The following is a 144,179-nucleotide window of genomic DNA, read 5'->3' as shown; positions in this document are numbered from 1 at the left end:
GTTCGACGAAACAGAGGTGATAGAGGATGAATAAAGGCGAGTGAGCATGAGACAAGAAGAGTAAAAGAGTGAGGAAATAGAGGGAGTGAAGGAAAGAGTGAGAGAAGGGGACTGAGTGAAGCATCAAAAAAAGTCAGTGACAAAATGTGGGTGAGTTAAAGGGAGTGAACATAAGAGAAAGGGAGTGAGAAACTGAAGGGATGAAAGCAGTGAGGTTAAGAGAGAGAGGCAGTAAGGGAAGGATAGAGAGAAACAGAAATAAAAAAGTAATGAAAATGTATTTTTTATTAGTCGTACTTACCTTATAAATGTAATATCTGTGGAAGAGAGTAAACAAATCAGTTATGATATATATTTCACAATACAAAATGCAAATTAACTTGTACAACATGTTATATGGTTTATTTTTGCTGTTCTCAGAATATATTGATTTTCACTAAAAACGGTGAGTTCAATACTATTCATCATATCACAGCGGGCAAAAAAAACACAATCAAAATGATTGTGTTTAAAAAAAAACATAAAACTTAGAAAAAACATATCTTAAATGTTTTCTTCCAAACAGCAATTTCTAAGATACAGTATCTCATTATTATACTCTCAAACTAAAGTGATATAGAAACATATATTAACCACATTTACCCGAAATACGTATTCTTCATTTACATACCTTTCCACATGGCCAAATGGTATACAGAAAGTCCTCTTTTTGAAAATTACTTAATAGTAGTTTTAAACTTCCATTTACCCGACTTTCGGAATGAAAACTCCAACATGTATTTCATCATCTAACAATAATTATATTTGCACCTCTGACTTACTCTTGATAAACATTTCCTATAATACTGATATCACTCACTATGTGATACACTTACACTACGTCTATGACAACTACCAATTTACTAATTATCTTGACACTTTCACTCACAAACTAATTTTGAACAACACACTTACTTTTATTAACTGCTCCAATCTTCATTGTCCAATTACTTTCACTAAAATTTGGGTTCTAAAAACACTAGGTAAGAATTTGTTAAGTCAAAAGGCAAACGATATTTGAAAATCAATTGAGTATCATTACAAACTTATGTAAAAACATATATTATCAACATTTACCCGAGAAACTAATTTTTCATTGATGTACTTTCCCACTTGGCCAAATAGTACATAAAAATTCCTTGTTTTGGAAAATACTTAATAATACTCTTGACCTTCTATTTCCCGACCTTCTGCATTAAAAGCTCCAACGTCTTTCGTAACACCTAACAATATTTATATCTCCACCCAAGGATGTGTATCAAGTCCATAAAACCTTAAACAACCAGTAAACTAACAGAATCTGAACATCATATAGTATCCTGATGACTAACTTTTATTAATTGCTCCAATCTTTGTAGGCCAATTACTTTTCCTAAAATGTAGGTTGTAAAAACACTAGGTAAGAATTTTTTAAGGCAAACGTTTTTTGAAAGCCAAAACAGTATCATTATAATAAGTCCAACCATTTTGACATTTTAAATAAGCTGTAAAATGTCCAGATGTTGTTGAAGGACCATCATGGAAAATAATTGCTACTGTTACAAAGGTTCTTCCTGAAATTGATAATTGAGAAGCCACAACATTTTTAATTAAAGTTGTTAATTTAGTTCCATCAGGTCTACATCGTTGGAACATTAAAATTACGTATTGTCTATAACTTTGTATAAATAATGTTGATAGCAATGCAGAGTTACATTGGGTACAAACCATGTTTTGATCAGCTGCTCTAACTAGATTATTAAAAGACACTGATTTCCAGCCTGGTAAAGTAAAATATATAAATCTTTCAGTATCTACTGTTGTACTACTTAAAAAAGGAACAATTATCGCAGACATGTTGCCATTTATAAGAAAGGCCAAAAAGATTTTCAACATCTATACCTTCCTCTTGCAATACAACAAGCATGTACATTAGAAACTCCTGACAATCTTGCTGAATATCCTGAGAAAATTGAGTTATACCAGAACATATGTCTAAATCATTTTGAATATCAGAAACACTTTCTATATTTGTTCTATCACTGCTACATTTCTCAAACACAGTATTCAACAAACAACAAAAACTTTGATCCCGATTTTCAACAATCTGTTCTTGCAAACTTTGGAGAAAAAAAACAAGATTAACCACTTCATTAGCATAGCAGTTGACACCAAAACTGTTCTCAAACTGAAATCCAACAATATCTTCAACAGAATCCTCTTTGTTTCTGCTTACAATTACTGGTTCATCTACTTTTCTTTTTTTTGCTACAGCCTTGCTACAATTTTTCTCATTTCTTCTTTTTCGGCCTACCACACGTTTTTCAAATAGAGGATATTGAGCTAAATTTGGAGCATACTCTCTTCTTAACCTATTATATTCCTTTACACAATTTAGATCTGCACTAATCTTTGTCTCATCAAAATCAATCAAGTACAATCCAGATAAAGTTCTGACTCGAGATAAGCAACATATGCCATACCCTCCTTGAAGACAGAACTTCCAATATTCATCAAAGCACTATCTACACTTGAACCTTGAGATTTATGAATAGTTACTGCATATGACAAAGAAACAGGAAACTGTTTTCGGCGGACATATAAATCTTTCACAAGCAAAAATCGAACTGAACAACGACTAAACTGTTGTACTTCTTCAATTCCATTAAATTTAATTTTCAAAAATTCAATTCCATCTCTTTTTCGGTAATTCACAAAATCAACAACATGACCTATTGCTCCATTTACTAAACCTCTTTCCACGTTTAAATTCTGTCGTAAAATTATACGACAATTTAAACATACATATAGAGTCTTTTCAAAACCAGCAGTTTTAGAAATTGTCTTCTCTAAAGAATCCAACTTTGATTTCAACTTTTCTGACAAAACAATAGTAACTCCTTCACGCTCTATTTTATCAATAGCTTCCAGTTTCACAATCTCTTGATGGAAACAAATTTGAATTTAATCGTGACTGTATAGCCTCTTTGACATGTTCAGTTACTTTTCCAATTCTTACATCTTGTAGAATATTTTTTATAATCTTCATCCTTTGCCTGTCGCATGTTTTGAAGCAGTTCTGCATATTTAAAATATAACCAGATATTCACATTTCCAATGCTTCCTAGGCACTTTCTTGTATCTTCATGTGTAAGCATCTTAAACACTGGTTGTCCTTTCACTGGAGTTAGCTGCAGTAGATCTCCAAAGACAATGTTGTGTTTGCCTCCAAATAACACATCATACTCTGTTTTAGGAATTTGTTACATTCTTAAATGCACAAAAGCAAGCATCACATTTGAAACCATGCTTACCTCATCAATGATAAGGAGTTTCATTTTCTTAAGGACTCTACCAACTTCACAACAAGCTTCTCCAGATAGCTTGTGGTATTGTAATTTATTATCATGCTCTACTGGCAGCATCAATAAACGATGTAAAGTAATCCCTTTAATGTTATGTGCTGCCAACCCAGTTGGAGCAGTAACAACACAAGACAGTGATGACTCTGTTCTTTTCTGCAGATAAGTTGCAATTGATTTAATCAGAAAACTTTTCCCAGTTCCGGCTTCTCCACTCACATACAGTCGGACAGGTTCAAATGACGTATATGAGCACTCTTTTTTATCATGACGTAAACCATGCTCAATCTGTTCTGTGACTTCATCATATATTTTTTTCTGCTCCACGTTTAGTTGATTTTCCAAATCTTCTAAATTAACTACATCCTCCTGAGCTTGTAACATGGCTCTTTCCACCTCTTCCATGGCACTGGCAGCTTCATTTTGTATAATTGGTCCTCCGAGTGAATCCTGACTCAACGAAGCAGAACTCTGACTGTCTTGAGAACTGTCTCTAGCAATCTCTGCTGCAATGATAGCTTCTTGCTGTATTTCATCGTTCAACATTTGCAGATAATTTGAAAAAACAGGACATTCTATGGTATCCTTAGTTGCATTGAAAGAATCTTCAAAACTGAGAAAATCTCCAAGTAGTTCCTCTTCTGAACGCCATGGCTTAAAGAGTTGCAAAAGAGCTAAATAGTAAAATTCCCTTTTATCACGAGATTCGCAACTCAATTTACGATGATTAATCAAATGTCCTTTTCTTTGTTTCACCAGACATCCTTCACATCCAATTACAGCATATACTCCTTTATTGATATCTTCTGTCATATTCCTCTTAAAAGTATAGCTTTGCAGTACTTCATAGAGGCAAACGTTCTCAAGATGACTACTTCTATTTGGATAATATGTATCCAACATGTTTGTCTTCAAAATATCTGTACTGTTTGGTTGAAACTCCGCCAATTACTCAATTTCTTGTGCAGACTTCAAAACTCGGTTTCGTGTTGCAGCAAGACCTAGACTCACCCAAATGATGGATCTCGATTTGGCATACAGACTTGCTGATGATAACCGATCTGAACATTCATATGCTCCAATTTATTGATGCGACAACATCTTCAGACTGTAACTGTATAATTTCTTACTTAGGCTCCTTTCATGCAAAATATCCCCCCACATTTCCTTCAGTTCCGTCTTTTCTGATTTTGTGATGTAATACGTTACATATCGAGCCACAGCAATAGAGTTGTCAGCAACATATTGAATATCCATGTTAGCATTCCACATGGACAAAATGACTGGATTGTAGTCATTTATGTATTTGGACTCTTCATTTCTTTTCAAGTTGTACGTATTTTTCGGTGATTTTCTTGTCACAGTATGTCGCAGTGAAGACATAAAATTGTTCACTCTTCCTTTACATATTACTGGTCGTGGAAATCCAAAACGACATTTTGTGTAGAACTTCTCCTTGGATTTGAACTTTCGACGACAATCCTTTCCACAGCGATGGGTTTGAAAGCGTAAGACTTGATGTCGTAAATTGTCTTCTTCTGTACTTTTCAGAACAACACATGTGGAATATTGTTCAATGAAACTCATCACTGTGTCATCCGAATCTATTCCAAATTTGGGAGCATCTTTGATCAATAGCAGCATATGTATGTGAGGAGCACCTCTTGCTTGATACTCCTTTCTCCAAAAGAAATCCAAAACCTCTCCAAGTGAAGGATTTTTTTTGTTTGTGATGAAAGACATCATAGCTTCAAATTGATGATTAAAATACCTACAAACATTAACTGGATCCAAAGAGCACAGTTCTCCAGGTGTCTTGAATTCTATATTTTCTATGTTTCCATTTGCCTCTCGAAGAAATTCAAGTAAGTCTTCCCAGGCATACTCAGCACAGCTAAGAGTGAGGAACCATGTAGGAGTTCCCAAGTTTCTTAGCATACATTTCAATTCCCCCTGACGACGGTACCAATACTCATTCGTACCACGCTGACATGCCATGAGATTGATCAGGTGAGATTCCAAAATACTGTCTTCCACTTGGACTTTATCCATAAAGTCCCTTGCAGAAACATTATTGAAGATGTACTCCAGATTTCAATATATGGTTCACAACATAAGATAGTCCAGAGAAGTCACTCTCAAACAGAAGATGAAACAAATATGGAATGCATTGACGAAATCTTGGATCTTCTGCATATAATCCTAAAGTCCGGTATTCCGACGCAGGAATTCGAACAGGTCGGTCATCATATCTTCCACCTTGACCTGTTGGAAACAATTGAGGAAAACAACGAGCTTCCAAGCTTTCTTCCCATACACTTATGGGACTTCCTTTGGCTTCTTTCATTTGGAACAACTCAATAGCATTCCCCATTACTTCTTTGGAATGCAGAAGATGAACACTATAATGCTCATGAATCTGTTCACTTCTAGACACATCTACTTTTTCAATCTGTCCAGCTGATGAATCACTGTCCTCTTCTACAGTTGTTTCCTCTTCTCTTACATATACATTTTTGTAGTACTGATTGTTTTTTACTAAATACAACGTTGCCTTTTTGACTTTCCTAACATCCACTAATTCTTGCCAGATTTTCTTACTCTTTGTAGGAACGCCATTAACTAGAATAACTAGAGGTTCCTCTTCCACTTTTTCTACGCCAATGGTGTCAATATTTTTCTTTAAATCTAAAGGCAAATAAACAACTCTTCCCTTTAATCCTCTCTGTAAATCTGAAGGAGGCAATTTCCCTGTCTTAGGCTCCATGCGAACAATAGCCTGAAAAGGATGCACACATTGAATCAGAATACACTCATAGGTATTTAAACCCATCAATTCAGACGGAATCTTTACCAACTCAAGAATATTATGTACAGCTCTAGCAGGCATTCTGTTTTCATTTAATTTATTATAACAATATTTACAAATACGTAGATCAGAACCCAAATCAAAACAATTCTGAACTAACAAATAAGTTGCAAAATCCTTCCATTCATTATTATTTCCATTTCACTTATAACATATAAATCAATTAACCGAGTCCGATTCTTATAATGGGGTCGTCTACAACACACACAAGAAAAATTTGGCCTTTCACTTGAAATGACCTTAAACTTTGTAATTTCATGATCAAAATTTTGAGTACTTACAATCTGTACATTCTCTTCCACATTACTTTCTATTACTGTATCATTTTCAGCAGTGGCCTCTTTTTCACCAAAGTAACAAAACTCTATTTCTTCACAAATCTTCTTCACATCTAATTCAGATCCATGCAAAAGAGCACTGTTTAACTGTTTTAGCTTAAGTGCTGGACTTTTTGCATAATACAACCTTCTCACTATTTTACTCACTTTAGTTTGATGCACTGCTAACATCCTAAAATGGTGAAATGTACTCTGACATACTTTTCTAGAAAGACAAGCCAGTGAATGACCATGCAAACCTGTTTTTTCCCTCACTCTGCAAGGATCTAAGTCTTGCAACATCTTAAACTTTTGTTTTAGACTTTTCTTACTATATGTACGTAAGAAATTGCAAAACAAATTAATAGAATCCTGTCGCACACTACAAATACTACTACAATTCCAAGTATACACCGGAGCCTTAGGACGTTTCCCTACAACTTCATCAGCTAACACCTCATCTGCATTTCTAGGCACAATTTTTTCTTTTTCAACTGGACAACCGTCCTTCACCTCATATGCTCGACCACTGGTGTCAACTGCATGCACCAAAACATTACCTTGAAAGTAACTCTCTTCATTAAAAAATGGCTCAAAACTTGAACTATGCTTCCATTCTCCAGAAAAAAAATCACAAAAATTAGTCAGATTAATTACTCTTTTCCACTTACATTTTGGTTTCAAATCATTGATTGCCTTATCTAGTGTACGAACTCTATTGATTACTAAAATATACAGCTTTCTCTTCACTTCAAAAGCCTGATCAACAAACGTTTCTATTCTTTTCTTTTTCTTGTAAAACGCTGTTTTCCTATTATATTTCTTAAGATTTTTTAATAAATTCAAAACTACTCTGTTACGAAACATTCGTCTATGAATGTCAATAAACTGATTTGTCCTATGATTACCAGACACACTATGATCTCCTCGTACCATTATACCATTTTTTGGTGACCTCTGCTTTTTCTTTCTATTTACACTTTGTTTTTTTTTCGTAGAAACACTTTCTTGACTTTTTCTGCATTTTAACAATTTCCTTAAAAAATCCTTGGTTTACTTACCAGGAGCATTTTTTCTTTTCTCTGAAGATTGTCCTTTGCATGAATCTTCTAATAGAGTCCTCTTGGTCGATAAAGCTTTCTTATAAAGTTTTTTTTGGCGGTCTTTCGTAGGCATAATCTATTATGACTCTGTAGATATTTACAATCTGTTGAAAAGAAAAATTTGACATATTATAGACCACTACTAACATAGCACATACCAACTACATTAACTAAACATTATAAACACTAGTTCACATCTCTCTTTGTGTGTCTCATATCACTCTCTACCTGCACCATCTCCCTCTTTGCATGCCTCATCTCACTCTCTCCTTCCACCATCTCTCTGTTTGTATGTGTGTATCATCTCAATCTCTGCCTTCACCATCTGTCTGTTTGTGTGTATGTGTCATCTCACTCTCTGTGGCTAAAACAATTTACCATGCTAAAAGTTTTTTGCTGAAATAATTGGCTTTAAGATTTTTGACAAGCATCACACTGAGTGTGTATGTGAATTAAGGAATTATATTTTCATCTTTTTCCTTAATGTTAGCTATGTGTGCTCACAGTTTGTATCTTTTACCTTATAGGGTAGACTTCTTTTTAAAGTGTTTCTCATGCTTGAATTCAATGCTGGTATAGAGATAGTGCTAATGGTTTCATTGGGCTTGTAAATATGCTCCTTTTTTACAAGCGCTTTGCGCTACCTTTAACATGGATGCAAGCAGTGAATGTATGGAGAGGGATAGGAATAGCAGATAGAAAACAATATGAAATGCTGTGAGAGATGCATAAAGGATTTTACTAATGGCATCAATTGAGATACAATATACAAAAAAGAGGGGCATATTTAGAAGCCCCTTGCGCAATGTTTAACATTTATGCAACCAGAAAATGCATGCAGAGTAATAAAATTGGCATTACACTATCTCTATACCAGCATTAATGTTAAACATTGCACAAGGGGCTTGTAAATATGCCAATGAAACCATTACACTATCTCTATACCAGCATCAATATTAAACATTGTGAAAGGGGCTTGTAGATATGCCTCTCTTTTTTGTATATTCTATCTCAATTTATGCCATTAGTAAAATCCTTTACGCATCTCTCACAGCATTTCATATTCTTGTCTGTGTGCCAATTTTATTACTCTGCATGCATTTTCTGCTTGCACCCATGTCAAACATTGCGCAAGGGGCTTGTAAATATGCCTCTCTTTTTTTATATTCTATCTCAATTTATGCCATTACTAAAATCCTTTACGCATCTCTCACAGCATTTCATATTCTTGTCTATGTGCCAATTGTATTACTCTGCATGCATTTTCTGCTTGCACCCATGTCAAACATTGCGCAAGGGGCTTGTAAATATGCCTCTCTTTTTTGTATATTCTATCTCAAATTATGCCATTAGTAAAATCCTTTGCGCATCTCTCACAGCATTTCATATTCTTGTCTGTGTGCCAATTTTATTACTCTGCATGCATTTTCTGCTTGCACCCATGTCAAACATTGCGCAAGGGGCTTGTAAATATGCCTCTCTTTTTTGTATATTCTATCTCAATTTTTGCCATTAGTAAAACCCTTTACGCATCTCTCACGGCATTTCATATTCTTGTCTGTGTGCCAATTTTATTACTCTGCATGCATTTTCTGCTTGCACCCATGTCAAACATTGCGCAAGGGGCTTGTAAATATGCCTCTCTTTTTTGTATATTCTATCTCAATTTATGCCATTAGTAAAATCCTTTACGCATCTTTCAAAGCATTTCATATTCTTATCAGTGTGCCAATTTTATTACTCTGCATGCATTTTCTGCTTGCTCCCATGTCAAACATTGCACAAGAGGCTTGTAAATATGCCTCTCTTTTTTGTATATTTAATCTCAATTTATGCCGTTAGTAACATCCTTTACGCATCTCTCACAGCATTTCATATTCTTGTCTGTGTGCCAATTTGATTACTCTGCATGCATTTTCTGCTTGCACCCATGTCAAACATTGCGCAAGGGGGTTGTAAATATGCCTCTCTTTTTTGTATATTCCATCTCAATTTATACCATTAGTAAAATTGTTTCTCATCTCTCTCATCATTTCATATTCTTCACTGTGTGCCAATTTTATTACTCTGCATGCATTTTCTGCTTGCACCCATGTCAAACATTGTGCAAGGGGCTTGTAAATATGCCTCTCTTTTTTGTATATTCCATCTCAATTTATGCCATTAGTAAAATCATTAACGCATCTCTCACAGCATTTCATATTCTTGTCTGTGTGCCAATTTTATTACTCTGCATGCATTTTCTGCTTGCACCCATGTCAAACATTGCGCAAGAGGCTTGTAAATATGCCTCTCTATTTTGTATATTCTATCTCAATTTATGCCATTAGTAAAACCCTTTACGTATCTCTCATGGCATTTCATATTCTTGTCTGTGTGCCAATTTTATTACTCTGCATGCATTTTCTGCTTGCACCCATGTCAAACATTGCGCAAGGGGCTTGTAAATATGCCTCTCTTTTTTGTATATTCTATCTCAATTTATGCCATTAGTAAACCCCTTTACGCATCTCTCACGGCATTTCATATTTTTGTCTGTGTGCCAATTTTATTACTCTGCATGCATTTTCTGCTTACACCCATGTCAAACATTGCGCAAGGGGCTTGTAAATATGCCTCTCTCTTTTGTATATTCTATCTCAATTTATGCCATTAGTAAAATCCTTTACGCATCTCTCACAGCATTTCATATTCTTATCAGTGTACCAATTTCATTACTCTGCATGCATTTTCTGCTTGCACCCATGTCAAACATTGCGCAAGAGGCTTGTAAATATGCCTCTCTTTTTTGTATATTCTATCTCAATTTATGACATTAGTAAAATCCTTTACGCATCTCTCACAGCATTTCATATTCTTGTCTGTGTGCCAATTTTAATACTCTGCATGCATTTTCTGCTTGCACCCATGTCAAACATTGCGCAAGGGGCTTGTAAATTTGCCTCTCTTTTTGTATATTCTATCTCAATTTATGCCATTAGTAAAACCCTTTACGCATCTCTCACGGCATTTCATATTCTTGTCTGTGTGCCAATTTTATTACTCTGCATGCATTTTCTGCTTGCACCCATGTCAAACATTGCGCAAGGGGCTTGTAAATATGCCTCTCTTTTTTGTATATTCTATCTCAATTTATGCCATTAGTAAAATCCTTTACGCATCTCTCACGGCATTTCATATTCTTGTCTGTGGGCCAATTTTATTACTCTGCATGCATTTTCTGCTTGCACCCGTGTCAAACATTGCGCAAGAGGCTTGTAAAGATGCCTCTCTTTTTTGACTGACTGAGTTATTTTTAGAGCGCTCTTATGCCGAGGCGTCTTGGCGCTATAGGACGGAGAGAGAGGAGTTGGATTAGGGCAGCACGAAAAGCCAGGTCTTCAGTGCCTTTCTGAACTTGGCTATGCTCTTTTCGGAACGAAGCGAGGATGGTAAACTGTTCCAGAGCTTTGGAACTTGATGAGAGAAAGATCTGCCGCCCCAACAGACTCTCTTAGTCCTGGGGATGTATACTAGATTTTGGCAAGTAGATCTGAGTGAGCACTCGGGTACATACGGGGAAAGGAGATTGGAAAGCTGTTTGGAGGTCTGCCCATAAAGGGATTTGTGGGCCAGGCACATGACCTTGAATTGAATTCTTCTCCTGACCGGAAGCCAATGGAGTTCACTAACTGCTTTAGAAGTAGGGTGTCGTTTGGGGAGGTTAACTAGTACTCTGGCTGCTGCATTTTGAATTGATTGTAGTCGGTTAAGTTGTTTTTCGCCTGCACCTATGTACAGGGCATTACAGTAATCTACCCTGGACATAATCAATGCTCCCACTACTGTTTTCCTCAAGGAGAAAGGGATGTAGGGCAGAATTTTTCGGAGGACCTTAAGTATAAAAAAACAGGCCGAGGTGACCTGGTTGATTTGGGATGTACAAGAGAGGTCCTTATCCATTATGAAACCAAGGTTTCTGACCTTGTTGGTCGGAGCCGGGCAGATGCCAGCTTCTGGGAGCCACCAGAGATCGTTCCAAATGGAGGGTTTTTGGCCAAACTCGATCACCTCCGTTTTCCGGTATTTAGTTTGAGGAAGTGAGCGTTCATCCATGTCTTAAGATCTGACAGACAGTTCCTGAAACCGGTGGCGGTGTCTTCTACCGTCTGCGCCAATGAGACCACAAGTTGGGTATCGTCGGCATAAGAGACTAAATGCAGGCCATGGGTTTTTATCAGTGCAGCTAGGGGAGTGACATAAAGATTAAAAAGGGTTGGTGACAGAGCCGAACCCTGAGGGACTCCACATGGTAGAAGGAACTCCTTTGAAAGGAGACCATCCCAGTGAATTTGATGCATGCGTGCTTCTAGAAAAGACTGAAGCAGTTTTAGGGCGGTGTGTGTGATGCCCAGCGATCTTAGTCTATTTATGAGGACATCATGATTAACGGTGTCAAACGCCGCTGTCAGATCCAATAGGATCAGAGTGGCTCTGCCTCCTTTGTCCATGGTCTGACGAATGTCCTCCGATGCTATGATCAAAGCAGTTTCGGTTGAGTGACAGGCCCTGAAGCCATGTTGTGTGGGGTCTAATAGGTGGTTGTCCTCAAGGTGTTTGGTTAGCTCCTGATTCATTGCACTTTCCAGAATTTTGGCAGGGAGGGGCAGACACGATATTGGGCGGTAATGTTCAGCTTCCTTAGGGTCTAGTGTCTCCTTTTTAAGGATGGGTCTAATACAAGCCTTCCTCCAGCTGCTGGGAAATTGCCCGGAGCTAATTGCAGTGTTGAGGAGGGGGGTAAGAGCTTGGCTGATAGTTTCAGGGACCAGGTGTAGAACGTGAGGGGGCATGGGTCTAGCGGAGAGCCAGATTTAGTCTGTAGGAGTAGGGTAGCCACCTGATCGTTACTAAGCTGGGAGAAGTTAGGGAGTTCCGGACCTGACACCTGTTGATCTATTTCGTAGGGGACCTCTTCACAAGTGGGTAGCAGGCGAAGGTCATCATAGACTGTCTTAACTTTCTGCTGAAAGAATTGTGCTATATTTTCCACAAATTCTTGGTGAGGTTTGAAGATGGTTTCTCTGGGACTTTTGGCTAGATGTGTGATGGTTTTAAACAGTTCCTTTAAGGAGTTTGAAGACTCTTGAATCTTCCTAGTGTAGAAGACAGCCTTAGCTTGTTCTATGGTTAGCTTGTATTCGTGTAGGGCGGCCTTATACTCCTTTCTTGACTGGGGGCTATAGTCATTTCGCCAAAGCCTCTCGGCCCTCCTGCATTTCAATTTTATCAATTTAACCTCAGGGGTGTACCATTGTGAAGTTGCTGAACGAATCCTGGATTTTTTTAATTCTTCCGGGACTAGCTTGTCCATTGCCTGAGTGAGCCAGGTGTGGAATTTACGGGCTCCGTCATTGCTGTCCTTATTAATGAAGGCAGGTACGTCCCTGCTAAGTGTGTTTGCTAGGGAGGAGGCTTCTAGTTTTTTCTATGGACAGGATTTGGTTGGGAGTACAAGGTCCTTTCTCCTTGCATCTGTCAAAGTAATTGCAAGGGTGAAATTAATGGCAGCGTGATCAGACCAGGGGAGAGGCGTAGTGGACGTGACCTTGAGGTGGTGGTTATTGGTGAAAATAGAGTCTAGGGTATGGCCGGCTGTATGGGTGGGTCCGGCGCTTAGTTGGATTAATCCGTAGCTACGGAAGTTATCTATGAGGGTTGTAGTTTCAGTAGAATTATTATCCTCGAGGTGAAAATTAAAATCGCCCAGTACAGTGAAAGTGGGTTGATCTGAAGTGGACTCCAGGAAGGTTAGAAGGGCGTTAGTGAAGGGACCTCTGGGTCCAGGGGGGCGGTATAGCGGGAGGCCAGTGAATATTTGTTGGTTGTTAAATTTGACCGAAAAGGATATAGCCTCTGCTTCTAGCCCTGGCTGATGGAGAATGTGTATTTTAAAAATTGACCGGTGAATGATGGCTACCCCTCCACCAGTGGTTCCCTGTCTGTCCACGTGTACTAAAGAGTAGTCTGTGGGTACTGCGATGTTCCAGTCTGGCCCAGAAGAGTTAGTGGCCCACGTTTCAGTCAAAAAGGCCAGGTCGACCTCGTTGTCAGCAATGAGGGATTCAATTTCGTGTTTGTGCTATGGCATTGACCTGACATTTAAAAGTATATTTTTTAAGGATTTGATGTTTGGTTTAGAACGGTGGTTCGAGGGTTGAACAGAGGGGTGGGGAGAAATTGCCCTGGGTTTTAAATTGAGCTCGCTAGGTGCGAGATATGGTATCGTGTATATTATATCGTGTTTTGTATATTCTATCTCAATTTATGCCATTAGTAAAATCCTTTACGCATCTCTCACAGCATTTCATATTCTTGTCTGTGTGCCAATTTTATTACTCTGCATGCATTTTCTGCTTGCACCCATGTCAAACATTGCGCAAGGGGCTTGTAAATATGCTCCTCTTTATCCTTTATTTCATCTCAATTGATGCCATTAGTGAAATCCTTTATGCATCTCCCACACCATTTCATATTGTTTTCTATCTGCTATTCCTATCCCTCTCCATACATTCACTGCTTGCACCCATGTTAAAGGTTGCGCAAGGCACTTCTAAAAAAGGAACATATTTACAAGTCCAATGAAACCATTACACTATCTCTATACCAGCATTGAATCCAAGCATGAAAAACAATTTAAAAATAAGTCTACCCTATAAGCTAAAAAATACAAACTGTAAGCACACACAGCTAACATTATGGAAAAAGGTGAAAATATATTTCCTTAATTCACACAGACACTCACTGTGATCCTTGTCAAAAATCTTTAAGCCACACATTTTATCAAAAAACATTTAGCATGGTAAATCATTTTACACAGAGCACAACCCATTTAAATGAACACTACACTACAATGCAGAAACCTGACTCATTTTCAAAATACAACAGTAATGAAGCCCAATATGCGTGTTATGCTTCCCAATACTGCAAACAGCACTCTCTCTATATTACTCACCTTTAAAATCGCTTTTGAAAATATAGAACAGTGTCAAACACACAGCAGATTTTCTTAAGCAGAATCTCTGAAATGCAGCTCAGACACTGGAACCAGAAATGGCACACTTTCCCACTCATTCTTCACATATATTTCAGGTCTTAACCAATGAAATGTCTTCCCACACTATTTCAAAACTAAACTAACATTTCAATTGGTTCTACATTCCCACACTTTCAAACTCACATAATATTCACCCATCCCCCTAGTGCTCATTCAACCTTTTACCATGGTAACTCCCACCTAAGGAAGAACAGAGTTTAAAAGTTCATCATACTATGTTGCAAATGAATCCAGCAAGGTTGTTAGAGCTTTCAAAATAACAGCTAATCATGTGCAATGTTCCTTTCAATGACCTTTTCTGAACCATTAGAATTGCTTCTTTTAAAAACAAAACTATGCACCCTAATATGCTCTTTTCCATTTTCAGAAAGCACCAATCATTTCTTACGTTTCAAGTGCAGTGAATGTCCTCCTCTTTTTTTTCTAAACTGCAAGATTTCCAACTGCCATTTAATTTACAGCCCTCATCTGAGTACAACCAGACCTGCCTTGAAGATGCCTTCAGTATGGTTTGTAGGACACAGTTTTGTATTCTGGTCTAAAAGGTATGCAACAAACAGAGGAATTTTAAACCTTGATTTACCAAATGTGGATATTTTATGGATTGGCCAGAGAGGATTGAGATGTCACCAATTGATACCATTGGTGAAATCCTTCAGGCATCTCCCACACCCTGACCTCATAATTGTGCACTGTGGTGGAAATGACTTATGCACTTTGACTGGGGTTGGTCTGGAAATGCTATTGAAGGACATCTTTGGACAATTGATGTCACTTTTTCCTCAAACTGCCCTTGTCTATTCCAATATATGCCAAAGGCAATCAATTTTGTCCACAGATTGAGAAAAGCAAGGAAACATGTAAATAAATCTGTTTCTGCATACATGAGAGACTATGGAATGGGTTGTATATACCACAACAACATGCGTTACAACATGCAAGGCATCTATAGGACAGATGGTGTACATTTCACTGATGAAGGGAACAAAGTCTTTCTCTGTAACATCAGACTCTGCATTGGTACTTACTTGTAGGTACCAAAAAAAACACAATGAACACAACGGCTCTTTTTAGAGCCAACTAACATGTAAACACTCAAATATGATATTTAACTTTATTTTTTTTGTTAATTTTTACCAAGGTCCGTGCACTGAGCACTCACCGAGCAATCCCCGTGCGCGGACGTATCGTGTTTTCTGATATTTTTTTTTTAAAAAAACATTATTTTTAACCTTAGGAGTCCTTGAAGGACTCCCTGAGAAGGCCTAAGGCATCAGGGACACTCTACCCTACCCCCTTCCCACGTTTTTAAGTTATATTTTTCACTCTCTTCTGAAAACCCAAAATGGCGGCGATAGGGATCGCGCACCGTGGATTTACCGAGCACTCACAGTGCATGCCCCGAGCACTCACCATGCACGGACCTAGTGGAATAAAAAAAACAAAAAACTAAATGGAAATGGACATTGTCTCCTCTGTAGATACCTTGTATGTTGTAATGCAAGTTATTGTGGTATATTGAATCCATACTGTAGTCTTTCAGGAAAGCAGAAACAGATTTGTTCACATGATTCCTACCTTTCTCGATGTGTGGTCAGAATTGGCGTAGGGAGTCATGAGTTCCTACTCTGGTGAAACACACTTGCTGTTCTATATACTTACTTAGGTTGTAAACTAGTGCATCAGAGACAGTCAGTGAAAGAAAGGATGGAGGACATGAAGAACACAAAATTGTATCACTTTGCTACTACCTCATAAATTACATTTAAATAAGTATAATTTTCAAAACCATTTTTCTTTACTAAATTAAAATTATTTTATCAGAATTTTCAAAATCTAAAAGAACTTGCAGCATTTCTTCATCAGGAATTTCATCCATCAAAGTGTCTGAAAATGATTCGTCAAAGTCAACAATGTCTACACATTCCATTAATTCCATATCTAGTGTTTCATCAAAAAAATCTGCCATGGTATCTCCTTCATGTTCTTCATGATTTGTTTCATCTATAGGATCAATATGCACCACAGAAGTTGCCTCAATAAACGTTGCTGTTATTTCAAAGAAGATATTGGTAGGCTCCTCATTTTCATTCATCATTTTATGTTAGTGTACTATTAAAAGAAAGAGAAACAGCGCTTACTGCATGATTTCCTGCTCTGGTGAGACACACTTGCTGTTCTTTAAACTTACTTATGTTGCAATCTTGTGCATCAGAGACAGACAGTGAGAGAAAGGATGCAGGACATGAAAAAGAGATGTCAAATACACATTTAAGAAAATTTTGGGGGAGAAGGGAAATATATATGAGTAAACTTACTATGTAACACCAAAAATTATCAGTTTGCTACTACCTCATAAATTACATTTTAATAAGTATAAATTCTCATACAATATTTATTTACTAAATTTAAATTTATTGTTGGAAATTTTCGAAATTTAAATGATCGTCTAAGATTGCATCATCAGCAATGTCAATATTAAAAATCTCCCAAAAAGAATCCTCAAACTCAATGAACTCCAAAGCTTCCATTAAATCTGAATCCAAGGATTCATTATAGAAATCGTCCAAGCCATCTCCTCCATCATAAAGCTCTCCTTCAGGAACATCCTCAATAACAGTCACAAAAATTTCTATAACGATGTCAAATGACTCTTCATTTTCAAAGTCAAAGAGATCTCCACAGCGGATCCAAAAGAAAGAGCACCTCAGATTTCCAAAGTCCCGTAAAGTTGTTCAAGTTTTTTTGTGCTGTCCAACCTCCAAGACCTGCTGTGGTTCGGCCCCACTGGAATCCCAGATAGGTAATTTGAAGAAAAAGTGGAGGCAGCACCAATCGCAAAATAAATTTCAGGAAACCAGAATTTTGCAAAAATAAAATGTTCTTTTATTTTCTTTTTTTCAAAGTGCACAGGACAGCCAACGCGTTTCACTCCCCAACCATGGGAGCTTCATCAGGGCTGAAAGCAACGTGAAATATATATATATTAATGACATGTACTCACACATGACAACAACTACATCACAATACATACGTAATCACGAACACAATGTGCAAAATCTAAAAACACGAAAGGTGGCACTTAACACAATAAAAAAAATCACATGGACATGTACATTAGAACAACAGACTTCATAATTTAAGAGAGATCCATAACTGAAAGATGGCAGTAGAGTCGCCACTCAGTTCCATATGAAACAGGGCTTCCCCACAATGTCATCATCACTGCATATTGAAAAAAGCACGTAAGAAATACAAGAAATTGTAACAAAATGATAAAGAAATGGGAAGAAAATGAACATTGAAATGACCAGACATTCAATCTCTAGGATAAGTTAAATACTAATGATTGGAAAGAATAAAAAGTATAAATAAATATTCTCACCAAGATTCAAAAGATATTAGTCCAACGCCAATGCAGTATTGGGTATGTATGAAAAGGACCAGATGCACCGTTATAAAGGTGCAGCTATTAAAAAAGGAAAAGTACAATGAGCTACACATAACATTCTTCATTTTCAGCTATTATTGATGTTAGTGTACTATTAAAAGAAAGAGAAAGATAGTGAGATGGTGCAGAGGAAGAGTGAGATAGGGCAGAGAAAAACTATTAAATTCTATTAAAAGAGTCACTACTGTGTAAATCTCACACCAAAAATTAAACACCAAAATTTCCTCACAAAACTACCTCAGACACTATAGTCACAAAATGGCCGTGTTTCCCTGGTCAGTGTATAGTATCAAGCAAGAATTAGAACTATAAAGCACTGCATCTGATGTTGCCCTACTCAATCCATAAGTATAACAGAAAAACATTAAATAACTAACAGAAAACATTTTTCCTATTAACTTAAAGTGAACAACAGCGTTCTCCTTACAAATTAACAACCCACCTTCTAGAAAACTGGTGAACAGTAAATTGTGTCTCAATCTCACACCTCAGAAATATACCTCAAACACTAAAATCTCAAAATGGCTTTGTTTCCCTCTCATTTCTCATACATATTCAGATACCCAGCCAATCAAATATTATCACACACAAAATCAAAACCAAAGTAACATTTTAATTGGTTCAAATTAGCAACACTTTCAAACTCACATAATATTCAACCTACCCCCAATGCTCTCTACCAATTACCATACTAACTCTCCACAAAACACCTACCAAAACCCAAAGGTGAGAGAGTCATCACTCAATGTTGCACTCAACCAACATCTAAACACTGAAACTTGTTATTTTAATGTATTTCTTTTTTGTCTTTTTGAGCCGAAGTCCACGCACGGTTACAGACCCTATGACAAAACCTAGGGGGCTCAGGAATCTCTACCCTGCCTCCTTGTCAACTATTACACTTCTGTTTACAACCACTATCATCTGCCACAAAAACAAGATGGCGGACAACACTTCCTCATTTCGACTGACTGGAATGTTGACAGACGTCCAACAGCCAATCAGAATTCTGCGCGCGCACGCTAAGGTCCGCGCACGTGCAAGGACAGTGCAAGGACGGTGCAAGCCCGTGAGCGCACCGTGTCCCACCTATAGATATATAATTTGAAAAAAGTCGATTTTCTCAACAATTACTGAAGGGATTTTCACCAAATATACAAAAGGCATTTCTGCATACCAGGCTCTACCATTTTGCCAAGTTTGCAGTAATTCCATTCAGCCGTTCGGGCAGTAGCTGTGTCTAAAGGTCCTATGAAAAATTGCATTGGACTCAATTTCACATTCAATTTTCTCAAAAACTACTGGAGGGATTTACACCAAACATACAAAAGGCACTGCTGCATACCAGTCCCTGCCATTTTGCCAAATCTGGTGTAATTCCGTTCAGCCGTTCGAGCAGTAGCCTTGTCAGAATGTCCCTATGGAAATTAACATGGGGAAACATGTTTTGGGACCCCCCTTTTTTCTCGGCCCCCGCTTGACAAATCCCCCTGAAACTTTCAGGGAAGGAGCGAGGCAAATTTAAGGAAAATTACAGACAGATCCCTCAATCGGCGCCAAAGTTATTCCCGATAGAATGTTCGGAATTTCCTATGGTATCTAGGTCCTAACTATATATACCTACTGGCGGCCGCCAGTAGGTAATATATATATATATATATATATAACAAGCCACTATCAATCCACCACAAAAGCTTGCCTGGAAGGAGGGAGCCACAAACAGGGAAATTCGATTTTGCCACTTTATTGATGATGAAAACAGCGAAAGAGCAGCCTGCTGCCTCACAGAAATAATGTCCAGCCCTGACGCGTTTCGTGCTATCAGCCGCACTTCTTCAAAGGGGTAAGGACTTGCTGCCTCTGAAACCAGTCATTTATCCCTGCACTCGTTATTCCTTCCAAACCCCCGCCCTTGTGGGCGTGGCCATGAACATGGCCTGAAGGTTGTTGTAGTGCAGGGGTTAACCTCAAGTGAGTTGCTTGTTTCAAGTTCGTTTGCAAATAATAAAATCCTCGTGGGTTGTGGGGTCAGGGTCACTGTTCAGACGCCACATTACATTTCATCACCTGCTTTTTCCTGTTCCATACTGACACGTCGCTTGGCGCTCCAGTTTAGGACTGCAAACAGCAGCTGGGTTCCCCCGTGGCTCAGGCAACAAGCCACTATCAATCCACCACAAAAGCTTGCCTGGAAGGAGGGAGCCACAAACAGGGAAATTCGATTTTGCCACTTTATTGGTGATGAAAACAGCGAAAGAGCAGCCTGCTGCCTCACAGAAATAATGTCCAGCCCTGATGCGTTTCGTGCTATCAGCCGCACTTCTTCAAAGGGGTAAGGACTTGCTGCCTCTGAAACCAGTCATTTATCCCTGCACTCGTTATTCCTTCCAAACCCCCGCCCTTGTGGCCGTGGCCATGAACATGGCCTGAAGGTTGTTGTAGTGCAGGGGTTAACCTCAAGTGAGTTGCTTGTTTCAAGTTCGTTTGCAAATAATAAAATCCTCGTGGGTTGTGGGGTCAGGGTCACTGTTCAGACGCCACATTACATTTCATCACCTGCTTTTTCCTGTTCCATACTGACACGTCGCTTGGCGCTCCAGTTTAGGACTGCAAACAGCAGCTGGGTTCCCCCGTGGCTCAGGCAACAAGCCACTATCAATCCACCACAAACGCTTGCCTGGAATGAGGGAGCCACAAACAGGGAAATTCGATTTTGCCACTTTATTGGTGATGAAAACAGCGAAAGAGCAGCCTGCTGCCTCACAGAAATAATGTCCAGCCCTGACGTGTTTCGTGCTATCAGCCGCACTTCTTCAAAGGGGTAAGGACTTGCTGCCTCTGAAACCAGTCATTTATCCCTGCACTCGTTATTCCTTCCAAACCCCCGCCCTTGTGGGCGTGGCCATGAACATGGCCTGAAGGTTGTTGTAGTGCAGGGGTTAACCTCAAGTGAGTTGCTTGTTTCAAGTTCGTTTGCAAATAATAAAATCCTCGGTACAACAACCATCAGGCCATGTTCATGGCCACGCCCACAAGGGCGGGGGTTTGGAAGGAATAACGAGTGCAGGGATAAATGACTGGTTTCAGAGGCAGCAAGTCCTTACCCCTTTGAAGAAGTGCGGCTGATAGTACGAAACGCGTCAGGGCTGGACATTATTTCTGTGAGGCAGCAGGCTGCTCTTTCGCTGTTTTCATCACCAATAAAGTGGCAAAATCGAATTTCCCTGTTTGTGGCTCCCTCATTCCAGGCAAGCGTTTGTGGTGGATTGATAGTGGCTTGTTGCCTGAGCCACGGGGGAACCCAGCTGCTGTTTGCAGTCCTAAACTGGAGCGCCAAGCGACGTGTCAGTATGGAACAGGAAAAAGCAGGTGATGAAATGTAATGTGGCGTCTGAACAGTGACCCTGACCCCACAACCCACGAGGATTTTATTATTTGCAAACAAACTTGAAACAAGCAACTCACTTGAGGTTAACCCCTGCACTACAACAACCTTCAGGCCATGTTCATGGCCACGCCCACAAGGGCGGGGGTTTGGAAGAAATAACGACTGCAGGGATAAATGACTGGTTTCAGAGGCAGCAAGTCCTTACCCCTTTGAAGAAGTGCGGCTGATAGCACGAAACGCGTCAGGGCTGGACATTATTTCTGTGAGGCAGCAGGCTGCTCTTTCGCTGTTTTCATCACCAATAAAGTGGCAAAATCGAATTTCCCTGTTTGTGGCTCCCTCCTTCCAGGCAAGCTTTTGTGGTGGATTGATAGTGGCTTGTTGCCTGAGCCACGGGGGAACCCAGCTGCTGTTTGCAGTCCTAAACTGGAGCGCCAAGCGACGTGTCAGTATGGAACAGGAAAAAGCAGGTGATGAAATGTAATGTGGCGTCTGAACAGTGACCCTGACCCCACAACCCACGAGGATTTTATTATTTGCAAACAAACTTGAAACAAGCAACTCACTTGAGGTTAACCCCTGCACTACAACAACCTTCAGGCCATGTTCATGGCCACGCCCACAAGGGCGGAGGTTTGGAAGGAATAACGAGTGCAGGGATAAATGACTGGTTTCAGAGGCAGCAAGTCCTTACCCCTTTGAAGAAGTGCGGCTGATAGCACGAAACGCGTCAGGGCTGGACATTATTTCTGTGAGGCAGCAGGCTGCTCTTTCGCTGTTTTCATCACCAATAAAGTGGCAAAATCGAATTTCCCTGTTTGTGGCTCCCTCCTTCCAGGCAAGCTTTTGTGGTGGATTGATAGTGGCTTGTTGCCTGAGCCACGGGGGAACCCAGCTGCTGTTTGCAGTCCTAAACTGGAGCGCCAAGCGACGTGTCAGTATGGAACAGGAAAAAGCAGGTGATGAAATGTAATGTGGCGTCTGAACAGTGACCCTGACCCCACAACCCACGAGGATTTTATTATTTGCAAACGAACTTGAAACAAGCAACTCACTTGAGGTTAACCCCTGCACTACAACAACCTTCAGGCCATGTTCATGGCCACGCCCACAAGGGCGGGGGTTTGGAAGGAATAACGAGTGCAGGGATAAATGACTGGTTTTAGAGGCAGCAAGTCCTTACCCCTTTGAAGAAGTGCGGCTGATAGCACGAAACGCGTCAGGGCTGGACATTATTTCTGTGAGGCAGCAGGCTGCTCTTTCGCTGTTTTCATCACCAATAAAGTGGCAAAATCGAATTTCCCTGTTTGTGGCTCCCTCCTTCCAGGCAAGCTTTTGTGGTGGATTGATAGTGGCTTGTTGCCTGAGCCACGGGGGAACCCAGCTGCTGTTTGCAGTCCTAAACTGGAGCGCCAAGCGACAGACGTGTCAGTATGGAACAGGAAAAAGCAGGTGATGAAATGTAATGTGGCGTCTGAACAGTGACCCTGACCCCACAACCCACGAGGATTTTATTATTTGCAAACGAACTTGAAACAAGCAACTCACTTGAGGTTAACCCCTGCACTACAACAACCTTCAGGCCATGTTCATGGCCACGCCCACAAGGGCGGGGGTTTGGAAGGAATAACGAGTGCAGGGATAAATGACTGGTTTCAGAGACAGAAAGTCCTTACCCCTTTGAAGAAGTGCGGCTGATAGCACGAAACACGTCAGGGCTGGACATTATTTCTGTGAGGCAGCAGGCTGCTCTTTCGCTGTTTTCATCACCAATAAAGTGGCAAAATCGAATTTCCCTGTTTGTGGCTCCCTCCTTCCAGGCAAGCTTTTGTGGTGGATTGATAGTGGCTTGTTGCCTGAGCCACGGGGGAACCCAGCTGCTGTTTGCAGTCCTAAACTGGAGCGCCAAGCGACGTGTCAGTATGGAACAGGAAAAAGCAGGTGATGAAATGTAATGTGGCGTCTGAACAGTGACCCTGACCCCACAACCCACGAGGATTTTATTATTTGCAAACGAACTTGAAACAAGAAACTCACTTGAGGTCAACCCCTGCACTACAACAACCATCAGGCCATGTTCATGGCCACGCCCACAAGGGCGGGGGTTTGGAAGGAATAACGAGTGCAGGGATAAATGACTGGTTTCAGAGGCAGCAAGTCCTTACCCCTTTGAAGAAGTGCGGCTGATAGCACGAAACGCGTCAGGGCTGGACATTATTTCTGTGAGGCAGCAGGCTGCTCTTTCGCTGTTTTCATCACCAATAAAGTGGCAAAATCGAATTTCCCTGTTTGTGGCTCCCTCATTCCAGGCAAGCGTTTGTGGTGGATTGATAGTGGCTTGTTGCCTGAGCCACGGGGGAACCCAGCTGCTGTTTGCAGTCCTAAACTGGAGCGCCAAGCGACGTGTCAGTATGGAACAGGAAAAAGCAGGTGATGAAATGTAATGTGGCGTCTGAACAGTGACCCTGACCCCACAACCCACGAGGATTTTATTATTTGCAAACGAACTTGAAACAAGAAACTCACTTGAGGTCAACCCCTGCACTACAACAACCATCAGGCCATGTTCATGGCCACGCCCACAAGGGCGGGGGTTTGGAAGGAATAACGAGTGCAGGGATAAATGACTGGTTTCAGAGGCAGCAAGTCCTTACCCCTTTGAAGAAGTGCGGCTGATAGCACGAAACGCGTCAGGGCTGGACATTATTTCTGTGAGGCAGCAGGCTGCTCTTTCGCTGTTTTCATCACCAATAAAGTGGCAAAATCGAATTTCCCTGTATGTGGCTCCCTCATTCCAGGCAAGCATTTGTGGTGGATTGATAGTGGCTTGTTGCCTGAGCCACGGGGGAACCCAGCTGCTGTTTGCAGTCCTAAACTGGAGCGCCAAGCGACGTGTCAGTATGGAACAGGAAAAAGCAGGTGATGAAATGTAATGTGGCGTCTGAACAGTGACCCTGACCCCACAACCCATGGGGATTTTATTATTTGCAAACGAACTTGAAACAAGCAACTCACTTGAGGTTAACCCCTGCACTACAACAACCATCAGGCCATGTTCATGGCCACGCCCACAAGGGCGGGGGTTTGGAAGGAATAACGAGTGCAGGGATAAATGACTGGTTTCAGAGGCAGCAAGTCCTTACCCCTTTGAAGAAGTGCGGCTGATAGCACGAAACGCGTCAGGGCTGGACATTATTTCTGTGAGGCAGCAGGCTGCTCTTTCGCTGTTTTCATCACCAATAAAGTGGCAAAATCGAATTTCCCTGTTTGTGGCTCCCTTATTCCAGGCAAGCGTTTGTGGTGGATTGATAGTGGCTTGTTGCCTGAGCCACGGGGGAACCCAGCTGCTGTTTGCAGTCCTAAACTGGAGCGCCAAGCGACGTGTCAGTATGGAACAGGAAAAAGCAGGTGATGAAATGTGATGTGGCGTCTGAACAGTGACCCTGACCCCACAACCCACGAGGATTTTATTATTTGCAAACGAACTTGAAACAAGCAACTCACTTGAGGTTAACCCCTGCACTACAACAACCATCAGGCCATGTTCATGGCCACGCCCACAAGGGCGGGGGTTTGGAAGGAATAACGAGTGCAGGGATAAATGACTGGTTTCAGAGGCAGCAAGTCCTTACCCCTTTGAAGAAGTGCGGCTGATAGCACGAAACGCGTCAGGGCTGGACATTATTTCTGTGAGGCAGCAGGCTGCTCTTTCGCTGTTTTCATCACCAATAAAGTGGCAAAATCGAATTTCCCTGTTTGTGGCTCCCTCATTCCAGGCAAGCGTTTGTGGTGGATATATATATATATATATATATATATTCACTGAAAAAACCATAGGTTATAGACCATATATAGTTAGGAATTAGCATTTACAAAACCTTGAAAATTCACTGAAAAAACCATAGGTTATAGACCATATATAGTTAGGAATTAGCATTTAAAAAACCTTATTTTACTCACACAAAACCATTGAAATTCCATATATAGTTAGTTGCACTAACTATATATTGCGCACCCGCAATCCACTGCTGATGATGTCACATATTACATCATTCATGACATGGTCAGTGACATCACTGATGACAACATCCAGTGACTATGTTTCTGTAAAGTTAAAATATGTCTTACATATTGAAGAATGAGTGGATGTATAAGTGTCTGGACGAAGGATTTAGTAGGTGCATGACTGAATGTATGAGTGAGTGATTAAATGTGTCTCACTGAGTGCATGGGTTAGTGACTAAACTGTCTTAATTTGTGCATCATTATGTCTGTTGTTCTGTAAACTGCTGCATGTGTTGATCAGTAGCTATATGAGTAACTATATGGGTTATTGATTGATTGCCCAAGTATTTGCATGGGAGACTGAGTGTGTGTGTGGCTGGATGGGAGGTGTGTGACTCTGTACAGATCAATGTGTACTTGTATCAATGATTGTATAAGAGAGTAAGTATGTGTTAGTATATGGTTGAAAACGTAAGGTGCTCTATGTTTAACTGTATAGAGTAGAAAATGGAAGTGTGATTGATTCTTTACAGGACTGACTAGGTGTGTGAGTAACTCCATGGATGAGTGGCAGAGTGTGAGTGTCTGTATAGGTGTATGAGTGCATATGATTGTGTTGTAAACATGAGTGATTGTATGTATGAATGATTGTATGGGTGAATGAGTGAATGTGTGTGTAGACGTAGGAATCAGTGAGTACGTATGTAGTAACTAGTATTGGTGTGTCAATGGTTTCAAAAATTATACTCTGTTTTTAACACTGGGTGAAACAGAGGTTATATTAAAATGTGAGGAGATGCATTGTATTGTCACATGAATGATATCATCAGTGATGTGGTCATTGATGTCAAATGAGATGTCATCAGTGATGTCATTTGAGATGTCATCAGTGATGTCATCAGTGATGTCACTGACCATGTCATGAATGATGTAATATGTGACATCATCAGCAGTGGATTGCGGGTGCGCAATATATAGTTAGTGCAACTAACTATATATGGAATTTCAATGGTTTTGTGTGAGTAAAATAAGGTTTTTTAAATGCTAATTCCTAACTATATATGGTCTATAACCTATGGTTTTTTCAGTGAATTTTCAAGGTTTTGTAAATGCTAATTCCTAACTATATATGGTCTATAACCTATGGTTTTTTCAGTGAATTTCAATGGTTTTTTAATAGCAAATATCATAAGCTGTCGAATGTCAAGTACGTGGTAAGAATTTTTTTTTTCGTGTTTATGCACACTGATCTGCTTTGATTGCTGCCCCCCACCCCTCATTTCTATTAGGAGTACTCTCTCTTTGCAGATAGTGAAGGGTAGTTAACGCAGCCCTTTCCCCCTTTGTAATCCGTCGTGCCTGCTTCTCTCTCCATTTGATTGATTGTTCTCTTTGGTTCATTCTCTATTTACAAACAAGCACAGAGTCGCAATACTCTGTTTAGTCTTTGCAGATAGCGAAAAATCGTGTAAAAAAACAAAAGGAATCGAGCAAAATCAGTAGGCCACTAATGGGATCTCTTTTTGACCTCGCTAAAATAGAAACATTAGGAACAACCTGTTGAAAATAGCAATGCGTATGTACATAAGCGGCGTTCATTTGTGTTCACAGTACCCCTTGTTGATTGTTTCAATCGAGCATTGAATTGTTCGATGTTAATTCTCTTAAGGATCTTCTCTACCTGCAAACGAGGAAGAATAGGAATATTCTCTCTCCCTTTGCAGATAGTGAAGGGTAGGTAACGCAAGCCTTTAACACGTCGTACCTATTTCATTCCTCATTGATTGATTGATTGTCCGAACATTGACTGTTTGGGAATTAGTTCTTTTTGGAGGTATTCCCTGTTTGCAAATAAACGTAGGAAAATCTTTGCAAGTAGTGAAAGGGTACGTAATGCGGACCTTTCTCCCCCGTTGTAATCTATCATGCCTATCCCCACTGATTGATGCACCTGTTTCACCCGGACCATTTACTAGACATACGTCATCTGGCCCGACCAGAGAGCACCCCTAGTGAAAAGGACATATGCAATAATAACGAAGTGATCACTGTATCCTGTTAACAGAAACTTTAGCATGAAACAACCTGGAAAGAAAAGAATAGGAAAACGAAAATCAGTAGGCCACTGATGAACATGAACTTTTATTAAACAACGAACAAAGAAACGATAACATAACGTAATGATAAAACCTATTAATGTCCTAGAAACAAGAAAACGTTAAAATATGCCAGTGGTGAGAGACCAGAAAAACAGTAAGAGAAACCAAATCACCCCTCGCTGTCCCACCGCCTGCCACGCCAAAAAAATCGATAGACTAGGGAAAATGCAAGTCAGTAGAACATCCGCCCCCACTCTGGAAACTTCCAAGGTGGGGCAGGGTTCCGGCTACGCCCAGCCGGGAGCAGCCCATATAAGGCAGGTCCTGCTGCCACGCCTCGGCCAGGAGATCCTAACGTAGGGTGTAGCCGGAGGAGAGGCCGAGACCAGCGGGACCCGGCCAGGGGATTGCCTTTACAACGCTGAACAGTTGCAGGGGGGGGGGAATGTCTCCTCGACCCTCCCCTCTCTCTCCCAGTCCGGCCGCGGTGGCCCTTGAGAGTTGCAGGTAGTCCCGCCACATGCTCTTCCGGTCCGGCCACCAACGGTCGGGGGGCCGAGGCCGACGGAATCCGGCTGCAGCCGATAAACCAAGAAACCCGTTCATGGGGCCAGAGCCAGGGGCGTCCGGCCGACATCCACCGGAAGCCCGGCCCGAAGACGGACGGGACACTTCTTTCTTTTATAATGGCTGCGACAACACTGGGGGGGGATGTCTTGCACATGCCTCCGACCCCCCCCTCGTCCTCATCGCCTGGTCCGGCCATAACAAATCTCAAGCGAGACGCCGTGGGGTGCACTGGGAGGGAGAGACGGTGCGAACAGGCCTCTCCCGCCTCCCCAGTGTAGGCTTCCCAGCTGCACCCTCAGCGGTCCAGGCGCCCGGAAAAGAGTTCTTCCACTGTGGCCATGCTGCAACGTCTCGCCCGGCAGGGTGGAGCCCGTCCGTTCATTTGACCCCGCGATCGCCAGTAGCTACCGAACTCTCAAAATGGCGGTCGACCTGGCAAGAGCGGGCCCAGCATAAAGAAATGGCCCGGTCACTGGTTGACTCCACCACCGTAGTCCTCCACGACCTTGAAGATTCTAGAGGAGCCGCGGGAGTCTCCCACCCCCGATGGGGAATGACTGCCATGATCACCCGTGGAGTGACGAAACTGTATCCGCGGGACGTCGGCGCCAGCCTCACTTTGAATTACTAGAATCCTGCAGACCTCACTTCCGGTGAAAGCACAGTGTGACCCGGTAGGAAAAATTGTTGCACCCCCTCCCCTTTTTGACTGATAGTTCAAACCACCGATCCTTTCCTTTGCCCTTTTAACGGAACTTTGGACTGCCTCCCCCTCTTTTACATTTTCTAGAGAAAACAAAACATTAACCACTACATTAGCATAGCAGTTGACACCAGAACTGTTTTCAAATTGAAAACCAACAACATCTTCAACAGAATCCTTTTTGTTTCTGCTGTGACCCTGCTCCAGCACAGGCATTGTCCCCAGCAGTAATTCTGCAATGCCGGTAAGAATAGCTGTGGTGCCTACTGGACTCACTCACCCCCGCGGCGCCCCACGCCGTTATTTGCTGGGCGGCAACTTGCTAGACATCACCTTCGTGACATCCAGATTTCAGCGCGTTCTGCTGCCTTGGAACTATTCGCACAACAGACCGCTACTGACAAGAATATTTCATTATTGGTGCTGTCAATTTCAATAAATCTATTACTGTTTTTGTTTTGTTGTATATATTTATATGTTATTAAAGTTTTATATTCCTACTACTTTGTTGGAGTGCTATATATTTTTTATGTGACACATAATTGTAAAAACTTTGATGTACAAAGAGTCATTCCTGGAATCTTCCGCTTCAGGCTCGGTCCCCTCCCCAATCACAATACAGGATAGTTTTCAGATAGTAGGAACACGTGTGGTGTGACGGATCTCATCGGGTGTGGGCCTTGATCTACTATAACTCCTTTGAAGAGGGGTGATTCTTTACAGCTGGGGCCATAAACTACATCTGCAGGGCTAGCTGATAGCCTGGACAATCGGACACAGAGGAAGAGGAGTGTCACAGGGTGCGGTAGTGAATAGGGCGAAAGGGAGGTGTCGGGCGGGCACAGTGTGATTCTCAGGGAAGAGCAGCGCAGATGGGGGGAGGTTTATTGCCCATGCATAAGACAGAGAGCGGGGGTGACCAGTGCCTGGGGAAGATGCTTGCGAGGGTGAGGAGCCATGCTACGAATCGACAGCGTGCAGAGAGTGGGTCTGGTCAAGACATCTAAAATGGCTGCCGTGCACGACAAAAGTGTGGCATTTCAAAAAAGGCAAGATGGCGCAGACAATGTTTTTCAACACTTCCTCATTTCCTTCGAATCGAACGTTAACAGACGTTGGGGCATATTACCAAAGTTAAGCGATATTTATCGCTAACGATGCTTACCAACCAATTTTTTACCACTAAGCATCGTCAGAAATTATCGAAGATAAACCTTACTATTATCAAGGTTTATCGCAAATGCGATAATAAACGGCCGCAATGCATGAATATCGCTAAAAACTCAGCGATATTCATGCATTACCGAGCTAATACTCTTAGCCATGTTATCCACCTCCCATTGGATAACATGGCTAAGAACTGCTCAGGGCAGGTGTTACTTTTTGGAGATATTCGCGCTTAGCGCGAATATCTCCAAAAGTTGGTAATAGGAGATAGATATCTTGCATGTTGTAATGCAAGTTATTGTGGTATATGGAACTCATACCATAATCTCTCAGGAAAGCAGAAACTGATCCTTTTGGGACCGCCTAAAAAGGCCTAGGGGGTGAGGAGTACTCTACTTTGCCCCCTTTTCACGTTCCGAACTATTTTATTTTACTCTCTTCTGTAATTACACAAAATACCAGCGATAAGATGCATCGGAGACACACAGTGAGAGAAAGGAGGCCGGAGATGAAGAAGACATGTCAAATACACATTGGAGATAATATAGTGGCAGAAGGGAAGTAAATATGAGTAAACTTACCATGTAACATAAAAATGTTGCACTCTATACTATAAGTCTCATTTTATACTACAATCACTTCGCTACAACCTCATAAATTAAAAATAAAAATAAATAATGTCTCAAACAATTTTTGATTTCTAAATATAAATTTATTCTTCAAAATTTTCTAAATTTGAAACAACTAGTAACATGTCCTCATCAGTAATTTCCTCTTCAATCATCTCATCTGGAATCTCCTCATTAAAAGTCTGCAATGATGATTCTTGTAACTCTATGGTCTCCAAACACTCGATAAATTCGCCATCAAGAGATTGATCAAAAAAATCATTCAAGTCATCTCCTCCTTCTGACAATATTTCATTATTGGTGCTGTCCATTTCAATCAATGTAGTGGAATCATTCAAGTCATCTCCTCGTGACAATATTTCATTATTGGTGCTCTCAATTTCAATCAATGTAGTGGAATCATTCAAGTCATCTCCTCCTTGTGACAATATTTCATTATTGGTCCTGTCCATTTCAATCAATCTAATGGAATCATACAAGCCATCTCCTCCTTGTGACAATATTTCATTATTGGTGCTCTCAATTTCAATCAATGTAGTGGAATCATTCAAGTCATCTCCTTGTGACAATATTTCATTCTTGGTGCTGTCCATTTCAATCAATCTAATGGAATCATACAAGTCATGTCCTCCTTGTGACAATATTTCATTATTGGTGCTCTCAATTTCAATCAATGTAGTGGACAATTCAAAAGAAATTGCCACGGTCTCTTCATTGTGAGCCATTTTATTTTGAAATTGCTTGCTGTAAATTGCAGAAAAAAATAATCACTTTCATTTATCGTTTTTAGTAATACATAATATAAAACTAACTTCATCAAGTATTTAGTATAACAGAAGGACTGCAAATAAATAACAGAAAACATTTTTCAAATTATCTTCAAGTGTACAACATAGTTCCCCTTACAAATTAACAACTCACCTTTTTAAAAGTAGCAGAAGTGTTAGTACTGTGTAAATCAAACACCAGAAATTCACCACCAAAAATTCCTCACAAATGTACCTCAGACAGTAGTATCACAAAATGGCTGTGGTTTCCTCTCATTTGACATATATACATAACCAATTAACTTTCATCACACACAAATACAAAACCAAAGTAACATTTTAATTGGTTCTAAATTTCAACACTTTCAAATGTGTTTTCCCCATGCAATTTTCCATAGGACATTTACATACGTCTACAGCCTGAATGGCTGAACGGAATTACACCAAACTTGGCAAAATGGTACATCAAACCTAAGAGGTCAGGAAGGATCTACTATGCCCCCTTATGGTCATTTCCCCCTTCGCTTTGGCCTCCTCTTGTCTCTCAATCCTACCGAGAGACAAGATGGCGGCCGCTACGGACTGTTTGGAATGTTGACAGACGCCGGAGAACCAATCAGCTTCGCAAAGCTCCGTAACGCGAAAAGTACGCGAAGCGGAGCGCTGTTACAGATATATATCTTTTTTTGAACGTTAATTTCTCAAAATCCACTGGAGCACATATATTGAGACCTAGCAAAGGCACATCGGGCTACCAGTCCCTAATATTTTGCCAAGTTTCGTGCAAATCCATTCAGGTGTTCGATTATTATTATTATTATTTTTTTTTGCCCCGCGGGGCCCTTTTAAAACCTCCACATCAAACCTAGGGGGTCAGCGAGGATCTACTATTCCCCCTTATGGTCATTTGCCCCTTCGCTTTGGCCTCCTCTTGTCTCTCGATCCTACCGAGAGACAAGATGGCGGCCGCTACGGACTGTTTGGAATGTTGACAGACGCCGGAGAACCAATCAGCTTCGCTTCACAAAGCTCCGTTGCGCGAAAAGTACGCGTCCTAGGACGCTGCCCGGTCCGCTGTTACAGATATATATCTTTTTTTAAACGTTAATTTCTCAAAATCCACTGGAGCACATATATTGAGACCTACAAAAGGCACATCGGGCTACCAGTCCCTACAATTTTGCCAAGTTTCGTGCAAATCCATTCAGCCGTTCGGGCTAAAAGTGAGGCCAACCGCCCTATGGAAAACTCAATGTTAAAAACACGTTTTGGGACCCCCCTTTTTTCTCGGCCCCCCCTTGACGAACCCCCCCCAAATTTTCAAGGGCTGCTCAGAAACAAAATGTGCCATTTTCCTGAAAATTTCAGCCAATTCCGTCCACAAACGCCAAAGTTATTAGACATAGAATTTTCAAAAAACCCATAGAGAAAAAATCCTAACTATATATACCTACTGGCGACCGCCAGTAGGTAATATATATATATATATATATATATATATATATATATATATTCTTGCGCCCAAAGTCCATAAAGCATGCTCTCAGGACAAACAGAGAAAGTCACACAATTTTTACTCTTTTACTCTTTTAGTCGGACCCCCTTTGAGTTTGTGCCACTTTTTCAGTTCGAGTTTCCGTGTGTATTTAAAAAGGTCAATTCTGTTGTCCGTGTACCTGGAAGGGTATGAGGGACAAAATGACAAACCTAGACACAGAGTTCTTTTCTCACTCATACTCAAATCTCTTTTGGATAGGTTCACTATGGTCATATTTACCATTTCGTCATCCATTAGTATTTTTTCTTCTTGTTGGCACGTCCCTTGTTGGTGCCTTTTTAAATACACACGGAAACTCAAACTGAAAAAGTGGCACAAACTCAAAGGGGGTCCGACTAACACCAACAATGTATCCGAAATTGTGAATGTATATAGTTTCGATATAGAAGACAGTGACACACTTAACACTGTCATGGAGTTAGGAACGAATGGAACGGGTGAGGAAATGCCAGGCCGTACCACACAGTTGCTTGCCGAATTAGACATTTGTACAGATGCAGCAGCAAAAACTAATTTCAAAGAAAAATCCAATTTTGTACCTATTTTACCTCATGATAACATCGACACATTCCATGAGTGTGTCAACCAAGGTCTCAACGAACTTAGACAAAAACAACAGAAACACAGGCACAAAGGGGAATCCAATATGACCTACAAACAGAGACAGACTATTAAATCGTTGATGGAGGATGACATGGTGGTCATTCGTCCCGCTGACAAAGGGGGCAATATTGTCCTCCTGGACAAAGAAATGTATATTGAGGAGGCAATGAGACAATTGTGTGACATTAATTTTTATGAACCTATAGAGATGAAATGTTACCAGGACAGCATCACTATTTTGTGGGATTTCTTGCTTGAATGGAAGGATAAGGGCATTTTAACTTGGGAAGAGTTTAAATACTTAAAATGTGATTATCCAGTTCTTCCGGTGCTCTACTTATTGCCCAAGATACACAAAAATGCCACTAGACCTCCAGGGAGACCGATAGTGTCCTCAAGAGGTAGTGTATCAGAAAGAATATCCAAATACATTGACCATTTTCTGAGAGAGTTTGTTGTAAAATTGGATAGTTACGTTCGAGATACCAAAGACTTTTTGAAAAAGATTGAAAATTTACAGTGGGAGGCGGGCTGTGTACTGATAACCTTGGATGTCCAGAGCCTTTACACTATAATTGACCACGACCAAGGACTGAAAGCGTGTGAGGAGTTTCTCAGAGAGAGGCCCATAAAGTATAGGGAACACACACACATGATCCTGGATATGGTAAAGTACTGTTTGAAGAAAAATATCTTTCTTTTAATGGCGAGCTATTCAGACAGGTTAGTGGCTCTGCCATGGGCTCGTGTTTCTCACCGAGTTTTGCTAATCTGTTTCTCGGCAAGTGGGAAAAAGACATACGTTCAGATCCCATTCTCCAACATGATTTTGAAAAGGTCTCAATGTGGCTGAGGTACATTGATGACCTCTTCATTGTATGGAGAGGCACCATGGAGGAGGCTGACATGTTCATTGACAGACTCAACCATAATGTTTTGAGTATAGTTCTCAGTGGCACCAAAAGCAGAACAGACATAGAATATCTAGATGTCAAAATTGAGATTGTGAACAATAAGGTGCAGACAAAACTATTCCGTAAAGCCACTGCTGGGAACAGCATATTGCATGCCCTCAGCAGTCATCCAGACAATCTCAAATGGAGCATTCCGTTTGGGGAACTGCTGAGGGCCAAACGCAATTGCAACAATGAAAGCGCATACACGGAAGAAACTGAAATCATTCTGAGTAGGTTCAAAACTAGAGGATATCCTAACTGGGTGCTCAAAAAAGCAAGGGAGAGAGCGAATGCTATCAAAAGATCTGACACTATCTGTGACAAACCTAATGAAACTGAGGAAGGAGAGGATGTTACGAGACTCATCCTCACCTACTGTACGGATTCCCAAGCTATTAAGATAATGATAAATAAAAAGTGGGACGTACTAAAAACTGATAATGTCATTGGGAGGGAGTAACCCAATAGACCCAGCATTACATACAGACGTGGGAGGAGCATCAGGGACATGTTGGTCCGCAGTGATATTACAACGTATCCTCCTACCAATATGCCGGGTCTAGAGGGTTTCTTTCCCTGTGGGCACTGCAAGGCCTGTTCCAATAGTAAATCATGCAAAGAAGTCACGTACAATGGAGTTAACAAAACTATCAGGTCCTTTCTCACATGCAGTTCTACGTTTGTTGTATATGCAATTGTGTGCACATGCAACAAATGGTACATTGGCAGCACTACCTGCATGGCCAAAAAACGTATTCTGGAACATACCAGAGCCATCATCAATTTTGACCCCAAATACCCTGTTGCACGACATTTTAGAGAAAGACATTTCTCTAATGTCAAAAATTTGAGTTTCATTATTTTGGAACAGATAACAAAGAACCCAAGGGGAGGCAATAGGGTTTTGAAACTACGTCAGAGGGAGTCGAGACTCATTATCGAGTTCCAGAGTAAGGCCCCTGGAGGCCTGAATCAAGATGAGGAATTAGCCGTGCATTTAAAGAACTAATCTGTATAACATGCATATGTCTCTTCGTTTCTTCCATACCTTATAGGTGTTTTTTAGTCCTATGTTTAATGAATATAGGTATTGGTGTATTTTGGCATCAATTATGTGTTTTTAATCATTTGATGTATTTGTTTAAATTTCAGGAGTAAGAGAGGGGGCCCTTTCTATCTGCACTTCACTTCACGGGACTTCTCCCCTTCTCTGTCTCCTCAAACACAAGGGCACTTTATGCTGGAAAACTTGGCACCTTGATGGACGATATTTATTACTCACTTGGTCGGTATTTGGGCACTTGCCATTACCCGTTTTTCACTTGTGCGTGTCTCTGTGATGATGAACTAATTTGGAATCTTTGGGCACTGGCCAATAAGATGTTTTTGTTACTATTATTATCAATTTGTTTTCCCGCATTGAGGCTTAACTTTAGAATATGATTTACGATGGGAGCCTACACTCAGTCCCACACGCATTTTGTGTGAGAATGGGAGGGGTTACAGGACGCCTGACAACCAGGTCGGGTTGCACGATATGTTCCATACTATGTCAATGAGGTTAGAAATAATGAGTTTCATATATTTCACACGTCACAGATGGAATGGACCTTAGTTTGTGGACTCCGATAATTTTCAAGAGACACTTACTACTATGTTTTGAACATGAGTTCATTATTACTTTATTACTATTTTTCTTGTGTCTAAAAAACAGAGACATTACTAATTATTATTTATTATTTAGTACTCGTGTCAGACAGGAGGTTATCTGGCTTGTTTCAGATGCTTACAAATGTTATTAATTTACGAACATGTGAGTCCTCTGTTTATGTCCATGCATTCACAAAGCTAAAAGCCAATGTTTTCGTTGCATTCTTTCACGTGATCAAGCCGTTTCTCGGCGAAACGCGTTGTGAAATAAACAGCACTATGGAGATTGTGTGACTTTCTCTGTTTGTCCTGAGAGCGTGCTTTATGGACTTTGGGCGCAAGAAAGCATAACTGTGTCGGCATTACTCCGCCGGCGTGCACGCCACCTTCCACGGGTCGCGGGGATCCCAGAAGGAGTTGGAATTTGTGGATATATATATATATATATATATATATATATATATATATATATATATATCGATTTGACCCAGGCTTAAATGAAGTGTGCGAAGAGAGATGTTTCACAATTTCACGCACACTTCTCAGGGTGGACTTAAGAAGAGAATGAGGTCATGCATGGGTGGCAGAGGGGCACAGAGGAGGCACCATGCCTGGCAGTCTGGGGCTTTCCCAGTATTAGCGCCCCTTAGTGTCAGCACCCAGAACAGCTAGCGGCAGGTTGTACCTGTGCAGGGTGCATGTCTGCCAGTGGGCATGGAATGGCTGCATGCCACTGTCAGTTCCCTGAGCTGGTCAGCAGGGATTTAATCCATAGCAATTGTGTCCCGGAGAAGAGATACCCAGCCTTCAGTCGATGCGTGCTTCCTATCCGCACTCTTTCCTGCTTCCTTCTTCATAGATCTTTTTTCTTTCTCCAATCTTTCTTGTTTCACATTCTTCTTGTCTCATTTTACTTTCTTTCTCCTCAAGCCCATTTTGCTTTCTCTATAACCTTCCACCATTTCCTCCTTTCTCGTGTTTCTTCGCCCCTTTCCATTGTCTTCTTTCTCTGCTTCTAACTGTTTCCTGTCTTGCCACTCTCTCTTATCCCCTTCCTCTAGCCATTCTTTCTCTTCCCAGTTTCACCACAAAGTCCATCATCCTATTCTCATTCTCTCCCACTCCTTGCCTCCCTCTCCATCTAATTTCATAATTTCAATCACATACTCAAATCTTTACTTTAGATTAGGGTCTAAGGAGCATCACTGGGGCTTATTTTCTGCTTTATCTCTTTAGGCCCTGCTCTGCCAGATACTGTCCTCCTACTCTGTCCCAAACATTTCTAAGCGAGCCGCCTATCTTCCAGTCTCCTGTCCTTTCTGTTGCCCTCCTTCTCTGGAGTAGGGTATAGATCCCTTTACTGAGTCTCATTTTCACATTATCACTTGGAGAAGGGTCTGGAGTACTTTCAAGAGTCTTGGACAATGCTTGCTATTTGGCAGGAGGGTATAGGGGCATTATTAGGTGATATACCGTGTCCCTAATTTTGGAGTTGGGTCTGGAGTACTTTTCTGAGTCTCAGACCATGTCCGCTGTTTTACAGAGCATATAGGGAGTATTATTCAGTGTTATACATTGTCCCTCGCTTTGGAGAGGGCTCTAGGGCATAGTGCCCTGTTCATTGTCTGTTGTAATGATTAAACAATATTGCAGAGTTTCATGAGCTTCCAACCGCTTTGGACTAAGGACTAGAGTGTTACAAAGTTTTACTCCATGCCAATCACTTGGGAGTAGGGTCTAGGAGACATTCCAGAGTTTCAAACTCTGATAATCAATCTAGAGTAAGGTCTAGAGGACATTACTAAGTCTCAGGCCCTTTTAATCCCTTTGGAGTAGGGTCTAGAGCTATGTTACTGATTTTAAAGCCCTGATAATCACCTTGAAGTAGGGCCTAGACTACATTAGAGAGTTTCAGTCCTGAGAGGAGCGTCTGCATACCTTTACCTTTGTCCTATGCCCTGGCAATTACTTTGGAGAAGGATTTAGAGTATATTACGCCCTCTCGTGCCATGGGGATCATCCTAGAATGGGATCCGGAGGGTTTCAATAAATCTCATGTCCTAACAATCGCTTTGGGGTACGGGGAAGGGTGATACAGACTCTCTTGCTTCATGCCTTAACTTCCTGAGTTCTATGACATGGCCATGTATTGGATAACAGGCTCTGTAGATTATTTTGAAGCAGTATCTAGGGAGCATTATTGAGTTGAATACATTGTCAACTGGTTTGGAGGGGCGTCTGCAGGGCTTTACTAAGTTATGTACTACCCCTGTTGCTTTGGACTATGATCCAGGAGAGATCAGTCGGTTCAATCATGCTCCTCACTTGGAGGTCGGATTTAGAGAGGATTCTTTAGTTTTACATCCTGACGTTGCTTTGGAGTAGAACCCAGAGGATGCTAATCACATGATGTACTCCTGTGATACCTGTCTGCGGCTTAAGACCACTCTGTGAGACATCACACCTGGTGCGGGACGAGTCTCAATGAAAACCTCCTCTGTTCCCATAGTATAGCTTCTATAGGTGGCTCCGTGCCACCCAAGTTCCGTCTCTTTCAATGGGATCGACAGATCTCAGACCAGGCTTGGGTTAGGGGTGTTACAGTCTAGAATCATCTGCTCCTTCTGCTGAATCCCACCTCTGCCCGGTAGGTAAAAAGAGCCTCCTGATCTCTAACGCCAGGTAGACATTGGACCGGATACTTGGGTTTAGGCTGTGCTTCCTGAATTCAGGCTATTCTTGCAACCTTAGGTGTCCTGCTTGATTTCAAGTTGTCTCTGCCCCCTGACAGTACAACTTGTGCCGAGGCTGCCCTTGGGGTCTGCTGTCTGAGTTCATGGAGCCTTCAAGGCCCACTACGTATCCTGCCCACCTGAGGAATGGGTGCCCCGCAGCTCTGCTGTACCATAGATCAGACTTACCCCCTCTCTCCTAGCTGAGGTATAGTTGTTCTTCTGCCCCACTTCCTCGCGTCAGAACCAGTATTTCTACCCGAGTTCTGGCTCCCCCTTCCTAGCCCAGCCACCTGAGCTCAAGATCCTCTGTCCTCTGAGCTGAGGCTGCCACCACAGTTTACACTGCTGCAACCTTCTAGCCTTCCTACAGGAGTTCAACTGGCACGCCCCGACCCTGCATTGTCATGGGCCTCTCCAAACCCTGCAAACCCCTTGCACACCTCACACCCACACTTTCAGTAAACCCCACCTTCAGCAACCCCTTTGTGTCTTAGCCCTTTATGTTGCACTCCCCTCCTATCTGAGTTTAAACTCTACCCACTCAGCCCTCCTACCTGAGTTCAGGCTGCCCTCTCCTCTGAGTTGAGGCTGCCAACCACAGTTCTCTTCTACCGGAGTTTACACTACTGTGACTGACAAGAGTTCACCTGGCACCCCAGAACCTGCCATGGGCCTCCCCCACACTCTGCAAACCTCTTGCGCCTCCCGAACCCCCATTTTCAGCAAACACCTTGGGCCTTGGCCCTTGAAGTTGAACTCCCCTCAGCCCTCCTACCTGAGTTCAGGCTGCCCTTTCCTCTGATCTGGCGTTGCCCACCATAGTTCCCCTCTACCCCTGTAGAGGAGTTTATCAGGCACCCAAGGCCCTGCCATTGTCCTCCCACATACTCTGCAAACACCTTGCACCTCCCACACCCCTACCATCAGCAAACACCTCGTGCCTTGGCCCTTGAAGTTGCACTTCCTCAGCCCTCCTACCTGAGTTCAGGCTGCCCTCCTTCAGGTCGATGGAAGAGCTGGTGTAGTCCTCCTTGGAGACGCACTTGCTCTCGTCAATGATGTGCAGCTCCTCGCCCATGGAGAGCTGCTTCTTGCACACCATGCATAAACAAAAGGAATCCTACCAGGGGAGAAGTGCGGCCCATATAGGGTATGGGAGCACTCAGTGTTTTGTAAAATACCCCTCACACACCAAAAGGCCCCTTGGTGTCATGCTTCATCATCGGGGTCTTCGCACCCCTCTAACGGGATGCGGCGTGCTACGACCTACGACCACGCGGGAGCACTGATAACTGACTATGTGTGGTGTGTGTGGTGTGAGTGATAAGGATGATAATGTGAGTGGTGGTGGGTAGTGAAGAGTTAAAATGTACCTGGCTCGTAGGTGAACATTTTTTTTATTCAGGACCTCGGCTGGCACTATTAAAAGAAGTGAAGTGCGAGGTAAAATCTGTTGTGATAATGAACAGTACCTCATGTGTGCGTCGACATGTTTCGGAGCTGGTGCTCCTTCTTCAGGACGGGAGCACAACTTCCCCACCTTACTCACGTATTACTAATTTGTAACTCAAAAATATTTGTTTATTAACAAAAAGTGACAAATTATTTTAAGTGATAAAAAGGCTACAATGTGCCTACAGCGGATTTATGGCTCAGGATACATGCAGTTGCATGACCTGAAAAAAGAAAACAAAAGGATGGTCTCCCAAGGTATGGGTAGCTTGTGTCCAGGTGCTGTCACCTGGAACAAACCATGTAGCTTAGTTGCCATGTAAAGGAAAAGGACTCACAAGACATACAACATATAGAACACATAGGTTGTTTAAATAAAAAATAAAAAATATCAAGGAAAAGTGGGTCATACTTAATAGATAAAAGTTGCTTGCTTCATGAGCTCATAGAAGCGTCTGGGGGTTGATTGCTATTTGTGCAATCTGAATAGAAAGGTAAAAAGTAACAAAAACGAGTTTTAGTGGTCAGTTCTTACTCACTTGGTTAGCAGGAGAAGCCTTGATTACCCCCTTATATACTCACAAGCCGGGGACGAATTATCCACCGTCTTACCCCACACGCTGCTCCGCTCGTATGGTTGTATGAGCCTGCAGTGGGAGGTATATATACCAGAAGTTCCTAATTGGTTAGGCCGGTATATAATAGGAGGAATCGGTGTGATGCCCAAATATGGGCTATCCGCTAACCTAATTACCGGTAGGGGACTAATTACGAGTCCTTACACTTGTCGGTTCGTTAGGGAGAGGCGTAGAGGCTTGTCCTGCCTACTCGTGCGCTGCCGCCTAGTGTAACTAACCCGCGCATGCGCTGTGACTCGGTAGAGTTTGCGCATGCGCGTCAAGGAGACGCTACCCGTCCGCGCATGCGCGGTTGGACAGATAGCTCCCTCGGTCAAAGTGGGGAGTTTAACATGATGAAAATAATGATGAAAATAAGCTGGCAGAGGCTGTGGACCTCCTGCCCCGTGTCCTTATTACCTCGGTATGAGTGGGTATGAATTTACAGAGGACGAGGTGAAGGCAAAAATGTCCCTAAAAAATTTTTGGGAAAAAATGTGTTTTTAAAAAAATTCTTTTAAAAAAAGGGGGGGCTTGTATTCATGTTATTTACAGTTTAATAATTGGGCATTTATTCATTAATTAGACAGTTGTGACCAAGGGACATCATCATTGAGTCCATGAATGTGCGTGCCCAGACGGAACACCCATCTTTGTTCTTTTTGAAAAAGGCCTTTTTCAGATGGCAAAGATTCAATGATTGTCCAACTCAGGTCGTTGACACAGTGTTGTTTTTCTAGGTAGTGTGTTGCCATCTTGGTAGTGCTCTTTTTGCACATTGCTTTTATGCTCATTTAGCCTCGTTTTCACTGCTCTGGTGGTCATCCCCACGTATTCCAAACCACAGGGGCAAGTTATTAAGTAGACCACGTTTTTGGTGTTACAGTTCGTGAGACGTCGTTGTTCCCAAGTGGTGCCATTCCTGAATGTAAGGATCTTGGTCTTTTTAGTCAGGTGGCAGCTGCTACAATTTCCGCAGGGAAAATGGCCTTGAATACTGATAGGTTGTGTCCTTGTGTCAGTATCTGTTTTAGGTCTGGTGTGTACCAAGATGTCTTTCAGGTTACGTCCACGACGGTGGGCATGCCTGGGTTTCTCCAGGTTCATTGTCTCACAGTTAAGAATAGACCAATGTTTATTTATAATTTTGGACACCTCGTTGGACACAGTGGTGTAGGTGGTGACACAAATCGGTCGTTTGTTGTCACTAGTCTCACGTTCTCGATCTTCCAGGAGAGCCTCCCTGTGGTTATTCCTGGCCATTTTCATGGCTCTGTTGATAGTTTTCTCTGGGTAATGCCTCTGTATCAATTTTTTCTTGAGGTCACAGGCCTGTGACTTGTACTCGGTCAGCTCGGTACAGTTACGTCTCAATCGTAAAAATTGTCCATATGGCAAATTCTCTCTTAGATGTCTGGGGTGAAAACTGTCCTATCTTAAGAGACAGTTCCTCGCCGTGGGTTTGAAATGGGTGGTACTTTTCAATTTTCCACCTTCAGTGTAGACATTGAGGTCCAGAAAGACCATGGAATGGTCTGAGATAGTACTAGTGAATTTTAAAAAGGCATTTTGATTGTTCAGCCATGCTAGGAAATCCACCGCTGATTGGTGGTCCCCGTTCCAGATGACGAAAACATCATCAATATACCTTTTCCAGGTATTGTTGTTGTTCCGGTATGGGTTGTCTGGATGTAGTATCTTGTTTGTCTCAAGATGGTGAACATATAGTCCAGCCAGACTCGGAGCAAAGGTACTACCCATGCTGGTACCATGGCTTTGTAAATAGATAGTCTGTTTGTATTGGAAAACGTCATGTTGTAGTGCTAAAGAGATACATTCAAGGACCAGACCTCTGGGTGTTTGGTACTTCCAAGGAGTGGTAAATAGTACTTCTTCGATGATTTGGAGTGTTTCATCGTGAGGCAGGCTCGTGTACAGACTCTCCACGTCCAAACTCATCAGGAGTTGTCCTGATGGGTCGAAGTCTCTGTTGTCTAGTAGTTGTAGAACTGACTTGGTGTCTTTAAGGTAAGTGGTTGTTGACTGGACCAGTGGGCGTAGGAAAGCATCCGCAAACTTGGAGAGTGGTTCAAGAATAGAACCAATACCCGACACAATGGGTCTTCCCGGCGGGTTGGACATGCTTTTATGGATCTTTGGGATGCAGTAGAAATAGGGGATGCGTGGTGTTGGTTGTTGCAAGAACTCTGCCTCATTTTTACTCAACCAATCGTGCGCAAGCCCCTCTTCGATCATGCTCCCTATCCTTGAATGTATCTCTTTAGCACTACAACATAACTTTTTCCAGTACAAACAGACTATCTATTTACAAAGCCATGGTACCAGCATGGGTAGTTCCTTTGCTCCGAGTCTGGCTGGACTATATGTCCACCATCTTGAGACAAACAAGATACTACATCCAGACAACCCATACAGGAACAACATCAATACCTGGAAAAGGTATATTGATGATGTTTTCGTCATCTGGAACGGGGACCACCAATCAGCGGTGGATTTCCTAGCATGGCTGAACAATCAAAATGCCTTTTTAAAATTCACTAGTACTATCTCAGACCATTCCGTGGTCTTTCTGGACCTCAATGTCTACACTGAAGGTGGAAAATTGAAAAGTACCACCCATTTCAAACCCATGGCGAGGAACTGTCTCTTAAGATATGACAGTTTTCACCCCAGACATCTAAGAGAGAATTTGCCATATGGACAATTTTTACGATTGAGACGTAACTGTACCGAGCTGACCGAGTACAAGTCACAGGCCTGTGACCTCAAGAAAAAATTGATACAAAGGCATTACCCAGAGAAAACTATCAACAGAGCCATGAAAAGGGCCAGGAATAACCACAGGGAGGCTCTCATGGAAAATCGAGAAAGTGAGACTAGTGACAACAAACGACCGATTTGTGTCACCACCTACACCACTGTGTCCAACGAGGTGTCCAAAACTATAAATAAACATTGGTCTATTCTTAACTGTGGGACAATGAACCTGGAGAAACCCAGGCATGCCCACCGTCGTGGACGTAACCTGAAAGACATCTTGGTACACACCCGACCTAAAACAGATACTGACACAAGGACACAACCTATCGGTATTCAAGGCCATTTTCCCTGCGGAAATTGTAGTAGCTGCCACCTGACTAAAAAGACCAAGATCCATACATTCAGGAATGGCACCACTTGGGAACAACGACGTCTCACGAACTGTAACACCAAAAACGTGGTCTACTTAATAACTTGCCCCTGTGGTTTGGAATACGTGGGGATGACCACCAGAGCAGTGAAAACGAGGCTAAATGAGCATAAAAGCAATGTCCGGTGCAAAAAGAGCACTACCAAGATGGCAACACACTACCTAGAAAAACAACACTGTGTCAACGACCTGAGTTGGACAATCATTGAATCTTTGCCATCTGAAAAAGGCCTTTTTCAAAAAGAACAAAGATATGTGTTCCGTCTGGGCACGCACATTCATGGACTCAATGATGATGTCCCTTGGTCACAACTGTCTAATTAATGATTAAATGCCCAATTATTAAACTGTAAATAACATGAATACAAGCCCCCCCTTTTTTTTTTTTAAGAATTTTTTAAAAAACAATTTTTTTCAACAAAAAAAAATTAGGGACATTTTTGCCTTCACCTCATCCTCTGTAAATTCATACCCACTCATACCGAGGTAATAAGGACACAGGGCAGGAGGCCCACAGCCTCTGCCAGCTTATTTTCATCATTATTTTCATCATGTTAAACTCCCCACTTTGACCGAGGGAGCTATCTGTCCAACCGAGCATGCACGGACGGGTAGCGTCTCCTTGACGCGCATGCGCAAACTCTACCGAGTCACGGCGCATGCGCGGGTTAGTTACACTAGGCGGCAGCGCACGAGTAGGCAGGACAAGCCTCTACGCCTCTCCCTAACGAACCGACAAGTGTAAGGACTCGTAATTAGTCCCCTACCGGTAATTAGGTTAGCGGATAGCCCATATTTGGGCATCACACCGAATCCTCCTATTATATACCGGCCTAACCAATTAGGAACTCCTGGTATATATACCTCCCACTGCAGGCTCATACAACCATACGAGCGGAGCAGCGTGTGGGGTAAGACGGTGGATAATTCGTCCCCAGTTTGTGAGTATATAAGGGGGTAATCAAGGCTTCTCCTGCTAACCAAGTGAGTAAGAACTGACCACTAAAACTCGTTTTTGTTACTTTTTACCTTTCTATTCAGATTGCACAAATAGCAATCAACCCCCAGACGCTTCTATGAGCTCATGAAGCAAGCAACTTTTATCTATTAAGTATGACCCACTTTTCCTTGATATTTTTTATTTTTTATTTAAACAACCTATGTGTTCTCTATGTTGTATGTCTTGTGAGTCCTTTTCCTTTACAGGGCAACTAAGCTACATGGTTTGTTCCAGGTGACTGCACCTGGACACAAGCTACCCATACCTTGGGTGACCATCCTTTTGTTTTCTTTTTTCAGGTCATGCAACTGCATGTATCCTGAGCCATAAATCCGCTGTAGGCACATTGTAGCCTTTTTATCACTTAAAATAATTTGTCACTTTTTGTTAATAAACAAATATTTTTGAGTTACAAATTAGTAATACGTGAGTAAGGTGGGGAAGTTGTGCTCCCGTCCTGAAGAAGGAGCACCAGCTCCGAAACATGTCGACGCACACATGAGGTACTGTTCATTATCACAACAGATTTTACCTCGCACTTCACTTCTTTTAATAGTGCCAGCCCGAGGTCCTGAATAAAAAAAAATTTCACCTATGAGCCAGGTACTTTTTAACTCTTCACTACCCACCACCACTCACATTATCATCCTTATCACTCACACCACACACACCACACATAGTCATTTATCAGTGCTCCCGCGTAGTCGTAGGTCGTAGCACACCGCATCCCGTTAGAGGGGTGCGAAGTCCCCGATGATGAAGCATGACACCAAGGGGCCTTTTGGTGTGTGAGGGGTATTTTACAAAACACTGAGTGCTCCCATACCCTATATGGGCCGCACTTCTCCCCTGGTAGGATTCCTTTTGTTTATGCATACAAGTCTGTGGAGTAAGAATCCTACTTCAACTACTCTACCTCCCTCTTTTGTTAATTTTGTTGCACACCATGCACATGAAGCAGTTCAGGTGGAACACTTTGCACTGCGCCTTCCACACCAGGTCGCTGGGGGAAATGCCCTGGGAGCAGCCCGCACACTTGGTCCCAAACCTCCTGGAAGAAAGTCATAGAGAATGCCCTTAGTGCGTGATTGCTGACTGCGGGACAATCAGCCCTGGGGGGAGGGGCCTGAGGTGTTGGGCAGTGCCCGCCAGGCTCAGCACGGAGGGTGGCTCTGCAGGGCAGTATGTTGGGGAGAGGGTGCGCCCTGGGGGTCATGCAGTGCCTACCAGACTGGCATTGAGAAGAGGCCCTTGGGGTAATTTTTTGTGTGCATATTTATATAGCGCAAACTCGACCCGAAGGTATTGGAGCGCTTTTACATGAGCACCGTATTTACATGACACATTCAGGCATGGGGAGATTAAGTGATTTGCTCAGAATCACAGGATGTGGATGCAACCCCAAGGTTCGAACCCTGGTTTTCAGCACCAAGTGGGTGGCTCTGGGGGTCGTGCACGGAGGAGGGGCTATGCATATCATACTCATACGGTGCCTGTGCATAGAGGAGGTCACTGGAGTCCATGCAGTGCCTGTCAGATACAGCACGGAGGAGGGGCTCTGGGGACATGCAGTGTATACAAGGCCCAATGTGGGAGAGGGGCTCTGGGGTCATGCCAGGCTGGTGGAGGGGCTGTGGGTTCATGCCGTGTCTAGAAGGCCCGCGTGGGAGAGGGACTCTGGGGTAATTCCTTGTCTACAAGGCTGAGCGAGGAGAGGTGGGGCTCTTGGGTCACGTCATGCTGTGTCTACATGGCTCAGCGTGGAGAGGTTCTCTGCTGGGGTCATGCCGTGTCTACAAGGCTCAACGTGGAGAGGCGCGGCTCTAGGGTCATGCCGTGTCTACAAGGCCCTGCTCGGGTGAGCAGATTCTGGGGCATGGGGGAGGAGAGTCCAAGATTGTCACTCAGTGGCTCAGAATGGACTGTCAGGCCATATCCTGGGGGCAGTGCCTGCCAGCGAATGGCAGTGGGTAGTACGAACATAGCCATTCAAGAGCTCATCTTGGGGGCGGAGCATGCCTTCATGGTCACACAGTGCCTGCTGCCAGGCTTCGGCGTTGGTGCGGAGGGCGGGGCTCTATCCCAGCTGATCAGACTCACAGAGGAACCGGACTTGAATATGTTCGTGTCTTGCAACAAGAAAAGGAGTGCAGAATATTGTACACCCGTGCTAAATAGAACTACCAATACAATCAATAGACATATACAGATAAATTCGTTTTTTTGGGTCAATTTAATTCATCTAAACTTGTGTATCACAAGCTTAAATGAATTAAATTGTCCTTTACCCAGAGGTTTGGGCTGATCTATTGCGCGGCGAAGGTGACACCAGAACAAAGAAGAATGTTGCTATTGGGTTCAAATAAATGTAAGCTAAGAGATGTCAACGATGCTCGCTGTCTTCCAAAACCAATTTAGAAATGCATTTTTTTATACTGTTGCAGGTGTTTATTTTTGGAAAACCAGGTTGAATCTTAATGATATCTGTACCCTCGAATAATTCCCCTGAATAACTTGTATTTTATCAGGGTGTTTATTATTAAAAAAGGTCACCTTGGATCGTAAACACCCCCCAATAACCCTTAGCACATGTTAGCGCCTCAGCGAAGCTCTGCGAATCCACAGAGCTACTGCCTGCTTCTCCTGAAAAATGTGTACTTGGAATATTTCCAAAATTATTCTTGAACCCTTGGGTGAATTATCCTGAGGGAATTTAGGTTTTTTAGCAAAGTCGCCCCCTGCATCTAGGAAAGGCATAGGGGCCCATTAGGATGACGAGTGGACTTTGTCCGTCCGCCATCCCGACATAAAATGGGACCGCCCACCATAAGGGCGGCGGTCCTGTGGGGGTCATTAGGATTGGCCCGCCACACTGGCGGGCGCCTCCCGTTTTTTTTGACACAGCACCTGCCGCAATGCTAAAAATGCACATTGTGCACTTCAATAGACAACGTGACAGGCACCGTGCGGTGCCTGTCATGATGTACAGTGAAGTGCAGGGGGGTACCATAGGTACCCCCCATGTGCACCCCCACCCCCCCCCCCCCCCGGAGTCCCTAGGGGCCTGCAACGGGCCCCCACAAGACATTCCCGCATGCCGCCATGGAAAAGCATGTCCCCGCCTTCACCCTAATATGGATGGCGGTGTCTAACAGACACCGCCACCATAAGAAACCCTTTTCCGCCCGGTCAATTCCTTGACCGGGCGGAAAAGTCATAGTAATATGGCGGGGGGGGGGGGGGGGAAATGGGTGGTGGGCGGGGAAGGATATCGGGTGGATCGCCACCGCACGCATGGCGGTGGTGATCCACCCGACATCCTAATGGGTCCCACAGTGTCTTTAGGTCGGTCACCTTGTGTCCTAGTGAAACAGTAGCTGCATGAAACGTAATGAATATAGTCATAACCCGCTACTGTCTTTCTGAAATCCGTTTTGTGCCATAAACTGGTTAACTCGCCTTTTGCACAAGCATTTGTGTTTGTTGGGTGTTTGGGAGTCGTACGCACGATGCATGGTGCCTGAAGCTTCTCCCCGTGTAGGGTATGAAGTGTGAGCGGACACTGAACGAATTACATGCCGGATGCAGAGCCAGCGTCACACCTGCGAGGGAGGATCACCTCTCCAAACATAACATCTGCCTACAATGGGCAAGTGCCAGCCACGGTCACGGAGAGAAAACACACTATAGCGCTTCATTAGCACGTTCCCGGGCATCGAGGTGCACAATGACCAGATGTGACGCCTCTCGTAAGGGCAGGTAGTGCGGGCTCCGGGCAAATGTCGCATTTGAACTTTTCGAGCCAGTAAGACCAGGAGCAAAAACATGTAACTGTAATGCGTGAGCGACTGTCCACGGCGCTCTCAGACCATTCAAAAGAGAGAATGGCCCTACATAACCGGTAACAAGACAATGAGTGTTAAATAAAAGGTGCAGCCTCCGCGGTGTATGATATGTGTCACTTTTTTAAATATTATCCAAACGTGTCACAAAATATGAAATACAAACAGAAAGGAGGCTGTGTGATGAAAGTGAGGGGTGAGCACCCAGGGACGGTAACCGTTATAGACAAATGGCATATGTGAAACATGGACGCGAGGTTGAGCTTTGCCGGTCTGTGTGACACGTGTGTGGGTCGAAAGTATAGAGCTATTGAGCCGATAAACATTGAATTGTTGGATACAGTGTACAGCCGTGGAAGGGTGGATAAATGACAGGCCACAGATGGCAGGGTGGTGAGTTTATGCTTCAGGTGCTTTCTTGGTTGAAGAAAGGCCGGTGAGTAGAAACGAGTGCAAGGTGGAAGGGGGTCACGTACGGGTTAAGGTTATTTTAGAAACGTGGGAGCGCTGCCCTTCGCCCCTCTTGTCTAGATAGCAATAGGGTGTGTTTGTGTTGGAGAGGGGAGGGGCATCCACACCGGGCCCGGTCGGATGGTACGAGCTTGCAAGGAAGGACCTACCCACCCTTAGCTGTTCCGGAAAGAGCCCCAGAGGTGTGTCGTCTCTCCTGTGGGAAAGTGCTGTCTCTAAAGGCCACAGCTGGCTGCAGGAAGCACCCCCACTTCAAGGAGCCCCAGTGGACACATCACTCTGGGTGACTTTGATACAGAGCTTGCATTAGGGCCATGAGTCACGGCCTCGTCTTCTGAGCCCGGGACATAATTGTCTCATCTGCCTCTTATCACCGGTCGTTAAGAGCCCTGAGAGGCCCGCATTAGGGCTCCAGGGCAGAACCCGCTTGGACGGCATTAGCGGCCCCTGAGCGGCCAGCACCGGGGGCTTTCTGCAAGCACCTTCCACTTTCACCCCTTGACACTCCCTGTCCACCTATTGTCATGTTTGAGGGTGTGAGAATGACTGCTCGACCCCCAATCTACATAAACACCCTGACCACAGGTGGCATGTCAGGAGCGCGCGTATATTTGCCACGAGCTGTGCGTATATGAATTTTATATATGGAAATCACAGATTTGTATTTAATGGGACGTGCATCTACCCCGCCTATGGTTCTCCCTCTGCATGTTTATAGCATGCATGCAGATGCCAGAGGAGACTGTGCGCTTTACTGCCATTGGTGGGTGCCTCAACAATAGTAATAAATGCCATATTACACTCTGTCCATCTGTATGTTATGCCAAGGCATTTCATGTGCATTTATTCAAATAATTGAGGCAGTGTCTGGGGGGATTGGGGGCCCCCACGCATTTTTTCACATGCCCCTGGGACCTGTCCCTCCCGGGGGCTTTAATTAAACGAAGCAAGTCCGTGCTTAATTTTTTTTTTTCCGGATGAAATTCGCGCTGGGTTCGGGAATCTCTTTGATTTCTTTTTTTTTTTTAAATGCTTTTTTGGGACCCCTAAGCAGGCCTAGGGGGTCAGGGTATTTCTACCCTCCCCCTTTTCGTGTTTTGCGCATTTCTTCTACAGATTTCTTGTGCCTCGGTTCTACTGAGGCACAAGATGGCTGCCAACACTTCCTGCTTTGGAGTCTTGACAGCCAATTAGCATACAGCTCGTGATCGGGAGGGTGCGCGGATCCTGCACGACCATAGATATATATGTGTTTTTACTTTTGATTCTGTCAGCAACTACTGAACGGATTTACACCATTTAATAAAAAGGCCTCTTTCTGAACCAAGAACTACCTCTTTGCCAAATTTGGTGTAATTCCGTTCAGCAGTTCGGGCTGTAGCCGTATCTAAAGTTTCCTATGGGAAATTGCATGGGGAAAACACGTTTTGGGACCCCCTTTTTTTCTCAGCCCCCGCTTGACGAATCACCCCGAAACTTTCAAGATAGGAGCGGACCGGAGCCCCCCAGGAATTGTGAAAATTTCAAGAAGATTCGTCAAGCGACCTTTTTTTTTTTTGATATCTGAGAGCCGAGGAGGGTTCGCAAACTCTCTCGAGCATGAGCTTCATTGTTATTGGCTGCCAAAACCAGGAAGTGTTGGCAGCCATCTTGTGACTCTGTAAAATCGAGTCACAAGACAGCAGTAAAAAAAAGCATTAAAAAAACAAGAAAAGGGGGCAGGGTAGGAACCCCCTGACCCCCTAGGCCTGCTCAGGGCCAGAAAAAGCATATATTTTTTTAACAATCTGTCGAATTGGCGTTGGGTGCGCGAATCTGTCTTAAATTATTTTCAAAAAATGAAGTGCGGACTCCTGCGCTATGTTTTCTATAAGCCCCTAGGTGGGCCAGATCCAGGGGGCGATACCTAATTATGTAGCGAGGCCTGGGGACAGCCACCACCCCGGGGCATAATTTATCATATGCGGGGGGCACCTGGCCCCCCGCAGCCCCAGGGACTGCCACCTCCCCGGGGATTTTTCAAAGAAATGCATGGGGGGGCTCCTTCCCCATCATGCTGCCCCAGGGACCACCACCTCCCCGGGCATTGTTATTTTAGGGTGGGGCCTTGCGGGCTCCCCAAGCCCCAGGGGCTGCCACCTCCCCGGGGAAATAATGTATTTAGGAGGGGGCCTCGCGGGCCCACCAAGCCCCAGGGACCACCACCTGCCTGGGGCTACATGATTTAAATACGGGGGCCCCGTGGCCCAGCCGCAGCCCTGGGTACCGCCACCTACCCAGGGCTCATTCAAAAAGCAAAGTGGGGGGGCTTGAGGTCCCCCACACTGCCTCAGGGATCACCACCTCCTGGAGCCCTAGGTGGCCCTGGAGACTGCCACACCTCAGGGCAATGTCTTGCAATGTCCCAGGGTCCCACCCCTGGGAGATTGCCGTTTGCTATGGCAGGGCAGGAGCATGGCTCTCGCCCTGTCATAGCAATCACTGCTTTACTTCTTGGAAGTGAGAGCAGGAAACCTGCTCTCTCTTCCAAGAAGCGAAGCAGAATTGGTTGTGGACAAGGGGAGCTACATGTTAGCAGTTCCCCTTACCCAAAAGCAATGTCAACTCCTGCAGGAGGCTTGGAGCCAGCTGAGACCACGGGGACTGTGGGGCTCCCCCTGCGGTCCCCAACATGAGGGCTGGCCCCGGGGGATGGGTCCCCGGGGCCAGAAGTGGCCTGGGAAGGGGGCTACTCAGCCCCCTCCCTTTTGAGGTGTTTTTTTTTTTAAATAAGACCGGGCCCCTGAGAACGGGGTCCACGGGGCCATAATAGGCAGGCTTCAAGAGGGGGCCACATGGCCCCCCTCCCAAAATAAAACAGGCTGGCCAGGCCTTGGGGGATAGGGGGCCACATGTCCCCCCCCCCGGGAAATTTAACAAAAGTTTTAAAATTGAGGCCAGGCTCCGGGGGATCGGGTCCCCGGGGCCAGAAGTTGTCATGGGATGGGGGGCCATGCAGCCCACCTCCTGGAAAAAAAGGATTTATAAAAACAAGGCCAGGTCCCGGGAGATGGGTTCCCCAGGGCCAATAGAGGCCCAGGAAAGAAGTACCATGGGGCCCTATTACAGTATTTTTTTCATAAAAGAAGAAACAGATACTCAGGCCCTGGGGGATGGGGTCCCCAGGACCCAAAAGTACTAAAAGAAGGGGGGCCACACAACCCCCATCTAAAAATATATATATTTTTTAAAAGCCAGCATCTTGTCGGAGGCCTCGCCCCCTCCCTGCACTACTGTGCAAACGCGCCTCCTGGTGCGTTCTGAATTGGGGGATTAAGTCTCCTTGAATCCTAAGGGTGGTTAGGGGGCAACTAGACCACCAGGTACCTCCAGTAAGCCCCATACAATGGAATTTCTGACAGAAGGTCCGATGCCGCACACCTTTTTACACCACTCAGCAAACTCGCCTCATGATGCATTGCTGGTGGGGCGATGAGGTCCTCTTATGTCCTGAGGACCTCAGGACGAAAATGGACTTTATCCCCTGAGCAGTAGTGTACCAGGAGGTGCGTTTGCAAATTGGTGGAAAAAGGGGGCATGGCCTCAGACCACTCTCAGCAATCCAGCTGTGTGTGGCTTACTGGAGGTACCTGGTGGGCTAGTTGGCCCCCAGGGACTCTCGGTATTCAAGGGGACTTAATTCCCCAACCCTGAACACACCAGGAGGCGCGTTTGCAGAGTGGTGGAGAAAGGGAACAGGGCCTGTGTCCACCTGTCAGCTATTCCAATATATGGGGCATCCTGGAGGTATCAGGTAGGGTAGTTGACCCCTAAGGACCCCCAGCAGCGAAGGAGACTTTACTCCCCTTACAAGAGCACGCCAGGAAGTGTGTTTACAGAGGGTGGGGAAAGTGGGCATGGCCTGCTGTGAGAACTTAGCAGTCCTGCAGTATGGGACTTCCTGGAGGTAATGGGATGGGTAGTTGGCCCCCAAGGTTGACCTTTGGGGCTAACTACCCCTCATATTACCTCCAGTAAATCCCACACTGTGGGATTGCTAAGAGGTCTTCGGAGGTGACGCTCACATTTCTCGACCACTCTGCAAACGCTCCTCCTGGCACAGTACTGGTTGCGGGATGAAGTCCACTTTACTCCTGAGGGACTTCAGCAGCCAAGTAGCCCTCCTGGTACCTCCTGTAAGTCCTATGAAGCAGTATTCCCAAGCACTCATTGGAGGCACAGCCGCCTTTCTCCACCACTCTGCAAACGCGACTACCAGTTAAAGAAGCATTTTTAAGGTCTCGCATTTGCAAGAGTTAGAGCTATTAGCGTTGTAAATCTAAAAGTGTTTTATTAATGTTTCTTGGAGTGGAGTAGATGTAGGTTGTGTGTAGTGGAATTATGTGTTATGGAGAGTAAATGTGTGGTATGATAGTCTGTGTTGTGGAGTGGTAACCTCAGGTTTAGTCTATCTTGTTTCCATAGAAGCTAAACTATAAACTCAATGAGACAAAAAAAGAAGGAACCACTGAGGAGCACTTCTGGACCTAGTCGGATGTATGAGCAATGCCACTGGAATTATGCAACTGTTTGGCTGCACTGACTTTTGCACAATTATACATTTTCCGCATTTGCCACATAATCGATCATCTGCTGCATAATATGCAGATTTGAACAAAAAAAAACTTGTTTCTGGCTCAAAGGGCTCGAACGTTACCAAAAATGCAGCAACAAGTGTTACAGTGTGGTGGAAGGCCCTTTGCAAACCTGGAATAATTACCTGTTGCTTAGTGCTAACTGTGGGTGTTAATTTGGTACTAATGGTGCAAAAACCGCTCTTGCTTCTTTCTGCTTCTCTCTTGCCTCTTTCAGTATTTCTGTTGCTTCTTTCTACACCTTTCTTTCTTTTTCTGCACTTCTTTTGCCTCGTTCTGCTCATCTCTTCCTCTTTCTGCACCTCTCTTGCCCCTTTATGCATCTCACTTGCTTCTTTCTGTATCCCTCTTGCCTTTTTCTGCCCCCTTCTTCCCTCTTTCTGCACCTCTTTTGCCTCTTTCTGTACCCCTGTTCCCTCTTTCTGTACCTCTCCTGCCCTTTTCTACATCTCTCTTGCCTCTTTCTGCACTTCTCTTGCCTCTTTCTGCACCTCTGTTGCTTCTTTCTGCATCTTTCTTCCCTCTTTCTGCACCCCTCTTGCCTCTTTGTGCACTTCTCTTCCTTCTTTCTGCACTTCTCTTGCCTCTTTCTGTTCCCTCTTGCCTCTTTCTGCACTTCTGTTGGTTCTTTTGCACTGTACTTGCTTTTTCCACACCTCTCTTGCAAATGGATGTACCTTCTTGCCTCTTTCTGCACCCCTCTCCTTACTTCTGCACTTCTCTTGCCTCTGCCTGTACCCCTGTTCTCTCTTTCTGCACCTCTTTCACCTGTTTCTGTAACTTTCTTACCTGTTTCTGCACTTCTTCTACCTCCTTCTACACCACTGCTGCTTCTTTCGCCTCTTTCTGCACGTCTATGTTGTCTCTTTGAGCACTCATCTTTCCTCTTTCTGCACCTCTCTTGCTTCTTTCTGCACTCCTCTTGCTTCCTTTTGCACCTCTTTTGCTTCTTGCTGTACCCTTCTTCCTTTTTTGCATCCATCTTGCCTCTTTATGCAGTTTTCTTACCATTTCCTGCACCTCTCTTGCCTCTTTCTGCACCTCACTTGCCTCTTTCTGCACTTCTCTAGCTTCTTTCTACACCTCGGTTGCTTCTTACAGTAATTCTCTTACCTCTTTCTGCACTACTCCTGCTTGTTTCTGCTCCTCTCTTACATCTTTATGCACCTTTGTTGCCTCTTTCTGCACCTCACATGCTTTTTTCTGCATCCCTATTGCCTCTTTCTGCACCCCTCTTTGCTCTTTCTGCACCTCTCTTGCTTCTTTCTGCACCCCTGTCCCCTCTTTCTGCATCTTTCCTGCCTCTTTCTGCATTTTTCTTCCCTCTTTATGCACCCTTCGTGCCTCTTTTAGAACCCCTCTTGCCTCTTTGTGCACCTCTCCTACTTCTTTCTGCACCCCTCTTGCCTCTTTTAGCACCTCTGTTGGTTCTTTCTGCCCTGCTCCTGCTTCTTTCTACACCTCTTTTGTAAATGTCTGCATCCATCTTGCCCCTTTCTGCACCCCTCTTCCCTATTTCTCCATTCCTCTTGCTTCTTTCTGCACTTCTCCTGCTTCTTTCTGCACCCCTGTTCTCTCATTCTGCAACTTTCTTGCCCATTTCTGCACATCTCCTGCCTTTTTTGGCACCTCTCTTGCTTCTTTCTGTACTTCTTTTGCCTCTTTCTGGGCCCCTCTTTCCTCTTTCAGCACCTCTGTAGCTTCTTTCTGCACTCCTCTTGCTTCTTTCTGCACCCCTATTGCCTGTTTCTGTATCCCTTTTTCTTCTTTGTGTACTTTTCCTGCCTCTTTCTGTACCTCTTGCCTTTTTCTGCAGGTCTCTTGCCTCTTTCTGCACCTCTTTTGCTTCTTTCTGCACTTGTCTTGCCTCTTTCTGTACCCCTCTTGCTGCACCGCTGTTGGTTCTTTTTGTGCTGTGCTTGCTTCTTTCTGCACCTCTCTTGCTTCTTTCTGCACCCCACTTGCCTCTTTCTGCACCCATCTTCCCTCTTTGTGTACCTTTCGTGGCTCTTTCTGCACCTCTCTTGCCTCTTTCTGCATTTTTTGCTTGTTTCTGCTCTTCTTTTGCCTCTTTTTGTACCCCTCTTGCCTCCTTCTGCACCTCTGTTGTTTCTTATTGCACTGCTCTTACTTTTTTCTGCTTTTTATCAAGAACATAGGTCCTGAGCTTACCAAATACTTCAGAAAGATAGCAAACATAGACTTAAATAAGAACTATAACTTAGTTTCCAATGTCCAGCCGGACAAGGATTTATTTGAGGATTTTTTGAAAATAGGCAAATAAAAAGGACACAACATGTATCAACAAAACTGGGCACAAGCCTGTACCAAGTCAGGAAGAAGAAATAATAAGAGTAAGGGAAATTTAGACAGGCAAGAGAGTTGAAGCAAGTGGCGGCTTACAGTACAATGCAATCTTGCGTAAGCATGCACAAACAGTTACTGCACTTAAAATATACGTTATGGACATGCAGTTCTGTTACAACAGTCGACGTGACGTTTCGATCCCTAGCTCCTAGTGTTAACTGGGATCATCTTCAGGACTAATATTTATGCTATTGCCTGAGTTATTTAAAAACCTGTGGAAATAAAACAGGAGGAAAAAAGGGGAAAAAAGAGGATGTCAAGCATTTACAATCAGATATAGGCATGTCATCTACTTACACATTATTACATCACACTTGGTGACAGAGTGCTCCCGTGAAATGCAGGCAGTGATAACTGTGGGAAGTGATATCCGAAGGGTTGGGCGAATAAAATTGTCGTTGTCAGGTGAGAGAATTAACCAGCGCGATCGGTCAGTGTACGAAAAGTGGACCGCTAGCTCCGTGACTAGGGTGATCGCCGGGTGAGTGTGCTCCTACTAGGAGCCATAAGTCGGTTGTGCGGCGAGTGAGTGAGGGAATCGCCGAGCTGTGAAAGACAGCGTGAGGGGCTTCGCAAGGATCGTGATTAGGTAATTGCAGTACTGACCGAGCCTGGTGGGCAAGGGAGCTTCAGCCGGCATCTGAAGCGGAGGCATAAACTGCAGGGTCAATCACCTGTTTAAATTCAGAGGATGGTAAAGCAAGGCTGTCCGCACAACGTGTGCCTTTTAAACAAGTGCAAATAGTGGCAATTACCTTAATCGGTTATGCTTCAACTTGTGGGACGGGACAGCAAGGGTCTGATTGCGAGGGCCTCGTCAAAGGGCGTTTTAGCCTGTGAAAAGAGGCGAACAGTGAAAGACTGTTCCAAGGGGAGTTCGAGTCGCCAGGGGGTTGGGGGGGGGTTGGGGTATTTTGGTTGGTTTTACATTGGTATTGGCTCTTAGGATCGAGGATAGACGAGCCTGGGCGAGTTTGGGTTGGCGGCTGTCAGGGTGAACAGTCCGAGAACATTGTGTCCTGTAGAAACAAGGGTAGGTGGAGATCAGGAACGGGACAGGAATAGAGCATGGGAGCAGTTCGGCGGGTGAGAGCCAATTACCTTAATAGGAACATGTGCTGAGCAGGGTCCCATCCTTCACACTCGGTGGTGGAAGAATGGGTGCGTGGCGAAGGTGCTCTTAATCCGGCGTTTGCATGCCGACGGTAAACGTAGAGAAAGGACTAGTTACAGATCGAAGCCTAGCGAGTGAACGCCATTTTGGAACGGTGAGGCTTGCACTCTGCGGGCGCCATTTCGGAGTGGTGAAAGGGAGTGAAGGGGTGAGGGAATACTTGGAAGCGGAGTGAAGGGAGTTTTCTAAGTGGATACACAGTGCAAATACAGTATGTTTGGCCAATAGGTGCAGAAACTTTAAACACAGCAGTATGGTTTACATTGTCTGATTAAAGTAGTAGGGAATTGCAACATGATGGTGGTACCATGTCTCTTAACAATTTTAGGGGGACAAGAGGGAGCAGCGGGAACCTTTTTCCGCATGCAATATGGTTGACACTGTCATATTGGAAAAGTGGGGAAGTACAACAAGGGGGTGCTGCATTGTCTTTTGTGTTCCCGGGGTGTCTTTGCAGTTTTTAGGAACACATGGGAGCAACCACAGTAATGATGCAAGGACAGCTGATTAATTGTTCTACAGCAGATTCGGCCAATCTTCAGATCTGTTTAGTCCGTTTTGAATGGAGTTGTACTGTATGATTGATTTAAGTTCCTCTCTGTTCAACAATAATGCCATGTTGCCGCCGCGCGGTGGTAGTTTTAGTACCTTCAGGACTGTCCATTTGAGATCGTCCTCATTGTGTCTCATGGCCGCATAGTGTTCAACCAACGGGGCATTCAAGGTGCCACATCGAATATGGCTTCTGTGTTGTCCAATCCTGGTGCGAATCTTTTGTGTAGTCTGTCCTATGTATATTTTAGGACTAGGACACTGAATCAGATATACCACGTTTTGAGTATTACAATTTGAGAAGGAGTGACTGTGAACTCCTTCTCAACCTCCTTGAATGCCCCGTTGGTTGAACACTATGCGGCCATGAGACACAATGAGGACAATCTCAAATGGACAGTCCTGAAGGTACTAAAACTACCACCGCGCGGTGGCAACATGGCATTATTGTTGAACAGAGAGGAACTTAAATCAATCATACAGTTCAACTCCATTCAAAACGGACTCAACAGATCTGAAGATTGGACGAATCTGCTGTAGAACAATTAATCAGCTGTCCTTGCATCATTACTGTGGTTGCTCCCATGTGTTCCTAAAAACTGCAAAGACACCCCGGGAACACAAAAGACAATGCAGCACCCCCTTGTTGTACTTCCCCACTTTTCCAATATGACAGTGTCAACCATATTGCATGCGGAAAAAGGTTCCCGCTGCTCCCTCTTGTCCCCCTAAAATTGTTAAGAGACATGGTACCACCATCATGTTGCAATTCCCTACTACTTTAATCAGACAATGTAAACCATACTGCTGTGTTTAAAGTTTCTGCACCTATTGGCCAAACATACTGTATTTGCACTGTGTATCCACTTAGAACACTCCCTTCACTCCGCTTCCAAGTATTCCCTCACCCCTTCACTCCCTTTCACCACTCCGAAATGGCGCCCGCAGAGTGCAAGCCTCACCGTTCCAAAATGGCGCTCACTCGCTAGCCTTCGATCTGTAACTAGTCCTTTCTCTATGTTTACCGTCGGCATGCAAACGCCGGATTAAGAGCACCTTCGCCACGCACCCATTCTTCCACCACCGAGTGTGAAGGACGGGACCCTGCTCAGCACACGTTCCTATTAAGGTAATTGGCTCTCACCCGCCGAACTGCTCCCATGCTCTATTCCTGTCCCGTTCCTGATCTCCACCTACCCTTGTTTCTACGGGACACAATGTTCTCGGACTGTTCACCCTGACAGCCGCCAACCCAAACTAGCCCAGGCTCGTCTATCCTCGATCCTAGAGCCAAAACCAAGGTAAATCGAAACCAAAAAACCCCAACCCCCCCCCAACCCCCTGACGACTCGAACTCCCCTTGGAACAGTCTTTCACTGTTCGCCTCTTTTCACAGGCTAAAACGCCCTTTGACGAGGCCCTCGCAATCAGACCCTTGCTGTCCCGTCCCACAAGTTGAAGCATTACCGATTAAGGTAATTGCCACTCTTTGCACTTGTTTAAAAGGCACACGTTATGCGGACAGCCATGCTTTACCATCCTCTTAATTTAAACAGGTGATTGACCCTGCAGTTTATGCCTCCGCTTCAGATGCCGGCTGAAGCTCCCTTGCCCACCGGGCTCGGTCAGTACTGCAATTACCTAATCACGATCCTTGCGAAGCCCCTCACGCTGTCTTTCACAGCTCGGCGATTCCCTCACTCACTCGCCGCACAACCGACTTATGGCTCCTAGTAGGAGCACACTCGCCCGGCGATCACCCTAGTCACGGAGCTAGTGGTCCACTTTTCGTACACTGACCGATCGCGCTGGTTAATTCTCTCACCTGACAACGACAATTTTATTCGCCCAACCCTTCGGATATCACTTCCCACAGTTATCACTGCCTGCATTTCACGGGAGCACTCTGTCACCAAGTGTGATGTAATAATGTGTAAGTAGATGGCATGCCTATATCTGATTGTAAATGCTTGACATCCTCTTTTGTCCCCTTTTTTCCTCCTGTTTTATTTCCACAGGTTTTTAAATAACTCAGGCAATAGCATAAATATTAGTCCTGAAGATGATCCCAGTTAACACTAGGAGCTAGGGATCGAAACGTCACGTCGACTGTTGTAACAGAACTGCATGTCCATAACGTATATTTTAAGTGCAGTAACTGTTTGTGCATGCTTACGCAAGATTGCATTGTACTGTAAGCCGCCATTTGCTCCAACTCTCTTGCCTGTCTAAATTTCCCTTACTCTTATTATTTCTTCTTCCTGACTTGGTACAGGCTTGTGCCCAGTTTTGTTGATACATGTTGTGTCCTTTTTATTTGCCTATTTTCAAAAAATCCTCGAATAAATCCTTGTCCGGCTGGACATTGGAAACTAAGCCATAGTTCTTATTTAAGTCTATGTTTGCTATCTTTCTGAAGTATTTGGTAAGCTCAGGACCTATGTTCTTGATAAAATACTAATCACCCGAGGTCCTCAGCCATTTAAAACGGGTTCCCTTGTTCAATATACTACTTACTTTTTTCTGCACCTCTCTTGCAGATTTCTGCACTCCTCTTTCTTCTTTTGGTATCTCTTTTCTCTCTTTCTGTACCCCCGTTTCCTTTTTCTGCACCTCTTTTGCCTGTTTCTGCACCTCTGCTGCTTCTTTCTGAACTTCTCTTGCCTGTTTCTGCACCTCTGTTGCTTCTGTCTGCACTTCTCTTGCCTCTTTCTGCACCCCTCATCCCTCTTTCTGCACCTCTGTTGATTCTTCCTGTACTCTTGCTTCTTTCTGCACCTCTCTTTCTTCTTTCTGCACTTCTCTTTCCTCTTTCTGTACCCTTCTTCCCTCTTTCTGCACCTCTCTTGCCTCTTTCTGCACACACAGGGCTACTTTTAAACTGACCTCAGGCTCAGCAGTATACACATGCAGGTGCAGAAAAGGGCTGCTGACATCTAAACTGCCATCTTTCATTATATGCTAGGGACGTAGCTGTAGTTTTAATTCCCCTGCCGTATTATGTACTAGAGCCTTACAGGGGAGGTCATGCCAATCACAGGGATACCCCAACCCATAGTGTACCCTAATATATGTAGGTGTTGTTACTGTTTTCTAAGAGTCTTTCAGCATAGCAGTGACTCCGGGCCTGGTTAGGCAGAGCCCAGGGTCAGTCAGAGTCAGTTACGACCAGTACCAGTCAGCAAAACGTTGGGGGGTGCCCAGGGCACAGGATGACTTTGCAACAAGGCCTCTTTCTGCACGTATGTTGGTTCTTTCTGCCTTTCTCTTGCTTCTTTGTGCACATTTCTTCCTCTTTCTGCACATGCTCTACCTCTGTAGGCATAGTTAGAAATTAGCATTTAAAAAACCTTAGAAATTCACTGAAAAAAACATAGATTTCAGGTACGTTATAGTTAGAAATTAACATTTAAAAAACCTTAAAATTTCACAGAAAAAAACACAGGTTTCAGGGACGTTATAGTTAGTTGGACATTTCACTCGTACAAAACCAAAGAAAGTCGGCCATTATAGTTAGTTGAGCTAACTATAACTCGTGTCCCCGCAATGCACTGCTGATGATTTTCACATATTACATTTTTCATGACATGGTCAGTGACATCACTCAAATGACATTACTGATGACATCACTGATGATATCATCCACTTGATAATCTGATGCACCTCCTCACACCCTAATACAACCTTTGATACACCCACTCTAAAATATAGAGTACCATTTTCAAAACCATAGACAACGCAAAAAACTGACCCAGAGAGCTCTTTAACATCATCAGGCAACAAACCTCCAAGCCCGCTGCCTTCTCAACTCAGGCATCCAAAGAAATGTGCAACAACTTCACCAACTTTTTCAACAACAAAATCACCAAGATCGAACTCTCACTAGACACCAACCACATCCCCCCACCGAGAGCACGACGCTGAGAATTAACAACTTTGCATCCAAGAACCCTTCAAAACCCTGGACATCCTTCAATCCCTTTCAGGAAGGAGAGAGAGTCAAACTACTCTACACCACTAAGCTCTCATCCCACGCCCTCAATCAGCTACTCCCTCAACTGACCAAAATACTGAAACTCGTCTTAGCCCCGCTCTGGTGCAAGATCATAAACAGCTCCTTGAGATCCGGAGATGTACCAGACTGCCTCAGAGTCGGACAAGTCACGCCACTGCTGAAAAAAACAGGCCAGACACAAAAGATCTCAACAACCTCAGACCTGTCATGAACCTACCTCTTCTATCCAAAATCCTGGAAAGATGCATTCTCCCACAAATGACTAAACGCTTGGACAGCATCAACCTTCTCGATCCCCACCAACCGGGTTTCAGAAAAGGCTGCAGCACTGAAATCACGATCCTCAACATCATTGATGATATGCACAAGTCACTTGACTCAGACCGATGCTGCCTACTCATTCTCCTAGACCTATCGGCAGCCTTCGACATGGTCGACCACAAACTTCTCATTAAGGTTCTTCAAGAAAGGGCAGGTCTTGATGATGTGGTCCTACACTGGTTCTCCTCCTTCCTCCACAACTGCTCCCAAATAATAAAAATTAAAAACTTCGAGTCCGACCTACACCCTATAAGCAGGGGTGTCCCATAAGGGTCCGTCCTCTCCCAACAACTTTTCAACATCTACATTGAACCCCTCACTACCCCACTCAATAAATCCAACATCCCCTCTAACGTATATGCAGATGACATGCAGATCTATCTGGAAACCTCCTCCATTGAGGACATACAGAAACTCAACACCATGCTATGAGAAGTCCAACACTGGCTCTAAAGTAATCACCTAACTCAATCAAGAGAAAACGGAAATACTCCTCATCTCAAACAAAGAATAGACCTCCCAAATCGCAGAATGGCTCAAAGCTATTGATACGCTCAACTGTAACCTCACCCTTGCGGACTCTGTAAAGTCTTTAGTTATCACCCTAGACCCAAAACCGAATATTAACAAACACATTAAAAACTCTGCAAAATGCGCCTACCTCAACTTGAAGCTACTGAACAAAATAAAACTCTTCCTCACACTCAAGGACCTTCAACAAGCAACTCCAGCATTGGTGCTGTCCAGACTAAACTACCAGAATGCAGTCCTCTCTGGTACAGCAAAATCTCACCTCGCCCCCCTCAAAACAACCCTGAATGCAGTAGCCAGAATGGTCACCGGAGTTAAGAAATACGACCACATTTCACCCGCCCTCAGAGAACTAAAATGGCTCCCAATTGAAGTGCGGGTTAGCTTCAGAACAGCCTGCCTCACGCACAAAGCCCTCCACACAGGCAAACCAGAATACCTGGCTTCCAAACTCAAAAAAGCAGGTCAGACCAGGAACCTCAGGAGCTCCAACACTCTACTACTCATCCTGCTGAAAACACGCAAACAAAAAACTGCGGCCAAGTTCTTTGCTGGTAATGCGCCCAAAATCTGAAACTCTATTCCCCCCCACATCAGAACTATCCCCTCTTTTTCAAAATTCAAAAGACTGCTCAAAGTCCTTTTCCTCAATCGCTCCCTAGCGAACCGATAGGATCCACTAAAGTGCCGGCTCATCACTTGACTTCGACTCTGTGTCCTGTGACCTCGACCTCCTACACCTCCTGGACCCCTACCTCGAATAAGAAAGCCTATCGGCTGCTCGTTATGTTTGATCTGTAATCGCCACGTTTCTTTTTGTTCTATTTGATACTCTTTATGTTGGAACTCTACTCGTCACGAATCACTATGTTTTACTATGGTCTCCTCTTTGCTTGATTGCATCTTTCACATATGTTGTAAAGCGCTCTGATATCCTTGGGTCCAGATAGCACTATATAAAACTCCTAAATAAATAAATAGAAACACCAATATCAGTTACTACATACACACTCACTGATTCCTAGGTCTTCACGCACATCCACTCATTCACCCACACAGTCACTCATACATGCAGTCACTCATCAATACAGCACTATCATATGCACTCATACAACGTTATACACATTCACATACTACCACTCATCCCTAGAGCTACTCACACACCTAGTCAGTCATGCAAATAATCAATCATACTCCCATTTACTCACCTATACAGTTATACAAATACCACCTCACTTATCCATACAGATACTAACACATACTTACTCACTTATACAATCACTGATACAAGCACACACTCATCCATACAGCCACTCCCACAATCACTCACTCTCACATATAGTCATTTATATACTCCAACACTCACATACACTGCCTTTCATATATGTAGATACTCACACATGAAGCGCTGAGACATCCATTCACTCACCAACACACCCATACACATACTCACCCATCCATACAGCCTGTCGCAGATGCACTCTGGAACCCATACACCCAATGAATCACCCCCTCACATAACTATGCACAGAGTCACACACCCCCCACCCACCCAGACACTCAGGCACCCATACAGATATTCACACAACCAATCAACAACCCATCTAGACACTCATGTAGCTACTCACCAACCCATGCTGCCACTTACACACTAACTGACAGACTGATACAGACATTCACACAGTTTAGTCACTAACGCATTCATTCAGTAAGAAACATTTTATCACTCACTTATACAGTCAGTCACGCACCTACTAAATCATCCATTCAGACACTTATACGCCCACTCATTCTTCAATACACCTTGGTGTGTATATATATATATATATATATATATTACCTACTGGCGGTCGCCTATAGGTAGTTATAGTTAGGACCTAGTTTCCATAGGAAACCCACAACATTCTATTTGGAATAACTTTGGCGCCGGTGGACGAATATTCGCGAATTTCTCCAAGAAAATGGCCTGCTCCGCTCCTTCCCTGAAAGTTTGGGAGTGATTCATCAAGTGGGGGCTGAGAAAAAAGGGGGGTCCCAAAATGTGTTTTCCCCATGCTATTTTCCATAGGGACCTTTAGCCAGGGTTACAGCCCGAACGGCTGAACGGAATTACACCAAATTTGGCAGAGAGGTAGAGTTTAGTTCGCAGATTGTGGTTTTCGTTAAATGGTGTAAATCCGTTCAGTAGTTTCTGAGAAAATTAAAAGTAAAATCATAGCGATATCTAGAGACGAAGTACCGCACGCGTACAGACATCCGTACAATTACGAGCATGAGCTGCATGCTGATTGGCTGTCAACTGTCTGTCAACACTCCAAACCAGGAAGTGTTGGCAGCCATCTTGTGCGTCGCTAGAACCGAGTCACAAGAAAACAGTAAAACAAAGTTGAGAAATAAGGAAAGGGGCTAGGGAAGAAACATGTTGACCCTCTAGGCCTGCTCAGGGGGTCCCACATGGATCTTTAGGCCCCAATTTTTATTTATTTTTTAAATAAAAAAATCGCGGGGTACGCGTTTTGTACGCGTACATGGTGGAAAAGGAAAAAAAATGGGGGGCTCGTTAGGCACTCCGAGACCCGGGGAAAGGCACCCCCTGGGGTTTTATTTTGAAGTATGGACGCGGGGAGCCGTCTGGGATTGTGGGGGCATTGCGGCTAAAAAAAAACAGTTCTTTTTGAGAACTAACTTTACTGGTTAAAAAAAGAGCTATATTTCTATGATAGTATGTAAACCTTTCCGTTTTTTTTGTGTACCAGTTGTACTCTCTATGCATGCACAGCCTCGTTTCCAAGCCCATGTTTCTTTTTTTATCTTCAAGTTCGCCAAGCAAAGCTGTCCTCATCTCAGGTATTAAATTTATCGCTTTCTTTTCCCGGGCCGTGTGTGTCATCTGCTGCTATACTTTTGTAACATATTAATAATCATATTCTATCTATATTTATTTGAAACGTATTGCCGAGGTGCCAAACGTTGATTACATACTCCGTCCACCGCCATTTTAGTAGTTTTCTTCCGTTATTTTTATTATACCTGTAAGTTTCATTTTACCCTCCGCCTATGTTCTCTGTGAATGAATGAATAAATCTTTATTTGGTTTTAAAAAATTTGAAAAACCATAAAAGCAATTGTCAGAAAATAAAAACCAGATAATTCATTTTTAAAAATTATTACAGGTCCGTATAAAACACAGTGTTAGAAAAAAAGGACAGGGAACCCTGATCCTAGTGTCTGATACATAGTAATACTAAATCTATCTGAAACAATACATTTAAAGAATTATCACAAATTCATTCAGTGTCTATAAATACATTTCAGAAATGTAACTATGTATTTAGCAATCAATTCTGTCTCTAGAAATTGAAGGCGTAAAAAAGCTGGACGACATCTTCTGATACCCAGCACTTCTAACAAAGGTAGCAACCAAATCTTTCGGTGCCTGTCATAGAATTTGCAGAACAAAAAAGTGTGGATTGTTGTCTGTACAGAAATCTCATCGCAAGGGCAAGGCGGTAAGGGTGAAACCCAACAGTTTCTCTCTGGAAAAGTAGCCAAACGATAGAAAATATTTAGCCTGAATCTCGTCAGGAGAAATCTCTCGAACATAGAGAGGTTAAATCGCCAAATATGGCTGGATTAAGAGAGTGGTCTTAACCGCCATTGCATGTTGGACCGAAACCTTGGATGCTTCCTTCGCGATTCATGATTCTTCTAGATGACTAAGGGCCATTGCTTTCAAGGTCTGCCATGATATTGCCCCAACTGTTTTTGGAGCGGAGTAATAGCTCCCTAGTAAGCATGGGCGTAAAATCCGCTCCGCTCGTGGATTTTTCGGATTTTCGGCAAATTCGCAATCCGCGAACTCTCGCGAATTTGTCGAAAATCCGTGAATTCACTCGCGGCGGATTTTTTGCTTGGTGATACAATATTGCGGCGCGCGGCGTGGTTCACGGCGTTCACTTTCCGTCATTCAGCGTTTGCCGAGTTGTTTTTCTCGATCATATTTTGCGAGTGCTGCGCCATTTTGGATCTTGCTGCGGGATCCCGCGGGAGTTTGGCGCCTGCGAATACGTAATCGCGGCTTGCCACCTTGCACAGCACGCCTCGCGAGAGTTCGCAATTGCGAACACGTAGTTGCGGGGGAAAGGAACAATCTCGCACTCGCGAAATAGAGATTTAGCAATTCTGCACAAGAAATCCACCAGCAAACAGGATAAACCCTCAGAAAATGATGATTTTTATCAGAATCACTCCTCAGGTTGACATTTGCATGGCCTTTTTTTTGCAAGGAGTCCATTTTTTGGGGGGGGAGGAAGGAAGTGCCCCACAGTCTCCAACTTCCTGTTCCTGTCCAGCAGGCTCCTCCCAGTGCTTTCTTCATGTGCTGGTCACTTTCATTTGGACCTTGACCTGGAAGGATTACTTTTTGTGGGTGCTGCTGGATATTTGGATTTGAGGCCTTTTTGACTTTCTTTGGATCACTTTTGGATTAGAAATCAACTTTCACAAGTAAGTTTGTTTGGGGCATTACAGTTGCTGCAACTACAATTTTGGAACTTTTTCAGAACATTAAATAAAATATATTGTGGGTAGCCACAGTATCCAGTAGGACCAGTGTTGGTTATGGGTGCATGATACAACTGTTTTGTTGAATTTAAACACCATTGAGGCCATGGATGGGCTTGGATTGTGCTGATTTTTGTTGTTTTTGTCGTTTTTTGGGGCTGCTGGTGGGGCCCTTTGCCCAGGGGTGGTGAGTGTTGCATGGGCCCAGTCTTTCTGTGGGGTGTCCTCTTGAATTTAAACACCATTGAGGCCATGGATGGGCTGGGATTGTGCTGTTTTTTGTCATTTTTTTGGGGCTGCTGGTGTGGCCTTTTGCCCAGGGGTAGTGGTGCATGGACTGAGTGTGCCCGTAGGGTCTCACTCTCTTTAAGGTAAACATCCTGGATGGCATTGGATTGTGGTGATTTTTGGGTGTTTTTCTGTTTTTTTGGGGTGTTCTGTTGATGTGGACTGGCCATGTGGGTGGTGGTGGTGGCCATCTTGAGTGCTGGCTGGTACAGGCAACATGTGCTTGGGGTGCAAGGGGCCATTTTGAAGAGAGGCAGTGTCTGAGGCCTGCACTTATTTAGCCTACTTTTCATCCATTATCCCCAGGGGTAGTGAGTGTTGCATGGGCCTAGTCTTTCTGTGGGGTGTCTTCTTGAATTTAAACACCATTGAGGGCATGGATGGGCTAGGATTGTGCTGAATTTTGTGGTTTTTGTCCTTTTTTGGGGCTGCTGGTGGGGCCCTTTGCCCAGGGGTGGTGAGTGTTGCATGGGCCCAGTCTTTCTGTGGGGTGTCCTCTTGAATTTAAACACCATTGAGGCCATGGATGGCCTGGGATTGTGCTGTTTTTTGTGTTTTTTGTCGTTTTTTTGGGGCTGCTGGTGTGGCCTTTTGCCCAGGGGTAGTGGTGCATGGACTGAGTGTGCCTGTGGGGTCTCACTCTCTTTAAGGTAAACATCCTGGATGGCATTGGATTGTGGTGATTTTTGGGTGTTTTTCTGTTTTTTTGGGGTGTACTGTTGATGTGGACTGGCCATGTGGGTGGTGGTGGTGGCCATCTTGAGTGCTGGCTGGTACAGGCAACATGTGCTTGGGGTGCAAGGGGCCATTTTGAAGAGAGGCAGTGTCTGGGGCCTGCACTTATTTAGCCTACTTTTCATCCATTATCCCCAGGGGTAGTGAGTGTTGCATGGGCCTAGTCTTTCTGTGGGGTGTCTTCTTGAATTTAAACACCATTGAGGGCATGGATGGGCTAGGATTGTGCTGAATTTTGTGGTTTTTGTCGTTTTTTGGGGCTGCTGGTGGGGCCCTTTGCCCAGGGGTGGTGAGTGTTGCATGGGCCCAGTCTTTCTGTGGGGTGTCCTCTTGAATTTAAACACCATTGAGGCCATGGATGGGCTGGGATTGTGCTGTTTTTTGTCGTTTTTTTGGGGCTGCTGGTGGGGCCTTTTGCCCAGGGGTAGTGGTGCATGGACTGAGTGTGCCTGTGGGGTCTCACTCTCTTTAAGGTAAACATCCTGGATGGCATTGGATTGTGGTGATTTTTGGGTGTTTTTCTGTTTTTTTGGGGTGTACTGTTGATGTGGACTGGCCATGTGGGTGGTGGTGGTGGCCATCTTGAGTGCTGGCTGGTACAGGCAACATGTGCTTGGGGTGCAAGGGGCCATTTTGAAGCGAGGCAGTGTCTGAGGCCTGCACTTATTTAGCCTACTTTTCATCCATTATCCCCAGGGGTAGTGAGTGTTGCATGGGCCTAGTCTTTCTGTGGGGTGTCTTCTTGAATTTAAACACCATTGAGGGCATGGATGGGCTAGGATTGTGCTGAATTTTGTGGTTTTTGTCGTTTTTTGGGGCTGCTGGTGGGGCCCTTTGCCCAGGGGTGGTGAGTGTTGCATGGGCCCAGTCTTTCTGTGGGGTGTCCTCTTGAATTTAAACACCATTGAGGCCATGGGTGGGCTGGGATTGTGCTGTTTTTTGTGTTTTTTTAAGGTAAACATCCTGGATGGCATTGGATTGTGGTGATTTTTGGGTGTTTTTCTGTTTTTTTGGGGTGTACTGTTGATGTGGACTGGCCATGTGGGTGGTGGTGGTGGCCATCTTGAGTGCTGGCTGGTACAGGCAACATGTGCTTGGGGTGCAAGGGGCCATTTTGAAGAGAGGCAGTGTCTGAGGCCTGCACTTATTTAGCCTACTTTTCATCCATTATCCCCAGGGGTAGTGAGTGTTGCATGGGCCTAGTCTTTCTGTGTGGTGTCTTGAATGTAAACATCATGGATGGCATGGGATTGTGCTTATTTTTCTGTATTTTTCCATTTTTTGGGGTGTATAGCTGAACTGATGTTCCTCTGTCTTCCATTGCTTTTAGGTGCACAAGACTCTAGAGAACCACCAGTGCCAGGAAGAAGTCCTGCAGCGGTGTGTGTGTGCAGCATAACATCACGCGACGTCACGTCTGGACACAGACAACTCTGCAACTCGTGCAACTGCTGCCTGCTGTTCTGAAGAAGATGGCCTCAAAAAAAGTTACCCGTAGCTCCTCTAGCAAGAAAGTTGCCAGTAAGGAGCAGAAGAAGCAAGTTACCAAGGAGACTGGTGTGCCGGCCGCCCCTTTTTTTGGGAGTAAAAAAAAAAGTATGCCTGCAGCAGCAGCGGGATCTGCTGGGGACCAAGCTGGGAGCAGCACCCCCGCTCCATTGGGCTCAGTGCCACCACCACCACCACGCCAACTTAAGTCCAAGCCCTTCAGTGCTGCAGAGGCACTTAGTCTAGTTGTTCAATCACCATCGACCAGTGATGTTGGCTCATCGCAAGAAAGTAGCAGCAATGTCCCTCAATCAACACAGGTTGTTGTAACTCATCTGACGAGTGTTGAACAACCACAGCCGCAACAAAAACCACATGTGCAAGTACAAGCCCAAGTACATGTGGAAGGAGAGGCAGCGCAAGGAGATGCACAAGCAGAGGTGCATGGAGGGTCACAAGTGCCCACAATAGTTGTTCCTCCCGAAGTAGGGGCACATCAGGAAATCGACAATCAAGGCGAGGTATCATTTGAGGAAGACACTCCTCACCAGTATCGCCGCCTCCTCCAGGCCCCACAGACACTTCAAGTCCCCAGTTTGGGACTTCTTTACTGTTTGCCCAAAAAGGGAAAAGTTCGCCATTTGTACCCTTTGTAAGCTTGCAGTTAGTTGTGGTAAGTCAGGTACCAACTATGGTACCGGAGGCCAGAGAGGTCATCTTGAGAGACAGCACACTGTCCTATGGTTTGCGCACCTAAATGCGATCAAGGAAGCCCGAATTGGAAGTCAAGAAAACGTTGATGTTGCATCTGATGATGACAAGGAGGAAGAAGACGTGTCAAACACTTCACTTACACCCAGTACCCCTGTCAGCAGCACACCCCATGTGAGGCACACTAAGAGTGTTGGAGCGAGTGAGACACCAATGCGCAAAAGTTCACCAGCGAGCATAATTGGGTCAACGAAGTCATTATCATCCCGTAAATGCTTGGTCCAGGGCAACATTAGAACCATGTTTTCTTCAGACGCGCCATATGAACGCAACCACCCACTGACGCGTCTGTATAACACTAAGCTGGCTAAAATGCTAGCTGTGGACCTTCTCCCTTTTTCTTTTGTAGAAGCGGTAGGTTTTCTAGAATTAGTGGCAACGCTCTGCCCTAAATGGAAGGTTCCTAGCCGGTTCTATTTTGCCAGAGTTGCGGTTCCAGCACTACATGAAGATGTGCTGGAGGCGATTGGGGCAGCTTTGCAGAAGAGTGCTGTTCACACAATACATCTGACAACAGACATGTGGACCAGTGGCGCAGGTGCTGATTACATGTCCATCACTGCACACTGGGTCTCTTTTTCAGGTGTTAAAGCAAAGCTAAACGCAGGTGTTGACCCGGACCAAGTTTTTAAAGCTGCTCGTAAACATGCAACACTAGCCATGTTTGGCTTGGAGAAAAGTCACACATCACAAAACATTTTGGACGAGTTTAACAAAAAGGTCTTTCACTGGCTGTCCCCAAAAAAACGCAAGATTGGTTATGTTTCCACGGATAATGGCGCCAATGTAGTTAAGGCCATGGCGCTGGGTGACTATTTCAGAGTGCCGTGTTTGGCGCACTGTTTCAACCTGGTAGTTCAAAAATTCTTGAGTGATAAAGACAGTCCAGCGTGCGAGGTAATGGCCACCTGCCGCAAAATGTGCAACCATTTCAGCCATTCTTTTAGGGCCCGGAAGCATCTGAGGAGCCTGCTACTTGAACGTCGAATGCCAGTGAAAGCACTCATCCAGGAGGTGGCAACACGTTGGAACTCAACCTTCTACATGCTTGAGCGTCTGTATGAGCAGTATACGGTACTCGATCACTATTTCTTAAAAGAGGGTACAGCTCAAAAGGACCTGCGGATGGGTGCGGCGCAATGGGACATAGTTAAAAGCCTGACAGACATGCTTCGTCCTTTTGAGTTCTTCACGCGTGCAGTCAGCCAGGAGGACTGTAATTTGGGAAAAGCTATCCCATTGTTGTGCATGCTGGAGCACCAACTGAAGGCGGTGTCTTCTGAGTTAGAAAAAGATGAAAAAAACAAAGACCCTTTTCTTTTGTCGGAGAAATTATTAGAGCGGCTACGTGGTGATGAACGTCTTAAAAAGATCAACTCAGAACAGCATTACATTTGTGCTACTATTCTGGATCCACGCTACAAAAAGGCGCTGGCAGGCCAAGCATTCTTTCCTTTTGCTGATGAAGATGTTAAAAAGTACAAACGTTGGCTAGCCTGGTCAGCCAAGAGGTTTGAAAACGAACGGCAGGATATTGAAGGAGAAGGCAGTACATCAGCATCAGCATCAGCAGGCCATCCCCAGTCAAAAGAATCCACTTCTGCACCTGTGGCTGTGGCACAAGTGACCTCTCAGCCGTTAAAGACACCGGCAACCGGATCATCTGCACCACACACAAGAGTAACAGTGGCTGCTGAAGCGGATTGGCTAACTTTGCTTGGGTATGGTTCTCAAAAAAAGGTCAGAGGCACAGCAAAAAGTAAGCAAAGTGGAGGAACCGTTGAGGACCTTGAGTCGATGGTGCAGGACTATCTGAATGACTCAACAGAGGTCTTTCTTAATGATGAGTCATTGCAGTATTGGCATGGGAAAAAACAATTGTGGCCACAGCTCTCCAACCTGGCTATAAACTATTTGTCTTGCCCACTCGCAAGCGTGTCTTCTGAACGTGTTTTCAGTGCTGCTGGTGGCATTGTAACTCCCAAACGGAGCCGCCTCTTGCCCAAAAATGTGGAGAGGCTAACAATGATCAAGATGAATCAGCACCTCATACCACCAGATTACAAAGTACGAGAAAGCACGCCGCATGAAGACGAGGAGGACGGCAACGTAGATGAGGGGATTTGTTCTCTGTTCGGTGATGCTGACCTCATCCTGCCTGAATTCGCAAAGTATGATGACGAAATCTTCTTCTTATTCCCTGACACCGAGCCCTGAAAATGAGACGATGAATCAATAACTTTCTTTTTCGTCCTTATTCACTTTTATTCCTGTGTGTCTGTCTTTCTTTGTTTTGCACAGTTAATTTAATTCAAACTTTAATCACCTAATCCCAAAAACAAGCCCATCAGCAGAACTGTCTTCACTTGTTTGCTTATTGATTTGAAGGTGCCGCAGTCTACATTCCTCAGGTTCACAAGTTCAGAAGAACATGCTCCTCTATCCTCCTCCTCCTATTTCCCTCAAAGCAGAGGGCTGGATTACGCCCAATGAAGAAAGACTCAGCACTTGTGGGGGTGTTCTACTTCTTTGCGGGTGAGTTGACGGCTCTGGGCCCATTGCTGTGAAGCTCTAATAACGGATAAAAGTGTTTTGGACCAAATATGAGGCGGAAATTTCTTGCCGTGTTTGCTGACTTGCTTGCCTTTGAGGTGCTCTTTGGCGGGGTTCCGGGTGTTTGTGGGTGAGTTTTGGGGTCTGGGAGCACTGCTGCGACAGTCTAATCTTGATTGCATTTGCTTTTCAGGAAATCCGTGGTGGAAAACAGGAGTTATGATGATGACCTAGCTGCACAGCGCGTTTGGACCGAAGGCCGAGAGATATTGTAAGTATGAGATTTTGCTTTTTGGCTGTTTGGGGGTGTTGTCGCGTGCTTTTTTGCGGGTGGGTTGGCGGGTCTCTTGGGGCATTCCTGGGAAGGTCTAATACCGGATAGAAGTGGTTTGGACAAAATCCATAAGAAAAAGCCTTTTGGCACTTTTTGTAACTTAGGGTTCGTTAGGGTTAGCCCTAGCAGCAGGATTGCATGTGTTTCGGGGTGTTCTAGATTTTTGCAACTGAGTTCTGGGGTCTTAGAGCACTCTTGGAGCGATGCTGGCTATGGATACTTTTGCTTGCTTGCAAGTGGTTTGAATACAATCCACGGTGGGTAAGGGTGTATTTGGGCCTACTTTTACTTTCAAAGTACGTTTTGTCACCATTTTTCTGCTAGGCCTCGTTTTTTGAGATCTGATTGGGGGTCTTCTACATTTTTGCGACTTGCTTTAGTAAGGGTCTTGGTGGGAGCATTGCTGGGAAGGTCTAATTTTGTTCTAAAACACAGTTTACAGTACACCTAGCTTGAGGGGAAAGATCCGCTAAATTAATTTGGCCATACTTATTGATCCTTAAAAAGGTGACTCAGACAGATTACGCAATTTCAAAAATATTGTACTGTCTATTAGGAAAATCAAAGTGTGACTTTTTGCACCACACAGCGTACAAACCTTATATTTATTTATCAGTGGTATTGTAATAGCACTTCCTGTTTTCCGTTCAATAATTACAGGCCGGGTTTCAGTCAACATCCGCCAGGCAGGCAGTGGACAGGGTGTCTTCTGTCAGTGGTCACTGGTCACCAACATTGATGGACGAAGCGTCAGCTGGAATGGAGGAGTGCCGCTAATAAGAGGAATTGTTTGCTGCATGCAACTTACTTACCAAATTCAACAGGACAACTCCAACAACATACAGAATAAAGATACAGTATCCATTGTTTTCTTCTATGAGTGTGACTGCATGTGGTTAGCTTTAGTTTGTACCCAAAGATTTCTTTATCTTCAATTATTGTTTGTCCATGCTGTGCTTTTTTTTTCTTCTCTCAACAAAACCTACCCAAAAAGACACCCCCATTCCCATCCATTTTCCAAACCCTAACCCTCTTCCCCCGGGCTGTGTGGTTTTGCTTGATGTCTGACTAAATGACATCAATAATTCCACACACTTGCTGGGGAGGATAAGGTCATAGCAACAGGCTGGTGAAGGAATACGAGGATATATTCTAGACTTACTCAGCTTCAGTACTATTTCTTGTAGTAGTAGGAGCCAATGTCAAATAAATTCAACGCAAGTACTAGTTATACTTGCAATACTTTACCATTTGTTAGGCTACATTGTGGCACTGTTCTAGTGTACTGTCACCTGCTATATTCTCTATCGTGCCATAACCGTTGTAATGCTACAGTAAGGACAAACCAGGTTTCGTTTTCTTTTTTTCCATAGGCATGCAACTGCCACTGTGTCACACCACTAGTACCACCGCAACGAGGAAATTTCATCCGCCCAGGATTGCCAACCTTAATCCCCATTTCCCGTGGAGCCAGCCCTGGGCCTAGCCCTAATTTCTAACACAAATTACAGGTAAGATAAGCGTTTGGTGGGAGGTAGTATAATGGAGTATTAGGACTAGACGAGAGATTGACGGTAGTACTACTAAAGTCCTAGGACTCTTCAGGAAAACAAACTTACTGTTAAACCCCCACCCACCAGACTGAAAAGCAGTAAAAAACAGGTATGGTCAGATAAAGTTTAAAAAAGTATATTTATGTAGCCCTAACAAAATAATCTCCCTCAAGACCCTCCCTAACCCAACGATTGTCTTTCAAAAGTCCCAAAAAGAACCCAACTCCCAAATCCCACCCCCCAAAAGTCTCTAAAAAAAGGGCAAGGGACACTCCACTACTGGAGGGTGCTGGTAAATTTTGCGGCCAGGGCATCATACTCCTTGCGGAGGGTGGCATGGTCGAAGTGGAGGCCCTCCACCAAGTTCTTATAGTTATGGACCTCCTGCTCCAGGTACGACACTCTGAGTCCTAAGCGGCGCTGGCGTGCCTTGCAACTCCTGTGGGGGGCAGCTGGTCTTTTTGCTGCTTGGCGGTGGCGGTTGGCTTTGTTAGCCCGGCTCCGTACCGCTGGAGCACTGCGCTGGCTGGCAGCCCGTGGGGGCACGGAGGAGGATGCAGCTGTCCCAGTGGAGGATGTTGTGGTTCCACCGGTTGACTGCGTGTCCTCCTCCTCCAGGGCCACCAGCCGCCGATATTCGGCGACAGTGGCATCCAGCCTCCGTTGCCGGGCCATTCGAGCCTGCTCCCTCCGTGATGTCGATTTGGAAGGAGCAACTATATGAAGAAAGAAAGACATAGTCTGTAACCAATGCTCCTTAACATTAATAACACAAAGTGATTGAGCCGAAAGTTGTGTCACAGTACAAGTAGCAAATTGAAAGCACAGTACATAACTATTGAGGACAGTATCTATCTAACCTCCCACTTCTGCATCCTTGCTCTAACATTAGTGGGAGTTTAATGAACAAATTCTACGACCACTATGGACTTCCATTACAGTCGACTATGACAGTACACCAGTCTTATTCTTCTTCTTCTCTCTTGTTTAGGAAAATTGGTACGTTATCTTATGCAAGCCGGCAGAATGCCAGCGCAGTGAACTTGCACCCGAGAAAAACAGACGCACACCATGATGAGTGAGACAGACTTGCGTTACTGTACCGGTCCAGTACATGCAGGTGGTGAAGCTATTACTTTCCTATTACGGGTGGCACTGAGAATACTCTGTTACAAGGGCTACTGCTTAATTAATTTACCTTTCACCCTACAGTGCAAATGAGTACTAGAAAAGGAAAATGAAGAAGCTAAATAATTTGATTATCTATCACTTCACATGGGAAGTATTTGATGACATATGGGATGACTTTAGGTGCTTTGCTTATTATTGAGTGAACAGTGATACACCCACACATGAATGACGTACTACTACTAAACTAAAGTTATTAAGAGAGGTACGGAGTGTCCACCGTAATAACCGGATATATGCTGTGCTTGCAGTTGCAATACAAACTACTGCTACTATTCATGGTAGTATTGGACAAATTTACAATTTCTTTTCCTTGCCTTCCCTACACTGGAACGGACGTGCGGGTGCGGTGTTACATGCTCTTCAAGGTAACACTTAGTTCATCCAGTGACCATCTACTCTCTCTAGATACACATGTGCTATCTAAGAGTCAGATAATACCATGCTCCAGGCATCCATCCATTCAAAGTATATGCACACATACAGTTTCTGTTTCACCCACCCAGGCCGTTGTCCTTCTACCCATCCTTGCTTCATCATTGACCCAGCCATGCACCATACCATATTCTTTCCTTCCCAGCCACCTCGGGGGCCAAGCAAACACATATCATTCTTCTTTGCCAGCCATCATAAAATTTCTCGTCCTTCCACACTTACTTACACCCTTCTTTCGCTTTTCGTTCATCCCATCCATCAAGTTCATCTAAGATCTTATTGGGATTCTTCTCACCAAAAACTTCACAGCTAAGTCGAAGTACATTTAGAGGAGGCTACTACCTGGTTGATTTATAATACACCCGTGCAGAAAGCACACTATGCAGTCTTCAATCTCAATAAGTAAGGAATATATAGCTTACCTCTTCCCGCCACCACCGTGCGAACCCTCACAGGAACGTCCGGCACTTGCACCGCCTCCTCCCCAGAGTCCTCGCCCAACACCACCACCTCCGCGCTGGCCCCGCCACCAGATGTTCCACCTACAAAGTACATTTAAGAATGTTAGAATACACCACTCACTACTATATAATATTTGGTCTAGGAGGAATAAACAAATGTTAAAAAAACGAAATACAATGTAATAATTTGTAACTGTCTACTCTAAAGTAAAAATGTCCCTTTTTCCACAAGAAATGTGTCCAATTAATCGTTAGCACTAAGCACTTTTCCATTTTCAGTTAAACGTTTACTTTTATGACAAATTTGATTTTAATAAATGTGTTTACTTTTAATAAAGCTTTTAAACTTAAATAGACTCTGTGGTTTTTGGTCCTCCAGACTAGAGTGGATGAGCTAAAGGTTTTGGAATTTTTGCAAGCATGAGTGCCTCTGGCACTTCTTGACTCTGACTCCGTACTCTTGTCCTGCGTTGGATAATCTAATGATCATTGGGGATCAATCATCGGTGACTTTGGGAGCTAAATGACTCTGCCACACTATCTAGTCAGTAAGGAGATTGGGGGTTCTTCAAAGTCTGATATCACTGAGGTATGTGGAAAGAAAGTCTACCTGCGCCTATTATAATTGATAAACAATGCACTATTTAGTGTTCATAGTTCGGTTTGTGCCGATTTGTCCCTGCAACAGTAGTAGAATGGATTGTCCTCCTATCCAAACCAAAAGTAAAGTAGTATCTTATTCTTTCTTGGTGGTCATTCACCTTTTTATTGTTGGCAATTGTCAAAGCATAAACATTTAGAAGACTTGAAAAGACATTATGGACAATCCCAGAGGACTGCACTCAGTGCATAGAGCTATTGCTGACTAGAATGGGAGTCCAATGGAATTGCCAAATGTGCAATCTTAGTTAGCTACACAGACAGACTAATAAGAATAATCTAGTAATACCACAGGGAGTCATAGTCGAGGCAGGATAAGAATTTAGATCCAGTCTACAAGAAGATCAAAGACGATTTAGAAAAAATCGAATGAGGAACGCTAGGAAAAAATAGGTACTCTATATTAAAATTAAAACTTACTGGGGCCAGCAAAGGAGCCCTCGCCTGCCCGATCCTGGCCTGCATCCTCCTGAACAGCACCCTCCTCCTCCTCCTCCTGTGTCCTCTTGCCCTTGGGGGGAGCTGATGTACAACATGAAAGAAAGAAAGACCAGAAAACATGGATGAGCTTTGTCAACCAAATCAAACATTTCAAAAGAACAGTAACAAAATATTTTGGAGAAATAGCAAATAGATAGACAACTATTCCACGGGATATATTGACCTATCTCATGTGGTATACTACGTTATTCGTATTGCCTGATTTGCGGACCGTTGACTTTGAAAGTTCCTATGTAACTCACTAAACAGACTACTAAAAAGGTTTGCCTAGGCCTGGCAGGCAGCAGTCCGCAGCACGCGAAGTGACAGACAAAGTCCATCCTGCTTGCAGATCAGTGAATACTCAAACTATCAATCCACCGACCACCACCACTATTTCTTCTTATAGCCATGTGTCTAAAGGAAGGACTGGACTTCAGTCTGTTGGGGCTGATTTAGAAGTCCCTTGTGGCTCATTTTCCTCCATTGTTGCGTGACTTTTGTGACGCAGCGGCAGAACAAAAGAGTCGCCATGGTGCGGCGTATATATAAAAAAAACGCATATGGGAGATGCATCACGTTGTAAAGCCCTGCGCCATCAGGGGGCGTTCCGGCGCAAGGGAGGGCATTCCTGCGCAGGAACGAATCCTAAAAGTGGCTGAGGGAAATCTACAAGATGTCAATCAGTCACTTTTAGGACAATGATGCGTGACTCAAACCCTGCGCCTGCTTGAAGCCGACGTACGGCTTGATGCAGCATTGGGGAGATAGGGCACCCCAGAGCATTGCTGGAGCTGCGCCATCGTTGGCACGCAACTCCAGCAATGCGCCGCCTTTACGGCACAGATGGGTAAGGCTTCTGTGAAGTTTTGGGCCAATGGGTGGTGGTGGCATGGCGCACAATTACTGCCGCATCCCTGCTACTTTGCAGGGATGCGCCGGTAATTGAAAATATGACCCTTAGTGTCTAGCATTACGCAGTTCTTTACACTACACTCATACATAATTTCTCAGGCCAATGAAATGAACACAAAATACAAACAAATAAGCATAGTAGCAAGCAAGGCTACTGAGAAGGAGAGCAGTGCACCTGAAATGCATAGAAGATTTTGAAATATAATTTACCTACAATGTAATCGGCAGCATTATTGCTCTTGGTAAAGAACAAAGATTTGCAAATAACAGAGCCGGATAAAACAGATTAGTGATGAAATAGCTAGAAATAGCTACTACTACTTCCAAGCCCGGGGACCTCTACGCCGAGCGCGTCCAGCAAGTCCCGTTCCCGGTCCATGACATCCGTCCAGCGGTGGGTGGCCTGGTTATAGGTGCGCCGGACCCCAGAGAGCTTAAACATGGCCCGGCACACCTTCTCCCACCGCTTCTGGCGCTCCCGGATGCCATAGCCGGTTGCGATCTTGCCGCCTCCCAGGATGGTCTTGGGGAGGCGGCGCTGGACGTGGAAGATGAGTGCGGCCACCTCCTCCGCGCTAAAGATCTCCCGTGGCATCACTAGCTCCCCCCTCAAACGCCCGCACGGGAGCCGGGCACGGGGTGCGGGACCCTTCCCCTTCTCAGGGTGCTTCCCGGCTCCCTTTACCATGGTCTGGGCAGAAATGAGTTAAATAATAAAGAAGAAATAGAATAGGGAAGAAGAAAAGAAAAGAGTTTAAAAAAGTAGTTTAAAATTAACAAAAAGTAGCAGAAAACACAAAAATATAGAGCTAGAAAAATAGAGGGACAGATAATAAGTAAAATAGATCAAATAAACTTCAAACAAGCAAAGGATGGCAGAGATTCAGAGAGGATACAGAAAGCATGCCCAGAACCATAGCAATGAATGAGAAACAAGATGGCCGCGCCCATTCTCGACCGCGTGGGCAAGTTTGCGCGAGATTTTCCTCGCGATCACGAGCGAAATTGTACTAGCGAGCAGCACACTTTGCGAGATTACACATAGCGGCCGGAAACGGAATTACGTCACGCAAACAAGATGGCCGCGCCCGTGTACGACCGCTAGGGTAACTTCGCAAACGTATAGCTACAAGCGCCTTGCGAACACGGAAAAAATCACGCGAACATACACGCCGCAAAAAAAAAAGTGTATTCGCACGCATTCGCGGCTTCCGAAATCGATCTCGCACGGATTCGCGCCCCGCAAATCGCGCGAAATTGCAGAAAAACGATTTTTGCTAAACTGAAAGCAATCAGCAGGTGCAAAAGTTCAAACTTAACATTAGTAACCATTCACTCTAGTGCTTCCTGAGGGGCCCCTCCAGAGTTCAGTTGCCTATTTGCAACTATTCCATGACCCTGCAATGACCCAAACAGCAGGCTCATAGAATAGCTACAAGTAGACCATAAAGGTCCTGTGAAAAAAAATTGCACTGCAACAGAAAGCAAATTACAGATAAGGAAGGAAGCAGGTGCCAGCCAGACTGGAACTTTCAAAATTACTGACACATTAATCACCCCCTAATTAATTCATGGCAGTTGAAGAAGGGCAGGTGTGCTTGCTTTCACTGCAACAGAAAGCAAATTACAGATAAGGAAGGAAGCAGGTGCCAGCCAGACTGGAAGTTTAAAAATAAGTGACACATTAATCAACCCCAAATTAATTCATGGCAGTTGAAGCAGGGCAGGTGTGCTTGCTTTTTTTCACCCCCATAATCTACAGTGATAAACAAACCTAATGGGTGACAGTGAGGATGTACCAGAGGGTGGCATGGGTGTACCAGAGGGTGGCATGGGTGTACCAGAGGGTGCTGTGAACCTGTGATGATAAACCAGACGTAGAAACAACATAGTCGCGGCCGTTGCGAGCCGAAAAGTAAGTTCGCAATTGCGAAATGGTCCACAAATCCTCGCGAACGCTCGCCAACACAAAAAACTTAAAAATCCGCTAATCCGCGAGAGTTCGCGGATTTTGCGGATTGCGAATCCGTAAATACGCAAATTCGCGTACGCGAGATCCGCTAGATCCGCCCATGTTTACTCCCTAGTCCTAGATCGTTAAAAAAACGCTGTACATAAGATAACCATCTAATTTTGTAAGAATGATCTAATAACATGCAATCTGCAATTATTTTCTGGGAGAATTCATTTTATTCCGAGCTCCAGATTGGGTGCCAAAGCAGAATTGGTTCAATTTTGGCCAGATCTACTAGATGGGGGAGACCCAATTCCATGTGACATCCAAATGTAGACACACTTTTAGGTACCACTAACAGAAAACTTAAGAAGGTGTTCTCGGCCTCTTGCAGGTTACCTAGTGTTCGCATACCCCCACAAGCCAGCCCCATAAAGGGCGACTGACTGGCATTTAGCTCTATATATCCTTAACAATTCTACAGGAGGCCTCTTACTCAGTTTTTGAGAGAAATTTATGAGTGCAGAAATTGCTCTCATAAGATGGTGTCTTCTTGCCTCAATCGCGGGCTTCCAATTTAGTTTTCGATCAATGATAATGCCCAAATATGGGTATTGGCCAGTAGTTTCAAGTTTCTCTTTGTTAAGGTATGTATCCTTTACCGCTTTTTTCCCTGGGCCTGCTGTCATCACATACGTTTTTTTATATTTATATGTAACTCTAGACTTCCCATGAACTCTGAGTATCTATCCAAAGCCTTCTGGAGTTCGCGGGGGTACGAGCCAATATCACGGCGTCGTCCGGGTAGAGCAGAGCGGGGATCGGGCGGTGATATACTTATGGATGATCCGGGCCCCCCCTCAGCATGGCCGCCTCCAGGCCGTTTGTATAAAGTGAAAACAGAAAGGGGCCCAGGACACAGCCTTGCCGGACCCCCCGCTCCACCCCAAATGACGCCGACAATTCGCCTTTCACCCCAAACCGCACCCTTGCAGAGGCGTTAGAGTATAGTTCTCTTAAGAAGTCCACCAGTGGTGGATCAATCCCCATTGTTAATAGGACCGACCATAGTTTTGCGTGGGAGACGCAATCAAATGCCGCTGACAGATCGACATAGACTATGTATAATCTGCCCGGCTTAGCACAAACGTATTTCCCCAGTAACATGGATAGGTTCAAAACTTGCTCAGTTGTACCAAAACCTTCCCGAAAACCAAATTGCAGGTCTGAAAGGACCCTGCCGTCGTCCGCCCACCGCTGAAGACGCTCTAGGACAACTCTTCCAACAACTTTGTCAAGCGAATCCAGCAGCGAGATCGGGCGATAGCAGGAAACCTCCTGTCGATGTCCTTTTTTAAATATAGGGACCATGATAGATCTGGTCCAGGAATCCAATAGTCCCACCTCCGTCGCTGCATTAAATAACCTTGTCAAGATTGGGGCCCATAGATCCAAGTTGTGTTTAAATAGATCTATAGGGACCCCATCTGGGCCCGGGGCCTTACCATTCTTGCTTGCTGTGAGGGCATGATAAACCTCATCTAAGGTGAATTGTAAAGCGATGGGGGAGGACACTGCAGGAAGGGTTTTGGTAGTAACTGAATTAGCACCCACTGACACTGGGCTTTTCTGAAATATCTTGGCAAAGTGAGCCACCCACACGGACTCCTCAATAGCTACGTCAATGGTCGGGCAATTTTTCGTGTCTACCCAGAAGGGGGATTTAATCACTGACCAAAAAGCAGCGCTGTTTTTTTCCATGCAGCTGCTATGTAGTTGGTCCCATAAGGCCTGTTTTAGCTCTTTCTTTCTCTCATTTAGAGTGGTCTTACAATCCTTTCTTAAAGTTGCTATTTCCTGTGGGATTCTTTCCATTTTTTGCAAAGCTTTTTTTAATTTAGTATGTGCGGCCGTACATCTGTGGTTAAACCACCCTGTTTTTTTGGGGCGACTATTTTTTAGCTTAACCATCAATGAATCTTTTATTGTACTTAGAATTTCCCCAAAATGGTTTAAAATATCCTCATTTACTACTCTGTGATCTAAGCACTTAATAATTGCAGGGTAGGCTGCTTTTATAACTTTGCCTGTTATCTCCGCGGGATCTACCTTGTTCCATTTTAAAGAAAAGCCGTTTATCTTATCTAGATGCAAAGCATTCTGACTTAACATACTAGATATACTTTGGGTTGTATGATGGTTAGTTAAACGGAGTGCTACGCTGAGGGCACAATGATCACTTAGAGTATTTATTAGTGGGGCGAAACTTTTCACATGACTGGCCAGAATGTTTGACATTAAAATGTAGTCAATCGTTGTCCCACGCCCCCTCCCTAAAACGGTCGGATCTGGGTGTCCTAAGACATCATCCATTTTGTTGGCAATGACAAGACCCAAATCTGAGAGAGTATCATTTAAGTACTTTCCTATGGTAGTATGATTAAAGTGCACGACAGGGTCTTCATTTTCGTCCACTAACCCACAGAGATTACTATTACTAAGTACGCAAGGATATTGATTAAAATCGCCGCCCCCGATAATATTAGCACCTGGTATAACTCCTAGATCGCGGGTTAAGGAGGATAGCCTTTCGCGCAAACCATACAATACCTTCAGCATCTCCCCGTCCGATAAGTTGTTATAAAAATTGAGCAAAAGGACATTGTCCTTGTTATTAAAGGAGAGGCTGAGGAGCTGATAGTTAGCATTCAACTTGAATACTGTTGTTTTCAGGCCCCCTATTGTGTTAGCAATAAAAATGGTCAAACCTCCCTTGGCCCTACACGATGGGACAGCAAGTGCAGGGGAAAAGTAGGTTTTAAATCCTACCAAATGAATTTCAGACCTGGACCAAGTCTCTTGAAGACAAATCACATTGTATTTGTCAAGAAAATTCAGGGCACTTCCATCCCCCACCTTGGAGCGAAGGCCAGCTATGTCCCAAGAAAGGAATTTAATCAATAGTAAATCGTTATCAGTAGAACTGACTAATGCGGAGGGAGGAACTACCTGCCCATAATGAACCTTAATTGATTCCGCCTTATTGTTAGTACTGGTTGTAAGTGGGTCATGCCCTGCTAAAAATATGTCATTATTACAAAAAAAACCACTAGCTCTCCCAGTTCCTGAATCATAGGGCGCGGGCACTGGGAAGTCACTACCTGATAAATTAGATGGTGTACCTGTCGTGCCTATCGTGCCTATAACCAAGTTTTCTGGTAAAATGGCCAGGAATTTAATTACGTATAACTCTGTTGCTCTGCATAAGTTAAGAAAGGTCCCTAACCCCAAATGCCTGCGCCGCACCCGCCCCTTAGATGCTTCACGTAAGTGCGCATATTGTAATTGGAAACTACCAGGAAAAACCTTAAAAAGAATCCCCACCCACAGGACATGGAAGATGTTCCTTCTCAATTGTAGATCACTACCCAAACATCACACCGAGCTGGCCCTTCTAATAGAGGAGTACAACCCTGACGTACTCTTCCTGACGGAGACTTGGCTCCATTTAGAAGCTGATCCAGCCACTGTATGGGCAACCCCACAAGGATATGCAATCAAGAGACTCGATCGTAATAAGGGTAGAGGAGGTGGTCTGGCCATCATTTACAGAGAAAGATTTAAATGCCGTCTGACACCTACAGCTATACCAGCCTGCGAAAGCCTGTTGTTTTCATTAGAGCTATCTTTTACAGATTCCTTCACGGGTCTTTTGATCTACCGACCACCCGGATCGTCAGGTCAATTTACCTCAAACTTAGCAGACTTAGCTGCTAACTTAGCAATTACATCGGCTAACTTCACCGTCTTGGGTGACCTAAACCTTCATTTAGACGATCAACTTGACTCCGCAGCCAACAGCCTTCGGCTGAGCCTTCGAGCAATCGACCTGATTCAAAAGGGGTTCCTCTCGACACACGTTAAAGGTCACCTTTTGGACCACGTGTTCAGTAATCTTGATGCCCTAAAAACTGAACCCCCTATTCCTTTACCCTGGACGGATCACCACTTGTTACCCATTAACTGGGTCACTGGGAGCTCCCCCCCTGTACAAGAACCTAAAAGACACCTGGGTAGGAAGTGGTCCAAACTTCCCTCCATTAAGTGGGAATCCATGCTTGTGGCATGCGAGTTTCCGAGGTCCTCTAACCCCGATATAGCTAGTGCCAATTTTGACAATTGGATTGACAACTCTCTTGATTTAGCTCTTCCGGAGGAAGCTCTTCACTGTATAAAAAGGCAAAAAGTAGCTCCCTGGTACACCCCCAGACTGAGGGATATGAAATTATCATGCCGCAAATTAGAAAGGATCTGGAGACAAGATCAGACACAGGGAAAAAAGGCAGATTATAGAGCCGCCATCAGACTCTATAAAACTGAAATTAAAGCAACTCAAGCCCAGTTTTATGAATCAAAAATTACTTTAGCCGCCAATGCCCCTAAGGAAATCTTTCGGATAGCGAAGTCTTTGATCACCTCCCCCCCGGAGCAAATACCATTAGATGGGGCACTTGCTCGCTGCAATAACCTTAACCTTCTTTTATCAAAAAATTCAGACAATTTACTCCTCTTTTATTTCGGATCTGACCACCCTTGAGGCCGAGATAGTAGCAAGCCCCTATATACCCCCTTCCTGTATTTTAGAAAAATGTACCCTTATAGACCCAGTCTTGCTCGACAAGATAATCTCTAAAGTCACCTCAGGCTCCCCCAAGGACCCTGCACCGCCACAAGTCCTTACCTCGGCTATTGAGTTAATTCGCCCAGCCATTTTGGACGTTTTAAATTCCTCTATCATCTCAAGCACCGTCCCAAAGTCCTGGAAATGTGCAATGGTTAGGGCCTTACTAAAAAAACCTCATTTAGATCAGAATAATTTAGCTAATTTTCGTCCCATCTCTCTGTTGCCATGGATGAGTAAGCTGCTGGAGAAGCACATTAATAACATCCTAGTGGAACATCTTGAATCTAATGATTTGTTATGTGCCTCTCAAACTGGATTCCGTCCTCAACATGGGACAGAGACAGCTCTATTAGCAGTGACTGAGGAGGCCAGAACAGTTTTGGACCAGGGAGGAAATGCGGCCATCATATTACTTGATCTCAGCGCCGCGTTCGACACGGTTAACCATGCCACCTTATTACACCATCTTAGTGGCATGGGAGTGTCGGGCTCGGCATTGTTATGGCTCACCTCCTTCCTAGAGGAACGCTTCTTCCAAGTTTTTGAAGGGGAAGCTACCTCCGCCAAACAGCCACTCAGCTGTGGGGTGCCTCAGGGCTCTGCCCTGAGCCCCACACTTTTTAATGTCTATATGAGGCCCCTTGCACAGATCGTCCATCCATTTGGCGTCTGTATTGTCACCTATGCAGACGACACTCAGCTTGTGGTATCTTTGAACAATGCTGAGGGGTCGTCTAGCACTCTGAGCCCATGCCTTGAGGCTGTCGCCAGATGGATGGAACTTTCCTGTCCCAGATTAAATGGGGAAAAGACGGAAGTCATGTTGCTGGGTAATCCCTCACCTACCATCCTGACCCCCATCTGGCCTTCCTGTCTAGGTCCCCCTCCTCCTCCCAAACCCCAGATAAAGAGCCTGGGAGTTTGGCTAGACAGCTCACTTGACTTCACTGTCCAGGCTACTAAGACTTCTGCCACGTGCTTCGGACTTATGAGAATGCTCCGGAAGGTTCTCCCTCTATTGCCGTTCCAGGCGAGGAGAGTCATGGTCCAGGCCCTGATTCTCTCACGCCTGGATTACGGCAATGCACTTTACCTTGGAGCCCCCCTTGCTACAATTACTAAACTCCAGGTTACTCAAAATTGTGCGGCCAGACTACTTTTTCAGATTCCTCGCTGGCAGTCGGCCAAACCTGCCCTGAAGAAGTTGCATTGGCTCCCGGTAGCGTCCAGGATATAATTTAAATCTATGTGCCTGGTTCAGAAGGCTCTTCGTAAGTCAGGTCCATCCATCATGCTCCCTTTGGTCACTCCATACTTCCCTTCTAGAGCTCTCCGCTCCAGTGTGCTACATCTGGCCACCACCACAAAAGTAAAAAAATCCCGCTGGGGTGGTCGCTCTTTTTCACACAATGCTGCAAGATTGTGGAACGCTCTTCCGTTGGTCTTGAGAGAAAATAACAACCTGACGGCTTTTAGAAAGCTATTAAAAACGCATTTGTTTGCAAGAGCTAAGCGCCCTGCCCTGCCGCCTTAATGGTTCCAGTTAAAGCGCTGCGAGGCCTCAGGGTAGTTACGCGCTATATAAGTTTTATTTTTATTTCATTTCATTTCATTCTTAGACGATATTGGCAATACAATAATTGTTGGTAAAGCATCAGTGGGTGCGTCCCCAGTTGCCTCAATTTCAAGTCAGTCGACTCCTTCCAGGCCAGAAAGCATTGAAAAGTGATTAAAAGTGGGAACATTGAAACCAAAACCTTCTATTGTAGGCCTATAAGAGGCCATGTGCCTTTGGTGATGTCTTTGCGGGTTAAGGAACAGCGACTGGGGTTAGAAATAGCTTAAATTATGGGTAGAAATACCTTCGCTACCTCCAATGTTAAACCAATCACCAATGTGACTCACAGCTCGCTTGTCCTTGAAATTAATATTTACAACATCCCCCCTCTATCCTTAGGCCGGTTCCCCACCCAACCCAACCACCTTACATTCAGAATTACTCCATTGATGTGCGCAGGCAAGGGCCTATTGTTGCACAACCAAAATATTACTTTATTTTTCAGTGCTTGATTGTCCTCATTTGTTCTCACTGGCAGTGCTGGTACCCCTGCCATCACTATGACATAAGGTGCGGCCTCCGGGGGTAGATCTATTTTGTTAGAATTCGGACTACTCCTGTTCTCTGTGATCGATGAGATTTCCTGCCACAGACACCACGGTGTTTATCCTTGGACTCTGATGTTATCAGACTTGGTCACACGCATACCTAAAATCTAATTTGAAGCACGTAAGCCACAGCCATTACAACAGGTGTCCGTCACCACAAAGCCATTAGGATGTTTATGGCTTTATTATGCGTGGTAAATGTATACTAGTTGTAAACGTATGCGTGGTAAAGCCACATGCGTGCTAATGAATTTGTGGTGACGGTCAAGCATGGTTATGACCGCGTTGTAATGGCTGTTCCCCCCAGGACACTGTAGGAACCGGGTCTGGGTGTGGCGGACTCCAGGGCATCAGGCGGTGAGACACGCAGCCTCCCGCACACAATATAGAAATCTCCGGGGGGTAGTCATTTTCGTGGTTTGAGGGGCGTCATTGAGGTCCACACAGTTAATTTTGTAGGGGGTAGGTTTGCACGTGAAATTGTTGCGAGGTTTGTAAAGGTGGTACACATTTTTTTGTTTTACTTTGATTTCCTTTCTATGTTGTAGTCAATCCAGAGAAAATATAACTTATTGTACAGCCAGTACTTTTCAACCCTACTGTCAAACATCTTACTATAGTACTTCAAATTATAAATATTATTTTTGTTGTAGACCGTCCCCCCTGCCCCCCAAAAAAACAAGCATATCGTTTTTTTACTAACTTTTATTAAATTAGCAATAACTGTAAACATAACTTAAAGATAATGTAATAAACAACTATAAAAATAACTTTAATAAAACAGTATTATAAACAAATTGTGATGTGGACTCCAAAAGACGTTGGGTAGGTAATCTGCAAAACAAAAAAGAAAAAAAGAGTTTAAAGTTATGTAGATGTGACTAAATAAGGTGAAGAATTACTAGTGAAGGTAACAGTACAATTTTATGTGTGCAGTGTGCCTAGTACATTTCACTTCTGTTATAGTCCCGCGTTCAAGTGGTGTCTATAAGGAAGTGCCTACTGCGTTACTGACACAAAAGTGGCACAATGGAATTGTAAATACTCCGACTTATTTCTAATGCATTGCAATGGAGGCAATGTATATCTAGGCCGCTGTGCTTACCTTGTATAAACACTGCGGCCACCGGAGTTCACAACTTGAATTCAACTGTGCTTCCACACGTGTGTCTATAACTTTAAAAGAGAAAGAGAAATTATGTCATAGAGAGTGAGAGAGAGAGAGAGAGAGAAAGAGAGAGAAAAGAACATTAAAACTGTCTCGCAGAATCTGGAGTTGAGATTTTTTCTTGAAAAGTCAGACGCAGATTTACCAGCTCCTTGCACCACTTTTCCCATGTTAAAAGTGACACAAAAGTGGCGCAATAATCTTGTAGATCTGTTTCTGAGACTGTTGTAACCTATCTAAGTGAAGGTACACTACGATTTTACGTGTGCAGTGTGTCTGCTACATTTCACTTCTGTTATAGTCCTGCATTCATGTGGTGTCTATATGGAAGTTGCTAATTGAGTCCGTCGGTGCACTCTGTTTAGTTCTTGTGATCCAATTTATCTTATTAATGTTTGTGCAACTACTTCCCAGTGTTTTGTCTGGAAACACTCTAATTTAATGACAACATGGAAGGATGGAAGGTTCCGCCCTTGGTGGGTGTGTGCACATGTTACTTGACTTTATGGTCTTCTCAAATTATTCTCTTTAATAAACAATTCCACTCACTCTTGTGTTCATTTAGAAATGATATTTATTTCATAATTCCCTTTCTTTCTACCCATAGACCCCTGAGGAAGGGTCTCACCAATGACCCGAAATGCATAGGGTAAACGTGGAACTATGAAGTAATAATGAAATTGAAAACATGAATGAAAATGAATAATGAACAAAAAGGAATTATGAAATAAATATCATTCCTAAATGAACACAAGAGTGAGTGGAATTGTTTATTAAAGAGAATAAAATGAGAAGACTATAAAGTCAAGTAACTTGTGCACACACCCACCAAGGGTGGAACCTTCCATCCCTCCATGTTGTCTATATGGAAGTGCCTACTGCGTTACTGACACAAAAGTGGCACAACGGGATTGTAAATACGCCGACTTATTTCTAATGCATTGCAATGGAGGCATTGTATATCTAGGCCGCTGTGCTTACCTTATATATTCTCCAGATGGAGAATGGCTAAAAATTACTTACATTATGCTTCAAATAAATTATTTTAACAAAATAAGTTCAGATTTTAAATAAAAATACTTTAATTGCAGTTGAACTTGTATCCATTTTCAGTAACTATGCTGTTATGAAAATTAAATAAAAACACGTGTAAATCTATATATTCAAAATAAAATTATTAATCACATAATTTAACTAAAAATGTATAAATCAAAACATATTTGCATTATTCATTAAACTTATTGTAAATATGGCGTTTATGATATAAGTACAACTGTTTTGCAAAAGTTATAAACCTGTATAATACGTTCAAATTCTAAATGGATTAACAATACCAAATTATAATATTCCAGTTTCATAAACATTTTAAACAATCCCTAGGTATGACATTAGCAAACTGTGCAATGATGAATTCATTTTCTGCAAACTAAACTAAATTAAAAAATACCGAAATGTGGCTGCCACATACTTGTATTACACATTTTACATTTAAAATGTTCTCTTGGGATGCTGTTTCACTAATGATGTTTTTTAAGTAACAGGCCTTCCTTTTGCGCCCAGTGTTTTGTTAATAGTAGTATTATTTGAGGAGAAGACCAGAATAAACCACTACATAAACGAGCTCTCAAATCACAGGCTGCTACAATCCTACTTAAATACTTAAACACAAAATTGAGAAAATAATCATCTAATGGGGAACCCAAGCTGCAGGCAAAATACTTGCTATTTAAACTTCATATATAAAATAAAAACTCACTCCAAACCAGCTTAGCCACTGAAGAGAAAGGAACTACTGTTAGACAAATGTGAACAATGTGCACAGATGTTGTTGCAGTCAGTGAAGAAAGCCAGTGGGTAAAAGTAGGCTGAACCATTGCCCCATGATGTATGCCATGATGGGTTTAAACAAAATGTGAATGTCAATTTATCAGCAAAATGGATGAAGTCCTTGGACCAAAATCCCCTCAAAGCATGCATAATATGCATTTTGGGAAAACAGAAGACTGGTGAGACAGCTATTGCTGTCTCAAAGGTCAAGCGTCAAAAGCATGCATTTTTGGGATTCAGACTTACTAGTTCCACTAACATTGTAGAAAAAACATAACTTTAAGAAAAGTTTTTTTTAAAACTTATATTTTTGGAGAATAACATAAAGTGTATTTGTAAAGCGCACGTACACCCAGAAGGGTATCTTGGCGCTGAACAACAGATATTTATTGTTACCCAGCTCAGAATCAGATTTACCATGCAAACTCATACCTGCTAGCTGTGCAGGAAAAAAAATGAACTCCCAAAATGTTTTTAAAAAAGCCTACACTTCTGTAGAAACAGACTTACCACATGAACACCAGTTGTGCTAATGTTGTGAAACAATATATCATTCTTAAAATTTTTTAAAGCATACATTATGGGAGATGCAAGCTTACTCTTGTGATGTCAGTCCTGTCAAGTTTGTGGAAAACAAAATTCTAAAAAAACGTTAAGGAGTTTCTGATGTACACTTTGGGAAAAATATAAATGTAAGGGTTATATGTTTTTCTAATTCACCTCTCAAACATTGGGTAAAATGCATAAATAAAAGGGATAAGATTGAATATTTTGATTCTAGTACAACAAATAGTAGGTGAAGTACACGTTATTTTTGAGGGAGTGCTTTGTATTAACCCTTGAAAAAAACAAGCCCCGTGAACATTATGGAAAGAGTTTAAATAAAGTGGGTCAGATTTACTGTTCTAACTCTGAACCTCAAACATTGGAGAAAGTGCATTTATTGACATGTTCCAATGTACTCTGCTAACTCTAATACAACTAACACTGGTGAGCGTTTATCTATTTTATGGAATGAGGAGGATGCTCAGATTTACTATTGTAACCCGAATCCTACAAACATTACGAGAAGGGCATATATATGGCTTGCAGGGTCAAAGTTACTATCCTAACTACAGTGCTACAAATGCTGAGGAAAGAACATATATTTGGGATTTTTAAATAGAATGTGACTCCAGAACCAAAAATATACATATTTTTAATTTTAAAATTGTACAGAGTGATATTTACGATATTTACTCTTAACTCCATTCCAGCAAACGCTTTTTAAAATTATGAATTAAACTTGTTTTAATAAAATCATAGTGTGTTTGTTTTTAGATTTGTGTGGTACCCTATGTATTATATAAAATCAAATGTCATATTTTTTTATATTGGGCTTCAGATATACATTTTAATAATTAGCTGTTAACTTAAAAACATAAATCTACATACAGATCAATAAAATGTTGAACCTAAACATAAAAAGTATGTATACTTTTTAGTAACACTTAACCCCCTATATTCATTTTAAATATTACTCTTGTATTAAAACCTACCCTCCCAATCCCCAATGCAGCGCATTTAGAATGCATTATTAAACATGAATATATGGACTCAATATCAAATATTACTAATTTCTTATGAAAGAATTTAACGAAATATATATTTTATACTCTTTAAAATAACCTTAAACTAAAATACTTCTTACCCAGCTCCTCAACAAATCCCACAATCTCTTTAAAAATTAATTTAAAAAGCACACATTTAAAAATTATTTTTATTTACCTAAATTAGCCTTTTAAAAATGTTAAATATATTTAATGTTATACTACACTAACTGCTCAATCCACCATCATTCCCCAAAACCCATCAGATACAATTACTCTTTTCAAAATATCTCAAATTAAAGTGGCATACAATTTGCTAAATTCATTCAAATGATTAGCAAAAAATCTAAAATTGTTGTGAATATTTAGAATTCTGTGTTCACCAACCCTGTAAATAACCCCCCACAGAAGAAAATGTAATACTATTAAACACAAAGAAAACATGTGTATATAAAAATATAACAATATACTAATAAAACTATTAAGTACCACAATATTTAATATTCTATGATTTATATACTTACCTTCTATATTATTGGCCCACAATGTTTTCACAATCACCATATTTTGACCATGATATTATTGTCAAATTATAATTGGAGTCTATAGTCTGGTATATATATATATTCACTGAAAAAAATCATAGGTTTCAGCCACGTTATAGTTAGGAATTAGCATTTAAAAACCTTGCAGTTATCTCCAGATATTGTTTTTTTGCAGGAAACTCATTTGGTGGGCAATTCTTGTCGTGCAATGAACAGGTGGGGATATCGCCTTGCTGCACATTCGGGGTTTACCACTGGTTCCAGGGGGGTGGGTATCCTTGTTCGGGCTTCCCTCCCCCTAGCCATTGATGATGTGATCCTTGATGATCGGGGGCGTTATGCTGTTCTCGTGGGTCGCTATGAGGGTCGTACCCTCTCCTTGTTTACTGTTTATGTGCCCCCCGGCCTACAGACTTCCACTTTTTCCGATTTGGGCCGTGTGTTGCTGAACCTTCCTGAAAGTACTCTTTTTCTTGCAGGCGATTTTAATTCTGTGATCTCCGGTCTACATGATCGCTACCCCCCTAGGGATACTCCTTCGGCCCAACAATGGCTAAGTGGGTTTTTGGACACGTTTGGTTTGGTGGATTGCTGGAGGCTCATGCATCCTACCCAGCTCCAATACACCTTCCATTCGGGGGCCCATGGGAGTCTGTCTAGACTGGATTATTTCCTGATGCCCGCGGCGCAGACGCCGGCGGTGCGTGAGATCAGACACCTCCCCCGGGGCATCTCCGATCATTCTCCGCTCTGGCTTTGTTTTGAGTTTGGGGTGGAGGCGGCGGGCCGAGTGGCTCCTATCAACCCCTGGTATATTGCCTCCCCTGAGACACGAAACCTTTTGACTAAATCTTTAGATGCCTATTTTTTGGACAACGAGGGGTCGGTTTCCTCGGCTGTGTCACTGTGGGAGGCCTTTAAAACAGTGATACGTGGGCAGGCCCTTTCCCTTATTGCTCAATCCAAGAAGACTAGGAATCGGGAGGTGGTGGACCTTGAGACAGAGATTGCGGAGAGAGAGGCCGACTTAGAATCTGGGGTCACCTCTGATAAACTCCACGCCCTGGGTCTGAAACAATTTGCTTATAAATCCTTGGTCACGGATGCGGCTAGACTGATGTTTCGGGAACAGCAGGGTCGTCTATATGATGTGGGGGATAAAGCGGGTAAATTGCTGGCGTGGTTGGATAAGAAAGAGAGAGCGAATCGTGTGGTGCCTGTGATTCAGTCGTCGAATGGTGTCGAAGTGACAGACCCGGTTGGAATAGTGGAATGTTTTGCAGAATATTTTCGTGTGGTTTATACCCCTGTGTCTGGACGGGATGTGGCTGACTCACGCCTTTTGTTGCGCGATATAGCTTTGCCCAGTGTTTCCGATCTAGACCGTGTCTCGTTGGAGTCCCCTTTTACTACGGATGAAATAGCGACTGCCATTCGTTCGCTCCGTTCGGGCAAGGCCTTGGGCCCGAACGGGTTGCCAATTGAGCTGTACAAGCTACGCCCTGACAGGGTAGCGCCCCATCTTCGTGCCATGTTTTTGGAGTCCCGGGAGCGGGGTATTCTCCCGTATGACCAGCGTCTTGCTACGATAGTCGTAATTCCCAAGGACGGGAAACCGCGGGACCTTTGTTCGTCTTATAGGCCCATTTCCCTGTTAAATGTTGAGCCTAAGGTCCTGGCTAAGCTCCTGGCGACCCGCCTACTGACGGTCATTAGCGACTTGGTTCATCCGGATCAATCCGGATTTATCCCACATCGCAACACGGCTCTTAATCTACGTCGTCTCCACGGTGCTGTTGCGAGGGCGGGGCGTCTGACGGAGCGGGCCATTTTGGCCTCGTTGGATGCCTCGATGGCTTTTGACACGGTCGAGTGGCCCTATCCTTGGGCAGCTCTCGAAAAATTTGGTTTTGGACCTGAATTTATTGGATGGGTGAAGCTGTTGTATGTGGAACCCTTAGCGCAAGTGGTGGTGAACGGTAGAGTCTCTGTCCCCTTCGGCCTTGGTGGAGGGACCCGGCAGGGTTGCCCCTTATCTCCATTGCTTTTCGCGCTGGCCCTGGAACCGTTAGCTGCGTGGCTTCGATGGGAACCATCACTCAAGGGGATCCGTTGGTCGCCGGACTTTGAAGACCGTGTCTCTCTTTACGCGGACGACATTCTTCTATATCTTACATCCCCGCGTAAATCCTTGAACGTCTTATTGGATGTTCTTACTTCGTTCGGAGCTAACTCGGGCCTTGTTATTAATTGGGCTAAGTCCTGCGTGTATGTTCTCTCGGGTGTTTTGCCTTCTTTGCCGGCCAGGTTCCCTATCCAGGTGGTCCAGTCTGGCTTCAAGTATTTGGGGATTTTTATTACCCTGGACCCCTCCCTCCGGTTTGAGCGCAATCTCCTCCCCCCGCTTCTTAGATTACGCCAGGATGTGGCCCGTTGGCGTAAGCTACCCCTGTCTCCTCTGGGTAGGGCGGCTCTATTTAAAATGATGTCCTTGCCGCGGTTCCTCTACGCCCTTCAGAACTCCTTCGACGACATTCCCGCTACTTATTTCAGAGAAATCGAGAGTCTGCAAAGGCAATTGATTTGGGACGGGCGCCCACGTATAGCCCTCGCGAAACTTACTATCCCTTGGTACGACGGGGGCATGGCGCTCCCCGACATCAAGAGATACTACTGGGCTGCCCAGCTCTCGGCCATTAACCACGCGATGTATTCGCCGGGTCGCGATCCGGCTTTTGAGATGGATAGGCTCCAGTTGCCGGGAGGGGACTTTAATAGAGCGCTATATTCTAGATCGGCCGGGAGCCATCTTGTGGGCCCGTCCAGGGCTGCGGTCAAAGTGTGGCGTGCTGCGAATGTGAGTTTGGGGTGGGAGAATCGACTGACGCTGGCGACTCCGCTTTATGCTTCTGAACGTTTGGGATGTCTCTGGTCTACTAAGGGTTTTGAACGCTGGGATATGATTGGGATTTGTAAGGTGGGTGACGTTTGTGTGAATGGTCACGTGAAGTCATTCCAGGCCCTTAAGGCGGAATACGACTTGAGTGATAAAGAGTTTTTCCGGTATCTGCAAGTCCGACATGCCCTGGCCTCGGTTCTGACTCCTGATGTGACCCTACCCGAGTCTTCCCCCCTTGAAGATCGTATACTAGATGGACATTTGCCCGACAGTACTATCTCGCTCATCTATAAGAAACTGATTCATAATCGTGCGGATTTGTTGGTCCGACTCCGGGAGATGTGGGTCGGTGATGGATTAGAACTGGATGACGAGGACTGGCAGTCGGCACTCTCCTCCCCAAAGGAGGTCGCCATTCCCGCCCGTCTTCGTTTGGTGCAACTTAAGATCCTCCACCGGGTGTATGTGACTGGTCCTCGTCTGGGCGTGATGGGTTTTTCCCCGGATGGCTTGTGTAAGCGTGGCTGTGGGATGAGCGCTACCTTTCTGCACATACTTTGGGAGTGTCCTGTGGTGGCGGCCTATTGGGTGGATGTGCTTGCGATAATGACTGTAGTGACGGGTGTTGCCCTGCGGCCTGAGGCCCGACGATGCCTGCTGAATGTGTGGGAACCCTCCGATTACTCTGTGGCCCAGACTAGATGGGCGACCCTGGGTTACATGGTCGCGAAGCGCGACATTGCGCAACTCTGGGGCGTATCCCGACCTCCTGACGTTTCGGTGTGGGAGGACAACATGGACTGGTCCATGTTCCGAGAGAAGACAGTCTACGTGGCTAGGGGCAGACCAGGGACGTGGACGAAAATCTGGGGTCAATGGAATACATACCGTGGAGATATTTGTACCCCTCCCTTGGTTGCCACCTCCGATATTATCCTGTCTCCTTAGGCCGACGTTCCCGAAATTTTTCACTCTGTTTTAGGATTTTCCTGTCCTCCCTGCTCCCCCCCCCCTCGCGGCCTTGCCGAATCTCATTGATTTCTGTCTGTTCTCCTGTTTAGTGACCTCCCCCTCTGCTATTTGGGCTGACTTGATTACTGTACTCGCCTCGTCCTTGTGTTTGTTATTTTCATGTTTTAAATAGAAAATTGTTGTATCCTGTCCTATGTCTGGAGCAATTTTCTTCTATGATTTGGCCTGGCCTCGGAAAATGATTGTTTATTTCATGTGTCGTGCTATGAGACTTAGCGGCCAGCCCGTGTGGTTGTGGGCCCATCTTTGTATTTTATATGATTGCTCAATAAAAAAAATTTAACCAAAAAAAAATAAAAAAAACCTTGCAAATTCACTAAAAAAAATTGATTTCACACACGTTATAGTTAGGAATTAGCATTTAAAAAACCTTAGAAATTCACTGAAAAAAACGTAGGTTTCACGCATGTTATAGTTAGGAATTAGCATTTAAAAAACCTTGCAAATTCATTTAAAAAACCATAGGTTTCACACATGTTATAGTTAGCAGGACATTTCACTCATACAAAACCTTTGAAATTCCCCCGTTATAAGTAGTTCAGCTAACTATAACTCGCGCACCCGCAATGCACTGCTAATGACGTCACATATTACATCACTCATGACATGGTGAGTGACATCACTCATGGCATGGTCAGTGACATCACTCATGACATCGCTGATGACATCTCAAATGACATCACTGATGACATCATCCAGTGAATGTGTGTCTGTCTGAAAAATAAATATTTTTTATATACGTATATCTAAAGGTCGATGGAAGAAGAAATGGGTAAATAAGTGTGTAAATGGATGTATTTTATTGTAAAATTGATTGTATAACTGACTTATTAAGATTTATTAGCGAGTAATGTTTAAATATTTAAATATCTGTATCAGTGTCTCACTTTGTGCATAAGTGGCTGCATGGGTTGATGAGAAGCTACATGAGTGTGCATATGGGCTAATAGTTGTTTTTTTGAGTATCAGTATGAGTGTCTGTATAGTTTGGTGGGGGATATTACTTAGCGTATAGATGCATGAATGAGTGACTCACTGTTTGTATGTGTTTTGAAGACAGCATGTTTGCAGAACTGTATGGGTGGGTGAGTGTGTGTATGGGTGTGTTAGTGAGTGAATAAAGATCTCAATAGTGTCTTTATGAGTAAATACATATGTTTTAAACTAGTATATGTGCGTATTGATGTATATAAGTGAGTATATGTGAGAGTGAGAGTTTGGAAGAGTGCCTGTATACATAATTATGTGTTTCTATAAGTGATTGTTTAAGAGAGTAAGTATGTGTACGTTTCTGTAGCAGTAAGTGTAGTGGTGTGTGTATGGATGTATATGCAAGTAAATGGATGTTTGATAGTTTATTTGCATTTGTGAGTATGTGTGTAAGTAACTCTATGGATGAGTAGCAGTGTGTAACAATATGTATAGGTGTTTGAGTACATATGATTAGTGAGTACATGTATGAGTGACTATATAGAACTGTTGGTGAATGAGTGGATGTGTATGTAGATGTTGGAATTACTGAAAAGGTTGTTGTAACTGGTATTGGTATCTCCATTTTTTTGAAAATGTTAGTTTCTATTTTTGAATGTGTGTATCAAAGGTTATATTACGGTGAGAGGAGGTCTGCCACTCTTTCACAAGGATGATGTCTTCAGTGATGTCATCAGTGATGTCATTTGAGATGTCATCAGTGATGTCATCAGTGATGTCACTGACCATGTCAATAGTGATGTAATATGTAACGTCATCAGCGGTGCATTGCGGGCGCGCGAGTTAAAGTTAGCTGAACTAACTATAACGGGGGAATTTCAAAGGTTTTGTATGAGTGAAATGTCCAGCTAACTATAACATGTGTGAAACCTATGTTTTTTTCAATGAATTTGCAAGGTTTTTTAAATGCTAATTCCTACCTATAACATGTGTGAAACCTTTGGTTTTTTCAGTGATTTTTCTAAGGTTTTCTAAATGCTAATTCCTAACTATAACGTGTGTGAAACCTATGGTTTTTTCAGTGAATTTGCAAGGTTTTTTAAATGCTAATTCCTAACTATAGCGTGGCTGAAACCTATGGTTTTTTCAGTGAAAAAAAATATATATATAAATATATTACCTACTGGCGGTCGCCAGTAGGTATATATAGTTAGGATTTTTTCCCTATGGGATTTTTGAAAATTCTATGTCTAATAACTTTGGTGTTTGTGGACGGAATTGGCTGAAATTTTCTGGAAAATGGAACATTTTGTTTCTGAGCAGCCCCTGGAAATTTGGGGGGGGTTTGTCAAGGGGGGGCCGAGAAAAAAGGGGGGTCCCAAAACGTGTTTTTAACATTGAGTTTTCCATAGGGCGGTTGGCCTCACTTTTAGCCCGAACGGCTGAATGGATTTGCACGAAACTTGGCAAAATTGTAGGGACTGGTAGCCCGATGTGCCTTTTGTAGGTCTCAATATATGTGCTCCAGTGGATTTTGAGAAATTAACGTTTAAAAAAAGATATATATCTGTAACAGCGGACCGGTCCGCGCCCCGGTTCGCGGACCGGGGCGCGTACCGGAACTTCGCGTAGCGAAGCTGATTGGCTCTCCGGTGTCTGTCAACATTCTAAACAGTCCGTAGCGGCCGCCATCTTGTCTCTCGGCAGGATTGAGAGACAAGAGGAGGCCAAAACAAAGGGGGAAATGACCATAAGGGGGCATAGTAGATCCTCCCTGACCCCCTAGGTTTAATGTGGAGGCTTTAAAAGGGCCCCGCGGGGCAAAAAAAAATAATTTTTTTTTTGTTTTTTTTTGCGTCGGTAGCGCCCGGTACGCGAACCGGGAAGCGTTCTGGGCAGCGTACTACAATGAAAAAAGAATGAGAGACTTTTCAAATGCAGTATGTTAATTGATTGTTGGTTTTGTTGATTATTTTTTATTTTCTTTATTTTGTAAGCATTTTTTTTTATTGTGATTGTGTTTCATAATTTATTAAACTTTCTAACATTTCATTGTCAGAAATTTCATAATTATCATGGAATATACATTGTAGTCTCTGAGGGTGTAAAATGTCCTCATTTGCAAGGAGGTTATCTACTGCTTGTACACATTGCAGTAGTTCATTGTCCCAAGTTTCATCGAAAAATTCAATGTCAATTTGATCAATTGTATCAATCAATTCTTGGCTGCTCTCTTGCAGGTCCATTTCAAAAGAAACTTGGTTTTCGCCTTCCATTTTGCCTGAAATTTGGATTAAAAAAATATATATTAGTAGAGATAGGGCAATGTTGGGAATAATTTTAGATAGGCATTTTTTATCAGTGAATTTATCTTTGGGCAGTGTATAGTATCAGAGTGGAAGTAGGAATTTAAAAAAGTGTATGTGATTTAACGTAAGTAAATTCATAATTATACAAGAGAAGCCTAACTCCATCCATAACTATAACAGAGAAGTCTCTCTAAATCTATAACTACTACAGAGGGATAGTATATATCTATCAGAAAAAGTTTACCATATTAACTTATAGTGCACAATATACTTCAGTTTTAAAAATAAAAACTTACCTTTAGAAAGAAGTTGAAGGAATTAGTGAAAATACTATTGAAATGTACAGCAAGAAGTAGTAGTCAAAATGGCTGTGTTTTCTTCTCTTCCTTTATATATATTCAGGTATATAACCAATGAAATGTCAGGTAAAAAAAATAGAAAATGAAAGTAACATTTTCATTGGTTGTCAATTCCAACACTTCAGATGTGTTTTGTGAAGTAATTTACCTCAGGGTATTTAGAGAGGTCTACAGGCTAAATGACTAAATGGAATTCCAATCAAATTTGTGAAAATGGTAGGGATTGGTATGTAGTATGAGCTAATCTATATTTGGTGAAATTGTCTCCAGTGGCTTTTCTGTGAACTACTTTCCCACCTTTTTTGATGGTGCGCTTCCCAGGGAGCGACCCGGTACGCGAACCGGTGAGCGCCCCGGTACGCGAACCTTAAGCGTAACGGGAGTCCACCATTTTGTGTTTCGGTCGAATTAAGATACAAGATGGAGGGCAAATAATGTTCAGAATAGGTAGAAGGGGGCACGGTAGACTTATCTTGACCCCCTAGGTTTTGTGAGGGTGGCTGAGGAGGCCCATATGTGCAAAAAAAAACCATTTTTTTTAAAAATTTCGCGAGGTTAGCTCCCGGTTCGCGTACCGGGTAGCGCCCCAGGGAGCGTACTTTGTTGAAAATTAGTGAAAAATGTTAGAGTAAAATAATAATTGTGAGTGATCAGATGTAGGGTAGCTCTGAGAAGAGCTTTTGGGTTTATGGTACATTTAGGTACTTATAAGTAGGTACCAATGCACATTCTTAAATTCAGAGTGAAAATTCTGTTGCCCTCATCTGAGAAGTGAACTCCATCTCCTCTGTAGATATCTTGCATGTAGTAACGCAAGTTATTGTTGTACAGGGAGCCCATTCCATGGTCTCTCATGTAAGCTGAAACAGATTTGTTTACATGCTTCCTCGACTTCTCAATTTGTGGACAAAATTGGTTCGACCACCTCCATTTCTGTCTTTGGCATATATTTGAATATACCAAGGCAGTCTGAGGAAAAAGTGCCATTAATTGCTCAAAGGTGTCCTTTAAAAGCATTTCCAGACCTACACCAGTCAAAGTGCCCAAGTCATTACCTCCACAGTGCACAATTAACAGGTCAGGTTTGGGCAAATGCATAAAGGTTTTCACCAATGGTATCAATTGGTGACATTTTAATCCTCTGTGGCCAAACCACTTAATTTCCACATCTTGTAAATTGAGGTTAGGTAATTTCCTGTTTTCAACGTACCTTTGAGCCCAGTGAATATAACTATGTCCAACAATCCAGACAGAAAACATGGTGAGAGAAGGTTCTCCTGCAGTCAGATGAAGTGTGGCAATGAAATGGCAGTTGAAAAAATGAGAGTTTAAAATGAAAAAAACTGTGGAGTTTCTGTGTTCATGAAGCAGTAACAGTGATTGGTGGATTTTGATTGCTGAAAACAGAAAGTTAGGGTGCACGGATGTGTTCTTTGAAAGATGTATTTTGAATGGTCAATAAAAAATCATTAAATGAAAGAATGCACTGGATATGCAGGTGCACTGAGAGTTCAGAGTTCAATTGCAACAAAGTTGTGTGAACTTGCAAACACCAGAAGTCTTCCAAGAGGTGGTTGCCATGCAGAAAAGGCATGAAATGGCAGAGGGGGGAAGGGTTTTCATTTGAAAAAAAGTGAGGGAAGAGTTTTGATTGGGTGACATGAGAGATATGTGTGAAGAATTACAGCATTTCTGTGCTTTTGATAGCTGCAGACTCTGGAGTGCATACCTTTTGCTCTGCTGAAGACAAATTGGTGTGTTTCTGAGACTGTTTTCAAACTCAAAGTATTTGCTAAGGTGAGAAAATATTTCTTTAATTTAGATAGAGAATAGTGTGCTTTAAGGAGAAAATTATGAATTATGTGGCGCAAATTGCTTGTAAATATGATCCCACATGTGCATGGAAAATTTAGATTTTGAATGTTTGTGTTACATAGCCATGTTAAAAGTGATACAAAAATGCTGAAAAGGCAATCAAAAAACGCTTTTATGTGTCTTAAGGACATTTTAAGTAATTTTCCCATGTGCAGTGTTTTGAAATTATGATTTCAAAATCGTTTTTGGGGAAAAGGAATTGTTTTTAAATTTATGACAAGGACATAATGGTGTATGCTTCTTTATATGGCAATTGACTGTCCCTGATGTTATTTTTCCCATTTTAATGTAAGACCTTTCTCTGTGGCGCAAGTTGCTTGTAAATATGCTCCGACCTGTGCATGGGAAATTTAGATTTTAAATGTTTGTGTTACATAGCCATGTTAAAAGTGACCCAACCATGCTGGAAAGGCAATAAAAAAACACTTTCATGTGTCTTAAGGACATTTTAAGTAATTTCCCTGTGGGCAGTGTTTTCAAATTATGAATTGAAAATCGTTTTTGAGGTAAAGGAATGTTGTTAAAATTTATGTGCGCCATATGCCCACAAATTTCGTTTTCAGGGGTGCAGCAGGGTGTTCTTGAGACACCCCTGCACCTTTGGAAAAATTCCTAATTTGCGATGAGCTAATTGCTAATCGCAAATTGCACCTTCATTCCTATGGGCCTCCTGCTCCATGGAAATGAATGGGTAATTTGCAATTAGCAATTTGCTCATCGCAAATTAGGAATGGTAAAGAATCGCTATTTATTCCTTAAAATTCGCTATTTTGGAAATGCAAAATAGTTATATGATACATAAGGCGGTTGATGTCTAACAAGATAAGAAGCTTAGGGATACATTTATGATGATTGGCGCAATGAAGTGGACATCACTTACTTCATTGGTAGAGCTTTACATGTATTATGTCCTCTGTATTCTTCATCAAGCGTAACTTTAATCTGCAATCCTGAGTAGGCCTCACCTTAAACAAACCTCTGGATAGGCCACACCTTATCGTCATCCTGAATTAATCATTTAAAATGCTAGGGACAGATTTATGATATGTGTATGCCTCTTTTGCGCCACTTACAAAACACTGTCCACGGGGAAATGACTTAAAATGTCCTTAAGACACATGAATGTGTTTTTTTAAAGCGTTTGCCATTTTTTGGGGTGACTTTTAACATGGCTATGTGACTCAAACAGTCAAAATCTAAATTCACCATGCACAGGTGGGAGCATATTTACAAGGAATGTGCTCTATGGGGAAAGGTCTTATAATGTAATATGGGAAAAATGACATCAGAGACACTGAAATGCCTTATAGAGAAGCATACACCATTATGTCCTTGTCATAAATTTGCAAACCATTACTTTTCCCCAAAAACGATTTTCAAATCATAATTTGAAAACACTGCACATGTGGAAATTACTTAAAATGTCCTTAATTCTTAAATTTGCTATTCCTTATTTTGCGATTGCACTGAAGGATTTGCAAATTTTGCGATTCCTTAAATGCAATGTATCAAACAAAAAATATGTAAAAAATGATATTAAGGATTTGGAAACTACCACCAACTTCTAGTTTGTGGTAATTTGCGAATTCTTTTCAAAAAGCATTTTTTTTCCAAAAAACAAAAGGTGCCATATGACGCCTATACATGTCCTTAGGGCATGTATGTGTGCCATATGCCCCCAAATTTCTTTTTCAGGGGTGTAGCAGGGTGTTCTTGAGATACCCCTGCACGCTTGAAAAAATTCCTATTTTGTGATGAGCTAATTGCTAATCGCAAATTGCAACCTTCATTCCTATGAGCCTCCTAGCCCATGGAAGTGAATGGGTAACTTGCAATTAGCAATTTGCTCATTGCAAATTAGAAATGGTAAAGAATTGCTATTTATTCCTTAAAATTTGCTATTTAGGAAATGCAAAATAGTTTGATGGTACATATGGTGGTTCATCTGTAACAAGATAAGAAGCTTAGGGATACATTTATGATGACTGGCGCAATAAAGTGCACATTACTTACTTCATTGGTAGGCCTTTACATGTATTATCTCCTCTGTATTCTTCATCAAGCGTAACTTTAATCTGCAATCCTGAGTAGGCCTCACCTTAAACAAACCTTTGGATAGGCCACACCTTATTGTCATCCTGGATTAATCATTTAAAATGCTAGGGACAGATTTATGATAGGTGTATGCCTCTTTTGTGCCACTGTGCGTCACTTTTATGATGCAGCGGCGGTGCTAATTTGCAATTAGCAATTTGCTCATTGCAAATTAGGAATGGTAAAGAATTGCTATTTATTCCTTAAAATTCGCTATTTAGGAAATGCAAAATAGTTTCATGCTACATATGGCGGTTCATCTGTAACAAGATAAGAAGCTTAGGGATAGATTTATGATGACTGGTGCATCACCAGGGATGTGTCAGTCATCCTGTGCCGCTGTTCCGCCACCCATGGTTTGCTGCATTTACAATGCGGGGCATCATGGGGCAAAAATGGCACAGATGCGTGACGTATCTGTGCTGTAAAGGTAGTGATTGCTGGAGTTGTATCGCAAGTGCGATGCAGCTCAAGCAAGGCTCAGGGGTGCCCCATCTCCACAATGTTGCGTCAAGACCTATGCCTGCTTAAAGCAGGCGAAGGGTTTTGACGAAGCTTTCTCCTATCTGATTGTAAATACGGCACACCATGGGTGGCAGAGTAGTGGTGCACGTTAACTGGTGCATGCCTGGGGATGTGCCATTTAACATAAATCTGCCCCTTTACATTTAAGTATGTGCAGGACACACAGAGTCGGTGAGGCTTATCCAAGGTTAAGAAGAGATGAGTCCTGTTCACTGAAAATTTAGACATAGTCTTCACCTGCTCAGCATTGCTGGACATGGCTAAATAATAGCTGCAAAATATTACTGTTGTTAAACAATTTTACTATTATAATCTCTGAGATTTGTCTCTTACTCTGCAACATCTCATTGTTGTTATCTTTCTTTAAAGATAAAGACAACCTCAACATGAGCGACAATCTGCAATCAGTTGATTTTGACCTCATCATTGAACTTGTAATTGAAACATCAGTGGATGTTGATCCCTTGGATGATTTAAATCCTGAGGATGAAGAAGAGCATGATGAGGATGCAGATTTGTCCGAATTATATGACATAGGATGGGAAGCTGACCTGCTTGAGCCTATGGAAATATAAACATTTATTTTTAAAATTTATAATTAATAAAAAGTAAAAAGGTAAACCGTTTAATTTAAAAATAAAGACACCTTCAAAAGCAGGTTATGTGTAGTGTCTTCAATAAAATATTAAAATATGCTCATAAAATTAGATCAGATTCACATATAAAATAGCACAGGTAACATAAATATAAATGTCATTTCTTTTCTGCTATTTCTGTATTGTAAATTTGCAAGGACTAAAAAATCTTCTATTTAAAATGTCAAGTAGTGTGTTAAGTTTTTGATCACTGTTATTGTTTTACTGTTTGGTAATAATGGTTAATAACATTTTTTATTATATTTTACCACAGATTCAACTGCAGATCATTTCAAGATTTCACCATGCCAACAATAGAAAGACAGAGAAAGGCTGCAAAACGTCAAAGACAGCAGGTGAAACAAAATAAGCAGCAGTCCTCTAACAAAAAGATTTGTCAAGTCACGAAGAATGCACCGGGTAAGAGCATAAAATATTTCATAAGAAATATGTGTAGTAAAAAAAATATTACTACAGAAAATGTTTCAGTCCATAAAACGAGAAGGAATTCAAATGGAAAGGAAAGGCCAATGAAAAATGTTACCGCTAGAGCAAGAGATAACTCTGTGCATGATAGTAGAAGGAAACAACAGTTTAGGGAGATTCGTAAACGAATGTTCCGCAACAGGATAATTGGCAATTTGTTAAAAAATATTAAGAAAGGTCAACAGAAACTGGTTTTTTATAAGAGAAAAAAAAAAGTTGAGAAAGTTATTGATCAGGCATTTGAAATTAAACGTAAGTTATTTATTTTGATAATCAATAGAATTAGGAAGCTAAACAAGGCAATTTATGATTTCAAAAGAAATAGTAGATGGAAGAGAATAGTTAATCGTAGTAATTTTTGTGAAGTTTTTTCTGGAGAATGGATGCATAGTTCAAGCTGTGAGGCTTTTTTTAATGAGGAGAGTTATTTCCAGGATAATGATTTGGTGCATGCAGTTGACACCAGTGGTCGTGCTTATGAAGTGAAAGATGGTTGTCCAGTTGAAAAAGAAAAACTTGTGACAACAGAGGCAGAAGAGGTGTTAGGTAATGAGGTTTTAGGAAGACGTGCTAAGGGTCCTGTGTACACCTGGAAGTGTAGTAGTATTTGCAGTGTGCGACAGGATTCCATCAATTTGCTTTGTGATTTTGTACGGTCATTTAATAAGAAAAGTTTGAAGCAGAAAATGATGTTGTTGCAAGAATTAGATCCTTGCAGAGTGAGAGAAGTGACAGGTTTGCATGGTCATTCACTGGCTTGTCTTTCCAGGAGAGTATGCCAGAGTGTTTTTCATCATTTCAGGATGCTAGCAGTGCATCATAATAAAGTGAGGAAATTAGTTAGAATGTTGTATTATGCTAAGAGTCCAGCAATTATGCTTAAACAATTATGCGCTGCTCTTTTGCATGGTTCTGAAATAGATGTGAAGAATATATGTGAAGAAATTGAGTTTTGTTACTTTGGAAGTAAAGAGGAGAATGTTGAAATTGACCAAGAAGAAGCGGGTAATGTGGAAGATAGTGTACAGGTTTCCAGTACAGATAATTTCCAGAGGGAAATTGCGACGTTTCAGGTCAAATCAAGTGAGAGGCCAAATTTCACTTGTGTGTGTTGTCGACGCACTTATTATAAGAATCAGACTAAGTTAGTGGATTTATATGCAAAAAGTGAAAGGGAAAATAATAGTGAATGGAAGGATTTCGCAACATACTTGATGGTAGAAAATTGTTTTGATTTGGGATTGGATCAACGTGTGTGTACTTATTGTTGTAACAAATTAAATCAAAACCAGATGCCTGCTAGAGCAGTTCATAATAATCTGGAATTGATTGAGATTCCTTCTGAATTGAAGGATTTAAATACTTATGAATCTATTTTGATTCAAAGTATCCATCCCTTTCAGGCTATTGTAAGAATGGAGCCAAAGACAGGGAAATTGCCTCCATCAGATTTACAGAGAGGATTAAAGGGAAGAGTTGTTTATTTGCCTCTAGATTTGAAGAAAAACATTAACACAATTGGAGTAGAAAAAGTGGAAGAGGAACCTCTGGTTATCTTAGTTAATGGGGTTCCGACAAAGAATAAGAAAATATGGCAAGATTTAGTAGATGTTAGGAAAGTTAAAAAGGCAACATTGTATTTGAAAAAAAATAATAAATACTATAAGAATGTATATGTTGCAGAAGAGGAAGTAAGTGAGGAAGAGGATAGCGATTTGTGTGCTGGTCAAATTGAGAAAGTAGAACCCTCTACTAGTGAAGAAATATATGAACATTATAGTGTTCATCCTTTGCATTCCAAGGAAGTCATGGGGAATGCTATTGAGTTGTTTCAAATGAAACAAGCCAAAGGGAGTCCCATTAGTGTTTGGGAGGAAAGTTTGGAAGCTCGGTGTTTCCCACAGCTTTTTCCAACAGGTCAGGGAGGAAGATATGATGAGCGACCTCATCAAATTCCTGCTTCTGAATACCGGACTTTGCGATTGTATGCAGGAGATGCTAGGTTTCGACAATGCATTCCTTATTTGTTTCATCTCCTGTTTGAAAGCGATCTGTCTGGACTGTCATATGCAGTGAACCACATCTTGAAAAGTGGTATACACATGCAAAACATCTCGGCAAGTGACTTTATGGATAAAGTCAATGTCCAAGACAGTATTTTGGATTCTCACCTGATTAATCTCATGGCGTGTCAGCGTGGTACTAATGAGTACTGGTACCGTCGTCATGGTGATTTAAAATGTATGTTGAGGAACTTAGGTACTCCCACATGGTTCCTCACTCTGAGCTGTGCCGAGTATGGCTGGGAAGACTTACTTGAATTTCTACGAGAGGCAAATGCTAACGTAGATAACATCGAATTCAAGACACCCGGAGAACTGTGCTCTTTGGATCCAGTCAATGTATGTAGGTACTTCAATCATAGATTTGAAGCTATGATGTCTTTCATCATGAATAAGAAGAATCCACCTCTTGGAGAGGTGTTGGATTTCTTCTGGAGAAAGGAGTACCAAGCAAGAGGTGCTCCTCATATACATATGTTGCTGTGGATCAAGGATGCACCTAAATTTGGAACGGATCCAGAAGACTCAGTGATGAGTTTCATCCAACAGTATTCTACGTGTGCTGTTCCAAACGCAAAGGAGAAGAAAAGCCTAAGAGAAAAAGTTCTGCGTTTCCAAAGCCATCGATGTGGAAAGTACTGCCGTCGTAAATTCCGAAACAAGGACAAGTTCTACACTAAATGTCGTTTCGGCTTTCCACGACCGGTGATTTCTAAAGGAAGAGTAAACAGTTTGATGTCTTCGCTGCGACACAATGTCATGAAGAAATCACCTAAAAACACTTACAATTTGAAGAGGAACGAAGAGTCCAAGTACATCAACGACTACAACCCGGTGATTTTGTCCATGTGGAATGCTAACATGGATATACAGTTTGTGGCTGATAACTGTATGGCTGTGGCTCGGTATGTGACGTCTTACATCACCAAAAAAGAGAAGACAGAATTGAAGGATATGTGGGAGGACATTTCCCATGAAAAGAGCCTCAGCAAGAAGTTGTACAGTTTCAGTCTGAAGATGTTGTCGCATCGAGAAATCGGAGCGTACGAATGTTCTGACCGGTTGTCTTCAGCAAGTCTCTATGCCAAGTCCAGGAGTATCGTTTGGGCGAGTCTTGGTCTTGCAGCAACGCGTAATCGAGTTCTCAAACCTGTGCGGGAAATTGAGTATTTGGCGGAAAAGGAGCCAAACAGTACCGACATTTTGAAGACAAACATGTTGGATACATATTATCCAAATCGAAGCAGTCACCTCGAGAATGTTTGTCTGTATGAGGTTCTGCAAAATTACATATTCAAGAGGAACATCAAAGAAGATACTGAGAAAAGAGTGTATGCTGTAATAGGAAGTGAGGGATGTCTGGTCAAGCAAAGAAAATGCCACTTGGTAAACCATCGAAAATTGAGTGGCGAATCTCCTGAAAAAAAGGAGTTTTTCTATTTAGCACTTTTGCAACTTTTCAAGCCTTGGCGTGCAGAAGAGGAACTGCTTGGAGATTTCCTCTGTTACGAAGACTCTTTCAATGCCGCCAAGGAGACCATAGAATGTCCTGCTTTTCCCAAATATGTAGAAATGTTGAATGCGGAAATTGAGCAGGAAGCAACGATTGCAGCCGAGATTGCCAGAGACAGTTCTCAGGACAGTCAGAGTTCTGCTTCATTGAGTCAGGATCCACTAGGAGGACCTGTTATTGAAAATGAAGCTGCCACTGCTATGAATGAAGTGGAAAGAGCCATGGCACATGCTCAAGAGGATGCGGTTAACTTAGAAGAGTTGGAAAGACAACTCAACGTTGAGCAGAGGAAAATATATGACGAAGTTACCATGCAAATTGATCATGGATTAAGTCATGATAAGAAAGAGTGCTCATGTACGTCGTTGAAGCCTGTCCGACTGTACGTGAGTGGAGAAGCGGGAACTGGAAAAAGTTTCCTCATTAAAGCAATTTCATGCTATTTGCAGGAAAGGACAGAGTCATCGCTGTCTTGTGTTGTCACTGCTCCAACTGGACTGGCAGCACATAATATTAAAGGGATTACTTTACATCGTTTACTGATGCTGCCAGTGGAGCATGACAACAAATTACAATATCACAAGCTATCTGGAGATGCTTGTTTTGAAGTTTCAAGAATCTTGAGGAAAATGAAACTTCTTATCATTGACGAAGTAAGCATGGTTTCCAATGTCATGCTTGCCTTTGTGCATTTGAGAATGCAAGAAGTTCTTAAAACAGAGTATGATGTGTTATTTGGTGGCAAACACATCATTGTTTTCGGAGATCTTCTGCAGCTGACACCAGTGAAAGGGCAACCTGTGTTCAAAATGCTCACGCATGAAGATACCAGGAAGTGCCTAGGCAGCATTGGCAACGTCAATATATGGTTAAACTTCAATTATGCTGAACTGCATGAAAATATGCGTCAGGCGAAGGATGAAGTTTACAAGACTATTCTACAAGATGTTAGAATTGGAAAAGTGACCGAGCATGGGAAAGAAGCTTTACATGCACGATTACTGTCAAATTTATATCCAGAACAAGATGTTGTGCCTGAGAATATTTTTCAGAAAATTACTGAGAAGAAATCTGGAATATGTTTGATGCCAACTCTTGCAGAATGTGCCAAATTTAACAACAAAATGTTGCATTTAGAAAAGCAAGAGATTGTGAAACTGGAAGCTATTGATAGAGTAGAGCATATGGGATCAACAATTATTTTGTCTGAGAATCTGAAAACAAAATTGGATTCATTAGAGAAGAGTATATCTAAAACTGCAGGTTTTGAAAAGACTCTGAATGTGTGCTTGAACTGCCGTATAATTTTAAGAAGGAATTTACATGTTGAAAGAGGTCTGGTAAATGGATCAATGGGTAATGTTGTTGATTTTGTGAAATACAGAAATAGAGATGGAATTGAATTTTTAAAAATTAAATTTGATGGCATTGAGGAAGTACAGCTAATTGCTCGTTGTTCTGCTAGATTTTTGCTTGTAAAAGACTTATATGTTCGCAGTAAGCAGTTTCCTGTTTGCTTGGCATATGCGGTGACAATTCATAAATCGCAAGGTTTAAGTGTAGACAGTGCATTGGTGAATATTGGCAGTTCTGTGTTCAAGGAGGGTATGGCATATGTGGCATTGTCACGAGTTAGAACTTTATCGGGATTGTACTTGATTGAGTGTGATGTCACAAACATTTGTGCGGATCTAGATTGTGTTAAGGAATACAATAGGTTAAGAAGAGAGTATGCGCCACATTTGCCTCAGTATCCTTTGTTTGAGAAACGTGTGGTAGGCCGGAAACGAAGAAATGAGAACAATACTGGGGAGGTTGTAGCAAAAAGACAAAAAGTCAATGAACCTAAAATTACAAGCAAAAACAAAAAGGATTCTGTTGAAGATGTTGTTGGTTTTCAGTTTGAAAACAGTTCTGGTGTCAACTGCTATGCTAATGTAGTGGTTAATGTTTTGTTTTCTCTAAAAAATGTAAAAGAAGAGATTGTGGTCAATTCTGATCAAAGATTTTGCAGTTTGTTAAATTCTGTGTTAGAGAAATGTAGCACTGATAGAAGAAACATAGAAAGTGTGTCTGAAATTCGAAATCTGTTAGACAGATGTTCAGGCCAAACACAATTCTCTCAAAATATTCAGCAAGATTGTCAGGAGTTTTTAATGTATATGCTTGATGTATTACATGCTGAAGGTGTAGATGTAGATCAGCTGTTTGGGCTTTCTTATCAATGGCAGCATGACTGCGAGAACTGTATGGTATCAAGTACTACTAGTGTAGACTCAGAAAGATTTATATATTTAACTTTGCCAGACAGTAAATCAGTTTCCTTTAATAAGCTAGTAAAAGCAGCTGATCACAACATGGAGTGTAGCCAATGTAAATCTGAAATGATGTCCACATTATTTATACGAACATATGGCCAGTATGTCATTTTAATGTTCCAACGATGTAGGCCTGATGGAACAAAATTGACAACTTTAATTAAAAATTTTGTAGCTTCGCAGTTGTCAATATCAGGAAGGACTTTTGTAACTGCAGCAATTATATATCATGATGGCCCTTCAATAACATCAGGACATTACACAGCTTATTTAAAGTCTAGAAATGGCTGGTCATTCTGCAATGATTCTGTTTTAATTTTCAAAAAAAAATTGCCGTATGACCTTAAAAACTCTTACCTGGTGTTTTTAAAACCAAAATTTTAGGGAAATAATCTCGGGATGTGCTCTGTGGAATTTCAAGAAGTTCTAATGGCTCCTACACAATTTGGCCTTGAGGATAAGTGTAGTTCAGAGACATAACTTCTAACCATAGGACTGGACGTCATGGAGAAATATGTGCACTTTGAATGAGTTCAGAAAAACTGTTTCTTTTTATAAGCTAATTGAAGCAGCCAATCAAAACATGGAGTAGAGGGAATGTAAGTCTGCAATGCTGTCTACTGTTTTACATTGCTTTGTGATTAAAAGTGATGTAGAGAATTAAATAATTGTCGTAGTCATAGAGGTAGTGTAAGTCTGCTTCATAGTAAGCAGTATCAGTGTCATAGGAAATGTAGAACATGACTGAGCAAGAAGGGGAAGATATTACTATTCCAGGATTGTGAAAATGATCTTCAACATTTTAATTCTGAAAGTTGCGGAAATGCCAAATGACGGGATTGGCTTACAAGAAATCCAAGAGTTATAAATGGCTCTGACCAGATTTGGCCTTGTGGAAACTTGTGGTAGAGAGCAAGAAGTCATTTATTGCATGTAACGTGTTTTTAAAAACGATGGAGATTTTCTTTCAGAAAGTGGCGGGCTGAAAGTAATAACAGCACAAAAGAGTGTAAGCTGTTCATAGGACATCCTTGGACGTCATGGAAAGTAAGTTAACTTTAAGGAGTTCTGAATTTTCATTTCTTATGTTGTATGGGTTTTTTAAACACAATCATTTTGATTGTGTTTTTTTTCCCCCGCTGTTATATGATGAATACCTTCAAGTCACTGTTTTTAGTGAATTTTGATACATTCTGAGAACAGCAAAAATAAACCATTTAACATGTATAATTAATTCTGTACTGTTTGCATTTATGATGTATATGTAGAACTGTGTAGGAGGCATGGAGAAGCTGAGGCTTCTGTAAGTGTCAAAGTTGTTGCATGCAGTGCTGCACTTCTGCGTACTCTTTCATATGATAGACTACATCTGCACAATGAGATACCTAAGCAAAGGAAACACAAGTGATGTGATTGTGAAATGAGCAAAATAAATTGCACGTATTTCATTTACATCACCTGTGTTTCCTATCATTACGAATCACATTGTGCAGATCAAGTTTAGGTCTGTCCAGGGAAACATAGGAGGTTTGAACTTTGTTGAAGAGTGCAGTGGACATGACTCACTTCATTGGTAGACCTTCACATGTATTATCTCCTCTGTACTCTTCAACAAGTGTAAATCTCATCTGCAACCCTGAGTAGGCCTCACCTGAAACAAACCTCTGGATAGTAGACATCTTATTGGCATCCTGAAGCAATTATTTAAAATTTTAGTGTCTTGCGACACTTTTCTGAAACAACAGCAATGCAAAAGATGCACCATGTTTTAAGATAGGCCTCACTTCATCTGCATCAAGATACTGTTAGTTTAAAATGTATATCTTTAGGACTGTGTAGGGGCCCTGGAGAAGCAGAAGCTTCTGTAAGTGTCAAAGTTGTTGAAAAACTGTTTGTCCTTCAATCTTTTCCCTTGTCTTTTCTAATTTTTAAATACATGTTTTAATATTTTTCAAATGTTTGTTCTCTCTTTCACAGATTGAAAGTATAAAAACAAAAAGTGAGTAAGTTAATGACAATTATAAGGTAAATGTTTTGTACTCTTTTCGTTACATTTCAGAACTCCTCCTGGAGTGGAGTAGTGTGGCTCACTGGTTAGAGGCGGCAGGCCCGAGAGCAGAAGTCAGCCTGGGACGAGGGTTCAATTCCCGACGCGGCAGGGTCGTGGACCTTGGTCAGCGGACTCGATAATTCTCGCTTCGGTGCTTACTCTAATCAGGGGTTCCACTCGGCAACTCTGGGCATTAGCTTGTCTAATCTCCACAACGGCCCCACCAATTCCGGGGATGCCTGGCTCCACCTTGGGGACTCCCAGCAAGGGACCATCCCACAGGGAAAGCCAGGACGGGTTCCCCAGAGTTATACAGCGCCGGGACGCCCCGTTGCTGGGGCAGCTGTGCGCTTTACAAGTATACTACATTTACATTTACATTTCTATCACATTCACCTACTAGTAGTTTGACAGCTTCATTTCTTTAACCCTCAGTTTCCTGCCTTTGCTACTTCCCTCATTCCTTTCTCTATTACCTACTTACTCAACTCCTTCCACTCTTTTTCTCAGTCCCTCTCTTCTCATAGTTCCTCACTCTTGTTCACTCACTGCGTCTCTATTACTCTTAGTGTCTTTGACTGATCACTCTATCACTACTTGTTCATAATGCTTTCTCTGTGTAGTTGAAGCACACTAAGGGGAATATTATGAACACAGCCAATAAAATTATTGCTCTTTTTATTGGCAGAAAACTGGTGCAAAAGTGGTTTTAGTGGCAGTTTTCTGCCACAAAAGCAGCTTTAGCAGCTTTAGCGACACATTTCTGCCAATAAAAGCTGCAAAACTTTTATTGCCTATGTTGATGATATGGCTCTATGTTACTTACATTTCTTTGCTGTTTCAATTAATCTTTTTCTGTTATTTTTTGTTTTCTGTTTTCTATTTTTTCTCTCTGTTATTCCTCATGTTTTAATCTTATTTTGAACATTCACTCACATTCTCCAAGAAACTCTTCTTTGTTAATGTTATACTCTCTTTTTTTTTCTTTCACTTCGTTATCTATTTTGTTTTTCACAATTATACCCTCTTCTGTCTTTTCTTCGGTAAATAGATCTATTAAACAGTATCTCTTCTTTACTCCCTATAGCTGTCTTTCTTTTAACATCACTCTCTGTTTCCTTTCCTTATACTTACACTTTTTTTTTTTTTTTAATTTTTTTGGTTAGCTCCCGGTCCGCGTACCGGGAAGCTAACCCGGAAGCGAACCAAAAGAAATAGAGCTTGCCAGAGTGCTAAACATTCTAGCAATTTTTTTGGAAAGGGAAGGTAGTTCTGAAAAGAACTTTTTTTTTATATTTTTGTTGTTTTATATATTTTTTTATTTTTTGAACATTTTTTGTTTTTTTGTATTTTTTGAACGATTTTATATTTTTTTTGGTTTTTTTGGGGGGGGGAAACAACAAAAAACAGGCGTTGAAAAGGGCTCAACAGGAGCAAAAAAAATTACTGGGGGCGGTTAGGGCAATCATGGTGTTCATACGCCAGGTTTACAGCATTGATGCTCATGTTGCCACAAGCTAATAATGCACGACAGTGCATACATAAGTGAATCATGTGCCCAAAATTTTCTTGAATATTTGGCACAGTTTCCCGTGCCTCTTCTGGTGTTAAAGAAACCGGTATTGTTGGTCTGGCCACAGGAGTTGGCCTTGGATTGTCGTGCATATCCCTTAATTCCGCCCGGCTGTAATTTAGGGGATGTTTCCTCGTCATGTGCCTGTGCATTGTATGATTTCCAAAGCTATATTTTTTGTCCGTCCCTCTGGACAATTGTTCCTTGCATATCAGGCAGGTGACATACCTCGCGTTGACTTTTTTTTGGCCACGAGGTATTGAAAAAAACTGCCAGATGAAACTGGCTTTCTTTCTGGAAACCCGGGGCAACTCTTCTAAAAATTGTGGTTCTTCTCCCTCCTCATCCATTTCTTCCTCTTCCTCCTCAGTGTTGGTCAGGACCTGGGGAGGTGGTCCTCTCTTCCCATGAGGAGGTGGTGGTGGTGGTGGGGGTCCACCAGCTGAAGCTACCAATGAAGCCATTTTCCAACAAGCAAAATAGGTCTTCCTCTCACAATGATGAAAGTCAGAGTGAGGAAAGAAGGAGGGGTTTTCATCATTTGGGAAAAAACAATACTTCTCAACCAATGAAAAGTGTTATTTTTAAGTCACCTGACCTAGCCTTCCATCATTATGAAACCAAAAGTGAAATGAACCAATGAAAAGTTTTATTAACAAGTCACATGACCTCTCACGCTCATGTTACGCGCTGCGGAACGCTCCCCAGTTAGCTTCCGGGTCGCTAAGCTTCGCGCCCCGGTCCGCGCCCCGGGACACTTCCGGGTGCGCTAACGCGATACGTCACAAGACGCATTTCGCGGCAACGCGATACGTCGCACTTTCGCGCCGCGGATCGCTTCCGGGGAGCTGCGTTTCACGCCTCGGTCCGCGCCCCGGGGCACTTCCGGGTGCGCTAACGCAGTACGTCATAAGACGCATTACGCGGCAACGCGATACCGTCACTATGTTGATTTCTTACCGGTTCGCGGACCGGGTCGCGGAATTAAATTGAGCTAACGGGAAGCTTCCCGGTTCGCGGACCGGGAGCGAAACAAAAAAAATATTTAAAAAAAATTATTAATAACCATATAAAATATATTTTTGGATTTAAAGAAGAATACATTTTACAGCTATAGATATTAGCTTTTAAAAAACCAATGAAATTCACTGAAAAAACCATAGGTTATAGACCATATATAGTTAGGAATTAGCATTTACAAAACCTTGAAAATTCACTGAAAAAACCATAGGTTATAGACCATATATAGTTAGGAAATAGCATTTAAAAAACCTTATTTTACTCACACAAAACCATTGAAATTCCATATATAGTTAGTTGTACTAACTATATATCGCGCACCCGCAATCCACTGCTGATCATGTCACATATTACATCATTCATGACATGGTCAGTGACATCACTGATGACATCACTGATGACATCTCAAATAACATCACTGATGACATCACTGATGACATCTAAAATGACATCACTGATGACATCACTGATGACATCTCAAATGACATCACTGATGACATCACTGATAACATCTCAAATGACATCACTGATAACATCTCAAATGACATCACTGATGACATCTCATTTGACATCAATGGTCACATCACTGATGATATCATTCATGTGACAATACAATGCATCTCCTCACACTTTAATATAACCTCTGTTACACCCAGTGTTAAATACAGAATATATTTTTTTAAACAATTGACACACCAATACTAGTTACTACATACGCACTCACTGATTCCTACGTCTACACACACATTCACTCATTCACCCATACAATCATTCATACATACAATCACTCATCTTTACAACACTATCATATGCACTCATACACCCTATACAGACACTCACACTCTGCCACTCATCCTTGGAGTTACTCACACACCTAGTCAGTCCTGTAAAGAATCAATCACACTTCCATTTTCTAATCTATACAGTTAAACATAGAGTACCTTACATTTTCAAACATATTCTAACACATACTTACTCTCTTATAAATCATTGATACAAGAACACATTGATCTGCACAGAGTCACACATCTCCCAGCCAGCCACACACACACTCAGTCTCCCATACAAATACTTGGACAATCAATCAATAACCCATATAGTTACTCATATAGCTACTGATCAACACATGCAGCAGTTTACAGAATACCAGACATAATGATGCACAAATTAAGACAGTTTAGTCACTAACCTATGCATTCAGTGAGACACATTTAATCACTCACTCATACAGTCAGTCACGCACCTACTAAAACCTTCATTCAGACACTTATACATCCACTCATTCTTCAATATGTAAGACATATTTTAACTTTACAGAAACATACAGTCACTGGATGTTGTCATCAGTGATGTCATCAGTGATGTCATTTGAGATGTCATCAGTGATGTCATCAGTGATGTCACTGACCATGTCATGAATGATGTAATATGTGACATGATCAGTAGTGGATTGCGGGTGCGCGATATATAGTTAGTGCAACTAACTATATATGGAATTTCAATGGTTTTGTGTGAGTAAAATAAGGTTTTTTAAATGCTATTTCCTAACTATATATGGTCTATATGGTCTATAACCTATGGTTTTTTCAGTGAATTTTCAAGGTTTTGTAAATGCTAATTCCTAACTATATATGGTGTATACCCTATGGTTTTTTCAGTGAATTATATATATATATATATCTATATATATATTGAAACTTTTCAGAAACACTGAGTCACTTGATGATGTCATCAGTGATGTAATGTTGTGAGAAAATATGTGCCTGAGGCTTCACTCCTTTGGGGCTACCTGCTTTTGTGGATTTCATTCGGTTGATGCCCAGCCGCGGAGTGAGGCCCACTGCGGATTAGCGGTTCCGTGCCGGCTTCCATGAGTGCTGGCAATTATGGGAGACATGCAAGTCTCGGTTCCATATGCAGGATGGAGCCGCCTTGGATGCTTACATTTGCGTCTGGAAAGCGGAGCAGGCTGCTGGCAGGACGGGACATCAACCCACAGGGGTAATTTAAACTGTCATTTATTTTCGTGATGTAAAGCTTGCCCACTGGGGATTTCAAGATTGCATACTACAACGACCAGAAGGCTGTGAGAGGGTCACGCCCACTGGGGCGGGTTGTTAAAATCAAACAGGTGTGAAGCAAATGTTGCTTCCATTTCATGAAGACACGCCACTGAGGAAGGGATAAAAGGACCCCTGAAACACGTCTGGCGGTGGATCTTACTGATGACTGTTCTGTGTCAGCTGCCTGCTTGCAAGTCGCCAATAAATATTGTGAGCGAATATGTGTGCAAACCAAAATGCTACTTAACCAGTTACAATACAGCTAAAGCCCAGCATTGTTGCAGGTAAGATATGAACTCATACAATACATTGCATAATACAATATTCAATTTAGCTGAAAAGAACGTAGTCCCAGGCAATATCAATGGTTAAACGCACATTTGAATTATAAACACATCCATCCTGGTACGAGATTGACTTTTAAGGCTTGCATGCTAAAACCATAAATCTGTATTTGCCAAGTTTAAAAATTATGTGAAACAAACTTGTAAACATCATGCTGCGGAATGTCAATTTTAGTGCTAAAATGAATAATCACTGCAATTGTCCCGTTTCCAGCTCTCCTGAGCTTCTGACTCATCCACCGAAGTGTGACCTCTGACCTTGACTGCGAAGTCTGTTGTATTTGTGCCATACATTTGATACCACAGTTATTATTTACAAGCTTCATGCCACACTGGGAACGGAAAATTTAACTTCACCATGGGGCCAGTTCCGTGACCGAGAGTAGTATAATCACTCAAAGCCAACTATCAAGCACATGCTTTCTACCTCCACGGGACTACCATACCCCTAATGCCACAAACTAGCCGATGAAATAGTAGGCAATTTGCACAGTTTTTTTCGTTCTGCTTAGTCAAAGTCACTGGTTATTTTTAGGATTAAATATCTTTTATTGAGCATGTCAAGACAGGATAGGTACAATACAGCTGTATGAGGTCGCCAGTCATCCCGACAAGCAACAGGCAAGTCAATGCAACAAGGGGGAATAAGGCGCGGGTCAGAACTTACAAGGGTGTAGATATACACAGCAAGCCGCCTACAACCCAGTTTGGGCCGGCCGTGTTTGAAACAGGGCAACGGGCATACAGGACTAATCGTCGCTACCGGCTCCAGCATGGAGGTGGACTTAGAATGCACGACGGTGTCTTGCGGCTTGCCGTCCACTCACCCGCCGACCTGCACTTCCCCATCGCCAAAGGGTTGCGCAGTTCGCCAGGGGCTTGACGTACTTCCATCCTTTGACACACTTAGTAAACAAACTACCCAACCTTCCCAACCCCACTTGAAGCCCAACCAACCGCCCCTTCCACTCCCCAACCCCCTGTCTGCCCCAACAACTCCCCACCTCCCTCCCATTTCCCTCCCATTGTGGTCCATGGTGATTCCCTCCCTCATATCCCAATAGTCTCCACCCACCTAACGGGTGGGCCCATCTCTCTTCCTCTCCTGTTCAGTTTCTGTCAGCCGCAGCAGTCTAAGATACCTCGGGCAAGTTACCTCCACAAATTCAGACAACAGGAGGGCTAGAAATGGCTTTCAAAGCTCCGCATACTTGGCCCCTTCACCCGCTTTATATAGGGAGAGCCTTTCCATGCCCAGAACCATCCATAGGCGGTGGAGCCAATCCTGGCGCGTAGGAAGTTGCGCCAGGATATTCTGTATCGCCGACCCCAGTGCGATGGCTATCAGGCGGCCCCTCCGAGACCTTAACGGATAAGTCAATGCGTTAGGCAGTCCTAGAATGACATACGAGGGAAAGCGTGGGATTTCTGTGTCAAAGTGGGCATCCACCTCGCTCAAGACCTGCTGCCAGTAATCCTGTAGGAACCTGCACTCCCAAAGGATGTGTGTTAATGTGCCCAAATGTCCACAACCCCGCCAACATAGTGGGTCTTTGCTACCATCCATCTCGTATAGGCGCTCAGGGGTATAGTACCAATAGGTCGCCACTTTCGTAAGTGTGTCCGTAAGCCCCATGTGATAGGCCGAGTGTCGCGCTCTATAGTATATTCCCTCCCATTCCTTATGTGTGAGAGTTCTCCCCAGCTCCCGCTCCCAGCGAGCCCTACTCGCGCTGTAGGTGTACCTGTGTTTGTGCATGAGCATCTTATAGAGATCCGAGATTAGCTGCTTGTCAGTTGTGCGGTAGATCAGCCAGTGTTCAAAGTCTGTCAGGTTCCTGTCCGCTTCAGATCTTATCGCGGGATTAAGAGCCCAGTGTCTGACCTGGAAATATCTGAGTCTCTCAGATTCAGGGAGGCCAAACTCTTGACGGAACTGTGGGAAGGGGACAACTTCCTCTGGTCCATACATATGGCATAGAGCACGGCAGCCAGCCGGTTTCCAACATTCGAAAGCCTTCTTATCCATCCCCGGTTGGAAGTCAGGGTTGTCAAGGATGGGAGTGAGCGGCGACGGTATGGTGGTAAGACCCTGTGGGACCCCTACCCGATCCCAGATCTCCAACGGGACTCACGTGATGAACGACGCGTAGAGATTGGGCGGCCTTTGTGTCCGGTGCATGAACGGTATCTCCTGCAGGGTCCTCCCGGCGATTGCCTGGTCCTGGAACAACCAGTGTTTCCCGGATTCCCAGCGGACCCATTCTGCCATAAAACGTAATTGCGACGCTTGAAAGTACGTAGCTCCCCGATTCCTCCCTGCTCCGGTGCGAGCATCGCTATCTGCGATTTCAGGCGAGGCTTCCTCCTATTCCAAATAAATTGTGAGAGCTCTGACTGCGTCAGCTTAATCCAACCTTTGGGTGGAGTAAGGGGTATAGTGCGAAAGATGTAAAGTATCTGGGGGAGAATCGTCATTTTGACTGCCGCAAACCTGCGGAGCCATGACAGCGAGTAGTATTTCCACTGTCCTAGTTCCTGTCTAATTTTCCGTCTCAGCTGGGAGTAATTAATATCAACTGTGGTCTGAAGAGAAGGGGCCAGTTGTATCCCGAGGTATGGGACCGCCTCCGTGGCCCACTGCAGAGGAAACGCGTCCTGCAACGTGGCGCGTGTGCTAGGGTCTAAGGACAGGTCCAGGGCCTCCGACTTCGTCATATTAACTTTGAAGCCCGACACTCGGCCAAACCTGGTAAGGTCGTCGAGGCAAGCTGGGAGAGAGCTCCGGGGCTCGGCAAGGGACAGGAGGACGTCATCGGCATACAGGCTTATGGTATGCACATCCCCTCCAAACTTGATCCCCCTGACCTCCGGGTCCATGCAAATTAACTGCGCCAACGGCTCCATATATAGGGCAAACAGTAGGGGAGATAACGGGCATCCCTGTCTGGTGCCCCGTTCGATCTTGAAACGCGGCGAGGAGCAACCGTTCACCCGGACCGTTGCCGAAGGGTATTTATAGCAATTCATTACTCTGGTTCGGAACTTAGGTCCCATACCCGCCTTTACCAGGACCTTCTCCAAGTAGGGCCAATGCACCCTATCAAATGCCTTCTCGGCATCTATAGCCAGCATCATGTATTCCCCCTGCGTTCGGGAAGCTTTCTCCAAGAGATGAAGGGCTCTTTTGGTGTTATCGGAGGTCTGACGCTCTGGTATAAATCCGGACTGATCCGGATTACTCAGTCCTCCCATGTATGGGCCCAATCTGGAGGCAAGAATCCCCGTATAGAGTTTGAGGTCAACGTTTAGGAGGGAGATAGGCCTATATGCTCCACAGTCCGTATGGTCCTTACCAGGCTTAGGTATGACCGCAATGGAGGCCTTGAGTAAATCTCCAGGGATCGTCCCTTCCTCGGCAAATGCGGTAAAGAGTCTGGAGAGCAGCAGGGCCAGCTGAGCGCAGAAGGTCTTATAAAAGCTCGCTGGGAAGCCATCCGAGCCAGGTGCCTTGCCCGGTTTGAGTCGGGAAATAGCTGAAATAACCTCTTCTGGGCGGATGTCTTTCTCTAGGCAATCAATTTGATCTTGTGTCAGAACCGGGAGCGGGATTGCCGCTAAGAAATCTAGTTCCACCTCCGGGTCAGGTGGGGTAGCCCCGTATAGTTTGGCGTAGTAGTCACTGAAGGCCCCAGCTATTGCCCGATCCCCAGTGATAGGCAGACCATCTCTCCCCTTCAGCTCCTGAACCTCCCGCTTCTGAGTGATTGTGCGCAACTTGTGTGCCAGGAGGCGTCCGCATCTGTCACCCCCAGTATAATATGCATGTTTAAGCCTTAAGGCCGCGTATTCCGCCCTGTCTAAATCTAATGCCGCCAGTTGCTGACGGGCAGCTTTCAGTTGACGACATATTCTAGGGGCCCAGTTCTCCTATGAATCTGCTCCAGTTCCCTAGGCTTCTGGGTGAGTTCATCCCTTTTAGTTTGACGTTCCGCATTCTCCGCCGCCGAGATCAAAATAAATTCTCCCCTTAAGACCGCCTTCATTGCCGCCCATTGAGTAGCCAATGTGGTGTCTTCAGTACTATTGTGAGACAGGTAGTCCTTTATCGCCCCTTGGATTTTAGCGACTGCCTCCCCCTATGTAGCAAGGATTCCTGTAGCCGCCACACCCTATTGGCGCGCAGTACCACCGGCCCGGAAAGGTTGATGGTGACGGGTGCGTGGTCGGAAAGAGACGCCGTGCCAATTTAGACCCCCATGAAAAGTGACTGCGTAGGCGCTGAGACAAGCAGGTAATCCAGGCGTGCATATGTTTTGTGCGCAGCTGAAAAGTGAGTGTAGTCCCTTTCCCCGGGATGGAGCTTGCGCCATGCATCCACTAACCCCAGTTCCCGCAGTCGGAGCATGCCCGCTGTTGATAGCGCCCCCACCTGACTAGTGCGCTGGCATGACCTGTCTAGCAAATTGTCAAAGACTAAGTTGAGGTCCCCTCCTAGCAAGAGATGGCGGTCTATCGTGTCAGTGGCTTCAGCGAACGCTTTATGCGAGAATTTTTCTTGACCCTCATTGGGCCCATAGATGGAGCCAATCGTGTAATTCAAGTCACCAATTGCAAACCTGTAGACTAACAATCGACCTTTGATTTCCGCAATTTTACCCAGTACCTTGCCCCTAAACTTGCGCGCAACTAGAATTGCCACTCCAGCCCTCTTGTCCGGACAGGAGGAAAAGAATTGAAGGGGGAATTTACTAGACTGAAGGCGGTGACAATCCCTAGCCAGTAGGTGTGTTTCCTGTAAGAGGCAGATGTCTGCCTGGGACTGTTCTAGGAACAGCAGGACTGCTTTACGCTTTACCGGGTTGTTCAATCCTCTCACGTTCAACGTGAGAACAACCACTTCACTCAACACCATCTATGGGAATGAGACCCCCAAGTTGCCATGATATCGGGCCCGGACCGCCCCGCCCGTGGATCCCAGAGCCACTCCTCTGCATTAGCAACCAACCCCACAGGACATCGAACATCCCACTCCTCTACTGACCATGGACCCACGCCAACCCCCCAACACCCTTCACCCTCCCCACCCCACCCCTGCCAACCAGCCCAAAAACCTCCCCCCCCAAACCTTGGAAAATAGAAAATGAACATGTCCATTGTCCACACTTGACAGATCAGCGTGGAGAACAAGTTGGGGGAATGTGTCCGGATCCATTGTATCCCCCTCCCGCCGCTGACCGCGGTTCTCACTCCCCGCCCGTATTCAGGGACTCCTGGGCGTCGAGTTCAAGGTTCATCCGTTGTCTGTCGCCGCCAATTCCATCGCCGCCATCTCGACCGCTGCTCGCTGACCCTCCTTAATCTCTCCTGGGGGTGGACGTCTCGGCCTGCGTCTCCACCGTTGCTGCCGCCACTGACCGGTGGTCCCGGTCTCCGAGACCCCCCCGGTGTGGGAACCTCCCTCTTCTTTTGGCTCCTCGATGCCCAGGAGCTGGCACGCCTCCCTGAGCGACCTCAGCTGGCACACCTTGTTGTCCCACTTGAACACCAGGCGGAATGGGTGGCCCCAGCTGTACGGTATGCTGAGGCGTCTCAGCTCGGTGGTGACCGGCTTGAAGGACCTGCGTTTTTCCAGTGTAATGGCAGCCAGGTCCTGGTATAGGGTCGGGGAGTGACCGCCAAAGGAGATGGTCCCCATCTTTCGGACTTTGCTTACGATCTCTTCTTTGGTGCGGTAGTCCTGGATGCAGACCAGTATGTCTGCCGGCAATGCTGCAGCGGCTCTGGGCGGGCCTGTCCGATGTGCTCTGTCTATGCGTAGGGCCGTATCTGCTGGCCTGCCCAAGATGTGATTGAATAGGCCCTGTGTGAAGTGGAAAAGGTCTTCTGTATCTGTTAGCTCCAAGACGCTGCGGCAATCGTGCGCTCTACAAATATTTCAGTCAGTCAGTCAGTTCGGTGTCGGGGGAGTGTTTCACCCCTCGGATCCGAATGTTATGCCGCCGAGAGCGGTTCTCCAAGTCTTCGACGTGGCATTGTAGGTCGACATGCTGATCATGTATGCGTATGATCTCCTGTTGCAGCGCCTCGATCTCAATGTCTCGGCTATCACTCTTAGTCTCGAGGTCCGTCACTCTCTCCCCTATGGCGTCCGTGTCCCGGCAAAGCTCCCTAATCTCCTCCTTTAGTTCCGTTTTGAGGGTTCGGATGTCTTCACACAGGCCGCTAAAAAGGGACTCCAAAAAAGACTTAGTAATGGGCTCCTCCGTGCTCTGCGACCCGGCGCTGGGGGAGCTGGCCGCCATTTTGCTGGTTCCCGCCTGTTGCCCAGGCGCGTGGGGCTCAGCCCGCTTCCCCGCCGTGGTAGGGGTGAACAGTTCTTTGATGGATCTGTCTTTGCGCACTCTCGCCGTGGACATGTCCCCCGGCCCCGCAACAGGCGAGGAGTGGTGCGGCGTGTCAAGCGGCGCCGGTCTGCACGTGCTCGTGGGCCCCGGTCCTTCCAGTCGGGTTCGGTACCGTCAACTCAGAAGCCCCTCCGAGGAGCCCACCGACACCACTCTCTTCTTATCCGGGGGTTGCCGAGCCTGACTCCAGTCGCCTCTCTGGCCTGTGCTATCCAGCCCCCCACCGCCGGTGCCTGGGTGTAGCTCCCGCAGTAGACCCCTTCCGGGCCCGGGCCTCAAGGGTGAACTGCTGCTGGGCTGCGGCGCAAGTCCGCCACTTCGTTGTGTGAGCGTGTGTCCACTCGGTGACAGGACAGGGCCAAACCCTCTATGGTGCCTGCTGCGGTTCGCAGTACAAGATGGCGGCCGGTAAGATGCCGCTCCGTAGGCACCATAGGCCAACCAACCGTCTCCTCGGGTCAGCGACGGCCCGCTGTGCACCCCGTGTCGTCCGCCTGCCTCCCTACTAGGCGGGCGGTGTCGCACCGCAGCAGCGCCGCGACCCCGTGTAGTGTATGTTCGGGGGGGCCCTGGAGAAACCCTCTGCTCCTCACCTTCGTTCACCCGCGGCTGGGTTCCGAAGTCGTGCTCCGGGCGCGCGTTCTCCTGCTGTTACCGCCACTCTCCGGTCTCCCCGGCTTCCTCCTCCTCCACGAAGCTGGTGACGGCAGGTCCGCAGCAGCCCCCGGGTGAACAGACCCCGGGGGCCTCGTGCTATGTCGCGCGGGCCGGACCCCCCCACCAAAGCACCGGTCTGTGGTTAGCCGCGGCCCGACCGGGATGCGCCAGGCCCGGGTATACTGCGCCGCCCACCTCGGTCGCTCCTCTCCCTCGCCAGATGCCACCAGGCCTCACCAGGCCGCACCGGGTCAGCCCGATCTCGGCGTCCCCGCAGTCGCCGCCGTAGTCCGCTCCGGACCCCGCCAACACCGGGCACACCAGGGCAACAATCGCGTCCCACGGGAGTCCAAACGTGGGCAGGGAGGTGCTGTTTAAGTCGCTATGAAGGCGGCCGGCGCAGGAGCTCCGAGAAGCACGTCCGCTCACACCGCCATCTTGGCCACGCCCCCCACTGGTTATTTTTAAATATTAGCAGCTGCCACAAGATCAAAGTCCGAATCACCTGTAGCCGGGCAACGGCAAATGTCAATGCATCGAATGATATATATCCGCAACATGCCTGATTTCTCAATTCAAACAAGCTCCAGAATGCTCAGGTTTTCACTTTACAACGTTTTATTGTGGTTCACAAAAGGTTATGCGTTTTGACTGCAGCTGCGATCTTTCTCAAACCTACTACCGTAGCCATTGGCAGATTTATTTATAGATCTTCCTGGAGTTTGAAAACCTATTTAAAGTGACAGTGCAACATTTTAAGTTTAAAGTGACATGTGCATTTAAACTCAAATCACCCTTAGCTATTGCTTTGAACATTTCCAGGTGCCTCAAAGAAACACTTAGAAAAACAAATCATTCAGCATATATCTTGCATTGGCTACTGCCAGTTATTATTATACATTTACCATTCACAAATAAGTCATGTTATATCTCTATAACTGTGGAATCAATTACTGGCTGTGCAGTAATATAATTAATTAAACTCATTGTTATGCAGCAAGATAAGTGTAATTAAAGTTACTCCCACATTATACCAGTTATGAATGCTTTGTGATAGAGGGCAAGTGCCCATATAGAGCCAGCATGACTACAAAATATGATTGAATTCCTACAAGCTATAAATTATGCTAAGAATGGTTAAATCTGTTCTTATATAAAGTGCAATACCAATAAAGTGGAATACCAATAAAACTCCAGGAATAGAAATGAATTAAAAATTACAGAGTCAATTTGGAGTGGGACATCGGAGCAGAGATTAAAAAACACACAGTTGATATGAATTTAAAATGCTAGACATAAAACCGGTACAGACATAGTTTCTGGAAGTCATAGATGGACATGCAAGTCTTCCTCAATATTCAGGCCCTTAGGAATCTTTGAATTGAAACATAAAATATATCTCCATTCCAGTTGCCTCAAATATATTTCTCTTTTGCCACCCCTTAGTCTTCCTGGCACTTGATTGAACACAAAATACTCCAAATTATTGACATTGCTGTCATGCATCTGTTCGAAGTGTATTGCTACATTGTATGACTGATCTTTGTTTTTAATTGCGCTAATGTGTTGTAGAATGCGCTGATGGGCACGTAAAATTGTTCTGCCTATGTAAATCGTATGACAGCTGCATCTAAGCAATATCTAGCAAATTCACTTCTACAGGTTAGTGGCTTCATAATCGGCCATTTCTTGTCCGAAAATGGCAGGTGTAACTCTGTTGTATTTGTACTGTATTTTCATGCTTTACATTTGTAGCATCATCTGAAACCTCTACTCCCCTGTGAGAAGGTGGCCTGGTATATGATGTTCACTATTCTAGTGAGCACCTTGCACCGGTCCAAACAACCCTTATGGTGATGGTTGTAAAGTCAACCTTATAGACCAGCTATCCTAGTGGTAGCATGGACAAAGCAGTCTTAGGCTAAACTGAAGAGGGCATGTGAAGCCAGCTGTTTTACCATATGTAACCCCTTTAATACCAAGTGAAAGGACACCACACAGGTTGTATATCAAAATGTATATGTATTTATTTAATACAATCCTCTGAACTCTTTTTGAGGAGGTCAGAGGCACCAGCACATAACAAGATACTCAATTAAAATACAATAAGTTGCACAAAATACAGTAATGCCCTAGGGGCACTTCGAACCATATACTAAAATAGTGGTATAAGAACCACGTCACGAACAAAGGAAAGGCCTAGGTCCTGGTGAATCGCTGGGGCTACACTGTACTACCAAAGAAAAGGGAGCAGGAGGCCCACGGGTTACGCGTGCAGTGTCTTTACACACACACGAGTTACCATTGAGTTAGAATGGGAATGAAAGACACTTCCGGATGGACTAGGGAAAATCTACTTGAAACTAGGACACTAGGATAGTCAATACCCACAGGAGTACCGAAATACTCGCGTTACCTCACTCACAGGAAGCGGGTGCATAGGTGTCAAAGTGTGTCGGGGTTCGTCGCTGATTCCTATGGAGCCTCGGAGAAAGATGCTGCAGGCTACCAGGATAGAAGTGTCCGGTTGGATCCCAGGGCGGATCGAGGATGAAGAGTACCTGAAAGCAGAGGGCACAGAGTCTGGGTCACTAGCCAGTGACCAGGAAGGAACCAGTAAGGAACCAGGCGATGTTGCAAAGCAAGCAGGTGATGTCATGAAGCGTGTCTCTGCAGCCACGTGGACCAGGAGGTGTCGACGACAACCAGGAGCTGGATACGAACTGTCCCACAAAGGCTCTCACTGTCGGCGGTGTCGGCTTCCGGATTGGAGTCAACAAGCCTTGGCAAAGGCAACCCACGCAGGAATCAAAGATGGCTTCTTTATCAGACCAGCAAGGTCTGATGGGCTTCTCCTTTTCAGGGAAGCAGGGGCCAGTCTGGAGCAACCAGACCAGCATTGTAAATCAAAGGTTTCTTTGTCACAGAGGCCACTATCCAACGGGCAAGTGACCGGACAGACGCGTCAAGCAGGAAAATACAGAAGGGCCCCATGCTGGAATGTGAAGGACTGATCTTCGGTGCAGTTGGTGCTCGGGGCTAGGGCTTCTCAATCCCTAATGCACAACTTCGAGGGAGCCTCAGAAGTTGCACGTAAAGCAATTCGCTGGCTTTCCAAGATGGCCGGTCCCATGTCTCTCGTTGCCTCCACGGGTCTCAGTTCTGCTGTGACTGTGGATCGGGCTGTTGGAAGTCTGGAAGTCTGGGTCTTGTCAGGCTCTATGCTCGGGCTCCGGCGGGAGCATCAACAAAGCAAACCATTGATCGCTTGATGGTGCCTGCTTACAAATGTTGGTCACTCCTTGACCACAAGGGAGATTCTTCAGTCATCTTCTTGCAAAGTAGATCGTCGAAGGTCCAGAGTTTCGTTTCAGAGTTTCTGTCAGGATAAAATCTGAAGTTTTGGGACTCAGCTCCTACCTATATACCAAATTTAGGGGCTGGATTACCTGCTAGGTCCCTCCTATGGGTGGGACCCAGGAAGGGGGTGGTTACACCCCTTTCCCTTTGTCCAGTTTCACGCCAGAGCTGGGGCTGGAGTGCCCCAGCACCGGTTTGAACTGGACTATGCATGGGACACCTTGTGTGCCCCAGGCAGTGTCTCATTTCATTCAGCCCTCCCTGCCCCAATACACTATGGCCTGTCTGGGGTGGTGCTAGCACCTCCCAAGAGAGGAAACCTATTGTCCAAGCCTCCCTCGCTGGTAGGGCTCCCAGCAGCAGGAGGTCAGACTTGTGTCTATGGCAGCAGCATCCATTTTGTGATGCTGAGGCTCTGGTTAACTTTAACCGGGATTAGTAGGAACAACATGTCTTCTCTCTCTAGAAGAGTGGAATGCTACCCCCGTCGCCAGAACTGGCAAGGGGGTAGTATTCCAAAGCATATGACACCTTACACGACATGTTTTGATAAAGCCAAACCAAAGTTAGCATTTAACCGCGAGGTTCATAATGCACTTAAGAGTATATGGTATGGCTATATCCTAGAACAGCTATTAGGACATGGTTCCAAAAGCTGCAGACAGGCTCAGCTCATGCTAGAGCACCATCTCACATAAAACCAAGCACTCTGCCTCCAGGATTGTTAAGGCCTGCCATAGGAGTGACTTATAGGTGTATATGTGTCTAGATATAAGGTTAGATATAGGAATACTATACCTAAGCAAGGGGTGATTACACAACCTTGCCCCAGCTGAGTGATCAGCCAGTTGTGTCAGTTTGGATGGCCAGGCAGGTGTGGCAAAAGATATGCTGCAGCTCCTGGTAGGCCTTGGGTGCACCTATGCCCTGGGTACCTATGGTACACTGTACAGGGACTCACAAGAGTAACCCAATATCCAATTAGGTATGTACCTAAGGTACATGGAGTCCATTTTAGAGTGAGAGTAGATAGCCTGGGGCCCTGATTTAGCAGGATCCCAGGCCAACTAAGTCGAAAACCAGCTAAACACAAGGCAAAAAAATTGTGGTAACCATAGTCAGGTATCCACCTTCCTACATCCCCCTCAACCATGTTTCTTGTTGTGCTACCCCTGGGCTATTGACTACTAGATCTTGCCATTCCCAGACTACATAGACCTTCTCTTACATTCTTTAGCCAGCGTATGTGATTAATGTATTCAAGGGAAAGACAATCCTTTTAAATATCCTTGCCATGGGTGTTTTCTTTCTTGGCCCAAATCTTTATCCACAATGCTAATGGACGAATAGCCAGTTCATCTTAGGGAAAAGCCATCCCCACTTCTTCTTGCTGAACATACGATGGGATGCTCTGCGGTAGTAAGAGTACCCCTCTCAGGAAGGTGTTTGATGCAGTTTGCAAGGCCTCCAGCCCAGTGTAACCCCATATCTCACTCCCATAACTGGCCTTTGCAATACATTTGGCTCAGTGAGTCTTCGAAAAGGCCCCATATTGCTTTTGCCCCACTCTGGAAACAAAATTAAAAATAGCTGCTGTCACCCTGACCAGGTCCCTGTTCTTAAGAATAATCAAGGGGCACCAACTTAGGGCGTCGTCAAACACTGCTCCCAGGTAAGAAAAACATTTGTCATGGGGATTGACGAGGTGCCTATCTTAAAAGAAAACTGCTTCGCTGTACGAGGTTCCATCTGCATAACAAACAATTTGGTGTGATTAACTAGCAGGTCCAGGTCCTCCATAAAATGAACTAAGGTGTTCAATCGAAGTTGTAACCTCAGTGGCTGTCCTCCCCATGAGGACAGCATTGTCTGCGTATACGAGGACCGGCAAGCTGCACTTACCCACCTGTGGCCAATCACCTTTTGCTTTAAAAAGAACCTTCTGCAGGGAGTTAATATATATATATTAAAAAGATAGGGTGCCAGGATGCACCCCTGGTGCATCCCTCTCCTAATATCAAACTTGTGGGTCACTTTAAGATCTTTTGAATAATGGGCAACCGCTTTTGAATCTCTGGAGGTCCCTTAGGAACAAAATTGTGTCACTCTCAATGCAAATAGAGGACATCATCTGCCAAAGCTTTGATCTATTCACACGATCGAACATTGAGGACAGATCCATAAAGGCTAGGTGGATAGAGCCGGTGCAAGCCACAGTGTACTTGTTTAAAACCATATACAGGTTTAAACATTGTTTCACTGTGGAACGACCTGAACGGAAACCATATTGTACCTCAGCTATGGTATTCTTTTAATTTACTCAGGTTACAGTCTGTTTAAAACCATGCGACCCTCCACCTTTACCACAGAATCCAAGAGAGAGATGGACCTGTAGCAAAGAGTGCTATCCCGATCACCCTTTTTAAAAACTGAGACAATGATAGATAAAGCCCAAAAGTGTGGGGGCCAGCCTGAACTGATGCATTATTAACTGCTGCGATCCACGATGTAAAGGTCTGGAGGAAGATAGCATTAAGTGTGGTGCCCTGAGGGGGGTGTTCCATATTCAAACCACCTTGATGTGCGCAGCCTAAGGCTTTCACCCCCGTGCCTGATATCTCCACACATGTGAATGTTAAAATCCCCTGCTAAAAAGATGTCATGGTAACTCTGCCCTCTCAAGGTAATGTTCTGTAATACGGACCCAAGTCGTGTAATGTTACATTCTTCAATGTGGGCGACTCCCGCATTATAGAAATTTAAGAGCAGGAGCTTGCACTTTCCATGGGATAATAACATCAAGTGTAGGGTGGAGGAAGTGTGGGGCAATGTGACAGAGTTGACTCAGACTGCTATTGAGACAAAAGTAACAAGGCCCCCTTTAGCTTATCCTAATCTAGAGGGGATAGCAGACACAAAGAAGGTTTTGTAACCTTACAGATGAAATCTTGTCTCTACAGCCCATGTTTCCTGGAGGCAGATCATGTCAAAACATTTGACAAAGAGTAACCAAACAGGATCCTCAATCTTGCTTGCAAGCCATGCGATTTTCCAGGAAATAAACTTACGCCTGTTATACTCGTTAAATCCTGGGTCCAAGGGCTGGGCCTCCCCCTGTGGTGGAAAACTCTGGGTCCTGGTGGGAGCGAGCACACCATCAATCACAACCTTCTAGTGAACTCAGTGGTGTGAACCTATTTGCCAAACTAACTCCTGTGGTTGCCTCAAATCGGCTCCTGTGGCCCACGTCTAGGGGCCGCCACTGTGGGTAGCCGAGTGAAGGAAAACGGTAACTCCTGGGCCTATGAAAGTAGCCCAACGGGAGTACCAGAATTGCCGAGTTCCAACTCCTGTAATTAGATTGGGCAGCTGTGCTTGAAATTTGGTTTACTATAAAAGAATTGTTAAAATTAATGATAACACAATCCCTGGCCAAAACTTCCTCGGCACCGCCCACCCAGGATGTCCTGCGCACCATGATAATTTGGTTTTCCACCCTCGGCCCTGGAGCAATGTTTGAATTTAGCCAGTGCACCACCTTGTTCTCCAATTTATCAAAGTCTTCCTTGATTCTGGAGTCAAGACGGGGCACATTGGCTAACACTATGGCAAGCCAACATTGTGGAAGGCAGGCACAGCCCTATTCAGGTGGAGGTGCCACTCCTCCCACCACTCCAAATGCAGACCAGGCCTATTCAGCCTAGGGCTGACTCATCCAGACTCTCTGGAGCCACTGCACATCCCCTCTTCCCCTGACAGTCAGAACCAGACGTAAAGTGACATTTCTAAAATAGTAATAATAAATGCACTTTCTCCAGTAAACAGCATTTATCACCACTATTCCAAACATACCAAACTTGATCACGCTACCCCTCTTAGATGAGGAATTACCACTGAAGCACAGATCATGGAATCACCCATGCATTCCTATGAGAGGGCACCCTCACCCTCAGCGCAGTGAGAAATCAAATAGGCTGTTTGTCACTACCAGGACATGCCACACAGTTAAGTCACATATCCTACCTTTTACCTACACCGCACCTTTCCCACAGTGCTAGCTAGGGCCTACCTTAAAGGTGACTGATATGAAGTAAAAGGGGAGTCATAGACTTTGCACCCACTTTATGTGCCACATCTCAGCAGCAGTAACCTGCGCATTCAGGCCCTCCAGTGGCAGAGGCCTGAGACAGGTTTAAAAAGCTACTTTGGTGAGTAGCGCAAGCAGCCCTGCAAGCCCACTAGTATCATTTAATTTACTGGCCCTGAGTATATGAGATACCACTGTTCAAGGGACTGAGAGATAAATTAAATATGCCAAACAGATGTAGGCCAATCTTACCAAGTTTACCATAGAGAGCACACAAACTTTAACACTGATCAGTAGTGATGAAGTGCCCAGAGTCATAAAACCACCAACAACAGGTCAGAAAAATACAGGAGGAAGACAAAAAGCTCTGGGATGATCCAGCAGAAAGGGCCATGTCCAACAAGGTGGTACTGTCGAAGGAGGGCAGGCTTTAGATACTATTTGGCTTGTCTTCTCCGTGATAGCCTCCGTCACAAACCTGAGGCCAGGTCCCGTACAATTACCACAGGAACTGTTATCCATGGCCCTTAGAGATGGAGAGCTTATAAGAGGTGGAATGATGTTCCTTTGCAGTGAAGCGGTTACTTTGGTTAAATTATTTTCCAGCACGGATAGACGAAATAAAATTGGGTCTAATTTAGTGTCCAGTGCTGACAACAAAGCTGCTTTGAACATGTCAAACAATGTGGTATCTGTGTTGGGCCCTATTTGGGACCCTGTTGAATTTGACTGTGGGCTGGTACTCTTCTGGCACTTTGCAAGCCCCCAATCGAGGGGCATTTCCTTTTTGCGCCCCCTGCTCCCTTCCCCACTCCAGGTGTCCCACCAGGACGCACCCTGGGCACTGTTTGCTGGGCACTGACCCACGTGGAGGGGGTTGGCATGGATAGACCAGTAACCCCGGCCTGATCTTGCACCGTGTCTGTCTGCCCAACACATAGTTGCTGTGCCGGTACTGGTTAACCTTCTCGTAGGGGGGGGGGGGTAGAAAAACCCTGAGGGTGGGAGATAGGTGATGGGGTCAGACGCCGGGTGGCCAATTAAATCTCCTTGTCCAAGAACTCAACGGCTCACTGCAGAAAGGCGTCCATGGTGTTCACCATGTTCGAGGGATCTTTTGATTTAGGTACCAGCGACACCCTATGTTATCCCATTGCTGTAAAATAAAATCTCTCACTAAAGTCCACTCCAATGCAAGTGGGGCTGTTAAAGGGGGAATATACAGTAGGTTCAGCACAAAGCCTGCACACCGGTTGGAGGAAAATGGGTCTCTTACCTGCACACCCCACTGTGTACGAGTCCAAGCCCAGGGGCAAATCCCAATACCCTGGCTAACTTCTGTGGGTCAGGATCCGTGGCCCAAATCCCCGGCTCCAGAGTTGAAGTAAGAGTAAAAAAAGCCACTAGGGGGGCCCAGCCCAGTCTCCTCCGGGCGCTGACGGGTGTGGACAGGCCCACCCTTGGCCTGTGCTTCGCCCGTGCCCCTCTCACGCTCTGGAGATGTGCAGCACCTTAATGGTGCATGGCGCGGGTCAGCTAGGGGCTGGCCCCTCCCCCTCCTCCTTTGGTGAAACTGGCATACATTTGGAAACCAAGTCTGAGTTTGTCAAGGCAGGCAAATGAGCAGGTGAGCAACATAAGGCAAAGTCGTCCCACGCTGCAGGAGATGTACAGTTCCTTTACGGTGCACGTTGTGGGTCAGTTGCGGGCTGGCCCCTCCCCCTCCTCCTCCGGTAAAACTGGCATACACTGGGACACCGAGTCAAAGTCCGTCATGGCAGACAAATGAGCAGGTGAGCGACACAAGGGCAAGGCAAAGCAAACAAAGGCGACCCCATTTGGATCTATCAATGTTAGTTTTAAGTAGCAGGCATGCAGGATATTTAAAGGGTTCTAAAGGGTCTAGAGGTCAACCAGGTAGGAAATCTCCCCTTGCACTCCTTGACCTCATACGGACTGGTCAATGATCCTGCAAATCTCAGGGTACCACTGGCTTTATTAACAACACTTTTTGACCAGGCTTAAACTCTTCCAGAGGGATGTCCTGTTTGTGCCAGAGTTTCATGACTTTGTGTCTGGCTGCCAGGGTGTCAGTGACCTTTTTCCAAAAGTGCTTCATCTGAATCTGGAGTGCCAACATGTAGCTTACTACATTATGGGACGTTTTTGTTGCAGCTTCCCCCACCCCTCCTCCGCAAGGCTTTGCTGCCCTCTGAAGAGTGGCCATACAGAAGTTCAAAGGCACTTAACCCTATTTCATTCCGAGGCACTTCCCTGTATGCAAACAGAAATGTCAAGAGGGCTTCTAACTTATATATCAAGGGCTCTAACAGACCATAGATCATGCCTCTGAGGGTCTTGTTGAACATTTCAGCAACCTTCTTGGTCTGTGGGATATAAAGGTATAGAGAACATGTTAGTTATCCCATACTCATCTCATATAGACTTCATGTATGCTGACATTAAGTTAGTGACTGATGACTTCCCACTGGCCTGGAAGATGGGGCAAGATCTACATAATGCACCTGAGGTCATTCTCGTCCAGGGCCAACAGAAGTGGGTGACCAACCTTGAAAAGGGTTTGGCCTGTCCCAGATGTCCTGCCAGGGGTACCTCATGAACCAGTCCCAGTAGGAAGGACCACCAGCACATGGGTTGCATCAGGCTTAGGTATCTTAGGCTCACTATACAGATGATTCTCACAGTAGATGAGGTGACCACCAGAGGTGTCTCAATTTGCCTGGGGCACTTTTTCTGCACCTGGCAGAACTCTGCCTTGGAGCCTGCCAGCTGGCTAGCTCAGATAGGTCTCTCAGGGCTGCAATGCCCTCCCCTGTAGGTTCTAGGGCATCACTCTCAGGATCATCTTACTACTGGACAGTGGGAACGTCTGAGGCAGGTACACAACATCCCTTCCCCATTTTATTTTTGGCAGGTACCTGAGCCATTGTTCCAGAATCCTGATCCTTTGGATTCTCCCTTTGGGCCATCATTGACTGGGTGGTCAGGCATACCCCTCAGGCCACCCTAACATCTGCAAGTAAGACTGGTTCTCCAACTCTTTCCAGGTGGTGTTGTCCAGCTCATTTTCTAGGAGATTGTCCACAGGCATCAATGTACTCACAGCTGCCTTTAAGGGACCTGAGACCCTCTTCTCCATTTAAAGAGAATCAAAGCCTTAATCAGGTCCTCCTCGGCTTTACCCAGAGTGTGTTGTAGTGCTGCCAGGTGGAGTTTTCCTTCCCTGTTTGACCTAAGTGAAAATTGCAGTCTCAACCCTTATGCCCGCCTTCAGGGCGTCCCACACTATCGCAATAGGCGCACTACCCAGAATGTCCCCTATAAATCCCGGAATCCACCCCCTCATATGTTGACAGTAGTTTTCACTCTTCAATAAAGCCCTCTCAAATGTCCAGGTCGTAATCGGACGACTATTCTGAGTGCATAGTAAGTTTAATATTAGTGGACTATGGTCCGACAATACACGCAGGAGTTTTTCTATCTTGCACAAAGATTTCAATGAGTTCGTCATGAGCATATAGTCTAACCGTGCATGTCGGGAGTGTGGATATGAATAAAACGTGAATCCAGGATCTCCTATATGATTATGTTGCCACCCATCTATTAGGCCATGTACTATGCACATATCTTTTAGCGCCTGGAAGACTCTTGGTTTTCTACCATGATATTTGAATTCAGGACCAATTGCCCAGTCCCCTGGAAGATGTAGGTTGAGATCCCCGCATACGATCAGGGGTAGGGGCCAATGTGTTAGTTCATTGGAGATATCAGTCAGCATCTCTGGCTCATCGCAGACACTACCATAGATGGTGCAGAGTGTCATCTTATTTAGCCCATTATTATACTGGCACTCAGCGATTGCCCATCTACCGAATTTATCAGCCAACACTCTGCTGAATTGGAGCCCCCCACCTTTTGCTAAAATCGCCACCCCCTTAGCTCGGACACCCTGTGTTGAAGCAATGATAAGTTTATACCCCAGCGTTTTGAGCAAATATTGCTGAGAGCCTTCAATATGTGTCTCTTGCATACAAACGATGTTAGCTTCCATTAATTGCAGCCCCACTGCAACCTTCTGCCTTTTTTTGATGTCATTGAGGCCACAGATATTAAGTGAAACAATTTTTAGCTTGGCCATGTTATCATTAGAGCTGTTACCGGTTGCCTAGTGCCATGTCCCTGCCCTATTCTCCTGATCATTACATATTTTTCTATGTGCCCCACAACAATACCTTTTCCACCCCTCCTGTACTCAAAATCTCTTGGTCTTGAGCCCCCCTCACCCCCTCCAAAATATAAGCCGCCAGGCTCAATCCTGAGCCTGTGCGATGACATCTAACCGACCTCACCCATTCTCCGCAGCCCTTTTACCTCCATTTTTGACTAACAATATTCATGCACCCCAGATGGATAAAGGACCACGAAAAAGCAAGAAGAAAAAAAAAAAGAGGTAGACTTAGCGAAAGTGCCCGAAAAAAAAGCATGAAAAAGGAAAAATATTGCAGAATAACCATGCATCATTATCAATGTCTTTGCTAATGTCATCATATTAACGTATTACATTTAGGCCATACAAAGGAACACCCCACAAAAAGTGTCTCCCAAAAAAATATCATAGAAGAAGCATACATCATTATTAATGTCTTTGCCATTGTCATGTTTTTTTGGGGGGGGGTTTCCCCTTCCCTCTCTCTCTTTCCTTTTTCCTCCCCCCATCAGTCATTGTTCCCAGTACCGCTCCCAGCACCCCTAGTTGGGCCCGCAATAATATCTTTCAGTGCCTGCTCCGCGTGTATTTTGGAGGTGAAAAAGCAGGTTCGGCCCTGTGATACCACTTTCAATTTGGCTGGGTTCTGAAGAAAAGCAAGGGCCCCTGCTTTCTGGAAAGGTGTAATCAGCTGACAAAGCCTCCATCGCCTTTCGACCGTAGCGTGTGCGAAATCCGGTTTTGCAAAAAATGTGTAAGCTTCCCAGGACCTTTTTTTGTTCGGACGAGCTAGGTCATATATTGCTTGACTGAGTAGGAAGTTCCCGAAAAATATCAGGATGACTCTAGGAAAATTCTGCTCCGAGCGTGATTTTTTAGGTGGTGAGAGCGGAAATCTATGTACACGCTGGATTTCTCTGTCCCAGTCCCATTACTCCAGCTCGGGGAATGCGTTCTTGAAAAGCTTGATGGTGAATGCCAGTATGTCGTTCCCTTCGCTATTTTCGGGGATCCCGGGAATTCGGAGGTTATTCCGCCGCTGACGATTTTCCGCCTCTTCCAGTTTCCACAAGATGTCTGTCACTGTGTCACTGTGTGGCCATGTGACGTTACCTGAGTTTTAAGGGCATCAACTGTGGTTTCCAGTACCTCCGTTCGGGTCTCCACCATGCTCATTCTCTCAGCGATTTCGGTGCATGTTTTACCGATTTTCCTTACAGAGCCCTCTAGTTTTTACCAGCCATGCGAGCGAATCTGTTCTCGGATTGCACCTCGCTCTGGAATGCATTTAGAGAGTGTAGAATTGTGGTTAATGAGGGTTCAGCTTCAACTGGTTGTACGGATCCCCTCTGTGCAGGCATACCTTCCTGGGATCTCCTGATCAGACTGGTCGGGCCGTGACCCCCAACTGGGAGAGTGGTTGAGTGTCCGAGTAATCCCATCCAAGGTCCTGCTCCTCCTCTGTATCTGTCAACTGATCACGTTTCCTCCCTTCTGAGGTTCTTTTTAATTTCCTCTGGGTTTTGCTCTCATACTGGCTACCATCACTCGGTGAGGAATCCGTTCCCTCCTCCCTGCAGCTTTCACTCAGAGATTCTGAGAGCTGGGAGCCGTCGAAATCCTCATTTAGAGAGAAGAAGTTTTCAGTAGGGTCGGGGAACAGATACCCCTGTTCAGTGTTGTCTGGAGGGGGGTTGAGCATATGTTTTGGTTCCGCACAGCAGGGCCAGGTGCTAAATAACGTTTTGGCTCAGGTAGCCGTCGCTAGAAATCTTATCTCAGAAATATTAGTTGAAAAAGCTATCATCAAAGTATCGATATATAAAGAGAAAGTATACGAGCTAAGTGAACAGGTTGGGCGTCAGCTGGCAGTGTGTACAAGAGAAGAGCTATCAGCTAGTACTATAAAAGAAATTCAGGATCCCAGATTAGGTTTAAGATCTGAACCATCTGAAGTAAGGGCATTGTTTCAGAAATGTTATCAAGACCTATACACAGAACCTGCAGTGGGGCCGGGGGACCCTGATTCATATCTAGATGTAATCCCAGGGACTAGATTTGAGAAGGAAGATCAGGATATGCTGGATGATTTGCCTCACTGGGAGGAGATCCTCCTCTCTTTAAATGTGTTATCCAGCGGAAAGGCAGCAGGGCTGGACGGGATGCCAAAAGAGTTCTATATGAAATTTGTTGACCAACTAAAAACAATAATGGTAGAACTCTTTATTGATATATTTCTGGGGGGGGGCCCCACCCGCCTCATGGTCAGAAGCTAAAATTGTGTTTTTCTTGAAAAAGAATAAAAACTCGATTTAGGATCATACCGTCCTATTACCCTGATCAACGGGTACTCTAAAATTTATTCGAAACTCATAGCAGCTAGACTTGCATCAAATATAAACAAAGTAGTATTAATTACCAGCATGGGTTTATACCAGGAAGGTCAACAATTGACCATGTACAAAGGGTAATCTCTCTATTCGATTATACGGAGTCAACAGGAGACCCTATGGTGCTTATCCTGCTCGACACGGATAAAGCGTTTGATAGGGTCTCCTGGAGATTTTTATGGGCTGCAATGTCTCATTGTGGAATTACTAATAGATTTATCACGGCTACCCAAAGGTTATACGATAAGCCAAGCGCCAGAGTTTTGGTCAATGGGCTCTTATCACAGAATTTTGCGATTTCGAGAGGGACCAGGCAGGGGTGCCCTTGCTCCCCTCTTCTTTTCGTGATATATATTGACCCATTCATCCGGTGGCTGGATAAGCTTGTATCAATACCACTGATTCAAATACGTAACCACAACACCAAAATCTTAGCATACGCCGATGATATCGCACTTGTCACCAGCGACCCCAATAGAGCTATGCCTGTGATAGAAGAAGAGGCGCATCGGTTTGGGTTAGTGACTGGCTGCAAACTGAACTCTAGCAAAACCCAGATTGTTCTCAACAACAAAATTGTGATGCGAGACTCAAGAGTGAATGAGGAGGCCATACATTTAGGCGTTAACATAAGTGCCAAATAGGAAAATATCGTTAATAATAATTTGAACCCACTGATATCACGCACTAAGAAAGAGCTGGTTCGATTGAATAATTTACATCTGACTATCGGTGGTCGATGTAATGTGATTAAGATGCTTTTTTTGCCCCGTTTTTTATATTTTTTCCGGACTATATGTCTCGAGTTTTCTTCCCAAATCTTTAGAACTATAGATTCCATGTTTTCAAGTTTTATTTGGGGATACAAGAAACCCCGACGTGCCTTTAAATGGATTGTGCTACCAAAGGAAAGAGGTGGGTTATCTCTGCCTAATTTTAAACTTTACTATTGGGCCACCGTTTTAAAATATTGTGCTAAACTGATTTCTCATGATCCTATGGCCGCTCCTATCACGGTCGGTCACAGTGCCTCACTCAGGCACTTACACCCACGCCCGGAGCTTCCCCCCGCAGCCCCTCACTCACCGGGCTGTTCGCTGGCTGTGGCTCCTCCGGTCTCCTCTCTGAGGCCGGCGATCCTTCACTTGCGGCGGGGGCGGGCACCGGCAATGTGCCCCGCGCCCCCTCCGCCCTCTGCTTACTGCTGGCTGGTGCCTGTGGGGCTCTCCCTCAGCAATGGGAGCCCCGCACCGGCGGCACCGGCAGCCATCTCCCTGGTGCCTTCTTCTTCCGCCTTCCTCTTCCGTCTGCGGCCCCGCCCGCAACCAGGTGGGCCGCGGACGCGAAGGCCATTTCAGAAACGGCTCGGGCCGTAGCGGTGATCCTCCTGGTGCCAACTGAGGGGTGGGCACCCTCGATTTAAAAAATAAATAAAGGCAAAATATGCGGCGTGGGCAGCCGCTTGCGAGGAATAAAAGCGCTACCAAGCACTTAGGGGCAAAAATCAAGCGCTCCCAGGCGCTACTGTAAAATAAAGCGCTCTCAAGCGCTAGAGGCCAAAATAAAGCGCTCCAAAGGCGCTAGAGGCATAGGCAAGCCCACAGGCCCCAGGAACACAGGATTCAAAGACAAAGGTCCTGGGGGCAAAGTGAAGCAAAGAGGACCCCAAGAAAGAAAAGATCCTCCAGGCATCCAGGTCCATCAGGTATCCAGGGCCTGGGCAAGGCCCAGGGAGGCAAGCCTTCCCCTGGGCCCTACCAGCAGCACGCCCCTGGCAGGATTCAAGTAGAAACAAGAACATTTTGTAAGGGGACACAGCCCCTTTTTATACAGTCCAAACCTTTGTCTAAAGCTGCAGGGTGGGGGCAAAACCAGGCGCAGCTGGTTTGGGAGCATTCTTGATGAACTCCGCCACCCCTCCCATTCACTAGTCAGGCTACGGTCATCAGTCGCACCACAGGGGGCGGAGCCAGCATTGTGTGGGGAAAGCCCAGCCCTATTCATGTCCCAGGTGCACCCCTCCCCTCACATCAGCATGCTAATTTCTCCACTCACCACCGGGCAGACCCATCCAGACTCTTGGAGCCAGGCTCACCAGCCAGCTCCAGCCAATCACGTGCCAGCACACTCACTACACACGTACACCCATGTCTAGAAGTGGCACTTCCACACTAGACACAATCATGCCACATACATCATTACGCAGCATTCAATCTCACGAGTTCGCACATACCAAACTCGACCCTGCACTCCCCACACATCAGGAACTACCATGGTCACACATATTCCCCATGCATTCCTATGGCAGGGCAGGTCACTCACCACACATACACAGAGAGCTCACGCACTTTACACTGTACCACAGTGAAAAAGTACGCAGGGGCCTAAAATCACCAACACCAGGTTACAGAAACAGGCTAGGAAAAAGCAAAAAAAAGTTTCGGGGTGAACCTGCTAAAAAGGCCAGGTCCAACACAACCCCCTTCCAGTCAAAACGCCGGGAAGACCAATCATTCCCTTGATGGGCTTCCCTGCTTTGGGCGACAAAACACAGACACAGGCCCGCACGGCAGGGACACCCTCCGGTTCTACGTCACTCTGAACCCACATGGATTTCTCTCAACAAGAACTCTCTGTCCCAACTAGGATACCCCACTGGCACCCCCTAGTCGTCCACGGCCAGGACCAGGCCCTAGGCCATCCAAATGTCACAGGTCCTGACCACTTCACAGAGTGGGGGGCAGTAACCCCTGGCACACAATAGCCACTCTCCACTCTCCCTCTCAGTGTAGCTCCAAACTACCACTGATCCTTCAACCTAGGGACCATACCCTCAGGCTGACCAGAGGTCCCGGGCAACAATGCCCCACCCTACCTCTACTTCTGGGGTTACGCACCCTCCCAGGGAAGCACCCACCAGAACACAACTCTCCCACCAGTTCAGGACCTCTCTCCATCAACTGGTCTACCACCTGGGATCTGGAAACTATTTAACTTCGGAGGTACAAAGCACACAGCACAGTCCCTCTTCAAGCAGGTTGGGGGACACAGCACACAGCAAAGTCCCCTTTCCTCTACCTTAGTGGAAACAACAAACTGCAGGTGGGCCCCAAAACACACAGCAAGTGCAGCCTCCTCAGTCTCTTCAGCTGATCTACTTTGGCAGAGATTCCTTCTTGACCTGGAAGTTTCCTAATCTCCCAACCTAGGGTCTAAACCCTCAGGTTGCACAGGGGTCAGAGACAAGGACACCATCCCTCTGCACCCCCTTCCAGAGTTCTGCACCCTCCCACCTTGGAGCGGTACCCCTGGAAGCCAAACCGGTCAGGACACTGATTACAGATGCCCTTCCCTCCAGGTCAGGCTGAACCT

Source organism: Lissotriton helveticus, chromosome 6 (genome assembly GCF_964261635.1).
Source record: "Lissotriton helveticus chromosome 6, aLisHel1.1, whole genome shotgun sequence".
NCBI lineage: Eukaryota > Metazoa > Chordata > Amphibia > Caudata > Salamandridae > Lissotriton > Lissotriton helveticus.
The sequence above is the reverse complement of the archived record's forward strand: the minus strand, read 5'-3'. Positions refer to the sequence as shown.